The sequence below is a fragment of the Geotrypetes seraphini genome, chromosome 1, assembly GCF_902459505.1.
Source record: "Geotrypetes seraphini chromosome 1, aGeoSer1.1, whole genome shotgun sequence".
NCBI lineage: Eukaryota > Metazoa > Chordata > Amphibia > Gymnophiona > Dermophiidae > Geotrypetes > Geotrypetes seraphini.
Genome location: NC_047084.1, coordinates 105,108,543 through 105,252,721, shown reverse-complemented (window position 1 = coordinate 105,252,721; position 144,179 = coordinate 105,108,543). Strand labels below are relative to the sequence as shown.

General features: G+C 45.2%; 1 protein-coding gene across 2 annotated transcripts; it reads left to right on the top strand.

Annotated features, from left to right (window-relative positions):
* The first annotated feature begins 53,548 nt into the window (after positions 1-53,548).
* LOC117356187 (aquaporin-3-like) lies at positions 53,549-130,307 on the top strand. 2 transcript variants are annotated; one of them, XM_033935333.1, is made up of 6 exons: positions 53,549-53,737; positions 106,129-106,255; positions 110,011-110,148; positions 113,205-113,323; positions 114,189-114,406; positions 128,919-130,307. In XM_033935333.1, exons 1-6 carry the CDS (start codon positions 53,630-53,632, stop codon positions 129,085-129,087), a joined length of 879 nt encoding a protein of 292 aa, XP_033791224.1. In that variant the 5' UTR covers positions 53,549-53,629; the 3' UTR covers positions 129,088-130,307. The 2 variants fall into 2 exon arrangements, with proteins under 2 accessions (XP_033791224.1, XP_033791225.1); XM_033935334.1 differs by lacking the exon at positions 110,011-110,148.
* The last annotated feature ends 13,872 nt before the right edge of the window (positions 130,308-144,179 follow it).

The window sequence follows — 144,179 nt, the reverse complement described above, 5'->3', positions numbered from 1 at the left end:
AGTGGAGAAAAACCACAAGTCCAAAATCGAACTATAGACCAATCCTCAGAAATGGGTCGCCTCAGTCCACAACAGCTCCCTGCGGCGGATCTTCAGGCATCATCTCCGTCACAAAACGTTGCGCGGCCTCCAAGGTGTCAAAGTGATGAGCTCTACCCAGATGTGTCAACCTCAGGCGAGCCGGGTATTGCAGAGAAAAAGCAATGTGGCGCTGGATAAGACGGGTGCATAGAGGTGAAAACCGGCGCCGTGCCTGAGAGACCTCCGCCGAGTAGTCCTGGAAGCAAAGAATGGGCCGGTTGTCATACAAGAGCTTCTTGCCTTGCCGCAACGCACGCAGGACCTCCATCTTATGATGATAATTCAGAATACGGCAAATGACCACTCGGGGTCGGTCAGCATTCTCTCTCCGTTGCCCCAGGCGATGCGCCCGCTCCACCCGCAAGGGGCCCGAGGAAGATGGTAAAGACAAAGACTCAGGCAACCAGCGTTCTAACAGCGCCCCCAGCTCCACGTCCCGCACCGATTCGGGCAGTCCAACAAACCGCAGGTTATTACGGCGGGACCTGTTCTCCAGGTCATCCACCTTGGCACGCAACGCAGCTAAAGCTGTAGTGTGGGCGGACTGCTCCTGGGCAAGCTGCTGGACGTGATCCTCAGCAGAACTCACCCGCTGTTGGGTCTCCTTGACCTCCGATGTGAGGGAGGCAAATCGCTGATCTAACGTGTCCAGTTTATCCAGTATGCGCTGCAGTTTGTCCCCCAGTGAGCTCTCAAGAGCAGCCTGAACCTCTGCCGAAACTGCAGCCACCCAGGAAGAGTGAGGAGCCTCCGGCGACGGGGGTGCCACGTGGTCCGCCATCTTGGGCTCTGGCAGCTTGCTCCGCTCCCGATCTTTGCGGACCGCCTTAGTTGCCATGGCGGTCCTATCCGAGTCTCCCAAGTCGCGCCGCGCCACCAAGAAACTCCCCAGCACAGTTATTAGAAAAGGGATGGTTAACAAAACTAAGAATGTTATAATGCTCCTGTATCGCTCCATGGTGCGACCTCACCTGGAGTATTGCGTTCAATTCTGGTCTCCTTATCTCAAGAAAGATATAGTGGCGCTAGAAAAGGTTCAAAGAAGAGCGACCAAGATGGTAAAGGGGATGGAACTCCTCTCGTATGAGGAAAGACTAAAACGGTTAGGGCTCTTCAGCTTGGAAAAGAGAGGGCTGAAGGGAGATATGATTGAAGTCTACAAAATCCTGAGTGGAGTAGAACGGGTACAAGTGGGTCAAATTTCACTCTGTCAAAAATTACAAAAACTAGGGGGCACTCGATGAAGTTACAGGGAAATACTTTTAAAACCAATAGGAGGAAAAAATTTTTCACTCAGAGAATAGTTAAGCTCTGGAACGTGTTGCCAGAGGATGTGGTAAGAGCGGAGAGCGTAGCTGGTTATAAGAAAGGCTGGACAAATTCTTGGAGGAAAAGTCCATAGTCTGTTATTGAGAAAGCCAAGGGGGGAGCCACTGCTTGCCCTGAATAGGTAGCATGGAATATTGCTACTCCTTGGGTTTTGGCCAGGTACTAGTGACAGGATTGGTCATCGTGAGAACGGGCTCTGACTCAGTAAAGCTATTCTTATGTTCTTATGTTATGTTATGTTCTTATGGCTTCTTACTCAAATTGCACGTGCAAATTGGACAAGTGCCCACATTTGCATACACAGTTTTTGAGCACCGTTTATAGATTTTGGGAGTTGGCGCCTCTGAAGGAGCTACTTTGGGAAAGATAGAAAGCATGAAAATCCTGTCGCAGTCCTTTGTAATGTTACTGTACGTGCTGAGGAACACGGACAACCTTTTAAGACTGGAATGGTCGGTTTTCCACAGGCAGTTGTATGTAACACCTGGTGAAGAGCAATATTTGTTTTTTGAATGGGCCCAGATGAATTGCTCGAAATCACACCAAAGCAGTGACTAAGCAAGGACCAGAGCTCACACCCCAGGCGTCATCCTCTCATACCTCTGTAATTCCGTCTCTAGGCCACACCTTAAGTCCTATTTCCTAAGTTTTGAACGTGCCTCTCTTAGCTCTTGTGCAGAATTATGAGCCTCACATAGGGCTGGATTCACTAAGCAAACCGATCGTGTACCGATCCATTTGCGAGCCCTTTGCGACCCGATTTCCCTCCTGCACTATTCACCAACCTGTGTAGCGATCCGATTCCGATCCGCGCATGTAAATGAGGGGAACGGCATGCAAAGTAGGCAGGGAAGCGATTCACTAAAAAAAGTTTCCGATCCAACTGGGCTGGCCGATCAACCCAAAAAACGACAGCTGGAGACCAGTCGCAAACGGCTTTCCGACTCTCCTGGCTCCATTGCCGCCCTGCATTCTGCCCCGATCTTCAGGTTTTTTTTTCCTGCAAGCAACAATCCTGATCTTCCAGCCCTGCTTTCTCCCCCATGTCCTCTCTGCCGCCTTCCCTGCAGTGCGAGCCCACGGGCTTAAAGAAGGGCTGCACGCCGCATTGCATCCCCACTTTAAATCCGCGGGCTCGCACTACAGGGAAGGCGGCAGAGAGCAGGGCATGACCAGCTGACAGTCGACGAAAGGGAAGAGGCTGCTGCCGCAGGGTTGGGGAGAGCAGGAGAGTCGGGGTCCGTTCAAGCAGCAAGCCTGCTGAGTCTGTGGGGAAGGGTGGCATTTTTCCCCACAGTGCAGCCCGTGGTTTTAAAGCGGGGCTGCACTGCGGGGAAGGACGGCATAGAGCAGGAGAATCTGGGCAGCAAGAGCAGCTGGAAGGGGAGAGCAGAAGAGTTGGCACGCGTACAAAAAACAAACAAACCAGGAATTTTTTTTTAAAAACCTCAGACACAAAACGCATGCGCAGACCATCTGCAGGGAAAGCAGATGGTCTGCGCATGCGTCAGGATCGCAAACTTGCGATCCGTGCGGTCGGAGGGGGGGCATTCCTCCAATCGCCCTAATTTGAATTTGTTCGTGTTGGCCTGGTGGAATTGGCCATGGATTGCCCCCTCCGTAAAAAAGGTTAGTGAATCTAGCCCATAGTGTTTCTGACACTCTGAGGAACACCCCCCTCCCCCCCCCCGCCCTTGACCGATGGATTACAAAGAAATGTGTATTGGTACCAGAACCCAGTATGTGTCACATAAGGAAAACTTGTATTGTAAAATCTTGTACTGTAACTAATGGCAAATGCAGCCTGTAAACTTTCGATGTGTGTCGATTAGGATAAAAATTTATGTGTGGTGCGGTGGTTGAAGCTACAACCTTAGCACCCTGGGGTTGTGGGTTCAAATCCCACGCTGCTCATTGTGACCCTGGGCAAGTCACTTAATCCTCCATAGCTCCAGGTACGTTAGATAGATTGTGAGCCCACCGGGACAGATAGGGAAAATGCTTGAGTACCTGATTGTAAAACCGCTTAGATAACCTCGATAGGCGGTATATAAAATCCTAATAAACTTGAAACTTGAAGAGTGTACTGAAATTATAGCAAATCCAGTGTAAACTGTAACCTGTTAACTTATGTATGTTTAACCTGTAGCCTGTTCTGAGCTCAAGCTGTGGAATAGCTAATCGGCTTACATTAAATAAGTACAAATATTTTTAAAAAATTTTAAAAAAATTAAATTAAAAAAAATAATAATAATGAAAAAAAAAAAAACAACCTAAAAACGTTAGGGCAACAAATACAGTGTTCTCCTTCTCATTCATGGTCTGCTCTGACCGCCTCGTCCTGTAGTAAAGTCGGGCTACACCCATCAGGAGCCGCGTGTCAAAGCAGCTCCTGATGGGTGTAGCCCGTGTTTACTACAGGAGGAGGCGGTCGGAGTAGACCGTGAGTGATTTTCTTTACCCACCAGCGCTGGCATTCGAAGTGTTTCCAAAATTCGCGGGGGTTCCTGGAACGGAACCCCCGTGAATTTCGGGGGAGTGCTGTACTTATATTAATTCTATATATCTAAATATATATAATCATTTGAACCATGCGCCTACTGTTTGCCCCCCCCCCCCATTCCTCTTGAGAAGTTTGCCTGCACGAACAGCATCGTTCACCTGCTGCTCGCAGCCGGCCTTAACTCCCTTCTGATGTCATGTCCTGGTTCTGCAACCAGGAAATGATGTCAGAAGGAATCCAAGGCCGGTGGGAACAGCACGTGAAAGATGCTGCTGTACCAGTGAACATTTCAAGAGGTATGCAGGGTGGGGAGCAGAGAAGAGGAGAGGCCCTTGTGCCCCTGCAAAGGCAGCGCCCAGAGCGGTCCTCCCCCCCCCTCACCACTTATTAATCCCCCACCTGAACAAAGTCTGGAACCTTACATTTAAATGAACCCTCTCTACACCTGTCTTAATATTAAACCACACCCTGCGGTGATCACTGGACGCCTGATGAATGTGGTAAGTGTGGGAGGAATGATATTATGTTTGCTGCGAAATAAATTTGTTGTTTTGTAACCCATGCATTAGCCAACATGTGACACAGTATTGGGTGTTATTAATGTTATTAGAATTGTGAAATAGAGAAAGATTTATAAACCTATTCTTGTATTTTAATCGCAGAAGTTCTGAAACTAAACCCCAGATAATTTCGAGGAAAGCCCATGCTCCTCCCATGTTCCACTACGGCACTATCCGGAATATTCTGACTAGCAGTACGTATCTGGACAAGTGGTGCCGCTTCTGGATAAGTGCTAGTGAATTTCAGGGCCGGTCATTTTTCAGTTTTTACTTTTGTCTTATCTATTGCTCAGTAAAGATTCTTTACTTTTATTTGCCCGAGCAACGCCAGAACATATGGCACACTGGACGTGGTCTCCCCTTCTCCATTCCGACACAGCCCCTGAAGTAAAAGGGGGAGCGCGGAGACTCAATGCGCTTACCATGTCCCAGATCCTTAAGAGAACAAGTACCCAAAGGATACCCATGGGTTCCTCTTTCTAATTGTCACTAACAGGTATCACAGCCTGCCAAGAATCCAGTCTGCTTCTGGCTCTAATATTTCAACCATTCCCATTGAGCAGTGACACTCAGACTGTGTGCCCCGAAGAGATTCCGGGTGTGCCACGAGAGATTCCAGAATCTTACTTTAATTTTAAAAATTCCCTCCATAAGTATACACTAGAATAGATGACATGTACATTGCGTACGCAAGAGTCTGTCCATGTTATAAGCGTCTGTGTGCATAAGGATACAACGGCCTAGACAAGCACCATTCTTTGACATGATTGGTCCTTGAAAACTAATGACAAGTAATTGTAGTTACCCTAACTTGAGCAACAAAGCAATCAAGGCTTTGTTACTGTTTGGATCTTCTTATCTTTATGAAACTTGGATTTTGAGCTCTGACAGAAATTAAATTTGAAAAAAAGAGAACGACTGCAGATGGTGGATGATGAAATGCGTGTTTGCTTGTCGACTATTAGAAACATAGAAACATAGAACATGACGGCAGAAAAGGGCCACGGCCCATCCAGTCTGCCCACACTAATGGCCCACCCCCTAACTACCTCCATGAAGAGATCCCACATGCCAAATAGAAACATAGAACATGACGGCAGAAAAGGGCCGCGGCCCATCTAGTCTGCCCACCCTAATGGCCCACCCCCTAACTACCTCCATGAAGAGATCCCACATGCCAAATAGAAATATAGAACATGACGGCAGAAAAGGGCCGCGGCCCATCTAGTCTGCCCACCCTAATGGCCCACCCCCTAACTACCTCCATGAAGAGATCCCACATGCCAATCCCATCTTTTCTTAAAATCTGGCACGCTGCTGGCCTCAATTACCTGTTGTGGAAGATTATTCCAGCGGTCAACCACCCTTTCGGTGAAGAAATATTTTCTGGTGTCGCCATGAAATTTCCCACCCCTGATTTTCAACGGATGCCCTCTTGTCGCCGTGGGTCCTTTAAGGAAAAAGAGATCCTCTTCCACCTCGATACGGCCTGTGACATATTTGAACGTCTCGATCATGTCTCCCCTCTCTCTGCGTTCCTCAAGTGAGTACAGCTGCAATTTACCCAGTCGTTCCTCATACGGGAGATTCTTGAGTCCTGAGACCATCCTGGTGGCCATTCGCTGAACCAACTCAACTCTCCGCACATCTTTTTGATAATGCGGCCTCCATTACACAGTATTCCAGATGGGGTCTCACCATGGATCTGTACAACGGCATTATGACCTCAGGCGTACGGCTGACGAAACTCAAAAACAAGCACATCCATCGCATTGATTAGCAAGTTTATTCTATCTACTTTAGTTTCGCCGTTGTTGCAATTACCCATACATAGCTTAAAGAACTTTAAAGAAATAACTCTCAAATTAAATTTTTTGTTGATTCTGCAATTTCAATTTTATTTATTTATGGTTTAAGGACCCCTGAGGAAGGCTATATAAAGCCAAAACACGGCCCGTGTAGGGTCTGGCCATTGCTTATGCAGTACCATTTTTATTTTGTTGTGATTGATTTTAATTGTTTTACACACCAATACATTTTGAGATTTTAAACTCTTGGAAGTCCAGGAACTGGTTCCACAATTCTTTTCTTCTATTTATTTATTTAAAACATTTATAATCCGCTTGAAACCAAAGCGGTTTACAATCAACATACATAGCTTTAAGCACAAACAGGTTTAAAAATCCACATAAAAAATCAGGAAGGTAGAGGTCAGAATATGGACACCATATCTTGTTCATCTTAGCAAGGGATCATCATTACAAAACATCGTGCCGGAGCTAAAAAAAAAACCGTCTGAGAGACACTGCCACTGAGCACAAGATCAAAACAAAACTGCAGGTCTCAGAATGCTGTAGATCAGGGCTGCCCAAGTCCAGTCCTCGAGATCTACTGGCAGGCCAGGTTTTCTGGATATCCACAATGAATATGCATGACAGGTAATTGAGGCCAGCAGCGTGCCAGATTTTAAGAAAAGATGGGATTGGCATGTGATTGGCATGGAGGTAATTAGGGGGTGGGCCATTAGTGTGGGCAGACTAGATGGGCCGTGGCCCTTTTCTGCCGTCATGTTCTATGTTTCTATGAGATTTGCCTGCACTGCCTTCTTGGAATGCAAATATCTCTCATGCATGTTCATTGTGGATATCCAGAAAACCTGGCCTGGCAGTAGATCTCGAGGACCGGACTTGGGCAGCCCTGCTGTAGGTTGTGCACTAGAAGTTAAAAAAGAACACGAGCTCAAGTAATGAAAAGAAACAAAAGACCAATTCCTAAAAATAAATATCATTCATAGTTTGCATAAGATGATTGAGGTTATGATAACTTGGAAGCTAGGAACTCTACAACATTTCATACACCCATGTTTATATTTTCACATAGCTTACGTGTCTGAAGTGTTACATTTGAATGACACATCTTTACGGCACACCTTCAAATGATTATTTTTGTACAGTGTCCAATTAACATCATAATTGTGCAATTTCGCCAAATGTATGAGGACAGGGTCAATTAGAGGTGCTGAAAACAAAATGGATTACTGTACAGACAAGACAAAAGTCTTGGAAGGATTCTAAAGCCTTGTTTAGCAAATTTTGATCTTCATAGGCATTTTATTGGAAAGAAAGTTTAAGAAGGGTGCCACCAGCTCATGGGCCTAGGAGGATCCAAGGAGGGGCAAAAGCAGGCACTGACAGATGGCAAAATAATAATAATAATAACAGTTTGTATACCGTAGGACCGTGAAGTTCTATGCGTTTTACAATGATTAAAGGTGTTACAGATCGAGTAGAATAAAGATAGTTAAGAGTTAGAGAATAACGTTTCTAAAGATCATTTGTTGAGCACTAAGATTGTATAGGTCAGTTACCTAAGTACTTCAGGAACAGATGTGTTTTAGGCGTTTCCTGAATTCCCTATAAGTAGTGGGCACGAGCAGTTGTTCCAGATCTTTATCCCATAATGCTGCTTGGTGTGGAACAACCGCTCGTGCCCACTACTTATAGGGAATTCAGGAAACGCCTAAAAACACATCTGTTCCTGAAGTACTTAGGTAACTGACCTATACAATCTGGTTCATAGACAGTGGAGCGCAAGATGTCAGTGCACTGACAATCCGGCACGACAATTCGGCACAAGACAGAAGCGCGCGGGGGTAAAATAAATTTTTAAAGAGCTCCGACGGGGGGTTTGGGGTGGCAACCCCCCCACTTTATTGGTTAGTGTTCACGTTGCTGTCAAAGCTCAAGGTTAACAAGGCAATGGGGCCTGACAACCTACACCCCAGGGTGCTCAGGGAGTTGTGTGATGTCTTGGCGGAACCGCTATCCGCACTCTTCAATCTCTCCCTTAGTACAGGTAACGTCCCGTTGGACTGGAAAATGGCTAACGTCATTCCACTTCATAAGAAAGGCTCCAAGATGGAGACAGCAAACTACAGACCGGTGAATGTTACATCAATAGTGAGCAAACTAATGGAAACTCTAATCAAATGCCAATTGGATACGATCATGAACGAGGAGAATCTACGGGATCCCCGTCAACATGGATTTACTAAGGGGAGATCCTGCCAATCCAACCTGATCAGCTTCTTTGACTGGGTGACGAGAAAGCTGGATGTTGGGGAGTCCCTGGACATCATATACCTGGACTTCAGCAAAGCATTCGATAGCATACCACACCGCAGGTTGCTGAGCAAGATGAGTTCTATAGGATTGGGCGACACGTTGACGAAATGGATTGGGAACTGGCTTGAGGGTAGGCTTCAGAGGGTAGTGGTGAATGGAACCCCCTCCGAAACGACGGAGGTGATCAGTGGAGTGCCACAGGGCTCCGTCCTGGGCCCAACCCTGTTCAATATCTACATAAGAGACTTGGCAGAAGGGCTCTGAGGTAAAATAACATTATTCGCCGATGACGCCAAACTAAGCAATGTAGTGGCCAAGAGTACAACAGACAAAAATTCAATGCCCGACAACATGATGCACGACCTACTACTACTGGAGCGCTGGTCTAGGTCCTGGCAACTCAGCTTCAATGTCAAAAAATGCAAAGTCATGCACCTGGGCAGCCAAAATCCATGCAAGACTTACACCCTAAATGGCGAGATCCTAACAAGAACTGAAGCAGAACGTGACCTAGGGGTGATCGTCAGTGAGGACATGAAGGCTGCCAATCAAGTGGAGCAAGCTTCCTCCAAAGCAAGGCAAATCATAGGTTGCATACGCAGGAGTTTTGTCAGCCGTAAGCCTGAAGTCATTATGCCATTGTATAGATCCATGGTGAGACCACACCTGGAGTACTGTGTGCAATTCTGGAGGCCGCATTACCGAAAGGATGTGCTAAGACTAGAGTCGGTCCAGAGAATGGCCACCCGGATGATCGCGGGTCTCAAGGATCTCCCGTACGAGGAAAGGCTGGATAAATTACAGCTCTACTCACTCGAGGAACGCAGAGAGAGGGGAGACATGATCGAGACGTTCAAGTATCTCACGGGCCGCATTGAAGTGGAAGAAGATATCTTCCTTCTCAAGGGTCCCACGGCAACCAGGGGGCACCCGTGGAAAATCAGGGGAGGGAAACTGCACAGTGACACCAGGAAATTCTTTTTCACTGAAAAAGTGGTTGACCGCTGGAATAGTCTTCCACTTCAGGTTACTGAGGCTAGCAGCGTGCCTGATTTTAAGGCCAAATGGGATAGACACGTGGGATCTATTCACTGAGTTAGGTGGGGGAGGGTCATTGTGGTGGGCAGACTAGATGGGCCGTGGCCCTTATCTGCCGTCTATTTCTATGTTTCTATGTTTCTATGTAACTTGACTACTGTAACATTGCCTACTTAGCCATTTCCCAAAAAAATATGCGACGTTTACAACTAATGCAAAATGCAGCGGTCAGATTAATCTTCGGACTAAAGAAATACGCTCATGTATCACCCTACTACCGGCAGTTACATTGGCTACCGATGGAAGCACGCATAAAGTTTAAATTCGCCTGCTTCTGCTTTAAAGCGCTAAACGGACTTGCCCCTAAATACATAACTGACCTTTTCTCCTTCTCTGCCAACAGACACAAGAGAAGCTCTCATTCCTACTTCGTTTCCCCCCCAGTTAGAAGTTGTAAACTGAAAAAACACCATGAACACCTTCTTTCACATCAAGCAGCATTGTGGGGTAAAGACCTAGATCAACTGCTTTCACCCACTACTTATTAGGAATTCAGAAAACGTCTAAAAACTCAACTGTTCCTAAAGAATCTAGACAACTGACCCACTCATCTTCTTTCTCCTCCATAGTGTTTCCTCTTTCCTGTTAATCTCTTTCTCTTCAACAACGCATTTCCGGTCCTATTAACTCTCCTCTTCTCCCCTCTTAAATTCAATCAATTTGTACCTCGCTTAATCTATTGTAAACCGCATAGAACTTAACGGTATTGCGGTATATAAACTGTTTTTATTATTATTATTACATTGCTGAGATCCAAGGGTTATTTAGAAAGAAATGATTGAGTAGAGTGCTTGAATGATGTTTTCGATTGTGTTGCACTATAATGAGCATAAGAAAGATACTGCTGTTTGGAATTAGATACCAACTTAAAACTTAGACATCTGTAATGTAGGCCTGGGTTTTAAAGGCCTCATTATAGGTGCCTAAGTTCTTTAGGGAATCATACCTAGCTACACCTAATTCTTTCTCCACCCCTAAACACGCCTACTTTGGAGCTAGGAGCCCTTAGGCACCTATCTTTTGTAGAATCGCACCAAAGATAGACATAAGATTTGCCGCTGCTGGGTCAGACCAGTGGTCCATCAGGCCCTTAGGTCATAGACTAGTGCCCTACTAGAGTCTAGCCTTACCTGCATATGTTTTGGTCCAGCAGGAACTTATCTAACCTTTTCTTGAATCCCTGTAGGGTGCTTTCCCCTATAACAGCCTCTGGAAGAGCGTTCCAGATTTATACCACTCTCTGGGTGAAGATAGGTGCTTATCTCCCAATTAAAATGTTTTTTTTTTAAATTATGAGCTTGTTAAAGCTCATTATGGAAGTCAATTTACTAATTAAGTTAACTTTACGCACCAATTTCTTTAGGTGCCTCATTGAATTTCACCTTTTCTGTCTACAAAATAGGTGTTCCTATGATAATTCTTTTTAATGGCTGCATGCTAATGGCAACATTACTGCATGGACATAGAGGAAATATATTTCTGTCTCAAGTTTCTAAGTAGAGCGTCATAGGATCATAGGATATATATATAAAAGGATATATAATGTCGAGACGCCATGTTTTCATGTTTGCATATCAGCAGTGGCAAAAAAAGTTGGTACAGTTCAACACAGTGAGAATGATAATCCTATCTGAAAAGTGGATGCTTGGAATTCTTTTATATACACTTCATTCTGATGTTGTATAATAGATGATGTAATAAAATCGGCAGCAATAAAGGATTTGATGTCGTGTCGATAAAGCTGGCTGATGTTATGACGGGGTGTCTGTTCTTGATGAAGCAGACGTGAAATGGGGAAGCTCCATAGATTGCTTAAGATCTTCGGACACTATCACCCCAAGGTCCCTCTCCCCGTCCGTGCATATCAGCTTCTCTCCTCCCAGCATATACGGTTCCTTCCTATTATTAATCCCCAAATGCATTACTCTGCATTTCTTTGCATTGAATTTTAGTTGCCAGGCATTAGACCATTCCTCTAACTTTTGCAGATCCTTTTTCATATTTTCCACTCCCTCTTCGGTGTCTACTCTGTTACAAATCTTGGTATCATCTGCAAAAAGGCACACTTTTCCTTCTAACCCTTCAGCAATGTCACTCACAAACATATTGAACAGGATTGGCCCCAGCACCGAACCCTGAGGGACTCCACTAGTCACCTTTCCTTCCTTTGAGCGACTTCCATTAACCACCACCCTCTGGCTTCTGTCCGACAGCCAGTTTCTGACCCAGTTCACCACTTTGGGTCCTAACTTCAGCCCTTCAAGTTTGTTCAACAGCCTCCTATGAGGAACTGTATCAAAGGCTTTGCTGAAATCCAAGTAAATTACATCTAGCATATGTCCTCGATCCAGCTCTCTGGTCACCCAATCAAAAAATTCAATCAGGTTCGTTTGGCACGATTTACCTTTGTAAAGCCATGTTGCCTCGGATCCTGTAACCCATTAGATTCAAGGAAGTACACTATCCTTTCTTTCAGCAACACTTCCATTATTTTTCCAACAACTGAAGTGAGGCTCACCGGCCTGTAGTTTCCTGCTTCATCCCTGTGACCACTTTTATGAATAGGGACCACATCCACTCTCCTCCAATCCCCAGGAATCACTCCCATCTCCAGAGATTTGTTGAACAAGTCTTTAATAGGACTCACCAGAACCTCTCTGAGCTCCCTTAGTATCCTGGGATGGATTCCGTCCGGTCCCATCACTTTTCCACCTTCAGTTTTTCAAGTTGCTCATAAACACTCTCCTCCATGAACGGCGTAGAATCTACTCCATTTTCTCGTGTAACTTTGCCAGATAATCTTGGTCCTTCTCCAGGATTTTCTTCTGTGAACACAGAACAGAAGTATTTGTTTAGCACATTTGCTTTTTCCTCATCTGTCTCCACATATCGGTTCCCAGCATCTTTTAGTTTAGCAATTCCATTTTTCATCTTCCTCCTTTCACTAATATATCTGAAAAAATTTTTGTCTCCCTTTTTTAAATTTTTAGCCATTTGTTCTTCTGCCTGTGCTTTCGCCAGACGTATTTCTCTCTTGGCTTCTTTCAGTTTCACCCTGTAGTCCTTTCTGCACTCCTCTTCTTGGTTTTTTTTAAATATTTCACGAACGCCAACTCTTTTGCCTTTATTTTCTCAGCCACTAGTTTGGAGAATCATATCGGCTTCCTTTTTCTCTTGTTTTTATTGATTTTCTTCACATAAAGGTCCGTAGCCATTTTTATCGCTCCTTTCAGCTTAGACCACTGTCTTTCCACTTCTCTTATGTCCTCTTATCCTAACAGCTCATTCTTCAGGTACTCTCCCATTGCATTAAAGTCCGTACGTTTGAAATCTAGGACTTTAAGTATCGTGCGGCCGCTCTTCACTTTAGCCATTATATCGAACCAAACCGTTTGATGATCGCTACTTCCCAGGTGAGCACCCACTCGAACATTAGAGATACTTTCTCCATTTGTGAGGACCAGATCCAATATCGCTTTTTCCCTTGTGGGTTCCGTCACCATTTGTCTGAGCAGAGCCTCTTGAAAGGCATCCACAATCTCCCTACTTCTTTCCGATTCCGCAGACGGAACATTCCAGTCCGCATCCGGCAGGTTGAAATCTCCCAACAGCAGAACCTCCTCTTTCCTTCCAAACTTTTGGATATCCACAATCAGATCCTTATCAATTTGCTGCGATTGAGTCGGAGGTCTGTAGACTACACCCACGTAGATAGAAGTTCCATCTTCTCTTTTCAGAGCAATCCATATCGCTTCTTCCTCTCCCCAGGTCCCTTGCATTTCGGTCGCTTGGATATTGATCTTTACATAGAGAGCTACTCCTCCACCTTTATGACCATCTCTGTCCTTCCTAAAAAGATTATATCCCATTATGTTTGCATCCCATCCATGTGATTCACTGAACCATGTCTCTGTGATAGCAACAATATCTAGATATGCCTCTAATATCAGGGCTTGCAGATCATGAACTTTGTTGCTTAGACTGCGAGCATTTGTGGTCATCGCTTTCCAGCTATTTTTCAGCGATAATCTCCTTTTTCGTATGGATTTTTGTGTCGTTTCACTTTCCGTTGCAATACTAAGAAATGAGTTGCTGATATTGCTTATGTTGCAGTCTTTACTACTATCACATCTTTTCTTTTGCCGGGGGTGGTCTCTATAATTGTCCTTCGTACATACACCACTCCCACCTTCTAGTTTAAATGCCTAGAAAAATATTGTCTAAATTTCTCTGCAAGGCTTCTTTTTCCTGCTGTAGTAATATGTAGCCCATCAGTGCAATATAGCTTCTTGTCCTTCCATGTATTTCCCCATCCTCCTATTTTCCCCATCCTCCAAGTTTGGTTGTTTCTGCTTCAAGGTACTTTACGGCCTAGCCCCTAAATACATTACAGACCTTTTCTCTTTCACAACCAACAGACACAAACGAAGCTCACATCTGAACTTTGTCTCTCCACCGGTCAGAGGTTGTAAATTTAAAAGTCATTACCAGCATCTTCTCGCACATCAAGCAGCACTATGGGGTAAAGACCTCGAACAATTGCTTGTGCCCACTACCTATGTGGAATTCAGGAAACGCCTAAAAACACATCTGTTCCTGAAATACTTAGGAAACCAACCTATACAATCTCAATCCTCAACAAACGATCGCTAGAACTATCAATAATTAAGTTTGCACTTTGTCTATTCCATTTAATTTGTAACATTTCTAATTTGTAACATTTCTAATAATTGTAAACCGCATAGAACTTCGCGGTACTGCGGTATATAAACTGTTATTATTATTATTATTTATGTACCTGAAGCCTTCTTGATGACACCAGGCTTTGAGCCATCTATTAAAGTCCTCTGTGTTTTTCACTCTTTGCTCTCCTTTTCCATATGCAGGCAGTATTTCAGAAAAAGCTAAAGTCTTTACAAAAGGTTTCACGCCCTCACCAAACTCCTGAAAAGCTTTCTGTGCTGCAAGTGTGGAGTTGTTGGCCAGGTCATTTGTTCCCAGATGGATAACAACATCAGTGTTAAAATCCTTAATTTCTTCCTTAATTATAGTCTGTATTTGCCTGGAACTCCTGGTAGCTGAGGATCCTGGAAGACATTTCACTATTTTGGTCTCCTCGCCTTGTGTTCCAAGGTTAATGCCTCTGATGATGGAATCCCCCAACAGTAATAGTTTTCTGTTTTTGGCTTTTTTATTTGTGCTTAGGGTGCGCTTGTTCTCTTGTGACGCAGTTTTCAATCTTCACCCTTCCTCTACAGCAGGGGTGTCAAAGTCCCTCCTCGAGGGCCGCAATCCAGTCGGGTTTTCAGGATTTCCCCAATGAAGATGCATGAGATCTATTAGCATACAACGAAAGCAGCGCATGCAAATGGATCTCATGCATATTCATTGAGGAAATTCTGAAAACCCGACTGGATTGCGGCTCTTGAGGAGGGACTGTGACACCTCTGCTCTACAGTGTATTGACCCTTGAAGCAGGCGCTTTTCCATGCCGAAACGTTGGTCTGTGTTGGGTTTGTGGCATCCTTTGCTCCTGCTTGGAAGTCCTTTGTTCCTTCCTTTCTGTTGCTTTTGTTTCATTGACGCTGAAACCGTGGATTGAAGACAAAGTTTTATTTTATTTTTCTTTCCAGCTTATGATTTATCTTTAATCTTATCTATTGTTTTGCCTTTTGTCTTTGTTTTGTTCTATTTCTATCATTTAAATTTCTCCAGAATTCTACTGTTCAACGGCTCCCCCTTCTGCTTCTATTCCTTTCTCTCCTCTCTTCTACCTTCCAAAGTATTTAGATCAATGCTGTCTTGTTAAAATGTTTATTTTATTTTTATTTTTCCTCTAACTCTACTTTTCACTTCTCTATTACCCTCCAGGTACTTTAGTTAGATTGTGAGCCTTCGGGACAGTAAGGGAATTTTTCAAGTACCTTTCTTATTTCTAATCTTAATGTATATTTTCTGTAAACCGCTTAGAACCTAACGGATGGAGCGGTATATAAGAAATAAATTACATTACATTACATTGGACTTATATTCAGACTGTGCTACGGAGTGTCTTAAGTGTTAATTTAAATACAAACTTTAAAGACCTCTTTAATTAACACTCACGTAATTGTTAGTTTCAAGTTGACCTATTTCTAATATTTTATGTGAACTATACTGAATGGAGTGCCTTTTTTCCAAAAAATATTTTATTTTATTGTTTTCATACAAATACACAAGAATACTCTTGTTCCAGAAATGCGGAAAGAAAAAAGAAATTAAAGAGATTAGTACATTTACAAAATCAGGAATATAACTTTCCCCCTTCTTAGACCACAAACTTAAAGAAGATTTCCCAAAAGAAGAAAGAGGAGAACTTCAATTATACAACGTATTAAGTAAAGCGGTATTGGCTTAACGGAAGGTCCCAATATCTCAAATGCTGATCTAGCTAAACAGTTCCAGTCACCAATTAGGCCCTTAATTGCTCCGGTAAATAGAACGTATATTTCAAACCAAGATATTTAATCAAACACGTGCAGGGATAGGCCAACAAAAATGGAGCTCCTAATGCCAAAGTTTCAGATCTCGTTTCAAGAAATAATTTTCTTTGATCCTGCGTTTTGTCAGGTGGCATCAGGATACATCCAAATCCTTTTTCCCATAGAATAATAGTTGAGATTGACGGAAATAAGTCTAACTATAGCATTAACGTCTTGCTCAAAAACTAGTGATTCCAATAATGTGGCTTTCTTTGTTGATTCTGACAAGCTGGTTTCAAGAAGGTCAGATGAAGATTTTTGCTTCCATCCAAATTCATTGCCCCCCACCTCTGGATTTGGACCTATTTCCTTCTTCATTGGTAAATAGTAAATTTTATTACCCTGTTTCCCCGATGGTAAGACACTGTCTTATTTTTTTTGGAAGGCCAAAATATGCTCTAGGGCTTATTTTCGGGGGGATGCCTTATTTACATTTTTTTCTAAAAAGGGGGGGCTGTCTTATTTGACGGCTGAAGAATCGGTCGGCCGAAAAATCGTACCGTGTATGGCCAGCTTTATCCATCATACCATATATTGTACCATTTAATGTCCCCAATGTTCTCCATCAGGGAAACACAGTAAAGAGATTATTCTGTAGTGCAGCATCAGAGGGGACTTGACAATGTGAAACCATTGTTTATATACTGTATGCATTTTAAACAGGCTTTATATACAGTAAGTGGTATTGCTCACAGCAAAAGAAACCTGTCTGCGTGTCTCACTTTTGGATGTTCTGGCCGTGAACAAACTCCTGCAGTCTCCGTTAGGGAGGGATGAGGGAAGCTGCCTGTGTTTCCTTGCGCGGAGTCACGTGCGCGCGCTGCAGTCCTGTCACTTCCTCCTCTTCACTTCATGACGAGGCGCGGCACGCAGCCATGGAGGCAAATACGGTAGACGGAGGGACCACACGGAGTCACCCACCGTACCACCCGATTCGGGTAAGCGCAGGTATCGGTGGGTGGCTTATTTGCGGGGGGGTGCCTTATTTTACATTTTTTTCTAAAAAGGGGGGGCTGTCTTATTTGATGGCCCTGCCTTATCATCGGGGAAACAGGGTAATTGGCAGTAAATTTTCTGAAGGAAACTTCAAAACTTCAATCAAATATTTTTTTTAAAGAGATCTCGAGGGTTCATAAGCAAAGATTTTGGAAAGTTCAACAAACGCATATTTAATCTGTGGTTCTAATTTTCAAGATGTTCTATTTTTCTGGACGGAGTGTCTTAAGAACATAACAATACCTATACAAGGTCAGATCAATGGTCCATCTAAGAACATAAGAATTGCCATACTGGGACAGACCGACGCTCCATGAAGCCCAGTATCCGGTTTCCAGCAATGGACAGCCCAGGTCACAAGTACCTGACAAACCCCCAAGTAGCGAGGACCCCATCTGTATTCTTATTCAGTTCCATTTGTAATGTTCATCCAGTTACAAATTGTTTTATTTAATCCTTGCGGTTTTTGTACAATTTGGTATTCTGGTTAGGGCTGTTCAATTCTAGAGTCAATTAAAATAAATAAAATAATACACATAAATATGACCCCCCCCTCTTTCATAACCTAATTACATGCTAACACAACAAAACTCATTTCCTACCAAACCTAACATTGCTTATTAAATATTGAATAGAATCAGATAATTAAGGCTGTGCTTGAATGTGAATAATTTGGGGATATGGTATGGTTGATTGGTATTGAGGAAACGGGGTGTGTTACAACAGGATACGAGGATCATAACCTGCAATTAAAAGTATTACAACTTGCAAAGAGCCCATGTCACCTCTGATAACTCTGCACTGGAGCTCGTGAGACTGCTGTAGGAATCAAACCATTACTTTTCCTCATAATCTTTATTCCAAGAATTGAATCTGGGAGATTGGCAAATGTATTCATTTATTTAATAGGGCCATCTCAGAGGCTGAGTCAGAGGGGTGGGGCTCAGGCCAGGATGGCATTAAATGCCCTGATCAAGAGCAACAACCAAAAAAGGGGGATTAGGTTCAACTCTATCTGCAGTGGGAAAACCGAGCAGGAGCAAACAAACAGAACTGCAGATGTGTACAACCATGTAGGCAAAATTTATTGTGACAATCAAAAAAATATATAATTTAAAACCTTTTTACCAAACATGGGACCCAACACGGTCCGTATTTCAGACAACCTTCATCAGGGGTCCATAGTAGAAAAGGAAAAAAAACAAATGTCACAAAAAATTGCCCTAAGTCAGTAGAGCGTGAGAGGCCCAGAAGCAAGAGGTCTCTTAGGGAGGTCCTGAGGGCAAGGATTCGCACCAGGCGATCTGGGTTCGGCCGTAGTACCAGGTGGAGTCACAGGGAAGGGTGGCCCTAGCCGACCTTGTTTGCTGAGTGAGAAAAAGTCTGAAGCTTACGCTTGAAGGAATTCCAGAACTGATGGCTCGTGAGGGAGACTTCCGAGGCAGACTCAGAATCCCTCACTTGCTGAACTATGAAAGAGAGCGCTAAAGACGACGGGACAAAGAAGGGCTAGGTTTTGTCCTATCCCAGGAGAGAAACCATGTTCTGTCCCAGGGAAACCAAAAGACTGCAGGGGATTTTGTGTCTAAAGCCAGGAATGGGTGTAAAGGAAAAACAGGACTATTTTAACTAGAGAGACTTTTCCCTGGTAGAGCCCGTGTTTGTGCAGCGCAGGTTGAAAAGTAAACAGCAGGTAGATGCCCAGGGGACATTGAATTGCCTTCCTAACAGCTAGGGTTGACAAGCGAGCTCCTGTTGCTTGTCCCTGTAGTGAATATACGGTAATTAATTGTTTCAAAAAAGAAACCCCACCAAAAAGAGGAGTCCTGTAATTTGAAAGTCTTTTTTGTAACATCGCTGTCTGTGTACAGTCTCTTCCTTTGTAAACTGCTCTGAACTGCTTGTGGTATTGCGGTATATAAAAATAAAGTTGTTATTATTATTATTATTATTATATATCACACAGTAATATTTAGAGCAAACAAATGAGATAATCTGAAACTGATGCTCTGGTTAGAACGAAAGTGGAGGAAAACCACTCCAATATGACTTCGCCCTCCCATTACCCAAATAATATAAAGGCAGGGACAAAAATACCATCGTAAGTCGAAAAGAAACTCCACGAAACACAGCGCGACCAGCCACAGAGAGAAACCCTGCTCTCAAGCAGGAATTAACCCAAAACAAGGGGAAAAAAAGAAACTTATCTTGACCGTTGTAGCAGACGCTCCTCATTCCCCTTCAAGCGTCCACTTTGTCAAAATACCCCTGTTTTGCCTTTGCTGCGTCAGAAGGTTGTCCCGACAAAAATGCGACTACATTCCTTGGGTATGGCAGTGGCAAATAAAGAGATTTCATTTGATACCATTCGGCAAGAGCTTCAGATTGGGGCCGATGACGTGGAAGCATTTGCTATTGATGCTGTAAGAACAAAAATGGTTTCTTGCAAAATTGATCAAACGCAGAGAAAAGTGGTCATCAGTCACAGCACACATCAAACAGCGAGAGATTAGAGAAACTAGGCCTCTTCTCCCTCGAACAGAGGAGATTGAGAGGGGACATGATCGAAACATTCAAGGTACTGAAGGGAATAGACTTAGTAGATAAAGACAGGTTGTTCACCCTCTCCAAGGTAGAGAGAATGAGATGGCACTTTCTAAAGTTAAAAGGGGACAGAATCCGTACAAACATAAGGAAGTTTTTCTTCACCCAGAGAGAGGTAGAAAACTGGAACGCTCTTCTGGAGTCTGTTATAGGGGAAAATACCCTCCAGGAGCAGATAAAGACAGATTGTTCACCCTCTCCAAGGTAGAGAGAACGAGAGGGCACTCTCTAAAGTTGAAAGGGGATAGATTCTGTACAAACGTAAGGAAGTTTTTCTTCACCCAGAGAGAGGTAGAAAACTGGAACGCTCTTCCGGAGTCTGTTATAAGGGAAAACACCCTCCAGGGACTCAAGACAAAGTAGATAAAGACAGGTTGTTCACCCTCTCTAAGGTAGAGAGAATGAGAGGGCACTCTCTAAAGCTGAAAGGAGATAGATTCTGTACAAACGAGAGGAAGTTCTTCTTCACCCAGAGAGTGGTGGAATACTGGAACGCTCTTCCGGAGGCTGTTATAGGGGAAAATACCCTCCAGGAGCAGATAAAGACAGATTGTTCACCCTCTCCATGGTAGAGAGAACGAGAGGGCACTCTCTAAAGTTGAAAGGGGATAGATTCCGTACAAACGTAAGGAAGTTTTTCTTCACCCAGAGAGAGGTAGAAAACTGGAACGCTCTTCCGGAGTCTGTTATAAGGGAAAACACCCTCCAGGGACTCAAGACAAAGTAGATAAAGACAGGTTGTTCACCCTCTCCAAGGTAGAGAGAACGAGAGGGCAATCTCTAAAGTTAAAAGGGGATAGATTCCGTACAAACGTAAGGAAATTCTTCTTCACCCAGAGAGTGGTGGAAAACTGGAACACTCTTCCGGAGTCTGTTATAGGGGAAAACACCCTCCAGGGTTTCAAGACAAAGTTAGACAAGTTCCTGCTGAACTGGAACGTACACAGGCAGGGCTAGTCCCAGCAGCGGCAATTCATATGTTCTTAAACATTTGTAAAACAGCAGCGGCAACAACTTTACGATATAGTTAAGTGTTGGAAACAGAATTTAAACAAAGGGAAACAGTCTATGTAGCATTTCTGATGCTTAAGTTTTAAGTGTATAAAGAAATGAAACATACTGAACTTTCTTTTGAGGGAAAAAGTAACTTTTGTACCCTAACTTAAAGCTAAACTGAATTTAAAGCCACACCAAATGTTACTTTAATTTCTAGCTCAACATTTAGATTACCTGTTCAGACAAGGACTGAACTAGTACAAGGTTGAAACCTGTGGGCATGGCTGAAGCTTTGATTGCTGGTACAGCTGACCAATTTGACACTTGTGATCATTTTAGCTCCCTTTTTTGTGTCAGCTGGTGCTGATGTATTTTTCTGCTTATTCACCAATCTTACAAAACTTTTTAATCTCTTTTAAAATAAAATTTGAACGATAATGGCTATGCCAAAATAAATAAATAGATAAGAAGGGCGTCCGGCTCTGCTCTGGAAGAAATGCTTCAGAGCGGGGTTTCTCTCTGTGGCTGGTCGCGCTGTGTTTCGTGGAGTTTCTTTTCGACGCACGATGGTATTTTTGCCCCTGCCTTTATATTATTTGGGTAATGGGAGGGCGTAGTCATATCGAAGTGGTTTTCGTCCACTTTCGTTCTAACCAGAGCATCAGTTTCAGATTATCCCATTTGTTCGATCTAAATATTACTGTGTGATATATAATAATAATAATAACAACTTTATTTTTATATACCGCAATACCACAAGCAGTTCAGAGCGATTTACAAAGGAAGAGACTGTATACAGACAGCGATGTTACAAAAAAAGACTTTCAAATTACAGGACTCCTCTTTTTCGGTGGGGTTTCTTTTTTGAAACAATTAATTACCGTATATTCACTACGGGGACAAGCAACAGGAGCTCGCTTGTCAACCCTAGCTGTTAGGAAGGCAATTCAATGTCCCCTGGGCATCTACCTGCTGTTTACTTTTCAACCTGCGCTGCACAAACACGGGCTCTACCAGGGAAAAGTCTCTCTAGTTAAAATAGTACTGTTTTTCCTTTACGCCCATTCCTGGCTTTAGACACAAAATCCCCTGCAGTCTTTTGGTTTCCCTGGGACAGAACATGGTTTCTCTCCTGGGATAGGATATAACTTAGCCCTTCTTTGCCCTGTCCCCAGCTAAAGATTTCTTCTTTAGCGCTCTCTTTCCAGTGAGACAGGTACACACAGTACACAAATTATTGAGTCTCTCCTTTCCTAACGTCTTTCCTGCTGGCACCCCCCTCCCACCCCACTGGCGACTAAAGGCACGTCTGGAGAACCTTCGCACATGCATGGATGTCGCATTGACATCCACGCAATTCTGGATGCCTCGAGCCGTGGCCACCACGGTTAGTGTGCTGCGGCCCGACAAAGTTTGCGACACACTGATCTAACAAGACAGCTGAGGTTGCTTTCGGATATTCAGAAATGTAAGAAATTATTGAAAACAGCTTTGTTTGTGGAGGCATTCTCGTGATGGACGTAGGATTTTTATTGACGATGTTTTCGATACGTTTGTTTACTTGTTTAAGAACATAAGAACATAAGAGGTTGCCTCCGCTGGGCCGGACCAGTGGCCCATCCTGCCCAGCAGTCAGCACCCATGGCGGCCCATCAGGTCCATGATCTGTCCGGTGTTCCTTGACTTGGCCCTATAATCCCCTTGTTTCTATCTGTACCCCTCAATCCTCCTATCCTTCAGGAATTTTTCCAGTCCATCCTTGAATCCCCGTAGTGTACTCTGCCCTATTACAGCCTCTGGGAGCGCGTTCCGTGTGTCCACCACCCTCTGAGTGAAGAAGAACTTCTTAGCATTGGTTCTTTCGCGAGTGCCCCCTTGTACTTGTGGTTCCCTGTATTCTGAAGAATCTGTCCCTGTCTACCTTCTCTATGCCTTTTATGATCTTGAAAGTTTCTATCATGTCTCCTCTAAGTCTCCGCTTTTCCAGGGAGAAGAGCCCCAGCTTTTCTAGCCTGTCAGCGTATGAAACGTTTTCCATACCTTTTATCATTTTCGTCGCTCTTCTCTGGACCCTTTCAAGTATCGCCATGTCCTTTTTGAGGTACGGCAACCAGTACTGGACACAGTACTCCAGATGTGGGCGCACCATTGCACGGTACAGCGGCAAGATGACTTCCTTCATCCTGGTCGTGATACCCTTCTTAATGATACCCAGCATTCTGTTTGCTTTCTTTGAGGCTGCTGCACATTGCGCCGTTGATTTCATTGTTGTATCCATCAGCACACCCAAGTCTTTTTCACGGTTACTTACCCCCAGCAATGATCCCCTCATTATGTAGCTGAACATCGGGTTCTTTTTCCCTATATGCATGACCTTGCATTTCTCTATATTAAAGCACATTTGCCATTTATTTGTACTATGTTACTATATATACTATATACTTGAAGGGTATTAACGTAGAACAAAATCTTTTCCAGAGAAAGGAAAATGGTAAAACCAGAGGACATAATTTGAGGTTGAGGGGTGGTAGATTCAGGGGCAATGTTAGGAAATTCTACTTTACGGAGAGGGTAGTGGATGCCTGGAATGCGCTCCCGAGAGAGGTGGTGGAGAGTAAAACTGTGACTGAGTTCAAAGAAGCATGGGATGAACACAGAGGATCTAGAAACAAAAAATAATATTAAATATTGAACTAGGCCAGTACTGGGCAGACTTGCACGGTCTGTGTCTGTATATGGCCGTTTGGTGGAGGATGGGCAGGGGAGGGCTTCAATGGCTAGGAGGGTGTAGATGGGCTGGAGTAAGTCTTAACAGAGATTTCGGCAGTTGGAACCCAAGCACAGTACCAGGTAAAGCTTTGGATTCTTGCCCAGAAATAGCTAAGAAGAAAAAATAAAAAAATAAAAAAATTTAAATTGAATCAGGTTGGGCAGACTGGATGGACCATTCGGGTCTTTATCTGCCGTCATCTACTATGTTACTATGTATATGTTACTATGTATGTTGGTTATATGATGATTATGCTTGTAGTTTTGAGGGTCTAGGCAGGCTATAAATTTTTTAAATTAATACATATATACGTTGATTACCCTGTCTCCATTTTTCACTCTTCCACACCTCACAAACTCTGCATATCATTCAGTGTTTAGAAACCGCCCTTCACTCCTCTCTAGGATAGAGTTTTGGCAGAGCTGAAAGCTTCAACCCCCTCTGATGTAATTGTACCTATTATAAGATTAAAAATTCGGAGTGTCTCTCGTGCAACCAAATAATGATATTAGGCCAATCTTCGGAATGCAATGATCAGTTTTAAGCAGTCTGTTTCTGGATTAGCCTCTCTTAGCTTGGATTTACAATCCTGAATGTAGGCTCAGGTGTCAGTAACACAGCTCAGTTTGATATGAGATAAGAATTTGGTACATCAGGTGTTGGAGAACAGAAAAAACTGCCAGGACCTAAGGCTTGAAGGGCTCTCCCCTAGGGCTTAATTTTAGTGGTTGGGAAGACAGAGAACCATACAGTCAAGCCAGATATGAAATAGATATTTATACTTAGAGGCGTTTCTGTCTGAACATAATTCCTTCCCTGCGATAATACTGCTCTCCTAGCTTCTTCCTGTTTCTGGAAGAGGACCCGAATACCGTATATACTTTAATGTAAGACGATCTGAATATAAGTCGAGGTACCCTTTTACCCCATAGAAGGAGGAAAAAAGGTTGACTTGAGCATAAGCTTGGGGGGAGAGGGGCTGTTAATATTCATGTGCCCTGCCCTGCCAGGATCTGCACCCAGCCCCCCTTACTCCCTGCCCTGCCAGGCTCTCCACCTTATCCCCTCTCCCTCCCTGCCAGGCTCTCCACCCTGTCCCCCTCCCTCCCTGTCAGGTTCTGCATCCTGTCCCATCTCCCTGCCCTGTCCCCCCTCTCTCCCGATGTCCTGTAGGTTTCCACCGAGCCTGTCATATGACCTGGTGATCCAGTGGTTGACCAGGACAGGAGGGATCCCTCCTGTCTCCTGTCCAACTCTGACAATTTTTTTAACCTCCCTCCCACCTCCCCCGTGTACCTTTTTGAATCTCTAGTGATCCGGCAGTGTACCGGGTAGGAGCGAGCTTTCTGTGCTCCAGCCCTGTGCTGAGCCCCTCCCTGAATGGCTTCCTTGCGTCCTTGCGGCCCAGTGGTGTACCAGGCATAATCGTGCTTTTTGCACACCTGCCTGGCCCTGAGTCACTACCTGAATAGCGGTCACCAGTTCTCATGAATCCCCCGAGAACAGGGAGCAGCTCAGGGTCAAGCAGGAGCCTTGTGCTCCTAAAAGCTAAGTGGGAAACTCTCCCCTTTGTTTGCCATTGATGATATATTTCACCTTTTGAATAGCACTTTCATTTACTCTTTTTCACGATTCCATACACAATGATTTGGTGGTGGGTTCGACTAAAGGAGCTTCGGCTCTTGGCCGAATTACACAATTCTGAGTGTATGTGAATTAGACTAAATCATAATTTTTAATATTTCTGTACTATGATCTATTAGAAAATATTAACTTCAGGAGTCCTATATTGTATTGTCATGGTACACTGCTGGGCAATGAGAACTCGAGGAATCCATTCAGGGAGGGGCTCAGCATGGGGCAGGAGTGCAGAAAGCCCGGTGCACTGCTGGACCGCTAGGGATTCAAAAAGGTACGGGGGGAGAGGTGGGAGGGAGGTAACAGAATTATCAGAGTCGGCTGGGACAGGAGATGGGAGGGATCCCTCCGGTACCAGCCCGCCAAGTCATACGGCAGGCCGGCGGAGGCCTGCAACAAGTCCGGGAGGGGGGACTCAAATATAAGATGAGACCCCCCATTTTTGGGTCCACAAATCTCATCTTTTATTCGAGTATATACGGTACTCATGTGTTAAGATGTGCTCTGCTTGCCTACCACTGAGGTCAGACGGAGATAAAATCCTAAGTGTTATCATAGTGGCACTGATAATGTAAATAGGCACCATACTGCCCGACTACCAGCTGCTCTATTTATTGAATTCGTTTTCTATCCCGTCCTGCCCAAAGAGCCCAGGATGGGTTACAGGTCAACATTCATAATATACAGTTTACAGGTTAAATTAGTCACAGTTACAGAGGAAGATTTTTCAGTACAAGTTTTTATCCTAATGCGACACATATCGAGGATCTTGTGTCAATATCAATATTTCTTTGTAATCTATCGGTCGTGGGCAGGGGAGTTAGGTGAACACATACCGTATTTTTCAGACCATAAGATGCACTGGACCATAAGATGCACCCACCTGTAGATGAGGAAAAACCAAGAAAAAAAAATTTGGTTCAGAATTTTTTTTCTTCTTGGTTTTTCTTCCTCTACACATAGGTACGTCTGGTGGTCTGATGCTGGGAAGCCCGCAGCCCGAAGCGGCCTGTAGTTCAAAGCCCAAAACAGCCGACAGCCTGAAGAAGCAGCCTGCAGCATAAAGCTGGATGGCTGCCTTTCTCTTCAGAGCAGCGCACAACGCAGGAGCGCAACCTTTACGCTTCCTGACTGGTCCCGCGCCTGGTACCATGTTCCTGCATTGTGTGTCACTCTGCAAAGAGGCAGCCGTCCAGCAGGAGACTGTGCTGAACCACCCCCACTTAAAAAAGGTACCGGGAGGGAGGGGCATGCAGTGTATTCAGTCCATAACCCTTTTCCATCCTTTTTTGGGGGTGGAAAAAGTTTGTCTTATGGTCCAAAAAACACGGTATGTTTTTATTGTTTCCTAAAGTTGAGAAGTCCTTCAAGGGATCTAATCTAGTGAGGGCAGTCGATATATTTGTTCGTAATGAATATGGGTAAAACTTCTGTTTTCCATAATGGAATTTTTAAAAAGTGCAAATTAAAACCCAAAACAAAACACCAAAGAAGCGAAAAAAGAGAATTGTGGTTATGACGATGTAAGCAGCCTTTAAGGCAGTGGTCTCAAACTCGCGGCCCGGGTGCCACATGCGGCCCGCCAGGTACTATTTCGAGGCCCTCAGTATGTTTATCATAATCACAAAAGTAAAATAAAACAGTTTCTTGATCATAGGTCTCTTTACCTATAAATGACAATATTATTATTAAGACTTAGGCAAAAGGAAAAGATTTATAAACTATGAAGAGTTTTACCTCATGCAAAATTATTATTCACCTGCATCATGAAACGTCCCTTTTCTGCTCTGGTTATGCTGAATGGCACAAATTCATGGATTAAGGCACATTCCCTTAAAGCAGTGGTCTCAAACTCAAACCCTTTGCAGGGCCACATTTTGAATTTATAGGTACGTGGAGAGCCGCAGAAAAAAATAGTTAATGTCTTATTCAAGAAATAATAACATAGTAACATAGTAGATGACGGCAGATAAAGACCCGAATGGTCCATCCAGTCTGCCCAACCTGATTCAATTTAAATTTTTTTTATTTTATTTTATTAAATTTTTCTTCTTAGCTATTTCTGGGCAAGAATCCAAAGCTTTACCCGGTACTGTTGGAACCCAAGCACAGTACCGGGTAAAGCTTTGGATTCTTGCCCAGAAATAGCTAAGAAGAAAAATTTAATAAAATAAAATAAAATTATTTTTTTCTGCGGCTCTCCACGTACCTATAAATTCAAAATGTGGCCCTGCAAAGGGTTTGAGTTTGAGACCACTGCTTTAAGGGAATGTGCCTTAATCCATGAATTTGTGCCATTCAGCATAACCAGAGCAGAAAAGGGACGTTTCATGATGCAGGTGAATTGGCTACATATACAAAGTGTTTTGCCCCAGCTGCCTCTAGAATACCACCTACAGATTATCCCCAAAGCGCTATAAAAGTAGATTAAGCATCATTTAAGCTAACAAACAATGTAATTATGTCAATTAGCTTGGATTTCCTGTACTTCCTACTTTTTCATGTTTTGTAACGAGGGAAACACAAGATTCTTATGTCTTCAAATTTCACCTAATCCTGCTGCTTAAGACTGCTTGTTATCATATTGCTGTCACTGCTGCAAGGTTATAACTTCTCACCTGAGCAAAACAACAGCAGGAGAAGGCCAGAGCCAACAGCCGAGTAGCATGCAGGGTGGGCCAAAAGTAGGTATGCGATACTTATTATTTCTTTTTCATTTTTTACAGGTGTCACGAATAACATTCAAGTGAAGTTCTTCTATCAGTTACGTCATTTCGCTTTAACTTGGCAGCTAAGATTAGATGCTAAGAAATGCAAGGTCATGCATTTGGGCTGCAAAACCCCAAGGGAACGGTACAGTCTAGGGGGGGGGTGAAGAACTTATGTGCACGACAGAAGAGCGGGACTTGGGTGGGATTGTATGTGATGATCTTAAGGTGGCCAAACAGGTTGAAAAGGTGACGGCGAAAGCTAGAAGGATGCTAGGTTGCATAGGGAGAGGTAGGATAAAGGAGGTATTGATGCTCCTGTGAGACCTCGTTTAGAATATTATGTACAATTCTGGAGGCCGCACCTTCAAAAAGATATAAAAAGGAAAGAGTCGGTCCAGAGGACGGCTACTAAAATGGTAGGTGGTCTTCATCATAAGGTATATGGGGACAGACTTAAAGATCTCAATCTGGCGGGAGATTGTATCTAGATTTTCAGAAAGCTTTTGATAAAGTTCCTCACGAGAGGCTCCTGAGAAAATTAAAGAGTCATGGGATAGGTGGCAAAGTTCATTTGTGGATAAGGAAATGGTTATTGGATAGAAAACAGAGGGTGGGGTTAAATGGTCATTTTTCTCTGTGGAGGAGAGTAAACAGTGGAGTGCCGCAGGGGTCTTTACTGGGATTGGTGCAATTTAACTTATTTATAAATGATCTGGAAATTGGAACGACGAGTGAAGTGATTAAATTTGCAGATAACACTAAAATGTTCAAAGTTGTTAAAACGCGTGTGGATTGTGAAAAATTGCAGGCGGACCTTAGGAAATTGGAAAACTGGGGCGTCCAAGTGGCAGATGAAATTTAATGTGGACAAATGCAAAGTGATGCACATTAGGAAGAATGACCTGAATCACAGTTACCGGATGCTAGGGTCCACCTTGGGGGTTAGCGCCCATGAAAAGGATCTGGGTGTCATCGTAGACAATAGGATGAAATCTTCCGCCCAATGAGTGGCGGCGGCCAAAAAAGCAAATAGGATGCTAGAAATGATTAAAAAAAGGGATGGCTAAGAAGACTAAGAATGTCATAATGTCCCTGTATTGCTCAATGGTGCGACCTCATCTGGAGTATTGCGTTCAATTCTGGTCTCCTTATCTGAAGAAAGCAACATTCCAGAGCTGAGACTGTGATGTCATAATGCCTCATTCCACCAATGCCTAAGAGCCAGCCTCATCAGTGATGTCACAATACTCAGCTCACATAAGAACATAAGAATTGCCAGACTAGGACAGACTGAAGGTGTGGCTCACTGGTAGAGGCAGAGGTTGTGAGATAGATTAAATCCTGGTGCTGCTCCTTGTGACCCCGGGCAAGTCACTTAATCCTCCAGTACCCGCTGCTTTGAATGTCAGCTTTGAATGCCAAAGCCACCAAAAGGCGGTATACAAGTCCCCTTTCCCTTTCTAAAGTTAAATTCTTACTGAGTTGTCAAGGGACAATAAGATAGGCAGATTATTCTAGTTTTATTTTACGTCTGTGGCCCAAGCTGAATTTTATTCCTCACAAGAGGAAAGTTACCCAGAAAGAGAAATAGGTTACTTGTAAATCTTAAACAAAGAAGTTTCAAAGGTGCTTGACATTTGAATGCAGACATCAATTCTGCTCTCGGCCTCGTCACACTTACAGTTAACCCACATCCTGTTTTTCTGTGCAGCACAGCAGACTATGTGCAAAGTTGTGAGTTTTATAAAAACAGTGCCCGTCGCTTAAACCCTACTGGCACTAAACTGTACCATTTTCCCTTTCCTCAGGGCCACCGTATGTTGATATCAGAAGATTCTTGAGAAACATAAATCAATGGCAAGTTGATTTTTTGTTGAATATTAAGAAAATGAGTAATTTGAATCAATCTGGGGAAGAATGTAAACAGTGAAAAAAATTTATTAGACTTGTCCTTCTCACCTGGGGAAGGAATACCTTTCCCTAGCAACAGTAGAGAGCAGGAGAGTGCCCTGGGACGTTCTCCCTGTGACTGAGAAGATGCCTGGAAAATAGCCTGGTCTGCTTATTTTGGAACATCTGGTTCTTTTTACTCTTATTCACCATTCTCCTACCTAAAATTTCACTTTCATAGGGGATCGCAGTATTCCCTTCAGCCGCTCCCTGTGGGTTACAAGGCGGACATTTTGAACCTTATTTTACATCCAACTACACCATCTTTTTTTCTGACAGGAAAACAAATAAAAGTCTTTTTAAAGACTAAAAGAGAAGTGTCACACGTTTGTGAATCCCTAAAATATCTTGTTTTCCTCAGTTTACAAAATCAGATTCCTGCGGCAGGCCTTTTCAGGCCGAAACACGATCGTGTCGAGTCTGTCTCATATTATCTAATAAAGGAGATCGAGCACCAACCAATCACCTTCTTTGCCTTCCATGATTCAGGAAGGAGGGGTCTCCTGTTTACTCTGAGTGGTCTGACCTTCTACAGTTTGTGCCAACCCTCCACTTGCAATAACAGTAACCATTTCTTATGGCTCTAGCCCTTTGCCCCTACTTCAAGGAAAGCCTCATGTGAGTGTATATTGTGACCTTGAGAAGGGGTGGCATCTCTGCTATGCCTCACCTTGCAGGAGAGGTTCAGGTCTCAAAGAAAAGCCATGGGAGACACTCGAAGGCAGAATGGAGCCTGGACCGTCAACCCCCCACCCTGTCTGGTGCAAGAGCCTGATATGTGATCTTTTAATAAGATTCCAACTTAAGCTTATCTGTTCATTGCTGTATTAACCAATTATTGCATTTATTATAGAAACCTGGATTTTGGATCCTGATCTGCTTACCCCATGGCGCGGTGGCCATGTTTGTCCACTTTCCAAGGTAATATATAGAAATAAAACATAAAAACAAGGGTGTTCTGAGAGTATGAAAGGACAATGCTATCTGCCTATGTGAGATTTGATTAAAATCTAGATACCTGATGAAGTCGTAAATAGTTCTGCATTGAATCTTCAATCAAGTTAAAATTAAAAAGTTCCAGTTATCAATTGAACCTACGACTTCTTTATAATGGAAGTGACAGGCATGCAGATCCGCTCCATGCATATTCATTAGGGCTAGCCTGAAAACCCGATTGGCCTGGTGGTCCTCCAGGATAGGGTTGGAAACCCCTGCACTAGGGCTTTAACGCGCGGTACATTGCGCTAGACCTTAACGCCAGAATTGAGCTGGCGTTAGTTCTAGAAGTGTAGCGCACGGTGTAGTGCACGGTAATTTCCTGTGTACGCTAAAAACTCTAGTGCACCTTAGTAAAAGGAGCCCCTAAAACCAATAGGAGGAAATATTTTTTAAATTCAGAGCAGGGGTAGCTAATTCCAGTCCTCAAGAGCCACAGGTAGGTCAGGTTTTCAGGGTATCCACAATGAATCTGTATGAGATGGATTTGCACGCACTGCCTCCTTGAGATGCAAATCTATCTCATGCATATTCATTGTGGATATCCTGTAAACCTGACCTGCCTATGGCTCTCGAGGACCAGAATTGCCTATCCCTGACTCGGAGCATAGTTAAGGTCTGGAATGCATTGCCAGAGGATGTGCTAAGAACAGTTAACATAGCTGGTTTATAAAAAGGTTTGGACAAGTTCCTGGAGGAAAAGTCCACAGTCTGCTATTTGGGTTTTGGCCAGGTACTTGTGACCTGGATTGGCCATTATGAAGACTGGATGTACCATTGGTCTGACTCAGTAAGGCTATTCTTATGCTCTTATTTTATTTGTAATAGTTTCCACTATTTTGCCTGGAGCTGAAGTCAGGCTTACCGCTCTGTAATTTCCCAGATCACCTCTGGAACCCTTTTAAAAAATTGGCGTAATATTGTCCACCTTCCAATCTTCAGGTAGTACAGATGATTTTAATGACAGCAGATCAGCAATTTCATACTTCAGATCTTTCACTGCCCTGGGGTGTATACCATCTGGTCCAGGTGATTTATCACTCTTTAACTTGTCAGTTTGGCTCAGAATGTCTTCCAGGTTCACTGAGATTTCTTTCATTTATAGAATTTGGGGCATCTGTGCCTAATTTAGGCATGGTGATTTACATTAGGGTTCAGTGGGCTTAAATTTTCATGCACAAAATTGGGCGTGGTTCTATAAATGGAGCCCAACTTTGAACCAGATATGGTATTTATAGAACTGACACCTTCATGTTCAGTTTTCTTAAACCAAGCTTTTATCTATGGGAGCGGTAATACTCCTGCTGATCATCAATGCTTTATATTCCATATTTCTGTCAGGGTTGTTATCCATTTCTTTCTGGAATAATATTTTTAAAAAATTTAGCTCATATCTTTTCAGTAATAGTTCCAAGACAATGCTTATTTATTTATAGACTGTCTTCCTGTTACTCAGCCATCCCCAGTGGTTTACAACACCATAAAATACAATTCTGTTTACATAACTTTCAGCGAGTGAGACCTTTCAATATTGGATTATTGTAATGTTATTTATCTGGGATCGTATAAAATAACCACTAGCTGACTAAAAATTTGTTTGATTTTTAATCTGAAAAAACACGATCACATCAGTGTATATTATCAAAAGCTTCACTGGCTACCGTTTGAGGCTTGGGTGTTATTTAAATTTGGATGCATTTGTTTTAAAGTTTTATTTGGCTTAGCGCCGGCTTCCCTTGTTTCTCATTTTAGTTTTTTTTATTTCTAAGAAAAATATTCGTAGACCTGGTTGGTTTTAGTTTCCTTCAGCAAATGCATGTCGTTACAAAAAATGTTTGGATCGGACCTTAGCATTCCAAGCAGGATTAATGAATTCATGTTTGAATCTTCCCGTTTCTCCGTTTCTTACTTACTATCAGTTTCGAAAAGATCTTAAAACCCACTTATTTAAACAATATAATATACATTTGATTTTCATATTATCATGTAGTTATAATGTACTTTTAATCTATATTTATTTTAGTTTATATTGTTGTTTTTTAAATTCATTAGTTTTAATGCTTGTATTAGTTACTTAGGGCTCCTTTTATAACGGTGCACTAGCGTTTTTAGTGCACGCACCGGATTAGCCCGTGCTATAGCGCACGCTAGTCAAAAAACTACCGTCTCTTCAAGAAGAGGTGGTAGCGGCTAGTGCACACGGCATTTTAGCTGCTGCCAGAAGGATGCTGGGCTGTATAAAGAGAGGCGTAGCCAGTAGAAGGAGGAAGGTGTGGATGCCCCTGTACAGGTCATTGGTAAGGCCCCACTTGGAGTATTGTGTTCAGTTTTGGAGACCGTATCTGGCGAAGGACGTAAGAAGACTTGAGGCGGACCAGAGGAGGGCGACGAAAATGATAGGAGGCTTGCGCCAGAAGACGTATGAGGAGAGACTGGAAGCCCTGAATATGTATACCCTAGAGCAGGGGTCTCAAAGTCCTTCCTTGAGGGCCGCAATCCAGTCGGGTTTTCAGGATTTCCCCAATGAATATGGATGAGATCTATGTACTGCTTTCAATGCATATTCATTGGGGAAATCCTGAAAACCTGACTGGATTGTGGCCCTCGAGGAGGGAATTTGAGATCCCTGCCCTAGAGGAAAGAAGGGACAGGGGAGATATGATTCAGACATTCAAATACTTGAAGGGTATTAACGTAGAACAAAATCTTTTCCAGAGAAAGGAAAATGGTAAAACCAGAGGACATAATTTGAGGTTGAGGGGTGGTAGATTCAGGGGCAATGTTAGGAAATTCTACTTTACGGAGAGGGTAGTGGATGCCTGGAATGCGCTCCCGAGAGAGGTGGTGGAGAGTAAAACTGTGACTGAGTTCAAAGAAGCGTGGGATGAACACAGAAGATTTAGAATCAGAAAATAATATTAAATATTGAACTAAGGCCGATACTGGGCAGACTTGCACGGTCTGTGTCTGTGTATGACCGTTTGGTGGGGGATGGGCTGGGGAGGGCTTCAATGGCTGGGAGGGTGTAGATGGGCTGGAGTAGGTTTTAACGGAGATTTTGGCAGTTGGAACCCAAGCACAGTACCGGGTAAAGCTTTGGATTCTTGCCCAGAAATAGCTAAGAAGAAAAAATTAAAAAAAATTAAATTGAATCAGGTTGGGCAGACTGGATGGACCATTCGGGTCTTTATCTGCCGTCATCTACTATGTTACTATTCCGTGCGTTAAGGCCCTAACGCACCTTCGTAAAAGGAGCCCTTAGAATTTTATTCTGTATGATGTTATTATTATATTGTATGCTGAGTACCTATTGTGTAAACTGCTATGAACTGCCGGTTAGACGATATATAAAAATAAATTATTATTATTATTACCTGCTTTCTTGTGTATTTCTTTATATAGTTTTTCTGACATCACTATGTCACACCCAGCAATAAGACGTGTGTACATTTCCAGTACACTGCTGCAATATAGGGCCTAGGTTGTGAAACACATTTCTGACGAAACTGCATTTATTTAAGGTCCTCCAGACTTTTAGGAGCCCTTTTGCGAAAGCTTAGTGCGTGCTAATACAGAATTAGTGCATGGCAAATGCTAGGAAGCCCATTTTATACCTATGGGCTTCTTAGCATTTAGCATGCACTAATTCAGTTAACGCACTAGGGGTCCTTTTACTAAAGCGTGCGTGGATGCGTTTACGTTTAGCACGCGCTAATATTTAGCGCGTGCTAAAACGGGCTAACGCACCTTAGTAAACGGACCGTTAAACTTTAGTAAAAGGGTCCCGTAGCAAATACCAAGAGGCCTCTTTATGTAAGTATTTTAGTTTGATTGGAAAAAACCCCACAGCCGCATGAGTCTTGGTTTTGGATTAGGACTTGCTCAATATTTACCTTCTTTTAAGAGGTTTTGTATCCTGCAATTGTGTGTGATCATTAAGATGACAGGTGGTATCCTGCTACCACTGTTTGTCACCTCCCTCCAGGAAACTTACAGGCAGTTTGGAGTGCTATACTGGGAGGTGGGGTTGGCTTCACTTTATATTTGAATTGTTTTATATGCATTTTATTTGATAGCTGTTGTCCTGCTGGGACTGTACTTTGCTTTCGAGCTTATATACATCCAAGGCTCACCACACTTCTCCTTCCGTATTCGCGGTTTCAGCAATCGTGGCTTCGATTATTTGCGGTTTTTAACTTGCTGGCTCCTCCCCCCCAAATTCCATCAGCTTGCATAGAGAAATCGCTGATTCCAAGCGTTTACGGAGAAAATTGCCGATTCTTGGCACTTTCTTCACTGTGTTTTGCCTCTCCTTCAGGAACAGGCCAGGTCTCCCGCCGTGTTATTCGTGGTTTCACCATATTCACGATGGTTTGTAATAGAAAACAGCGAATAACATATGAAAAAGTTATTTGCGGTTTTTCTGTATTCGCGGGCCTGTTAATCCCCTATCACAGCGCATATGGAGGGAGAAGTGTACTACCAACTGAATATTGATCCCTTTGTGTCTTATTCTTAATTAGTTTTCAAATATTTCTATAATTATAAATATTTCTATTAATTCAATTGTGAACCCACTGGGACAGAGAGGGAAAATTTTCTAATGATTGAAAATGCAGCCCTTATTTGTAATATATTACATTACATTACATTACATTGGTGTCTTCTATCCCGCCAATACCTTCCAGTTCTAAGCGGTTTACAAAAGAATTGGCCTAGGCATTCCCAGGGAGATTACAAGGTTGATAGTTGTAAAATGCAATAGAATCTGGGGAGTCGGAAAGGTTTAATTAGATCAATTGACAAATTTCTTGAATAGCAAGGTTTTCAATTCTTTCCTGAAGGTTTTGTAGTTGGGCGTTGTGGTCATCAGATTGGAGAGGTGGCAGTCTATATAGTCCGTCATATAGTTTTTTGCTTTGTATGCCTTTGACTGGGGTGGGGGGGGGGTGAAAGTGTCTTCCAACCTTCAACCACCTCAGATACAAAATAAGTACCTGTCCTGTATATAATATTTAAACCACTTTGATTGTAACCACAGAGAAGAGGTATATCAAGTTCCATCCCATTTCTCAAATTGTTTCAAATGTTGAGCAGCTAAAGCCTATGTCTATCACATCCCACCCACCCCACACCCAAGACAGGCAGAAATGAGGCCCCAGACCTCACGATGGGCGAATCTAATATAATAAAACGCTAGGCCGCGCATGCGCACTTCCTATGCGTGCGCCGGTTTTCCGTGAGCTGTAGCGACCCATAGGAAGTGCGCATGCGCGGCTTACGGTCTGGCCTGCTCTCTGTTCAAAGACGCAGCGGTGGCTACTCTCACGATCCCTGCCTGTGTTCCCTCCCTTCCTGTAAGTTGGCCGTCCCTGCCGCCATCGTTCCCTTGCGCACCGTACTCTCTCTTCCTCCCCCCCGAGGCGGATGTCAACCGCGGCGGCTCGAGGCGGATGTCGGCCGCGGCGGCTCGAGGCGGATGTCGGCCGCGGCGGCCCGAGTCAGATGTCGGCCGCCGCGGCTGCTGGCCGCCGCGGCTGTCGGTGGCTGCAGGCCGCGGCAGCCAAACCTGGAAAGCATTTTAACATGGAGTTCAGGAGGAAGGAATGGGGGGAGGAAAAAACTGCACAGGGAAGTGGGGTGGGAGGGAAATGCTGCAACACACGGAAATGGAGGGGCAGAAAAGGGGTTGATGGACAGGGGAAGAGGTGCTGATGAACAGAGAGGGGGGTCAGAAAAATGAAGACAGGCCTACTGCTGGACAAGGGGAGCAGGAAGGAGGTGATGATGGACAGGGGGAGGTAAAACAAAGGGAGAAGGGCTTCTGCTGGATAAGGTGAGCAGTGATGGGGTGGTGGAGGACACAGGGGAGGTAAAAGGAAGGGAGAATGGACAGGGGGAGCAGGCAAGGGGTGGTAGTGGACAGCCAAGGGAAAAAAAAATAAAAAAAACAGACAGAAATACAGAAAGCGACTAAGGAGAGAGAGAAAAAAATAAAGACAGACACACACACATATATTCTAGCACCTGTTAATGTAACGGGCTATAAGACTAGTCTCTCAATAAAGCAGTTAATGATAGTAAGTTTCTCGTAATTTTGTGAGATGATCCCATCAGGCTCCGAACTGTCTCTCCCTCTGATATTTAAACAGGTCATTAGGGTTGATGAGACCCTCCTGAGCTGTGAAAAGACAGGTGGGGCAGGAGGAGATGGAAAGATGAGCACTTCCCCTAATGACCTTCAACAGGGTTTAATTGATTTGAAACAAAAAGGTCTCCCAGCCCTCGGCCCTGGGCAGCGTCTGAGAGCAAAGCTGATGTCATGGGGGTGAAATCGGGCTGCCTCTTAGAGAAGGGGCAAATATCTCAAATCTTACCCAAACCCTGTTCTTCTCCCTCTTCTCACCTAAAGTGGGGGGAGGGAGGGGCTAAACCTCAGAGCATTTTAAAAAGATTTTTCGGTCGTTCAAATTCCAAGGCCCAGATTCTCGAAACTTTAACGCCGTCGCTAAACTGTTTACCGGCGGTTTAGCCTGTACGCATTTTAGCGGCGGATTATCAAAACGGATTATCTAGCGAGCTGTCTAGCAGTCTCCGACAATGACGCACAACATTGAAATGAGCCCTGCAGTGGATTCTTCAAAAAATGCTGAGCCATTTTCTAAAAGCGGTGTTGGCTTTTGGCGACAAAAATAAGCGACTGGTCCAGGGGTTGCCGGTCGGTGTCTGGTAGAAAGCCTGTGTTGTGATGCAGCGGGAAATATGCCCGTTCTCTCTCGCGCTGCATCACAACACCCCTACCCTGCAGCAGCAGTGAACACCCCCTCCCCCGGAATGGCGGTAGTATAGCAAACCGCTTAATATTCATGTTTATTTTATTTTTATTTTTCCTCTAACTCTACTTTTCACTTCTCTATTACCCTCCAGGTACTTTAGTTAGATTGTGAGCCTTCGGGACAGTAAGGGAATTTTTCAAGTACCTTTCTTATTTCTAATCTTAATGTATATTTTCTGTAAACCGCTTAGAACCTAACGGATGTAGCGGTATATAAGAAATAAATTACATTACATTACATTACATTACATATATCTAGGGTTAGCAGACGTCCGGATTTCATCAGACATGTCCTCCTTCTGAGGACATATTCAGGGGTCTGGACGGCACTTAGTACGGGTTTTGAAAAGCTGTGTCGGGCAGGGAGGAAGTCTGTGCATGCAGCGGGGGCTGGGCTAGGGCGGGCTTGGGGGTGGGATTAGGGTGGGGATGGGCGGGATTAGGGCGGGTCTGGGGGGCAGGGCTAGGGGGATTCGGATTTTCTGAAAGGAAAATATGGCAACCCTAGGTATATCAAATATAATAAATTCAAACCAATCCAGACCAATGCATGTGAAAATAGGGCTGCTAGATTTTACAATCGTAAAATCTGTCCCCGTGCGGTTTTTAGGAAAAGCCTTCCATTTTTATTATTGGAACCGCGAATAACTTTTCTACAGCAATTTCAGGGCAGGCATGCTGGGAAGAAACCTTTCTCTCTATGGATGCTGGGAGGCAGCGTTTTTCTCAGTGCACACTGGGAAGCAGGGAAGCAACGATTTTCAGAGTGAATGGTAAGTGGTACACTTTTATCGGTGTCAGGTCAAAAGCGCGCCGGGACAAAGGCGCGCCCAGACAATTGAGCGCAGCACGGAGGCGCGCGCCGCTCTAAATTACTGTTTTTAGGGCTCCGACGGGGGTGTGTGTGGGGGGAACCCCCCCACTTTACTTAATAGACATCGCGCCGCATTGTGGGGGCGTTGTGGGGGGTGTGGAGGGTTGTAACCCCCCACATTTTACTGAAAACTCCATGTGGAGGGTTACAACCCCCAAACCCCCCATAACGCCTGCGCGATGTCTATTAAGTAAAGTGGGGGGGGGTTCCCCAACAAAACCCCCCGTCGGAGCCCCTAAAAACAGTAATTTTGAGCGGCGTGCACCTCCGCACTGCGCTCAATTGTCCGGGTGCGCCTTTGTCTTTCGCGCCGTTGTCTATGAACCCTTTTATCGGTACAGTAAAAGGAAAAAGAACTTTAATGATGATGTAATGGGGGGGCGGAGTCAGCTTCCGAAAAATCGCAAATAAGCGAATCCGCAGATACGGAGGGAGAAGTGTAGAGTTGTTGACTGGTGCTTTCCTCAGTTGGGGGTGCCTTCTTTTCCCTCCTGGCAGTCAGCTTTGGTTTCTTCCAGGATTTATACCGTTCTTTCTGTGCCTGCCAACTTAGGGTCGATGCAGTAAGCCTGTGTTACAGCCATGTACTAACACTCCTGAGATAATTCAATACGGACACACCTAAAGCTAGGCGGGAAGATGCACGTAGAAGCTGGGCATTCTACTCATTTGCATATATATGTGAACATATACAGTATATGTGTAAATGACAATAATCTGTGCTCTGGTCTCATAAATCGTCTGCACGCATCCCATCCAGAGAGTGAAGCAAGCAGCCCAATATCCACATGAAAGGCTCTGCTTATCTTTCATTTCAACCGTTTATTGCAGGAATAAGCAAACCCTAACTTACTGGAACCCAGACAGTTCTTCTGCCAGGGCAGGAGAGTCTTTCATCTGGATATTCACAATTGCCGACAGGCTGACGATACTGCCGAGAGGAGGATATGGAGTTTCTGAAGCATGGGTCGGAGAACTGCAGAGGTGAGGTGACACAGAACATACGGTTCCTAGTATTAATTATTTCTATGGCGCTACCAAACGCATGCAGCGCTGCACAGAGTCACAAAGAAGAAGAAAACAGTCCCTGCTCCAAAGAGCTTACAATCTAAACAGGCAAGACAGACAAACAGGATGTCATGGATAGAGTTAAGGGGAAGGGTTAATCTGCTGGCTGGGTTGGAGGGCAGAGGGGAGTACAGGACAATCAAGCCATTGTGACATCACTGTTGAGGTTGGCTCTTATTGGTGGAATGAGGCATTATGACATCACAAGCTCAGCTCTGCTTCCTAAAGACTGAAACTCTTCACACTACTACTACTACTATGAATTATTTCTATAGCGCTACCAGACGTATGCAGTGCTATACAGAATCACAAAGAAGACAGTCCCTGCTCCAAAGAGCTTACAATCTAAACAGACAAGACAGACAAACAGGATGTCATGGATACAGTCAAGGGGAATGGTTAATCCAGGCCTTAGTGCTTATCACCCCCTTAGTAGAAGGGCCCCTTACTCTCAAGACCTTTTCTCTGCTTGAAACATGTTAATTATCCTGAATTAAATGTTATCTGCTTTCCCAAATATAGGTTACGCAACTCAAGCCAGGCACCAGACATTTCTGGTTAAATCCCCACAGGTGACAGCAAGGGAGGGTGGGGGGTACCTGATTAAAATAAAAATATGTAATACATATCTAAGATCAAAAATCAAAGAAATAGAAAATAGAAAGAATGAAAGAAGATAAATAAAATAAAACAACTTTAAGAAATAGAAAAGTCTCTGAGGCGGCTTGATAGTATGTTCAGTCTGGAGAACCAGGTCAACCGGCTGCCACCAAAGAAGTCACCAAGGAACCACACCAATGAAGACCACCATGACACCAATCACCGGACAGGCAAGGCCAGGCACCGCCGACAGCAGACCTCCGAACTGAAGTCCAGTTTCCCTTCGATGGGTCCAACAACGCAGCTGCAGGAGTGCAAGCCCGTCGAGGAGAAGGGGGAGAGAGGGCAGGCCGCAGGAGATCCTCCGACGCCGGCATCAATCCACCGCTGGTGACCGCGTCGGGGCCATGCTGCCATCGCGCCAATGGCTTCCCCCCTTCTGCTGCTGGGCAGAGCCCGGACAGAGAGAGCTGTGTTGAACCAGCTGATAGAATCCCCAGGAAGAGCAGCAGTTAGGACACTCCACAAAAGAACCCCAATCCTGCCCACTGGCGTTAAGGCCGCAAGTAGGAAAGGCCGGCTCGGCTAACGATTAACAGTTCAAGGCATTTAGGCTCTAAAAGTTCATGGGTGTCCTTATCGCTTTAGGGATGTATGAGAACGGTTCTGATCAGTGGCATAGTAAAAGAGGGGATGTCGGTCTGCCCTGGGCGCCATCTTGGTGAGGGCACAGGCACCCTAACTCTTCTCTGCCCCTCTGCTCCTTCCCTGCCCCTTTCTCCATTGCTGTGCGTGTGCACCACTTCCCTTCCCTGTACCTCCGTAACGTTCCTGGCACGAGCAGCGACCCCCCCCCAACCCGCTGTCGCGCCTGCGTCGGCTCCCTCCTCCAAAGTCTATTCCTGAACCCGCGCTTAAGAAGTGACACCGGAGGAAGAGCCGACGCTGGCGCGACAGCGGGTGGGGGGGGGGGTCGCTGCTCGCGCCAGGAACGTTACGGAGCTGCGGTGGAAGGGAAGCGGCGGGCGCACGGCAAGAGGGGGCGGGGAAGGAGTATGTGGAGGTGTGGGGGGGGTGCGGGGGAGGGGCACCACCTCCCCAGGCACCTCTCACCCTCGCTATGCCACTGGATCTGATAAATTATATTTTTCTGAGCCGATGGTTCTTCTCTCTAGAAACATAGAAACATAGAAAATGACAGCAGAAAAGGGCCACAGCCCATCAAGTCTGCCCACTCAATTGACCCTCCCCCTTACTGTCCTCTTGGAGATCCCACTCTGATGACCCCTCCCCTTAACTCTACCCTCTTAGAGATCCAACATGTGCATCCCATTTATTCTTAAAATCTGGCACGCTGCTGGCCTCGATCACCTGTACTGGAAGCTCATTCCAATGATCAACCACTCTTTTGGTGAAGAAATACTTCCTGGTGTCGCCATGAAATTTCCCGCCCCTGATTTTCAGTGGATGCCCTCTTGTGGCCGAGGGTCCTTTAAGAAAGAAAAAGTCATCTTCCACCTCTCTCTACGCTGCAGGAGTGTAGTGACTGTTCTAAACGAGCGAGGTGTTGCAATACAAGTACGTGTGGAGGGGGCATAATTTTTAAAAAAGTCTAAGTCCTCTTTTGTCCTAAGGCCCTAAATGCTCACAGTAGCAGCAGGGAAAATGTCCATTCTCAAAAAAAAAACGTCCAAAATGAGGGGTTTCAGCAATTTAATCGCCCAGGCCACCACGATGTCTAAACTTACAACACATTATCAACCAAAAAATAGCCCAAGTCCCGAACGCCCAAAACAAGACCTTTTAGGTGAAGGAAGGGACCAGTCCGTCGCCTAAAAGCTGGATTCTGTCAAAAACAACACCGGTTAAAGAAATTTCCCCCCCCTCCCACCGCAACAATCGCGGCAGGAGTAATGGCTCATCTCCCCTGCCGCGATCGCGATCCACCCCCCACTCCCGAACACCAAAACAATACCAGCAGGAGGGAGCCCATCCCCTCCTACCGAGATGCACCTGCGATCCCCCCCATCCTCCTAAAATATGGGCAGGAGGGATCCCAGACCCTCCTGCCCACAGCCCACACCCCATCCCCCTAAAATAAGGGCAGGAGGGATCCCAGGCCCTCCTGCCCACAGCCCACACCCCATCCCCCTAAAATAAGGGCAGGAGGGATCCCAGGCCCTCCTGCCCACAGCCCATACCCCATCCCCCTAAAATAAGGGCAGGAGGGATCACAGGCCCTCCTGCCCATGACCCCCCCATGAACACCCCCCACGAACACCTGAATAGCCCCCCAACCCCCTCGGTTGGCCCAGGCGCCTAAGGCCCCTCCTGTGGGCGGGGCCTTAGGCGCCTGGCCCAATCATGGGGGGGTCACGGGTGCATCTCAGCAGGAGGGGTTGAGCTCCTTCCTGCCAGTATTGTTTCAGGGGGGTCGCGGGTGCGTCTCAGCAGGAGTGGTTGGGCTCCTCTTGACTGTATGGTTTCGGGGGGGGGGGTTGCGGGTGCATCTCAGTAGGAGGGGTTGGGCTCCCTCATTCCGGTATTATTTCAGGGCTCGGGGGGGGGGGAGTGGATCACAATCGCGGCAGGAGAGATTGGGCATCTCTCCTGCCACGGGTCGCAGCAGTTCAGGGGTGGGGATCGCAATTGCAGCAGGGAAGATGAGCCATCTCTCCTGCTGCGATCGTAGTGGTGGTGGGCGGGCAGGTTGCCGGGGACGCTGAGCTGATCGCGGCAGCCGCGCTCAGCTCAGCGGCCCCTGTTCGGAACTTATACCTGTTTTGACTTGGTTTAGATCAAAATGTATAAGTTCCGACTGGGCAACCTGCTCAAGTTTTTGGTTATACTTGCTGTACGATTAAGTCTAGGTCGGCCCACCTCCCGCCCTTTCCCCTCCTCTAAAACGCCTCTTTTCGCTCTAAGCATTTCGAGGCAGGGGAAAGCTGGATTTTGATATGTCTAAAACCAGCTTTGATTATCGGTACTTGGAAAATCTAGCTTTTTGATCGTCCAAGTACCGATTTAGGAAACTTTTTGGACTTTTTCTTTTTTTTTATGAGCCCCATAGTGTTTTGTATTAAAGTTTTGGGGTTGTGGAACGAATCGCCTGAGTTTCCATTATTTCCTATGGGAAATTCGCTTTGGATTACAAGCATGCTTCCGGAACGAATTATGCTCACAAACCAAGGTTTTACTGTATATAACTTGATGAGACACGCAAGGTTTTTTGTTTTTTTAAATTTAACATTTAAATGCATTATGAAATTAAAAAAAGAGAGAATAATATTCAATTTCAGCTGCGTGATTTTAGCTAAATATAAAGCCACAAGGTCATACTCCCTCCTCCCCCCTCTTCTGTAGAATTCCATTGCTTACCTCGTAAACAACGGATTTATATTAAAACTAGTCTTTAAGCCTGTTACATTAACGGGTGCTAGAATAGATGTGTCTGTCTGTCTGTGTTTCTTTATCTCTCTCTCCTTGGCCGCTGTCTGTATCCTTCTGTCTCCCCCTCCCCCCGAGCAAAGCTGTCTGCCCCCAGCACCCACCTCCCCCCCAAATGTCTCTCCATTGCCCTCTTCTATCTTCCCCCCCCAGAGCAAAGCTGTCTGTCCCCAGCACACTTCCCCCCAAAGCAGCCCCCTTTCCCTATCTCTTCATGGCCCCTTCTGTCTCCCCCCAGCACACCCCTCCCCCCAAAGCAGCCCCCTATCCCTCTCCCTGTCTCTCCATGGCCCCTTCTGTCTTCCCCCCAGAGCAAAGCTGTTTGCCCCAAGCACACCCCTCCCCCCAAAGCAGCCCCCTTTCCTTCTCCCGCTGACTCTCTCTCTGGCCCCCTTTCTCTGTCTGTCTTTCTGTCCCTCTCCCTGCCCCTGTGTCTTTCTTTCTTTCTGTCTCCCTCCCTCCCGCTGTCTGGCAGAAGCATTTCCATCCCACTTCCCTATGCAGCAGCAACAGCATTTCCCTCCTATCCCCCCCTTTCCTGTGTAGAAGCAGTAGCAGCATTTTCCCCCACTCCCCCTTTCCCTTCTCTTCCCTGCTCCGTTCGGCCCCTCCCCCTTCTTTTACTGCCGTTGTCGATCCGGCCTGCTCCTGACCCTCCCACCGCCGACAAACCTCGGGGCTCCAGCCGCGTAGGCAGCACTTTAAACACGTTGTTTCGCGGCCTTCTACTGGCGATTTCCTCTGCCGCGTCTGTCTCCGATGATGTCATCAGAGACGGGGCAGAGGAAATCGGCAGAGAAGGGCGCGAAGCAGCGTGTTTATAGTGCTGCCTACGCCACTGGAGCCGGGAGGCGACGGAGAGGGCAGGGGGTGCTAGCGGCCGGCAGCCACCGCTCCGCAGGTGGAGAGCAAGGAAGGGCGCGCAAGTGAACTCGTCTTGCCTTGTGAGGCCAGACCGTAAGCCGCGCATGCGCACTTCCTATGGGTCGCTACAGCTCACGGAAAACGGATGCACGCATAGGAAGTGCGCATGCGAGGCTTACCGTTTTATTATATTGGATGCTTTATTTGTTTTTCTGGTACTCTGGAGGGTTGTCTGTATTTGAAAGATCTCTGGATAGTGTATGAACCAACGTTTCTCCCAAAGCCTACTTAGGGCTCCAAGTGATATACAATTGCAAGCCACCTGTTCCTGGACATTCACAGTGATGGGTCCAAAGCTGTGAAATACAGTGGTGCCTCACACAACGAACTTAATTCGTTCCAGGAGCAAGTTTGTTATGCGAAAAGTTCGTTATGTGAAACGCGTTTTCCCATAACAAGACATGTTAAAAAAAATTATTCGTTCTGCAGCATAAAATATGCTAAGATGACATAAAAAAAGATAAATTTGTCAAAATGGTGAAAATGGTGGTCTTGCTGAGGCCAAACTCTTTGACGAGGTCACACTGTTTGACCCCACATTCACTCCTTCTAATTATTTCCCGTTTCATTTCAACAGAAATCACCTTCCTGCTTTTTTTAGAAGCCATGATATATAAAAAATATTGAGTTTATCTTAAAAGGACGACTGCCGTGATACGTTCGCTGTGCGTGCGTGATTTAATTCGTAATGAAGAACGATTGCCGCGATACGTGCTTAAGTTAAGCGCAGTGACTAACGACTGCCTGCAGTGCCTGCGCGGAAGGATGCAATACATCGGCAGCGATCGTGGAAGCTCGGGCGACTTCGTTGGGTGAAACGAAGTTCGTTGTAGGAATCATGACATGAAGTTCGTTGTGTGCAGCGTTCGCTGTGCGAGGCGTTCTTTATGCGAGGCACCACTGTACTGTCCCTTTTGAAGTATGGCTTACAAAATGCTATTTTACATTAAAGAAGAAACTGAAAGCATGGCTCTATGGAGAGCTTAGTCAGGCCTGATTGCGGTTATGCTGTTCATTGGCTCGGGGTGTTGCATAATATAGATTGCAGCAAAAATGACGTAACCCTTTTTGAATATGAGTAATGACATAGTTTATAAATTTCTAGGGACAATGGCATTGAGGAATGAATGAATTAATGTTGCAAGTTTCTGCATGAATTTGTCTGCCTGTAGCTTGCCTTAGGTTCGTTGGTGAGGCGTGTCAGGTTCGGTGAAGTGCGGTATCTGAAACTACACAGGATTCCTTCCACGCCCCAAACCCCTTGCGGCCTCTTTTCATTTCACTATATTTTCAGTACAGTAAAACCTTGGTTTGCGAGCATAATTTGTTCCAGAAGCATGCTTGTAATCTAAAGCACTCATATATCAAAGCGAATTTCCCCAGAGGAAATAATGGAAACTCAAGATGATTGATTCCACAACCCAAAAACTTTAATACAAAATGCTATATGTACTCGTATTGCAAGACCTCGCTCGTTTAGAACAGTCATTATACTCCCGCAGCGTCAGAGAGAGAAGAACCATCGGCCCAGTTGTGATGATGTGACGCGTGTATACTGTATGTACTCGTATTGCAAGACTTTGCTTGTTTAGAACAGTCATTATACTCCCGCAGCGTCAGAGAGAGAAGAACCATCGGCCCAGTTGTGATGATGTGACGCGTGTATACTGTATGTACTCGTATTGCAAGACTTTGCTTGTTTAGAACAGTCATTATACTCCCGCAGCGTCAGAGAGAGAAGAACCATCGGCCCAGTTGTGATGATGTGACGCGTGTATACTGTATGTACTCGTATTGCAAGACTTTGCTTGTTTAGAACAGTGACTACACTCTTGAAGCGTCAGAAAGAAGAACCATCGGCTCAGTTGTGATGATGTGACGCGTGTATACTGTATGTACTCGTATTGCAAGACTTTGCTTGTTTAGAACAGTGACTACACTCTTGAAGCGTCAGAAAGAAGAACCATCGGCTCAGTTGTGATGATGTGACGCGTGTATACTGTATGTACTCGTATTGCAAGACTTTGCTTGTTTAGAACAGTCATTATACTCCCGCAGCGTCAGAGAGAGAAGAACCATCGGCCCAGTTGTGATGATGTGACGCGTGTATACTGTATGTACTCGTATTGCAAGACTTTGCTTGTTTAGAACAGTGACTACACTCTTGAAGCGTCAGAAAGAAGAACCATCGGCTCAGTTGTGATGATGTGACGCATGTATACTGTATGTACTCGTATTGCAAGACTTTGCTTGTTTAGAACAGTCATTATACTCCCGCAGCGTCAGAGAGAGAAGAACCATCGGCCCAGTTGTGATGATGTGACGCGTGTATACTGTATGTACTCGTATTGCAAGACTTTGCTTGTTTAGAACAGTGACTACACTCTTGAAGCGTCAGAAAGAAGAACCATCGGCTCAGTTGTGATGATGTGACGCGTGTATACTGTATGTACTCGTATTGCAAGACTTTGCTTGTTTAGAACAGTGACTACACTCTTGAAGCGTCAGAAAGAAGAACCATCGGCTCAGTTGTGATGATGTGACGCGTGTATACTGTATGTACTCGTATTGCAAGACTTTGCTTGTTTAGAACAGTGACTACACTCTTGAAGCGTCAGAAAGAAGAACCATCGGCTCAGTTGTGATGATGTGACGCGTGTATACTGTATGTACTCGTATTGCAAGACTTTGCTTGTTTAGAACAGTGACTACACTCTTGAAGCGTCAGAAAGAAGAACCATCGGCTCAGTTGTGATGATGTGACGCGTGTATACTGTATGTACTCGTATTGCAAGACTTTGCTTGTTTAGAACAGTGACTACACTCTTGAAGCGTCAGAAAGAAGAACCATCGGTTCAGTTGTGATGATGTGACGCGTGTATACTGTATGTAGTCGTATTGCAAGATTTTGCTTGTTTAGAACAGTGACTACACTCTTGAAGCGTCAGAGAGAGAAGAACCATCGGCCCAGTTGTGATGCGTGTATGCTGTATGTACTTGTATTGCAAGACCTTGCTTGTATATCAAGTTAAAATTTAATAAAATGTTTTGCTTGTCTTGCAAAACACTTGCAATCCAAGGTTTTACTGTATTTATAGACTGCATCTTCAGATTAGGTTTTCCAAAGACTTGCTTTGGAATCCAGCAGGGAGCTGTAAGCCACACAAAAGGTCCTCGCAGGCCGCCATTGGCTCGCGGGCCTTGCAATGAAAAACAGTGCACTAAAGTTTTTTTCCCAGTTTGTGTCTATGGGATAGCTGTGCAGCACAGTGACTATGAAATCTCTCCTGGGGGGGGGGGGGGATGTACTAGTCCCCAGTCAGGTTTTTCAGGATATTCATAAAGAATATACATGAGACATATTTCCATACACTGCCCTCACTGCATGATTTATCTCATGTACAGTATATTCATTGCAGACATTCTGGAAACCAGACCTGCTGTTGGGTGTCAGGTCAAAAGCACGCCGGGACAAAGGCGCACCCAGACAATTGAGCACAGCGCGGAGGCGCGCACCGCTCAAAATTACTGTTTTTAGGGCTCCGACAGGGGGCGTGGGGGAGGAACCCCCCCACTTTGCTTAATAGACATCGCGCCGCGTTGTGGGGGCGTTGTGAGGGATTTTAACCCCCCACATTTTACTGAAAACTTCACTTTTTTCCTGTTTTTAGGGAAAAAGTTGTTTACAGTAAAATGTGGAGCGTTACAACCCCCCAAACTCCCCATAACGTCGGCACGATGTCTATTAAGTAAAGTGGGGGGGTTCCCCAACAAAACCCCCCATCGGAGCCCCTAAAAACAGTAATTTTGAGCGGTGCGTGCCTCCGCGCTGCGCTCAATTGTCTGGGCGCGCCTTTGTCTTTCGCGCCGTTGTCTATGAACCCTGCTCTTGCTTCCCCAAGACAGATGGCGATGCCTATGAGAACTATTGGTTTAAAACAGTGTTTCTCAACTCGGTCTTGGAGTACGTCTTTTGCCAGTCAGGTTTTCAGGATATCCGCAATGAATATGCATGAAAGAAATTTGCATATAATGCAGGCAGTGCATGCAAATCAAGTTTATGCATATTCATTGCGGATATCCTGAAAACCTGACTGGCAGGGGGGTACTCCGGGACCGAGTTGAGAAACGCTGGTTTAGAATATAGGCCCCGGAGAAGCTGTGGTATTTAATTGGGATTTCAAGTTCTGTAGGCCTCAAAGCAGGCTTTCTGGAAAACCTGCCAGGAATCTGCTGTTCTGGGTTCTTTCCTGGATGTCAGGCAAGGAGAATCTAGCTCGCTTTCAGGCTGCTTCTATGCATCAGGTGTAGGTATGGGATTCAGGGTGGATATGCTGAATGTACAGTTATATAGAAGAATATACTGAACTAGTCTTTAAGCCCGTTACATTAATGGGTGCTAGCATAGATGTGTCTTTCTCTCTCTCTCTCCTTGGCTGCTTTCTGTCTATCTTTCCTCCCCTGTCCACCACCACCCCTTGCCAGCTCCCCCTGTCCAGCAATAGCTCTTCTCCCTTCCTTTTATGTATCCCGTGTCCAGCAGCACCTCTTCTGGGCTCCCCCTGTCCCTCTTCCCTGCTCCCCAGTCCATCAGCACCTCTTTTGTGCTCCCCCTGTCCCTCTTCCCTTCTCCCCGGTCCATCAGCACCTCTTCCGTGCTCCCCCTGTCCCTCTTCCCTGCTCCCCGGTCCATCAGCGCCCCTTACCTGCTCCCCCTGTCCAGCATGTTTGTTTGCAGCCTGGTGAGGATAGCAGCCAGCTATAGCGAACCTCGCAGGCCGCTATGCACCGCAGTAGCAAGTTCCTTCTGACGCAATCGCGTACGTCAGAGGAAACGTGCTACTGAAGTGCTGAGCGGCCTGCGAAGTTTATTACAGGCGGCCGCTATTTTCACCAGACTCCTTTGAAGAGCGGCGTCGGCAGTGGTACTGAGCGGCGATGATGCGGCTCTGGCGCCGCTGGGAGAGAGATTGCCTGCAGCTTCCTCCAGCAGCAGCGGTTGGTGAGTGAGGGCGGGAGGAGGGGAGTGGCCAGAGTGTTCCCTGCCGCCGGGTTCTAAAATGGAACACGGCCACGGATCACACACCACGGCGGCAGGGAACACGAAACCCTTAGGGTTTTATTATATAGGATAATCACTCAATTATAAATAAATACAATGCTTATAACCATACAACTTTTCATAGAGTTTTCTGCTCAGAGAAATGGAGGTGATAACAGGGAATTTGGAATGGGCAGACTTGGTGGGCTATAGCCCTTTTCTGCCGTCATTTTCTATGTTTCTACCACCTCACTGCCCAATCATTGCTTGAACTCTAGAAGACTGTTGTAAAATCTATCAGTGTTTGAAAAGTGCTCAAAGCTACTACCGTTTCCAAAAAATGAATATAATAGTTTATACACCTGAAATCTAACTTGCTGTATCTTGCTGCATATGTACAGTCTCTTCTCCTGTAAACCGCTCTGAACTGTTTGGTGGTATTGCGGTATACAAAAATAAAGTTATTATTATTATTATTAAGTCTGGAACAGCAAACTTAACTTAGGCTTGCGGGTTCCGATGGACATGGCCCGTTTCGTTCCTGCTTTAGGGAACCGAAAGAGAGTTGAAAGAATGCTGAAAGCAGGGGCGCGATGAAACTCTGAGAATACAAAAATGTAAAAAACTGAAAGACTTACGGTACAGTTATAGCATCCTGGAGATGCACCTTGACTTTTGGATTTTCTGGACTTCCATAATGTATAACACGTGTATAACATGTGTGATCCCTCCCAGAAGAATGCCTCTGCTACAGAGCAGGGGTTGGAAGATTCTTTTGGAAGTCACTAAGGCCCTGATTCACTAAAGTCAGCGATCGCTGCTAACCGACCCCATTCGCAAAACGGCCCACCGTGCGTTTTTCCCCTCGATCACCCATTTTCTGATCCAGCCATGCAAATTTGTAAAACCCCATACAAAATGGACAAGCGATTGATTCACTTACATTTGTGTGGCTATTTTGCATAGGGTTTTATGATCCTAAAATCCGACTGCTGTAGACGTGTGTTACCGATAGGTCTGCCTGATTTTAAAAAAAAATTTTTTTTAATGGCACAGATATTATGCGTGTATTACACGCGTAAAATATTTGCTCCAGAAATTTTTTTTAAAAAAATCCCCCACCGCCGCGGCACGTCCTCCCCAACGACCCTCTCGACAATTGGTGCGACACCACAAGCTCTTCCCTATGTTCCCCCCTGCGCAAATATGGCAGGAGGGATACCCTCTCCCTCCTGCCTTCGCCTCCTTGCTGAACTTCCCTAAGGAAGTCCCTGATTGGCTCAGGCACTTCAGGCCCCTCCCAAGGGAGGAGCCCGAAGTGCCTGAGCCAATCATGGCCTTAGGCCCCTCCCTGAGCCAATAATGGCCTTAGGCCCCACATGAAGCACCAGGGTGGGGGCCTAAGGCCCGCATTGCTGACGGCGGCCGGCGGAGGAGCATTAGGGACTGAGCACCCCTCGTACTCCTGACTTAAAGATACGGGGAGGGGGAAGGAGATGGCAGGGGAGTGGAAGGACCCCACCCAATGATGGGGCCGACGGAAAGAGAGAATGGTCATCCCTCCTACCATATCAGTTCATGTGGGAGGGGGGAGATGGCAGGAGGGAGTGCCTCCTGCCATTTTTTGGTTTGGGGTGGGAGGGGGCGCTTTGTTGGGGGAGGGGGCTTTTTTCATTTTTTTTATTGGGCAGATATTTTGCGTGTGTAATACATGCAAAATATCTGTGCCATAAAAAAATTACCCCACCCTCCCGGAAGAAACTCTGACAGCAGTGACAGGAGGAGGCTGCTTCTCCTGCCACTACTGTCAGGGCTCTGCACCGACTCAATGGCTCACTGAGTGATTGAGTTGGTGGGTGTGCAAATCATTTGCATGCAAACTTGATCGTGAATCAATCGCTGTTTGAAAATCGGCCAGAGAATCGGCCAACAGCGATTGAGTCGCTATCTTTAGTGAATCTGGGCCTAAGAGTTCTGTGTATACAGAATGTTTAAATTGGTGGTAGGGTGACCAACTCCCTCTCATTTCCCGGGAACTCCCTTATTAGACAGTTAATGAGCTAATTTTTTTTTTTGATCCTCCTGGCTTAGTTCTGCAGCATTAACAGGCAAATACATATAGCATAGGACCAAGAAACAAGCACATTTGTAAATTTCTATTCTATACTGTGACCTGTATATTATATACAATGTAAATGAATCATTTTGTTTAATATTATCCATTCCAAGAACATTTGCAGGAGTTGTGATTAAATCTCCCTTAAACTCATTGCCGAGAGTTGGTGGAGTTGGAGGAGCCTGACCTGAGAGGGAGCAGGAGTGAATGAAAAGGAAATGTTGAGGAGAAGCCTCTGGAGCTTTTGGTTATCCTGATCTTCCACCAGAGCCCAAGGACTAAAGGAGACTCCAGGAGTGATCAGAAGTTATCTGTGAGGGTAAAGACCTGTGTGGCATTGCTAAGGCACAGTACAGTGGAGTGCTTCAGCTTGGCAGGAAAGAAAAACTGGTCCTGGGGTGAGGGATGAGCTACAGCCTCAGCACCCTGAAGTTGTAGGCTCAAATCCCACGCTGCTCCTTGTCACCCTGGGCAAGTCACTTAATCCTTCATTGCCCTGGGTACGTTAGATAGATTGTGAGCCCGCCAGGACAGATAGGGAAAATTGATGGGCATCAGTGTGTGAGTGAGAGGGATAGGAGGAAAGAGGAAAATTGGGCAAAGAAAGAGAGAGGTAGAGAAGGATGAGAAGTGAAATGTTGGATATGGTGGTGGAGAGGGAACAGAGGGACAGATTGAAGGGGATGGAATGTTGGACATAGTGATGGAGGGAGAGGTGTGGCATTGTGCTGGAGAGGGGTGATAGAAGGAGAAATGGGCATAGGGCTGCCGGGGAGTGGGAAAAAAGCTGCACATGATCTGGGGGCTGAGAGGGAGAAATGTTGGATGTGGCAGGAGAGGAGGTGGGAGAGATTCTTGGACCTCTCAAGACAGATGGATAGTGAGAGAGGGAGACGTTGCCAATAGGGGTGGAGGAGAGATGAAGAAAAGTTGGACTCCTGGAGGGACAGAAAGAGATGTTGGTTGGGGAAGGGACTGAGGTCCAGAGGAGTGGAAGCATGCAGGAGCCAGAAAAATATTGGATGCACAGTCAGAAGGAAGTGCAACTAGAGCCTCATGAAATCACAAACAACAAAAGGTAGGAAAAATGACTTTTTTTTCAATTTAGTGATGGAAATATGTCAGTTTTGAGAATTTATATCTGCTGTCTATATTTTGCACTATATTTGTCTATTTTTCTATAGTTACTGAGGCCACATTGCATATTTTTAAGTCATCTGCCTTGACCTCTTTGAACTCCCCCTGAATATAAATGATAATTAATATTTCTTTGCATACAGTGTGCTTTGTGTGTTTTATAAAAAAATTTGTGGTTACCATTAGGTATAAATAAAATTATATTGTATGTATACGAAAAATGGATAGAAGAAATTGCAGTACAATTAGTACTGTTATTATGGGGGCGGGGTCAGGGGCGGAGCTTGGGCGAGTCTGGGGCGGAGCTTGGGCAGGGGTACTCGGTTGGCCTTGGTTAGACTTAGGGGGGTACTTGGCTTGAAGAAGTTGAGAAACCCCAGCTGTGGGGTGTGTAATACCAACGTGAGGTCACAGTGATTGTAGGGAAGGGCTGCAAACAGCAGTTGATTGGGGGAGGCAGAGTTTGGAGGCTTTTGGGGAAATCTCTTCATTTGACAGAGCAAAGAAACGCTGAAAGTGCCTCTGGATGGAAGTGGAGTTGGAAGCTCCCCGGGTGGGGAGGGGTGTGGTTACACAGGGAGGGGGGGAGGGGAGGTGTCACAGGATATATGAACTTATTTATAAGCAAAGGCAGGTCTGCCTGGATAACAGTCAGCCAAGGGAGATTAGACTGAGCAGCCAGCAAGCTCCAGCCCTTCCAGTCCACCGCCATGGGTCGTCAAAAGGAATTAGTGAACCGGTGTGGGGAGATGCTCCGAATCCACAACAAACTGATAAGACAATTCCTCTCGGAGTGCCTCGGGACGCTGATCCTGGTGGTAAGTCGGCTGAATGTTTCCGGAGTTAAAGTCTACATCTGTGAAACCAGATCCTGGGATGCCACCGAGCAAAGGCTAAGGAGGGTGGGTCGCCCTGTCAGTGCACTCGAGTATATGGGCAAATTGTGGGGGGCAAAGAGTGGGGGAGGGGGGTTAAAATTTCCAAAACAAACCAGAGAGGACCTTCAGTCTCTTACTGGTGACATTAGACGTGCAAATGTTCACGGTTGCTTTCGAATAAGGGGTGGTTGGTCCTATTTGCCCGTGTGAGAGAGTATATGTGGTTGCAAGAGGAGGTTTTCAGCGCATGGCGAGGTGTACCCAGGTGGATCGCTTTGGCACGCCTCAGGATGGCTTAGGGCGCTGGGACAGAGGAAGCACAGTTGCCAGTGACAGTGGGGGCAGGTAACAGCTCTTCTTCCCCTCCCCCCCCTAAGAGTTGTGCCAAAAATAGGGAGCTTGAATTTGGTTTTGGCTTTCTTAATCCTGCGTCTTAAAGCTGTGGGCACCCGATACTCTCCACCTCACTTGCGCAAGATGTTACAAAGGGCGCGTTGTCTGGAGGGCTCTCTACGCGCCTCCTTCTAGCATATGCGCGAGAAGAGCTTCGTGGGGCGCGGGCGGGCAGCGAGAGGCTCTGTGCATTGATCGGAACCCATAGGGGGCCGCTTCGCGCGAGCAGCTGCCTTTCTGGAGCGCATTTCGCACACGGTTCTCGCCGGTGTTCGCTTTCCCTCGCCTGGAGGGACCGATAGCTGTGGCAGGGGTCCAATAAACCGGTATCGAAGTATGTTCTAATGATATTTGTGTATGTGATGCCTTTTTATTGGAATTCAGCCTTCAACAGAAAGAGTGGGAAAAGAAAGACATTAGAAGAAAATATATGTGAATTAAAAAAAGAAAAAAAGTATTACAATAGTAGTTTGAAGGCATAAAACAGAGAGAGGGGAGGGGGAGAGGGAGCTGAGAGGCAGCAGAATCCTATCCCTCATGAGTTAAGGAGCTCTGGGCTCTCTCGAGCCCTGTCTTGCCCTCCCCTGAAACGCCTCTTCTGCCAGCCATCTGCTACTAGGAACATCCTGTCCGGATCCTGGTGTATTTCTGTCTCTGGCTCCAGGAAATTATTCAGGTTTGGCAGGAGCCCTTTAACTTCCCAGGTGTTTTCTTGCAATGCCAGAGGACTCCACTTGCCTCTCTGGAACTTAACTGAGCTGCTCCCGGGACAGAAGAGGGAAGCCCAGAGCAAACGTCTTGGATGCAGTTGTGCTTGTTTGTTTGTGCTGCCTACAGCCTGCCTCAGCAACCAGGTTCTGTGAAATAATTTCTGTAGCTTGTGCTAATTCAGACTGCCGTAGCTCTGGAAAAACTTTCTGCTGCCTGCACCAGTGGTACTGCAATGATCCTTTGCACTGAAAATTCATAGAATTCACCAGCCTTTGGATCGGGCAAAGCATGCATACAGAAACACAATTGGGCTGACTGCAGGAAGGGCTGTTCGCAGCAGCCAGGCGTGTGACAGATAAATGATGTATTTGTCTGGCTTGAGGTGGACTATTGCAACTAATCACTTCATTTCGTCGACTAGACATATTTGGGGGGAGCCATGTGTCAGCTGGTTCTCTCTCTAGTCCAGGGGTGTCAAAGTCCCTCCTCGAGGGCCGGAATCCAGTCGGGTTTTCAGGATTTCCCCAATGAATCTGCATGAGATCTATTTGCATGCACTGCTTTCAATGCATATTCATTGGGGAAATCCTGAAAACCCGACTGGATTCCGGCCCTCGAGGACCGACTTCGACACCTGTGCTCTAGTCCCATGGAGGAGCAATGCTCTCAAATACTTGAGGTGGCCAGAAGACTCTTACAAGGACGTGGTTTGTCTCGTTTCTGCCGTGGCCTCTTTCCTAAGAAATGACTTATAACTCCTGCACTGGTTACCAGTAAAATCTAGGATCAAAATCCAATTTGCTTGCATTATTTTTCAGGCACTGCTTGGCCAAAGTTCACGATCATATAAACGCAAGCTGCCTTCTACTCTATAATGTGGGCACCATGAGACTTCAGAAGAGCAAAGTCTTCCTTTCATCGCCCTTTGCAAATTTTTGGTAAACTGCTTTGAATCCAGTAGGAAAAAAACAAAAGGAATTGACCCCAAAATATTCACAAAGAAGAAAATCCAGAGAAAACCCCAAAAAACTGTGGAGTGACGATGTTCCTAAATGGACTTTATTTGAATCCAGTAGGAGACAGAGCGGGTACAGTGCCATCTGGCACTCCGTACTAGGCTGGCACCTTTTCTCTCTTAAAGACCACTCTCCTTCCTGGGTTTCTGGTATTTTCCATTTCAAGAGTATTGCTTTTTCTTTAAAAACTCATCTCTTTTTGAAAATTCGGGACCCATATATTCAAAATCTTTCCTCTAGAGCACAAAGTATGATTCTTAATGTTTGCTATTGAAGTTTTAGAAACATTCATTGCATTTCAACACCTTGTAATTTGTGTCATCTTCCATTCTGGGGGAGGGGAGGGAATATGGTGGATGATAGTAATTTGTTTGGAAATTCTTGAATTGTATATTTGTTGAATTCATTCATTACAATGTTATAATTGGAAATAAAACTATGGGGGGAAGAGAAGGGGGGCAAGGGGGGGGCAGGGGGAAGGGTTCAGGGAGAGTGTATAGAAGTATGACTAGGTAACATGGAAATATATTTTGGAGGAATGATAAAAATATGTGTGGAATTTTAGAATTTTGAATTTAATTGTATTGAATATATTATTATATTGTATTATTGTATATTTATTTGATTCCTTCAATAAAATGTTTTAAAGAAAAAAAAAAAAATTATTACCACCCCCAAACTGCTCAGGATAATACTTGATATCGGGTCTGAATAGTCATACACAGGGTAGGGTTTTTTTTTTTGGGGGGGGGGGAGCAGAGCTGGTGTGATGGTAGAGGTGCCCTAGGCAAACTTTCAGCCTTACAACCTCTTCTATTAACCGCCCCCCTAAGATTTTGAACATTAAATTAAACAATCACAATCATCGCACATTGGAAGGTTAAAGTTTGTGCTGATGCCTTTTTGTGGCTCTCTGGACCGATTATTTTGCATCCACTGTATGCGCTCTTTGCTGCTCTCAAGAAACTGCCACCCTAGGCAACTGCCTAACCCAGGGGTAGGCAATTCCGGTCCTCAAGAGCCGGAGCCAGGTCAGGCTTTCAGGATCTCCACCATGAATATGTATGAGATGGATTTGCATGCACTGCCTCCTTGAGCTGCAAATCTATCTCATGCCTATTTATTGTGGATATCCTGAAAACCTGACCTGGCTCTGGCTCTCGAGCACCGGAATTGCCTACCCCTGGCCTAGCCTTACCAAATGGTTGGTCCAGTGCTGGGAAAGGAGAAGGGGTGAAAGTTCTTGCCCATATGGCCCCAGAAAAAGGAAGGATGGATTGAGACATCCGGGTTTTACTTCAATTCCGTTCAATGGAAGTAAAACCTGGATGTCGCAATCTGTCCTCCTTTTTCTGCAGCCATATGGTAACACCTGTGCCCAGACCCGATGTGAAGGTTAGGTAGGACAAGGAGCAACTGTGGTGTCAAAATACGACTTAAAAAATACAGAACCAATTTTTTCTCCCTCCGTATTCGCAGTTTCAGCAATCGCGGTTTCGATGATTCACGGTTTTTGGCTTGCTGGCTCCTGCCCCCCAATTACGTCAGCTTGCATGGAGAAATCGCCGATTCCAAGTGTTTACAAAGAAAATTGCTGATTTCCAGCACTTTCTTCACTGTGTTTTGCCTCTCCTTCAGGAACAGGCCAGGTCTCCCACCATGTTATTCGCGGTTTCACCATATTCACGATGGTTTTTAATAGAAAACAGCAAATAACATATGAGAAAGTTATTTGTGGTTCTGTTAATCCCCTATCACAGCGAATACGGAGGGAGAAGTGTTTACATCTAATATACAAGGGCTTCTCCCCAAATCAGATAAGTTCTGAAATCCACATCCTTCATCCGATGAAGGCTTTTCCCTGCTCATAATCTGCATTTTCAGCCCCGACTTGTAAGAAATAAGAGGCTTAAAACCTCGGCCCTCAGATCTGCAGGCTGCCAGGAAGGAGAAAGGACTGGGTAAAATGAGGATCCTGCGGACCCCACGGACTTGCGGATCTCTACCACATGTCCTTCAAAATCTGCATACTTTGGGGAGGGGGGGCTGTGCGGGATTTGTGAGGTCCATGGGAGATAAAACATTTAGGGGCCCTTTTACTAAGTCGCGCTCGCTGTTTTAGCGTGTGCTAAATGTTAACGCATCCATTATAGTCTATGGACGCGGTAACGTTTAGCGTACGCTAAAATGGCTAACACGCCATGGTAAAAGGACCCCTTAGTCCACTTAGACCAGTGGTGTCCAACTCAAACCCTTTGCAGGGCCACATTTGGGATTTGTAGGTTCTCGGAGGGCCTCAGAAAAAAATAGTTAATGTCTTATTAAAGAAATGACCATTTTGCATGAGGTAAAACTCTTTATAGTTTATAAATGTTTCTTTAAGGCTAAGTCTTAATAATAATATTGTCATTTATAGCTAAAGAGACACATGATCAAGAAACTGTTTTATTTTACTTTTGTGATTATGATAAACATACCGAAGGCCTCAAAATAGTACCTGGCGGGCTGTGAGTTTGAGACCACTGAGTTAAGGGGAACAGTTAATCTGCTGGCTGGGTTGGAGGGCAGAGGGGTGAACAGGACAATCAAGCCATTGTGACATCACTGATGAGGCTGGCTCTTATTGGTGGAATGAGGCATTATGACATCACAATCCCAGCTCTGCTTCCCAATGACAAACAGGATGTCATGGTTACAGTTAAGCCAGTGGTCTCCAACTCAAACCCTTTGCAGGGCCACATTTTGGATTTGTAGGTACTCGGAGGGCCGCAGAAAAACTAGTTAATGTCTTATTAAGGAAATAACAATTTTGCATGAGGTAAAACTCTTTGTAGATTATAAATCTTTCCTTTTGGCTAAATCTTAATAATAATATTGTCATTTATAGCTAAAGAAACATATGATCAAGAAACTGTTTTATTTTACTTTTGTGATTATGATAAACATACCGAGGGCCTCGAAATAGTATATGGCGGGCCGCGAGTTTGAGACCACTGCCTTAGATCATACTTTGAAATTTCTGCATTTAAACTTTTGGGTCTAGTCATTATTATTGAGCCTTCTGGATTACTGTAATAGCGTTTATGTAACTAGTACCAAGAGAAATATGGCCAAACTGAAACTGATTCAGAATACCACGATGAGATGAATCTATGGTCTGAAGAAGTTCGATCACGGAAACCCCTCTTTACCATGAACTGCACTGGCTCCCTGTGGGACGCTCATCTAATCTTCAAACTGGGTTGTTTATGTTACAAAGCTGCCTTTGGCCTGGCCCCAGTTCTACAGATTTTTAGTAGCTTCTCAAAAGAACGGCAGAAGGTCACATGCTCTTTTTGAATTTCTCTCTGCTAAGGGTTGAAAAAGCAAGAAAGATCATGATCGTGCTCTCTCATCTCAAGCAGCTTTCCACGATAAGGATTTCCGAACCCTGTTATTTACATCTCGTTCCTATGAACATTTCAGAAAACAATCGAAGGCTTATCTTTTGTCCAAATATCTGGTGGATTAGATTTTATTATTTCCTTCCTTTGTTATTATGTAACTTTTGTGGAGGTGTTTGATTCCAAATAGCACATACGATAGCATTATATAAAAATGGCGTGATGAGTTGGGGACTCAAATACCACTTCAAGATTTTAGTCAAGCCATTCATCGATTGCCTAAAATTATTAAGGGTTTTGTTTGGAGGGAATGCACGTGTAGAATTTTACATAGGGCATATTTCTCACAAGTGCAAACATTTCATGCAGGATTAGTTAATTCTCCCATTTGTAATAAATGTGAGAAAGCTCCAAATACATTATCTCATGCATTGTGGAAATGTCCTCTTATTACGTCTTTATGGTCTGCCATCCTACTATTTTTAGGTTCATTATGGGATAGTCCGTTAGTGGAGTCTCCAAGGGGGGTGTTATTTGGTAAAGCTGCTGCTTGTGGGGTATATGGACAAGGCAGATGCATTTGATTTCAAAAGGCATGCATGATTGGTCACAAATGTATTTTGCAATATTGGTTACAGAAAGATCCTCCTAGTTTTTGGCATTGGAGGAACCAACTCCATCGTTTAATTTTATTTGAGGTTAGGGATGTTTGTAAGTTTCCAAGACGTACATGTTTCTTTTTGAAAATTTGGGACCCATATATTCAAAATCTTTCCTCTAGTCTAAAGCATGAAGTATGATTATTAATATTTTACATTGAAGCTTTGGAAACATTTATAACTTTGTAATACCTGGTAATATGTGTGTCATCTTCGATTCAAAAAGGGGGGAGGAGAATTGGGGGGTGTAGGGGTAGGATGAAATAGGTTATATTGAAATGTATATTGATGGAATGATAACTTTCATATTATTTTCTTGCTTTATTAATTACTTTAATATAATGTGAATTGGAGGGGGAAGGGGAGGAGGGAAGTGGGGGAAAGGGGGGAAGGGAGGTGGGGTGTTGTAGGGGGGAAGGGAGGTGGAAAAATTTTTGGAGGAATGATATGGAGAAATATTATATTTGTGAATCTTTTTGAAATGAAATCTATTTGTACTAAATTATATTTAATTATTTCCTTCAATAAAATGTTATAAAATAAGGTTATGCGGTCTAGAAATCCAATGTTTTATGTTATGTCCACTTTTTTTGGGTTGGTGCTGGGAGGGGGAAGAATATATAGGTCCTTTTACTAAGGTGCGCTAACCGATTTAGCGCTCGCAAAGTGATTTAGCGCGCGCTAATCGAATGAGCGCACGCTAACGCATCCATAGACTAAGGGCTCCTTTTACAAAGGGGCGCTAGCGTTTTTAGCGCACGCACCAGATTAGCGTGCGCCATAGTGCGCGCTAGCCAAAATACCGCCTGCTCAAGAGGAGGCGGTAGCGGCTAGCGCGCGGGGCATTCCGCGCATTAAGGCCCTAACGCACCTTCGTAAAAGGAGCCCTAACAGGCACACGTTAGTGTTTAGCATGTGCTCATTTGATAAGCGCGCGCTAAATCGATTATCGCACCTTAGGAAAAGAGGGGGGACAGTTTTCCTGAATCCCAATCCAGTCTGGCTCACTTTTTGAACCCAAAATGTCTTTTTACAAGCATTTTCCCTACCCTGTGCTGTTCATTTTTTTTTTTTTGCAGCGTTATTTTATCCCAAGACATTCTCGACCCCCTGACTATAATATCTTTGCAATATTTTGTTTGGACGGGATTTGCCCCATTTCTCTATGCACCTCTCCTTTCGGCTCAGTTCTTCGGGCTTCCTTACTTTCGGGACTGGGTAAAACAAGGATACCGCGGACCCCGCGGATCTCTACGGCGCATTCTCCCTTTTCTTGTGTCCATGTTTTCGGCACCCCAGTGCTCTTAATGCCTTCTATCTGGGGGGCCCCCCACAGATCCCGCTGGCCTTAAAAAGAATGCGGCTGTAGCGCAGGATCCGCAGGGATCCTTGTTTTAACTCCCGCGGACCTCACAGATCCCGCTTGCCTCTGAGATAAGCAGATTTTTAAGGACGTGCAGGGCAGGATTAATTCATCGAGGGCCCCTAGGCACACAAGTACACTGGGTCCCCTGCCCCGCCCTACCCCACCATGCACCCAGACGGAAACAGGAACTGCGTCAGAGGGAAGCTTTGGGCAAGCAGCACCGCTTGCACAATTACAGTTCCCGTTGCCTTTCTTACCCGCGTTGCTTGCTTGTCTTACTTTCCAGCCATGGGGGAGGGGGGAGGCGCGTTGCTGATCAGGGGGCCCGCATTGCCGATTGGGGGGCCCACGTTGCCGATTGGGGGGGGGGCCCGCGTTGCCGATCGCTGCTGGAGGGGCCCATCGCCGTTTGGAAAAAACAATGTTGATGCCCTCCTTCATCGGGCCCCCCTGACCATTTCGGGCCCTAGGCCTATTGGTTAATCCTGCCCTGAGGACGTGCGGTAGAGATCTGCGGGATCCTGACTTTACCCAGTCCCTCCTTACAGGTTTCCAGCACTAACTTCGCTTCGTAACTCTCAGAAAGTGAGTCTGCTTTTGATATCTTAGAAGGGATGCACATTTGAGAGTCCCGACTTTACAAATGATTGAAATATTAAAGCCAGGATGTGCCCTGAATCTGACGCTTCACTGCTGTTAGAAGATAAAAGGAGCGGATATGATTTAACCAAGCAGGTGTTTTTGGTGGGGCTCGGGAAGGAAACGGAAGGTTGCAACCATCATAATAGAGCAACTGGTTATTGTAAGCTGTTAATCTAGTTATATCGGGATACCCTTTATGCTCTAACATTTTTATTGAAGGAAGAAAGTAAATATACAGTTATATAATACAAATAGATATTCATTACAAGTAATTTCACAATTCTGAGACTTCCATGCCATATATTCTATGAAATACTATCATTTCTTCAAAAATGTTCATATAACCGACCCTATTCCCCCCTTTCACCCCCCTCCCCCCCAGATGGAAGGTGACAAAGATTACCAAGTCTTGGGTTACCGTGAAGGCCTCAAAAGCTTCAATGTAATTCATTTAGAACCAAACTTCGTGCTGTAGGTGAAAGTTTTTGAATATAGGGGTCCCAAATTTGCATAAAAAGACGAGTATTTCTCTTAGGAAGGAAGCAAAAATGCAAAAAAGACCTGCAGAATAAAAAGATGTGCCGAATAACTTTGCACAATAATTCTGGCCGAGAAAATGAACGTGGGTACACAGTGCGCTAAAAGAAAAACATGAATTTGAAAGTAAATCAGTTTAAAAGAACATATTTCACTGTTGCCGCAGAAAAAGAGAAGGGGGGAGGGAGGGGGGGGTTAATTTATTTATCACGGTTCTGCAAGCGTCACCCATGATGCACAAAGCTGGTGGAATAACTTGGCTACCGGACTCAGGCTACAAAAACAAAATCTGCTCGGCTCAGGGACTCAGCACACCCAAAAGGAATCAGAGGAGCTTCGGAAAGGGATACCAGAGAAGCAGGGCTCACAGTCATTCGCGCGTGGGACAAAGCTGCGCCGACATTTGAGCCCAGATAATTGGGCGTAAGACTCCAGTGTGCCACCGGAAAAGTTAATTTTAAAGAGCTCCGACGGGGGGTATGAGGGGGGAACCCCCCTAGTTTACTTAATTGTGTTCACGCTGCCATTGAGGGAAGGGGTTTGGGGGGTTGGAACCCCCCATTATAGAGGAAACTTAACTTTTTCCTGATTTTATAGGAAAAAGTTAAGTTTTCTGTATAATATGGTGGATTGCACCCCCCCATAGCAGTGCGAACAGTATTAAGTAAAGTGGGCCCCCCCACCCGCTATCAGAGCTCTTTAAAATTAACTTTACAGCGGCGCGCTGGAGTCATGCGCGCAATTGTCTTTACCGAAATGTCGGCGTGGCTTTGTCCGGCGTGCATTTGTCCCGTCACCGAGAAGCACGGAGCCCACATCCTTCCTGTGGCCAAATTTCCTGCAATCATTTTTACCTTTTACTCTGCAAAGATCACCGCATGAGCCTCAGAGCATGGAAGCATCGTTCGAGTCCAGGCGTCTCCTAGTGGCTAAAAGCAGAAACAGTCATCTACATCCGGAGGTCTGCAGGGAAATTTATTTCGTCCTATTCTTCCTCCTAAATTGGACAGTTATTTGTTTCTTGTGGCACTTTGTGAACTTTCAGTTTGCCCAGCAAAAGTTCAGCCTTCACTTTTAAGGGGGATGAAAACTTGATGCACTGGACAAGTTCCTGGAGGAAAAGTCTGTTATTGAGAAAGACATGGGGGAAGCCACTGCTTGCCCTGGATGGGTAGCATGGAATGTTGCTATTCCTTGGGTTTTGGCCAGGTACTAGTGACCTCTAGATTGGCCACCACGAGAATGGGCTACTGGGTTCTGGCCAGATACTAGTGACCTGGATTGGCCACCGTGAGAATGGACTCCTGGGCTTGATGGACCATTAGTCTGACCCAGTAAGGCTATTCTTATGTTCTCGCGTGAGCCGGTGAGCCAAGTATAGGACAATCAAGCCATTGTAGCATCACTGATGAGGTTGACTCTGAGGTACTGTGGAATGAGGCATTATGACATCACAATCTCAGCCCTGGAATGTTGCTCTCATTGGGGTTCCAGAATCTTGCTATTCTTTAGGATTCTGAATGGAATGTTGCTACTCCTTGGGTTTTGGCCAGGTACTAGGAACCTAGATTGGCCACCGTGAGAACGGGCTACTGGGCTTAATGGAGCGTTGGTCTGACCCAGTAAGAATATTCTTATGTTCTTACATGAGCCAAGTATAGGACAATCAAACCATTGTAACATCACTGCTTAGGTTGGCTCTGAGGCACTGTGGAAAGAGGCATTATGACATCACAATCTCAGCTCTGGAATGTTGCTCTCATTGGGGTTCCGGAATCTTGCGATTCTTTGAGAGCTGGAATGTTGCTACTCTTTGGGGTTTTGGCCAGGTACTAGGGACCTGGATTGGCCACCATGAGGATGGGCTCCTGGGCTTGACCTAGTAAGGCTATTTTTATGTTCTTGACTTGCCCGGAGTCACAGGGAGCTGCAGTGCGAATTAAGCTCACAACCTTAGGGTGCTGAGACAGCTGCTTTAATCACTAGGACCACTCCTCCACCTCTTTGTAGGGCTCAAATATTTTGAAGCTGTCCTTTAGGCATTCAGAAGAACAAAACCAAAAACTACAGTGATGATGTACAGGACGCCAAGTCTTTAATATTCAGAGCAGATTAAAAGTTCATGTGTGAAGTAAACTGATAATTCCCTATGGGGGTGATTCTCTATGCTGGCATTACAGTAGTGTGCCAGCTTTGTGGGGGGTGAGGAAGGGGTAGGGTACCGAGTTTATTGGTCTGCTGGGGAGGGACGTGAACTTTTCCACTTCCCCCATCTCTTTCTTTTAATTATTTGGACTTATTTCCGCCTTTTTCAAGAAATTCATCCCCACATGCTCATTTTCAGACCGACAGACACCCCTTGTTTTCTTTAAATGTCTTTATACAGTGGATCACCGATTATCTGGACTAACCTCGGCAGAGGATAGTCTGGATAATCCGAAATCCGGATGATTGAATGTTAATTTTTTTGTTTTTAATAAAAAAAAAAAAAAAAATACCTTCAGGGCACATGCCCCCCTGACAAGAAAAGGCAACATTCCCTCTCCCTCCCTGAACAGATGGCACCAACCCCCTCTCGGACCCTCAGGAAAGACCCCAGACCTACTTTGTTTCCCTTGTGTTCCAGCGGCAACGCCGGGGCAGGAGCGAACCTACTCGCTCCTGCCCAGGCTCTGTCAGCGACGAAAATACCTGCTGAGACTTCTAGAGGTGCGCTGAAGGTATTTTTTTTAAAATTAAAAACAAAATATTTGTACTTTGGAATAGTACTTTGGGGGAGGGGGAACTCAAATATAAACTGAGACTCCCCCCGAAGCAATCTGGATAATCGGACATCCGGATAATTGGAGTTCAGATAATCGGCGTTTCCACTGTATTTATTTTCATTTCTCTAGCTTTTCTTCACTAATTACGGGTAGGGATTCTCCCCTGGCAAATGCGCCAAAGCCCATAGGAACTGAATGGGCTTCAGTTCAATTGTCACAAGGGAATCGCTACTTATGCATCTAAATGATTTCTTGTAAAATAATTAGCATATAGGTATGCATGTTGTTCCCATAGCAACTACTTTAACAGTGGGTTGTCCATGAGCGGAGTATGGATGGATCATACCTGTCTTTGCATCAATAATAATAAAATGCTAGAAGCGCATGCGCTCTTGAAAATTCGTGAGCGCTGGCGCCCTGAGGTGTGCTTCTGTGGCGACATTCTAAACCTCAGGGCGCATGCGAGGGCTGGAGGCGCGCAACTGTGCTCTCTCTCTCTCTCTCCTAACCTCCCGGCTCCAGCGGCGTAGGCAGCACTATAAACACGCTGCTTCGCGCCCTTCTACTGCCGATTTACTCTGCCGCGTCTCTGATGACATCATCGTTGACAGACGCGGCAGAGGAAATCGGCAGTAGAAGGCCGCGAAGCAGCGTGTTTAAAGTGCTGCCTACGCGGCTGGAGCCCCGAGGTTTGTCGGCGGTGGGAGGGTCATGAGCAGGCCGGATGGAGCAGGACAACGGCAGTAAAAGAAGGGGTAGGGGCCGAACGGAGCAGGGAAGAGAAGGTAAGAGAAGGGAAAGGGGTATTGGGGGAAAATGCTGCTACTGTTTCTGCACAGGAAAGGGGGGGATAGGAGGGAAATGCTGTTGCTGCTGCATAGGGAAGTGGGATGGAAATGCTGCTGCACAGGGAAATGGGGAAAAATGACAGACAGACACGGGAGGGAGGGAGACAGAAAGAAAGAAAGACACAGGGGCAGGGAGAGGAACAGAAAGACAGACAGAGAAAGGGGGCCAGAGAGAGAGTCAGCGGGAGAGGGAAAGGGGGCTGCTTTAGGGGGAGGGGTGTGCTTGGGGCAAACAGCTTTGCTCTGGGGGGGAAGACAGAAGGGGCCATGGAGAGACAGGGAGATGGAAAGGGGGCTGCTTTGGGGGGAGGGGGTGTGCTGGGGGGGAGACAGAAGGGGCCATGGAGAGATAGGGAAAGGGGGCTGCTTTCGGGGGAGGGGTGCTGGGGACCGACAGCTTTGCTCTGGGGTGGGAAGACAGAAGAGGGCCATGGAGAGACATTTGGGGGGGAGGTGGGTGTTGTGGGCAGACAGCTTTGCTCGGGGGGAGGGGGAGACAGAAGGATACAGACAGCGGCCAAGGAGAGAGAGATAAAGAAACACGGCTTAAAGACTAGTATATTATAAAATTCTATAAAGGAGCGGAAGAGGGCTAGGACGACAGAAAGGAAAGGATCAGATCTTTGAAGAAAGTGAGAGGCAGTGGCATAGGAAGAGGGTGCAGGGGGTGTGGACCGCCCAGGTCGTCAAGTCGGTGGGGGCGCTAGTATCTCTCCAGCCTGCCCCACCACACCACGCTCGCACCATCCCTTCCCCTTGACTACGTACCTCTGTTTTATCTTTCACTTCTGCCTGTTGCTCGCGTCAGCCTAGTTCCCCTATGAGTCACTTCTGGGTCACGGGGCTGGGAAGTGATGTCAGAGGGAAATCCAACACCGGCACGAGGAGCATGCTGCAGAATAAAAGTGAGCCAGTCAAGCTTTGTGGACATCTCTGATGAGGTTGGCTCTTATTGGTGGAATGAGGCATTATGACATCATAATCTCAGCTCTGATTAACAGAGACTGAAACTCTTCATACTACAAGGGGGAGCTGAAAAGATCTCAGCCCAGACAGGAAGAGAATGGCGTGGATGTGGTTCAATCAATGATCCGAAACAACGTCATAACAGAGAATTTCATTTCTGCAAATTGGCACTTAACGAAACAAGATAACACTCTTTTCAGCTACAGTGGCAAAATAACGCTCAGAATTTAGGAAGTTGGTAGATTGGGATGAGAACTTTTCAGCACCCCCTCGTATGTAACAAAAGTGAGCCACGTATAGCACAATCAAGTCACTGTGACATCACTGATCAGGTTGGCTCTTAATGGTGGAATGAGGCATTACGACATCACAATCTCAGCTCTGGTTACCAGACACTGAAACTCTTCACACTACCAGGGGGTGCTGAAAAGTTCTCAGCTCAGCCAAGAAGAGAATGACGTGGATGTGGTTCAATCAATGATCTGAAACAATGTCAAAATGTAGAATTTTGTTTCTGCAAATTGACACTTAATGAAATGAGATAACACCCTCTTTTCAGCTACAGTGGCAAAATAGCGCTCAGAATTTAGGAAGTTAGTTGATCGGGCTGAGAACCTTTCAACACCCTCTCCTATGTATCGGGCTAAGGACTAAACTCCATACGCCTTTGTATGGGAAGCCAACGTAACATTTGAAGATGTGTTCTTGCTGACATCTAGGGTTGGCAAAAGTGATTTTGACTTGAATGAAAGTGCATTGTCAGCTAGGGGGCGCTGCTATTTTGAAAAGAAAAATACAACTTTTCTTCATAAAATAGGCTTAAGATAGACATCTTAAATAGTGCTTATAGAAGACACCCTATTATAAAATTACCTTCTAAAGACCAAATTCTATATATGGCACCAACAAACTGACATTGAAAAAAAAAAAAAAAAGCTCTATTCTGTAAATGGTGCTATGAGCTAGAACAGCGCCTAGCACCAATTGAAACCTGGTGTAAATCCATGCGCCTAAATTAGGCATGGATCAGGCGGATTCTGTAATGATTAGGCGTGCAAATGATTAGAACTCCCAGACCCACCCATGGCCACACCCCTTTTCAGATCTGCACACAAGAATTTACACCTACATCGTCATATAAGGGTCATTTCATAAATAATGCACACTTTTTTTAAAAAAATTTACATGGTTTTGTTTTGTTTTGTTTCAAGTATTTCTTTACAATCCTTCAATATAGTCTCCCTGTTTTGCAATGACCGATTCCCAACGTCCGGGAAGCTTCATTATTCTATCCAAGACCGTTTTGTTCAGTTGCCGAATGGCTCAGGTACCGGCGGAAGAAACCTTTTCCAGAGATGCAAAAAGATGTCCACGCATAGGTTGTTTCAACTTTGGAAAAAGGTCGAAGTCTGGTGGACTTGTGTCTGGATTGTAGGGAGCGTGAGGTAACACCTCCCAGCCGTATTCGCGTAGTTTTTCAATGACGAGTGGAGAGCTCCAACTTCCCCACGACCAAAAAAATTTCAACGAGTTCAATCAAAAGTCAAACAAATGATGATTTTTGCTTATGATCATGAAGGCATCATCTTCACAGGCAAAGTCCCATGTGGAAAAAGTGCCACAGCAGTGTATTATCGTGACTTTTTGCAAAAAAATGCACAGAAAAATGCAGAAAACCCGACCTCAGTTGCTCTTGGCTGGTCCACTCATTCTTCACGACAACGCTTGCCCGCACATAGGGAATGTCATTGAAAAACTACGCGAATACGGCTGGGAGGAGTTGCCTCATGCTCCCTACAGTCCAGACATGAGTCCACCAGACTTCGATCTTTTTCCAAAGTTGAAACAATCTATGCGTGGACATCTTTTTGCATTTCTGGAAGAGCTTTCTTCCGCCGGTACCCGAGCCATTCGGCAACTGGACTAAAACGGTGTCTTGGATGGAATAATGAAGCTTCCCAGATGTTGGGACTCGGTCATTGCAAAGCAGGGAGACTATATTGAAGGATTGTAAAGAAATACTTGAAAAAAAATAAAACATGTACATTAAAAAAAAAAAAAGTGTGCATTATTTATGAAATGACCCCCATAGAATAGCACCTTGCAAGATGTACCTTGCAAGGTTAGTGCTGATAATTTATGTGAAAATCATTTTTGTTAAAGAAATGCACAAAATACAGTCAGAACTCTTGTTATTAACAGCTACAATCATATCCCCCTCCCATCCCATCCCCCCTTCGTCCCACCCCACCACCCGCCCCGGAGTACATCAAACAGAGACAGGTAGGTAAGAATCGCGGCAGAGAACCAGGTCAGATAGTGCTAATAATTTATTTTTAGCACCCAATTATCAGCCCTTTCACTAAAGGTGCGCTGAAATCTGGGTTTAGCGTGTTGTGATATAGGACTTTTCCGTGCACTAAGCCCAGATTTACCGCAGCCCATTTTTAAAGCTTGTTTTCTTTCTGTAGGTTGTGTGCTAATGTTCTCCAGCATGCACTACCTGCAAAGAAGGTGCTAAGTAGTCCTGTGTAAATTCTGCGTTACTGTATCCACTTGGTGCAAACGAATGTGAGCGCGCTAGCTGGATTAATGCTTCCTTGTCACCAGCAGCATATGAATTCAGAAACTGATGGGTTAGGTCTGCCTACCAGCAGGTGGAGATAGAGAGCATACAGATGATATCTCATTGGCAATCCTCTCACTTATTAAATATTACCTTGTGATGATGATATGTAATTTTGAATGTAAAGCAAATTCTCTTATGAATAAGGGTCTTAAATCCATAAAAATGTGGTCCCCCTTACTAAACTTCTGTAATCTTGAATGTATTGTAATTCTTTACAGTTACCTGTAATTTACTCTTCTTCTGTAATGCAATTCTACTGGAAATGCCCAGATATCTTCTATATTGTAATCCGCCTAGAACCGCAAGGCACAGGCAGAATAGAAATCTCTAATGTAATGTAATGTAAACTTATCTTTTCCTCCATAAGATATGTAATGTATTCCAGTGGTCTCAAACCCGCAGCCCGGGGGGGCCACATGGGGCCCACCAGGTACTATTTTGAGGCGCTCGGTGTATTTATCATAATCGCAAAAGTAAAATAAAACTGTTTCTTGATGATATGTCTCTTTAGCTATAACTGACAATATTATTATTAAGACGTAGCCAAAAGGAAAGATTTATAAACTATAAAGAGTTTTACCTCCTGCAAAATTGTCATTTCTTTAATAAGCCATTAACTATTTTTTTTCTGTGGCCCTCCAAGTACCTACAAATCCCAAATGTGGCCCTGCAAAGGGTTTGAGTTGGAGCCCACTGATGTATACCCAGTTTTTGTGCAATTTTCAATTTTTACTGTTAATTTCTTTTTTTTTTAATAATCTCATGTTGACTGAAATATGTACAACTTTCATGGGTCTTCTTCTGAACCTCCTAACTTATTCATATGATTTCATAGAAGTGATTTTGTTCACCCATCATACCTGGGTGCTTGTTGCTTTCTGGTTGCACCTTTCTTTCTGATTGTGACATTTTTCTAGTACAATGTACTCGTCTTTGTACTTGTTAAAAATCTTCATAAAAAATTAAAAATGGAGAGAATAATTGAACTCTGTCTTTTAAGATAGTGAAGCTTGTGTTCCGTTAGTATGTCTCTATCTCCAGCAGGTGGTCGATGGTCTCCCTGAGGCTTCTGGTTTCTACTGCTGTGGATAGCTCTTGTTTTTATGTCAGTTCAGTTAGAAAATACTGTCATCATATTTACTAAAAATATTTGCAGTTGAAATAATTTGAGAATATAGCTCAGTGAGAATATGTGGCCTCACTGATTACTCCAGTTTTCCTATTACTTAAGATGTCACTGGGAAGACAAGCAGCTCAGGCCTGCATGGGGAGGGAAACGTATAAAACCAGGAATGGATGTCACTGGGAAGACAAATAGCTCAGCCCTGCATGGGGAGGGAAATGTACAAAACCAGGAATGGATGTCACTGGGAAGACAAGCAGCTCAGGCCTGCATGGGGAGGGAAATGTACAAAACCAGGTATGGATCTCTATGTTGGGATGATAAGGGCTCAGGCTGCAAGCCTAGGGCAGGGGTAGGCAATTCCGGTCCTCGAGAGCCGGAACCAGGTCAGGTTTTCAGGATATCCACAATAAATATGCATGAGATAGATTTGCATCTCAAGGAAGCAGGGCATGCAAATCCATCTCATAAATATTCATTGTGGATATCCTGAAAACCTGACCTGGCTCCGGCTCTCGAGGACCGGGAAATTGTCTACCCCTGGCCTAGGGTTACCGGATTTTCTGGAACTAAAATCCGGACCCATGGCCCTGGCCCCCAGGTCCACCCAGTTCTGCCCGAGTCACACCCCGCCCCCCCCTCAACTTGTTCACTTGTCGGGAAGGCATCTGTGCATGCGCTGGTGTGATGCGATGACATCACATACATGCGTGCATGCGCTGGACGTCACAGCGTTGCATGCGCAGATGCCGTCCCGACGTTGCTTCTAGATGGAAGCTTTTCAAAACCCGGAGAAAGTGCCGGGCTTTGAAAAGCTGTCCGGGGAAATCTGGATGCCTGCAAGCCTTTGCTCACGAAAAAGGCGAGGCAAGTCACATATATCAAATTTGTAAATGAAGCCAGCTGCCAGATGGCTTCGGGCAATCACAGCCAGATGGAGTCTGGGACTCGGATTTCTTTAGCTCAGAACTGTCACTCCTTGCGCACAGAGGGAGTGTAAATGAGGTTGTGGCATTATCTCCTGGAACTAATGCCAATAAATCAGTATATAGGAGCCCGACTTTGTCATCACTTCTGTCTGTTAAGTCTAATGCGAAGGAAAATGCCTCCTCTAACAGCAGAGATGCCAAATTACTAGTTCCAGACTGGAGACTTTTTGGACAATCCTGGTTTTGAACCTAACGCCTCAAAGCAGTGTGGGATTTGTAGTACCTGGAGCCTGCTCATTGAATTCAATGCTGCAAGTCCCATAATGCATCAGGATGGGGGTGGTCAGATAATCAAGGACTATCCCCACATCTCCAGTCTGGAACTGGGTGACCTGGCATCTCTGTAGCAGTCACAGAGGAGGAGCTGGATGCGAGCAGCTCGTGCGCCTCAGCCAATCCAGGCCCATGAGGCTTCTATCCAGAACCACCTGGGCTAAAACTGCAGCATCTTACAGAAGTCCTTCATTGAAGCAGTTGGAAGGACATAAGAACATAAGAATAGCTTTACTGGGTCAAAACAATGGTCCATTCTCACAGTGGCTAATCCAGGCCACTAGTTCTTGGCAAAACCCAAATGGTAGCAACATTCCACGCTACTGATCCAGAGCCACCAGTGACTTCCCCCATGTCTGTCTCAATAAAAGGCTATGGACTTTTCCTCCAGGAAATTGTCCAAGCCACGTTTACCGCTCTTACCACAACCTCTGGCAACAAGTTCCAGAGCTTTACTATTGTCTTGAGTGAAAAATATTTCCTTCTTATTGGTTTTAAAAGTATTTCTCTGCAGTTTCAACGAGTGTCCCCTAGTCTTTGTAATTTTTGACAGAGTAAAAAAATCGATCCACTTGTACCCGTTCTACTCCACTCATGATTTTGTAGACTTCAATCATATCTCCCCTCAGCCGTTTTCTATCCGATAACCAATTCTTAATTCACAACTGAATTTTGCCTCCTATCCCATGACTCTAATTTTCTCCAACACTGGTCTCCATACCTTAAGAAGGATAAAATTCTGTTGGAGAGGGTGCAGAGGCGAGCCACGAAACTAGTCAAAGGCATGGAGAATTTAAGCTACAAGGAACGCCTCGGAAAACTGGGACTGTTCACCCTCGAAAAGAGAAGACTGCGTGGGGATCTGATAGAGACTTTTAAAATATTAAAAGGATTTGACCAAATTGATCGGGAAGCAGCATTACTGACATTTTCAGATGTGACACGAACAAGAGGTCATAGCCTGAAACTGAACGGCAGCAGGTTCAGGACAAATGTCAGGAAGTTCTGTTTCACACAACGAGTGGTGGGCGCTTGGAATGCTCTCCCGGAGGAGGTGGTGGCAGAAAATACTGTGCTGGGTTTCAAACGCAAGTTGGATGCACACCTTCTTGCAAATCATATTGAGGGATACGGGAAATCCGGGTCTCCAACAAGGAGCACCTAAATGGGCCTCCGCGTGTGCGGATCGCCGGACTAGATGGACCTTGGTCTGATCCGGTGAAGGCGTTTCTTATGTTCTCAGGAACTTTGTCAAAAGCTTTCTGAAAATCTAGATACAGTACATCAACCGTCTCACCTTTATCCACGTTTATTCATACCTTCGAAGAAGTCAAGCCTGTTTCATGTCTCCCCTCGATTCATATCATCAGATGGTGGCTCCTGAGCCCTTATTAGGGCCCAAATGATCATTTCTCTGTCACTCGTAGTACACTATATACCCATAATGCAACTCATAATATGGGATTGCTCAGATCAAATTTAAGAATTGGACTCTGCTTTTTCTTTTGTTATTACATGTTGAAACTGTAGACCAGATATAACACCAAGGCTGCCAACAGGACACGTTGATCTTCCTGGCTCCCCATCTCGCATCAGATCACCTACAAAATAGTACTTCTCGTTTTCAAGATCCACGCCATCGAAACACCACTTTATTTGAGCAAACACTTTACTGTCTCCCCAGAGCCCTCAGATCTGTTAGTCAGAACCACTTAATAGTCCCCATTTTCTGTGAAATGATTTCAGACACCACCCACAGGACAATATTTTCCTTTCAGGGCCTCGAACTCTGGAATCTTCTTCCACCTTACCTCAGGTTACAGATCTTAAATCATTCCTCTTCTCTAATGCATACACGTAATTCCTCCCTCACTGCCTGAATTCTGTCCCTTCTCGTTGTTGCAGCCCCGAGCAGGACAGGCAGGACTTTGAGACCATCCCCTTCTTTTTATCCCACCCCACTTTCCTATCAAACATTATAGTTCTCCCCCCCTCCTCTCACATTCATGTTGTGTATGACGAACGTGACCTTATGTCCCGTTTTGAATGGGACCTTCCCGTTTTTAGGTAGCCTGTCCCGTTGTCCCCAAGCACGGCTTTGGGACGCCGAAATGTCCCATTTTCAGAAAGAGAGCAACCCACCTGATGTGTTTCCCCCAAAATAAGCCCTACCCCGAAAATAAGCCCTAGCATGATTTTCAGGCTATAACCCTACCACCGAAAATAAGCCCTAGTCGCCGGCAGCAGCACTTATCCCCCACCCCCCCTGCTGCGTCCCTCCCCCGCTGACCCTTCCATATCTCCCCCGCCAACCGCAAGACTGAAATACCTTGTAACATACGGCAACATCGGCAGCAATCTAGACAGGCATGCTGCCTTCTCTCGCCGGGGCATTCTGTGTGCTGCGTTGCTGATGACATCATCAGCAATGCAGCAGAGGAACGCCCGGACAGGAGAAGCAAAGCAGCCTGCCTAGATTACTGCTGACGTTGCCGTTTGTTACAAGGTATTTCGGTCTCGCAGTTGGCGGGGGAGAGATGGAAGGGTCAGCGGGATGTGTGTGTGTGTAGCCGGGGGGGGGGGGGGGTTGGTACATAGGGGGGATGGGCGGTGTGTATGTAGGGCAGTGTGGGGAGGGGCGGGGGATGTCCCATTTTGAAGAAAAAAAAAAATGGTCATGTTATGTATGACACATCCCTTCTGCCCCCCCCCCCCCAGTTTAAATTGTAATAAGCTTAGATGTTTTATGGTAGGTGAGATAACAAATTCTTAGTAAACTTGGACCTGTAGTTTTGCTTTTCTTAGGGAATACAATGGAGGAATCAGAATTACCGTATTTTCACGCATATAACGCGCGCGTTATACACGATTTTACAAACCGTGCATAACCATGCGCGTTATATGTGTGAGCGCGTTGTACAAATTTTTTTTTCATTCTGATCCAGCATTTCCCCTGCGAACCGGCATCCTCCCCCCCGCTCGCATCACCCCCCCTCCCCCGCGATCCTACATCCCCCCCAGCACCGCAAAGACAACTCTTACCCGATTGGGCACCGGCACCGGCACCAGCACCAATGCACAGGATGTGCCAGTGCCCGAAGATCCTCCTTCATTGGGTGGGCTGGGCTGGGTGGTGCGAGAGAGATCCTCCTTCTTCCTGTGCTGTGCTGGACTAGGCTTTGAGCATTTGCGCATGCTCAAAGCCTTCTGGTCTCGCTCTCTCCGAGTAGAGTTGATGTCCAAGATGAAGGCTTTATTAAAGCAAATAAATAATCCACATAAAAATGTCTAGGGCAGGGGTAGGGAAATCCGGTCCTCGAGAGCCGTATTCCAGTCAGGTTTTCAGGATTTCCCCAATGAATATGCATGAGATCTATTTGCATGCACTGCTTTCAATGCATATTCATTGGGGAAATCCTGAAAACCCGACTGGAATACGGCTCTCGAGGACCGGAGTTCCCTACCCCAGAGTTACAGCAATTTCTAAGTTTACGGGAACAGCATAAGTAATACATTCCTGTTGATTATTATTATAAGTCAAGATTGTAATCACCCAAATCTTGGTCATTTGACCATTGATTTCTTGAGATATTCTTGTAAAGCGTTTGGACAAATCTCATAATGTGGGCTAGAACGGATTTCTTTTATTTGTGGGGGTGAGTTTATTATGAATAATATTCTTTGTATTCCTTTTCTTTATTTCTTTTATCATTTTTATGTTGAAGCATTTTATTAAAGAAATCAATCAAATATACAATAATACAATATATGCCCATTACAATTAAATTCACAGCTCAAATATTACATAAATAATTTTATCATTTCTCCAAAATATATTTTCCATATTACCTATTCATAATACCATATATACCCCCTATACCTTTCCCAACCCCCCTTCCCTCCCCTTCACATCCCCCCCAATTTTTAAAATATAACAATGTAATAAATTAATTATATAAATATACAATTCAAGAAATTCCCACTATTATTATCATCAAACAAATTCCCTCCCTACCCCCATAATGAAAGATGACAAACATTAAGAATCATACTACGAGCTCTATGGGAAAGATTTTGAATATATGGATTCCAAATTTTCAAGAAATACCTAGTTCTTCTAGGGAATTTACGAACCTCCCAGACCTCAAATAAAATTAACCGATGGGATTGGTTCCTCCAGTGCCAAAAACTAGGAGGATCTTTCTGTAACCCAGTGGTTCCCAAACCTGTCCTGGGGACCCCCAGCCAGTCAGGTTTTCAAGACATCCCTAATAAATATGCATGAGACAGATTTGCATACCTGTCACTTCCATTATATGCAAATCTCTCTTATGCATATTCATTAGGGATATCTCGAAAACCTGACTGGCTGGGGGTCCCCCAGGACAGGTTTGGGAACCACTGATGTAACCAACATTGTAGAATACACTTATGACCAATCATGCTTGCCTTCTGAAATAAAATATTTCTTTCCAATCCAAAAACCCCCCCAAGCAGCAGCTTTACCAAATATTACCCCCCTTACAGATTCCACTAATTGAATATTCCATAAAGCACCTAAAAATAATAAGATGGCAGACCAAAATGATTTAATAAGAGGACATTGCCACAATGCATGAGACAAAGGGGTCCTTTTACGAAGGCGCGGTTTAACGCATGGAATACCGCGCGTTAAACCGCCTGCCGCGCTAGTACCTAACGCCTCCATTGACGAGGCGCTAGGATTATAGGCTGCCGCGGGGGATAGCGCGTGTTGAAATGTCCGACGCGCTAACTCCCGTGGCGCGCCTTGAAGAAAGGAGCCCAAAGTATTTGGGTCTTTCTCACATTTGATACATTTCTTTATTTCTTTTGTGAAATTCTAATTGTGAAAATTGATACATCATTTTTTAAAAAAAAATAACACAGATCCACATATAACGCAGTCAAATATCTTGCACCCCGATATCTACAGTTATTTAGATTCTGTGCCTTCAGACTCTAGAGCAGGGGTGTCAAAGTCCCTCCTCGAGGGCCGGAATCCAGTCGGGTTTTCAGGATTTCCCCAATGAATGATGCATTGAAAGCAGTGCATGAACATAGATCTCATGCATATTCATTGGGGAAATCCTGAAAACCTGACTGGATTCCAGCCCTCGAGGACCGGAGTTGCCCATGTCTGACCTAAACCCTTAACTATTGCTGTAGGTCAGGGATCTCAAAGTCCCTCCTCGAGGGCTGTAATCCAGTCGGGTTTTCAGGATATCCCCAATGAATATGCATTGAAAGCAGTGCATGCACATAGATCTCATGCATATTCATTGGGGAAATCCTGAAAACCCGACTGGATTCCAGCCCTCGAGGACCGGAGTTGCCCATGTCTGACCTAAACCCTTAACTATTGCTGTAGGTCAGGGATCTCAAAGTCCCTCCTCGAGGGCTGTAATCCAGTCGGGTTTTCAGGATATCCCCAATGAATATGCATTGAAAGCAGTGCATGCACATAGATCTCATGCATATTCATTGGGGAAATCCTGAAAACCCGACTGGATTCCGGCCCTCGAGGACCGACTTTGACACCTGTGCTCTAGAGCTCTGGCGTGATATTAAAGAGCCGAGTGAACTCGTTCCTTATAAACCAGACGTGGGTGAACCTCTTTAATATATATCTGCCACAGAAAGTTACTGGGCCACCCTGGTTGATATTTGATTAATATCATTTCACTGTGTTTTTTTGCTCTGCTGTTAAGGTGTAGCTCTTTTCTGACTCTTGGCACAACCCAAGATGCGTTATAATTATGAAAATGCGCTTATAAATTATCTAAATGACCCACCCAGAAAAAAATAAAATGGACTTTTAAATACTGTAAACCAAGCAGCCAAATTGCTATGCAAATGAGAACACCCTAAGCAGGACTCTCACACACATGGTGTGCCCTTCTGGCTTCTGTATAATAACCTGCTGCAGTTCCTTCGGGATAACTGGGCTAATTTTGTAAGAGCAGGGAGGGAATCTGCAATTACCGAGCACGAAATGGCATACGATTAGGAGGCTGGAGTTCTTCCAGGTTTCGTTGACACACAGCCACTGAGCAGATCTAGATTCAGACTCATCCATGCCAGCCTGAACAGAACGATCCAAGCCTAGATTAGATTACTTTTAGCCCACTGCATGCATGGAAATGTAGTTCTTTTTTTATCTCTGGGGGCAAAGTGCATTTCCATGCATGCAACATGCCAAATCAGGCCTGAATCAGTCTCTTTGCATTACCCCGATGAGCCGACAAGCCTGGCTGAAATTCTGAAATAGTTTTCTTGTATCCCAGCATAAGACTTAGAAGGACGAGGGGTCTGCACCAATCTGGATCTGGAGCCTAACAGGTCTGGCACACAGCACATCCAGGGTGAGCATATCTGAGTCACATTTTCATGTAGCTGGCCTCCAGTATATTCAAAGCAATCTTGTGGAGGGCTGGCCTAAGGGTATTTGACATCCCCCAAACTAGGCCCTCTCCCACCTTCTTCACACATCCTGCAACTTCCATTCTGATCTGTCTTTCAGCATCTCTCCTTCCCTACCTCCCCCTCTTGGTGTCCAGCATCCCTCTCCTGCCCTCCCCATCACATGATGTTCAAGATCTTTCTCCTTCCCTCCTTCCCCTCACTGTAGTGTCCTTCCCTATTCATAGCAACACAGAATGGCCCATCCAGTCTGCCCAATGTACACTCTCTATAAATTAATGATTTAATTTAGATTGTCCTTTTTCTTAGATATTTCTGGGTCAGAAACCCAGAGCTCTGCCTGGTACTATGCATAGGTTCCATCTACTGGAGTCAAAGCTCACTCCGGCCCATCTAAACCATCCCAGCCGTCGAAGCCCTCCCCAGCCCATCCTCAACTGAATGGCCATATACAGGACAGAGACCATGCAAGTCTGCCCAGTACTGGGATGGTCCTGATTTTGTGTATTTGTTGATAACGGAATCAATTAGATGAGGCGTCAACCCCTGGCTGGAAAACACTGAACTGGTGTGATTTGATCAGCCTGAACTTCATGAAAATAATTATGAAGGCTGTTTTCTGCTGGTATTATGAAACCTTCACAAAATTCTCAGCATCTATGCAGAGATTAACTTGAAGCCAAAGGCATAGTCGGTAGAGAATGACACGGTGACATAATTCATCACCATTCCCATCCCCACGGATAACTGCGGGAAAACATCCCCCCATTGTTCTTTAAGGAGAGAAGGAAGAATCAGAGTATGAATGGGCCCAGCCACTGACCCTCAAGCCTTGCCTTGAAGAATGCTGGTGTAGAAGGACTGAGGTTGAGATAGACACTAAAGAACGATACTGTGATGTCATAATGCTTTATTCCACCACAATGGCTTATTTGAATAACACGGGATGGTTTCCCATGGTAATCTGTGGGGACAGGAATGGTGATGAATTCTGTCACCGTGTCATTATAGCCTGCCTAGTTGAGGGAGGGGTTGAAGAGGTGTAGGCAGGTCATAGTGGCGAGAGGGAGCGCCGACTCTACACTATGAGGCATCTGAAGGCAATAATATTCCCAGTGGCCCATCTGGTCTGGTTCATTTCCTATTTTTTAGCATATGGGAATCTGTGCTCTCCTGGCAATTACATTTCCTTTCTGTGACTATATTTTTTAAACTAGGAGCAGTATTAAAGTGTACCCAACGTATCTGGATTGATTAGGCCCTGATTATGACAGAGAGTGAGATTACAAAATAATTGTACGCATCTGCCTACCTCTCTAGCTCTGGAATGGTGCAAAGAGACAGAACGAGCAAAGTGCAGTATGCTATGAAAGGCTGATTTGCAACCGCGCACCTGGCCGATTGCCTGGGATCCTGCTCCTGCCTCGGCATCGAGCAGGATGTGTCAGTTGCTTCTGTAGCACGGTGCCACTTATTGCAAAAGCAGCAAGCGTTGGAAAGCAGCATACACCTGAGGGGCATTTTGGGAAAGGCTTAATGAAGAACAGAAAGGTGCATTTTATCTGAACTTAGAGCAGTGTCTCTCAAACTTTTTTAGCTCTGGCACACAGAGTGAATGTTTTTCGTGGCACACTAAACAGAGCAAAAGTTTTTTGCGGCGCAATATCATTGAAATGATAAAATTGCAAAACCAACAGAATTGGAGAGTTATTTATTTAAAGTTCTGTAAGCTATGTATGGGTAATTGGAACAACTGTGAAACTACAGTAGACAGAATAGAATTGCTAATCAGTGCGATGGATGTGCTTGTTTTTGAGCAAATTGACTCAAAACATGGCTCGATAGTCAACAAGCATTTCTTCATCCAACATCTGCAGTCATTCTTTTTTTTCAATTTCAATCGTTCAAAAATTCCCGAAATAAATAAGTCTTTTATAGTTTCCTAAATTTTTGATATTATGTAGATATAAAAAATAATTGACGAAAATCAATATCTCAAGTAGCTGGTTTTTCGGGCTTTTTTTTTTCTTTTTTTACTTTCTTTGGCCAGAGTCAGACACAGAACTTCAGGCTGTGCCGAGTCAAGCCGGGGAATCCACAAGCCGGTGAGAGCCTGTTAATCAGGAGGGGGGCATGGTGCCGATGGACCTGAGATACAAGAGGGAGGGGTGCTGATAAGAGGCGAGGAGAGGAGGGAGTGGTGCTGCTAGTCCTGGGAGGTGAGTGGGTAAGGTACTGCTTCTAGTCAGAGGGCAGGGAAAGGGAAGGGAAAGGAGCCCTGCTAGTCGGAGAGGAGAGGTGCTGCTTGCTCTGGGGGTGGATAGGAGAGGTGCTGCAGCTAGTTGGTGGGGGAAACGGAAGTAGAGAGGAGGGGAGAGAGGTACTCTTGGAGCTGAGTGGTGGAGGGAGGTGAGAGGGAGAGGTACTGCTGGATTGGGAACAGATGAGAGTTCTGCTGGACTTAAAATAGAAGAGAGAAAGCTGCAGCAGGACTGAGGGGAGAGCAGTGGAGGAGGAGAGTGGATGGGAAAGGGGGAAGAACAGAGGGGAAGGGGGGAAGAGAAATGCTGCTGCACCACCCAATTGGGGAGAGAGAGAGAAGGAGGGATAAGGAAGCCCAGGAAGGGAGAGAGGAAAAAGAGATGCCAAGACAATGGGAGGGAGGGAGGGAGGGAGGGAAAGGAAAGGCGATACTAGACCATAGAGGGAGAGATGTCAGGGTATGGGGGAGGGGGGAAAGGAGACAGATGCCAGACCAGGGAAAAGGAATGGAAATGGAAGGGGAGGACACAGATAGAAGATGGATGGTTAGCACGGAGAAAGAAGAAAGAAGCGAGTTATCAGAAGACAACCAGAGCCTGGGACCAACATGATTTGAATAATGACCTGACAGCAAAAGGTACAAAACTAATTTTATTTTCTGTTTTGTGATTACAATATGTCAGATTTGAAACGTGTATCCTGCCAGAGCTGGTGTTAGATAGCAAACGTGAGCTAGGATTTAAGAGAGAGAGGAAAAGTATTTTTTGTTTGTTTATTTTGTTTATACCACAGGACCAGTGTGGGTAGGAGAGGGCAAAGGGGGTGAAGAGGCTATAAAATAAACCCACCAGGATGTTTGGAAAAAAACCACCCAATTGGGCAGGAAAATCGAATCGAATCGAAAAATCGATTCAATAGGCTGAGTCTAATCAAATTGAAATTTTTTTTTCCTGAATCGGGCAGCACTAGAGACCACTGCTCTATGCCTATCTAGGTTCAAGAAGACTTACAAATCAAGAAGTTTACATTACATTTAGGAGTTTCAACAATGAAATATAAAGCAAGCAGAATACTATGAGGTAGTTACCAGAGATAGGAGATGCAGGAATCGTTCAATAGAAGGGAGCATTGAGCTGCCATTAGAATTACAGTACAGCAGTTTGAAGTACAGTGGTGCCTCGCATAACGGACGCCTCGCACAGCGAACGCTGCGCATAACGAACTTTTTGTCTTGCTCCCTATAACGAACTTCGTTTCACACAACGAAGTCGCCCGAGGGGCCCGGGGGGGGGGGCGGAACTACTCTCGCCGCTTCCTAATGTGAGCCGGGAACAGCAGCACCCTCCTGTCTGAATGCAGTGTTCCATCATCTCCCTCCACCTTACCTTAGATGCCGAGTTTTCCGGCCAACCACACACTTTCAAAGAGCAGCACATGCGCGCATGCTCTGTTGTTCAATCTTCTCCTCTGACGCAACCGGAAACCGGAAGTTGCAGGAGAGGAGAACATTGATCAACTCCAGCAGCTGCGCGTGCACAGCTATTTGAAAGCGTGCGGCTGGGTGAAAAAGAAAGCTGGCAAACTCTGCATATAAGGTGAGGTGGAGGGAGGGAAATGTAGGGCTGCAGAACGAATTATTTTGTTTTACATGTATTCTTATGGGAAAACGCGTTTCACACAACGAACTTTTCGCATAACAAACTTGCTCCTGGAACGAATTAAGTTCGTTGTGTGAGGCACCACTGTACAATACAGTTAAGTTAGATTGGTGGGATTGTGTAATGTAGAGTTTGGGGAGGGAAGGGTGAAATACTGTGTAGATTACTGTGGAAGAGCATACTTGTTAAGTGTCAATGGAGTATATGTTCTCAAAAAGGAAAGTCTTCAGTATCTTTTGAAATCTAGGGTAGTTACTATGATTCCCCGAAAATAAGACCTAGTGCGTTTTTTGGGCCCAAAATGAATATAAGACAGTGTCGTATTTTGGGGGAAACAATGCCCATTCACAAACCCACAGCATCTTTCTATCCCCCGCCGCGAACTCTCCCCCACGCACCCTTCCAGCTCTCCCTCCCCACGCCAACTGCGATACCGACATACCATTACCTTATTTTAAACAGCAGCATTGCGGCAGCAATCTAAACGGGCTGCTTTGGGTCTTCGCCCGCCAGGGCGTTCCGTGTGCCGCGTTGCTGATGACATCATCAGTGATGCGGCAGAGGAAGGCCCAGGCGGGAGAAGGCCCAAAGCAGCCCATTTAGATTGCCATCACATGTGCTAAATCGGCCATAGTAAAAGGACCCCTTAATGACATATTTCCAGTTTGACATCTACCTTGAATATATTCAGACCAATGCGTAGATTGAGATCTGCAATTAGGGATAACTGGACATGTCTTCCTTTAGGCAAGTCAAATTGGATAGGTACAAGGAAAAAATGTTTATGGTTGCTGGACCAGTGCTTTGGAACTTTTTACCTAGTAGCGTCAGAGAAATAAATTTATTTTTTAACTTTAGAAAACAGGTTAAAAGCCTTTCTGTCAACGCAGGCTTATAATTATTTTTGGATAATGTCAAAGAGCTAGAATGTTTGAGTATATCAGTGTTGGGTCGTGATTTTGATGACTTATATTTTATTTTTGTGTTTTTATTAGGTATGGGAATTGTAAGCCGCCCAGAATAGTAGATGGTACGGGATATAAATTTTTTGAAATAAATAACCACTAAAAGGTGGTATACAAGTTCCATCCCCTTTCCCTTTCCTCTATATGTAGTTGGCATGGTGGAGACGCCAACCAGTGTTTTGGCTTTGGTGGCTGTGGCCTTGGGCACACTGGATGAACTGGGTAGGCCTTTATCCGCCATCATTTACCGTGTGTTAACTGCCTCCAAAACTGGAGGTACTGAGTGCTTCGATACTAACTGCAAGCTAAGTACTACATGTTAAAAGGCATTGTAACAGCTGGGCACGCCCCCTAGGTAGCATGCTAGTTTTGCACTTGGTTCCTGCTAATTTCCTGCATTAAAGCACATTAAGTACACAATCTAATGCATTTTAGTTAAAGGGAACGTAGAAGGATGACCCTCAGAATTTAGGAATGTTTCATCTATCGCCTAAGGCAGGGGTGTCCAATGTCGGTCCTCGAGGGCCGCAGTCCAGTCGGGTTTTCAGGATTTCCCCAATGAATATGCATTGAAAGCAGTGCATGCAAATAGATCTCATGCATATTCATTGGGGAAATCCTGAAAACCCGACTGGACTGCGGCCCTCGAGGACCGACATTGGACACCCCTGGCCTAAGGGAACAAGACATCTGAAGAGATGGAGTCAAAACCAGACTGTTGGAAAAATTGGAATGATGGATCGCTCAATTACATGGTAACATAGTAGATGACGGCAGATAAAGACCCGAATGGTCCATCCAGTCTGCCCAACCTGATTCAATTTAAATTTTTTTTAAATTTTTTCTTCTTAGCCATTTCTGGGCAAGAATCCAAAGCTCTACCCGGTACTGTGCTTGGGTTCCTACCGCCGAAATCTACGCTAAAACCTACTCCAGCCCATCTACACCCTCCCAGCCATTGAAGCCTTCCGCAGCCCATCCTCCACCAAATGGCCATTGATGTCTGGTCTAAGCAAGTATAGTATGAAACAGGAGAGTATATGATTTGAGTATATGTTCTTTTGTGGACCTGTTTATTTATATCAACCTCGAGATTTTTAAGACTCTTGAGTCAGGCCACCATGGTCGAAACATGTACATGTCGAGTCATTGAGATACTTTTGGAGTTCACCAGTCTGTATAGGGCATTTCCACTTCTAGTCTTGTGGTCTAAGCAAGTGACCTTGAACTTCTCCCATAGGTTATGTCTTTAGAAAATTCCCCCCCCCCCCAACTCCCAGTGAGTATGAAGAAGACAGTCATTAAGCCAATATTTAAAAAGAAGGGTTTAGACACTTCAATTCCGGCACATTGTCGACTGGTTTCTGACTTAGCTTTATTGAGTAACAATTTGGAAGATGTTAGGGAGGAAAAGGGAACTCCAAGTTGGTGAAGTACCTGGAAGAAGAGAACATTTTGTACTCCTTGGCAGTCGGTCATATCCTTGAAGGATAATGTACAAAGGCAAACAGATACAAGAAGTAACATTTCTCCTCTGGTTATTTGAAGAATATACCAATATTTTGTTTGATTACTTTTGGTCATAAAGCTAATCGCTTGATGTTTAACTGCATCTTGCCTAGTACTGCAAGAGATAGGCAGGTCGGAAATTAATAAATACAATATGGTATAAAATTTTAAACATAAAAAGAACACGTATATAATGTGACCTGCTACGACTGTTTGCATGTTCCAACTGTGCAAATGCACTTTTCACGTTTACATACGAGTTTGCCAGGTTTTCAGTATTTGCGTGCAGTATCTAAGCCTCGCTGATTTGCTTTTTTTGACCGCTCTTTGGCTCAGAAGGTGATATTGGTCAATGCTATATATTTGAATCTGGATTTTTGACAGGATTATGAAGTGAATCTTCCAGACTGCAGGTGTATGAGTTCTCTAACGACGGCCTCTTCGATGGCACTCTTTGAGATAAGGTGGAGCTGATTGATGGGTCGGCTTGGAGATTTGCTTTGAACAGGCGTTGTCTGAATCTTTCCCTTCTATCAATTTACAGGATCTCCAGCCAATCCTTTAAGCTTTTTGGAATGTAAATATTTGAACTAAAGCGAAATGGAGAAACTGCAGGTTAGAGAATGGACCAAGCCCCCGATTTCAACGGCCCAGGTGCGAAAAGTCAACAAAGAGAAACTGGACTTTGGAATCTTTGGTCCCTTCATCGTCGTGAGAAGAGGAGGCCAGAGAGTGGCGTTCCTCAGCCAGAAGTGTAATTAGTAAGTTTAGGAGGGACAGGAGGGAAGGAAAAGAAAGGAAATCAAATACACTCAGAATTGGCTTTCTAGTTGATAAGATTGTATTGGGTCCCAATTATCTAGGTGATATATTATAAAATACTATACCTACTACTATTTATTATTTCTATAGCGCTGAAAAGGTGTACGCGGCGCTGTACATTTTAACATACAATAGACAGTTCCTGCTCAGAAGAGCTTACAATCTAATGTAGACAGGACATTACAGGGTTGGGGAGATTATGGTAGAGGAAGTGGGTCTAGGTATCTGACAGCAGTGAGTAGGAGTTAAGAGTTGAGAGCAGTTTCAAAAAACATGGGCCCTTAGCTTGGATTTGATCGCTGCTACGGACGGAGCATGACATATTGATTCAGGCAGCCTGTTCCAGGCATATGGTTTTTCAAAAAAGAAGGGACGGAGTCTAGGGTTGGCAGTGGAAGAGAAGGGTACAGATATGAGGGGTTTACCCGATGAGCAGAGATTGGGGGGGGGAGATAAGTGAGGAGAGATATTGGGGGGCTTCAGAGTGAATGCACTTGTAAGTCAGTAAGAGGAGTTTAAACTGTATTCGGAAATGGACGGGAAGCCAATGAAGCGACTTGAGGAGAGGGGTAATGTGAGAATAGCGCATCTTATGGAATACTAGCTGATGACCCGGCGTTGCACGGGTATTTAATTATAGCAATAACACAGTAAATGGATTCAAATAAAGATACTTTATAGTGGTGAATGAAATTATATTTTTACAGCTTTATAAAAAGTACAATAATCAAATTATAATGCGAAATATTTGACAAAATGAATACAATACAACAAACACAAAACTTGATTATAAACAACATTTTTAGTTTCACCTCCAGGAGCAAGAACATATAAATTCTTGGGTGAAGAGACCCCCAGAACATATCACCCCAGGTAGTGAGGGATCTGCATACCAAGTTTCGATCAAATCGGTCAAGCCGTTTATTATTTACTGTGAGAATGGCAGCTGAGTACATTTTTTCCATTGACATGAATGGGTGAAATCTGATTTTCTGTTTGTAGCTCCGCCCACGTGTGCAGGTGGGCCACGAGACCCCCAGAACATATCACCCCAGGTAGTGAGGGATCTGCATACCAAGTTTCGTTCAAATCGGTCAAGCCGTTTTTGAAGCACTGTGAGAATGGCAGCTTTTTACTTTTTTTCCATTGACATGAATGGGTGAAATCTGATGTTCTGTTTGTAGCTCCGCCCACGTGTGCAGGTGGGCCGAGAGACTGCCAGAACATATCACCCCAGGTATTTGGAATTACTGTGAGAATGGCAGCTTTTTACATTTTTTCCATTGACATGAATGGGTGAAATCTGATTTTCTGTTTGTAGCTCCGCCCATGTGTGCAGGTGGGCCGCGAGACCCCCAGAACATATCACCCCAGGTAGTGAGGGATCAGCATACCAAGTTTCGTTCAAATCGGTCAAGCCGTTTTTGAATTACTGTGAGAATGGCAGCTTTTTACTGTTTTTCCATTGACATGAATGGGTGAAATCTGATGTTCTGTTTGTAGCTCCGCCCACGTGTGCAGGTGGGCCGCGAGACCCCCAGAACATATCACCCCAGGTAGTGAGGGATCTGCATAGCAAGTTTCGTTCAAATCGGTCAAGCCGTTTTTGAAGTACTGTGAGAATGGCAGCTTTTTACTGTTTTTCCATTGACATGAATGGGTGAAATCTGATGTTCTGTTTGTAGCTCCGCCCACGTGTGCAGGTGGGCCGCGAGACTCCCAGAACATATCATCCCGGGTAGTGAGGGATCTGCATACCAAGTTTCGTTCAAATCGGTCAAGCCGTTTTTGCGTGATCGCGGCACATACATACATACATCCGATTTTATATATATAGATGAGTCGGGCAGCAGAATTTTGAACGGATTGAAGAGGCAAGAGACGGGTGTGTGGGAGGCCCGAGAGAAGTACATTGCAGTAGTCTAAGCACGAGGTGATGAGAGCGTGGACAAGGGTTTTGGCCGTGTGTTCAGAGAAAAAAGGACGGATTTTGGCAATATTATAAAGGAGGAAGTGACAGGATTTGGCGGTTTGTTGTACCTATTTGGAAAACTTGAATTTCCATTAAGGAGTTAACTCCCCCCCTCCACAATGTGAGAAGCTCTTCCTGGTATGGACAGATGAGGATTAATGTAAAAGAAGGCCTGATAAGCATTTCCAAAGGTCATGCTCCAATACATCACCCGTAGTATCCATAACAGTATCTATCAACCTTGGCTCACTGGGCTGGAATGATTGGCTCTTGGAAAAATAGATATTTTACATAGATGGAAGAAGGTTAAGGCTTTTGGTTTCTAGTAGGCTTTTGATGGCAATTAACTTTTGCCATTTGCTATCTGAAGATGATCTGACAACTTGTTAAGTATTTGGGTGAAATTGTGAGCTGTTTAATTTTATGGAGTTGTTACGTGTGTGGCTTTAAGATGATTTTTGCTTGATTAGTGTATGTTATCCCAGGACAAGCAGGCAGCATATTCTTAACACATGGGTGACGTCACCGACGGAGCCCTCGGTACGGACCTTTTTAACTAGAAGTTTCTAGTTGGCCGCACCGCGCGTGCGCGAGTGCCTTCCCGCCCGACGGAGGAGTGCGTGGTCCCCTAAATTCCTTCCCAAGGTGGTCTCGGCTTTTCACCTTAACCAGTCCATTGTGCTGCCCGTCTTCTTCCCTAAGCCTCACTCGCATCCTGGGGAACAGGCGTTGCACACGCTGGATTGTAAGCGTGCCCTTGCTTACTATCTTGATCGTACCAGAGCTCACCGCACATCCCCTCAGCTATTTTTGTCTTTCGATCCCAACCGTTTGGGTCATCCTGTCTCCAAACGGACACTTTCCAATTGGCTTGCTGCCTGTATTGCTTTCTGCTACGCTCGGGCCGGTCTCTCACTGGAAGGAACTGTCACGGCCCACAGGGTCCGAGCTATGGCCGCTTCTGTAGCTTTCCTCCGCTCCACGCCCATCGAGGAAATCTGCAAGGCGGCCACTTGGTCCTCAGTTCACACATTCACTACTCACTACTGTCTGGATGCGTTCTCCAGACGGGATGGACACTTCGGCCAATCTGTGTTACAAAATTTATTTTCCTAATGGCCAACCATCCCACCTCCCTCTTGTTAGCTTGGAGGTCACCCATGTGTTAAGAATATGCTGCCTGCTTGTCCTGGGATAAAGCACAGTTACTTACCGTAACAGGTGTTATCCAGGGACAGCAGGCAGATATTCTTAAGTCCCACCCACCTCCCCGGGTTGGCTTCTTAGCTGGCTTATACTAACTGGGGACCACGCACTCCTCCGTCGGGCGGGAAGGCACTCGCGCACGCGCGGTGCGGCCAACTAGAAACTTCTAGTTAAAAAGGTCCGTACCGAGGGCTCCGTCGGTGACGTCACCCATGTGTTAAGAATATCTGCCTGCTGTCCCTGGATAACACCTGTTACGGTAAGTAACTGTGCTTTGTGTTCATTTCCTGTTTGGATTCTGTTTCTCTAGCTATTTACCTCGGGGAGGAGACTGTATTAGACAGATTTAAAGGTTCCCTCAAAAGTTTTCTCTTTAAGGACGCTTTTGAAATTTATGATTAGGATACAGTAAACCCTCGATTTAATGGACTGCTCGGGAAAGAGCGATTGTCCGGTAAATCCGGCGAAGAGTGGGAAGCAGAACAAAAACAGGAGATCCCTTCCTCCTCCAAAAATACACACAGTAGCCATCTACCCGCCGTCCATGCTGAGTAGTCAGCCAGCTGAAGTCTACCGATAGCTGGGGCAGCCAATCTGTGATGAGGAGCTACTCCTGGAAGCCCGACTCGCTCCTGGTTGCATGCAGGGCCGAATTTTCCTATAGGCTAACTAGGCTTCAGCCTAGGGCCTCAAGAGGGGGCCTACATTCAAATTGTTAGCAAAATTAAAATCACACTATTCTAAAAACAGTGAACACTAAAACACTGAACTGAAAATAAGGAGAAATTCTACGCTTCGGGATCGGAACCGGCTCCGGCCGCAACGGGGCGCCAACTCAGCTTCTCCCTTTCTTTTTCTCGCCCTGGGAAGAGGATCGGGGAGGGAAAGAGGTCAGTCCGGAAACAGCTGTGCAAAACCCAGCCCCGCGGGGAGAGAGGAAAAACGTGGATCAGTCAGGACAGGGTGGCCCAGACTGGCATCGGGAGGGGGGGGGGTCAGTGGAAGGGGGATGGGAGGCAGGCAGGCTGGCATCGGAGGGGGGGTTTAATGGAAGGCAGGCAGGCAGGATGGCATGGGGGGGGTGTTCAATGGAAGGGGGATGGGAGGCAGGCTGGCATCGGAGGGGGGAGGTGAGGTGAGGAAGGACGCACTGGGGGCACTATGGACATAGGAAGGGGCAATGTTGTGTGTTATGTTTGATTAGTTATTGTTACAAGTACTATATATGGTGCTGAGAATAAATGTCCAAATAAGTGTTCTCGACTTTTTTTTATTTATTATCCGTGTCACATTTTTTATAAAGGTTAGTACCAATAACAACATGTTTCATTTAACATATTGATATATATCACAGTAATGATGCATTTTATTATCTCTCATGTAATTTACTAACTTAAAAATGGGAGGTGAAAGGGCCTCATAAGTGGAATAGCCTAAGGCCTCTTTTCATCTAAATCCGGCCCTACTTGCATGTCGTAAGTTTTCCTTATATTTAAAAAAAAATTCTTCAAACCTTAGCTGGAAATAACTGACTTCCACAACAAATTGGACGTCTTGATCGAAAGCGATTGGCTTAAATGTCCAGCTCAGTTCTTGCCTTCGTAGGGCTGGAGACGATGGTGAGGGCAGCAGCGCCAGAATTAAGGTGGCGAAGGCAGTAGTGGTGGCAGGAAAACTGAGGGGGGGGGGGGAGGGGGAGAAACAGAGTCCAGAAATGGTGACCATGATGGCTTTTAGGATTGAGAAGAAGGGTGATTATGCCAGTGAGTGAGGTGAAGACAGCGGTGGAGGTTGCTAGTGGCTGGTTATGACAATGATAGGAGCATGGAGACCAGAGAGTAGTGGTAGAATTAGAAGTGGTAAACAGTTGAAATTTGATGACAATGATTTAGGAACATGAGAACATAAGGAGATCCTTACAGGATCAGACCAAAGGTCCATCTAGCCAAGTATCCCGTCTTCACGGAGGCCAATTCAAATCAAAGGTGTCTGGCAAAAACCCAAAGAGTAGCAGCATTCCATGCCACTGATCCAGGGCAAGCAATGGCTTCTCCCACGTCTGTCTCAACAGCGGTTTATGGACTTTTCATCTAGGAACTTGTCCAAACCTTTTTTTAAAACCAGCTACATTACCACATCTTCTGGCAATGCGTTCCAGAGCTTAACTATTCTCTGAGTGAAAAAAAATGTCCTCCTATTGGTTTTAGAACTATTTCCCGGTAACTTCATCGAATGTCCCCTAGTCTTTGTCATTTTTGACAGAGCGGAAAAAATCGATCCACTTGCACCCGTTCTACTCCACTCAGGATTTTGTAGACTTCAATCCTATCTCCCCTCAGCCGTCTCTTTTCCAAGCTGAAGAGCCCTAACCGTTTTAGTCTTTCCTCATACGAGAGGAGTTCCATCCCCTTTACCATCTTGGTCGCTCTTCATTGAACCTTTTCTAGTGCCGCTATATTTTGTTTTGAGACAAGAAGACCAGAATTTAACGCAATACTCAAGGTGAGGTCATTGAGCGATACAGAGGCATTCATTTTTTTGTCTTGTTTACCATTCCTTTTCTAATAATTCCTAGCATCTTGTTTGTATACTTGGCAGCCGCCTCACATTGGGCAGAAGGTTTCAGTGTATTGGACAATACACTGAAACCTTCCACTCAATGTGCAGCGGCGGCCAACATAGAAACATAGAAACATGATGGCAGATGAAGACCAAATGGTCCATCCAATCAACCCATCTGCAACATCCTCTATCTCCTCCTCTCCCTAACGGATCCCATGTGCCTATCTCAGGACCTCTTGAATTCACAAACAGTCCCTGTTTCCACCACCTCTTCCTGGAGACTGTTCCACGAATCTACCACCCTTTCTGTAAAAAAGTATTTCCTTAGATTACTCCGGAGCCTATCACCTCTTTTTTTTTTTTTTTTTTTATAAACCTTTATTGATTTTGAAACTTTGACAGTGCAATACAATTAATTGAACATAAACACTACATAAAACACACTATTAAAAGCACAATTAATACATAAAACAATCATTTTCTCCCCCCTCCTCCCAATTATTAATACAAGAAGACGTACTACAGTGGTGCCTCGCATAAAGAACGCCTCGCACAGCGAACGCTGCACACAACGAACTTCATTTCATGATTCATACAACGAACTTTGTTTCACACAACGAAGTCGCCCGAGCTTCCACGATCGCTGCCGATGTATTGCATCCTTCCGCGCAGGCACTGCAGGCAGTCGTTAGTCACTGCGGGAAAACGCGTTTCACATAACAAACTTTTCGCATAACAAACTTGCTCCTGGAACGAATTAAGTTCGTTGTGTGAGGCACCACTGTATGTTATTACAATATTATAATTAATTAAATGATTTTAATAATCAAAATACATTTCCTTCCCCCCACGCCCACCCCACCCAAGCCTATCTTCTCTTAACTTCATCCTGTGCCCTCTCATTCCGGAGCTTCCTTTCAAATGAAAGAGACTCGCCTTATGCGCATTTATGCTGCATAGATATTTAAACGTCTCTATCATATCTCCAGCGATTGTATTGCTGGAAACGGTGGCAGTATTTGTGTTGCTGTTGATAAAAGAAATGCATTATATTAAGATAAAATATATTTAAAAAATGCATGTGCTTGTGTATGTGTATACTGGAAAAATTCTATTTTCCCCCTTACTCTTCCATTCTATATATAAGCTCATGTAAACCTTTTCCTTTCTCTTCTTATATTTTAAGTTCTTGTAAAACGTGCCGAGCTCCACTTCCGTGGAGAGGATGCAGTATATAAACTTAAGGTTTAGTTTAGTTTAGTTATGGGGCTCATTTTCAAAAGAGAAAAACAACCAAAACATTGGTGTCAGGTCAAAAGCGCGCCGGGACAAAGGCGTGAGCAGACAACTGAGCACAGCGTGGAGGCGTGCTCCAAAGAAAAAGACTGTTTGTAGGGGCTACGACGGGGGGTATGGGGGGAACCCCCCCACTTTACTTAATACAGATTGCGCCGTGTTGTGGGGATGTTGTGGGGGGTTTGGGGGATTGTAACCCCCACATTTTACTAAAAACTTAACTTTTTCCCTGTTTTTAGGGAAAAAGTTACGTTTTCACTAAAACGTGGGTGGTTACAATCCCCCCACAACGCTGCCGCAATATGTATTAAGTAAAGTGGGGGGGGGGCTCCCCAACAAAACCCCCCGTCGCAGCCCCTAAAAACAGTCTTTTTCTTCGGCGCGCGCCTCCGTCTTGCGCTCAGTTGTCGGCGCGCGCCTTTGTCTTCCGCGTTACTGTCTATGAACCAAAACATCGCATCACATGGCATTTAGAGATTCCCCTCCCCCTTTCACTAAGCCGCGGTAGAGGTTTTTCTATCATGACCTGGAACGCTAAATGCTCGGACACTCATAGAATTCCTCTGTCGGAGCAGCGTTGGAGCATTTAGCGCTGCGTAGAAACCTCTACCGCCGCTTAGTAAAAGAGGGCCTTTATTTGGTAAAGCATCCAAATTACCATTTTTGAAACTCATTTTTAGACAGTTTTCTGTCCTGTTTGCCTCAAGTTCATCTAAATCTCAAGGGGGCGTGTTGGGGGCTTGTTTTGGGTGAGATTTGGATGTTTTTCTGCAATAATGAAACATTGAAGTAAACGTCCCGGGCATAAAACTTGTATGTTTGAGGCTAGTCCTGTTTCAGTAATGAATACCGTATTTTCACGCATATAACGCGTGCGTTATAAACGATTTTTACAAACCGAGTATAACCATGCGCGTTATATTCGTGAGCGCGTTATCCCCTTTTTTTTTTACATAGTTCCCCCCCCCCCGATGTCCGATTCACCCCGCAGGACCGCTCGCACCCCCATCCCGAAGGACCACTCGCGCTCACGTCAGAGAAAGGGCGGGACCGCCGGAAGAGGAAGCAGCGTAGACACAGGGCTAAGAGAAGGGGCAGGACCGCCGGCAGGGGAAGCAGCAGGACGACGGTAGGCAGCTTCTACATGATGGGGGGGTGGGGAGGCTGTGGGGGTGCAAGCGGTCCTTCGGGGTGGGGGTGCGGGTGCATGTGCGAGCGCATGCGGTCCTTCGGGGTGGGGGTGCGAGGGGTCCTGTGGGGGGGTGAATCGGACGTCGGGGGGGCATCAGGCTTTCAGAGTGGGGACAGGACTTCAAGGGGGGACAGGACTTCAAGGGGGAGAGGAGAGTCGGGGCGGGCTAAAGGAGAGTTGGGCTGGCCAGAGGAGAGTTGAGGCGGGCGAAAGGAGAGTCGGGCAGTGACGGGAGAGTCGGGGCGGCATGCACGGTATAGGGGTGTGCGCGGTATATAAAAATTTATTTACATAAATTACAGTTTCCCGCGCGCTATACCCGTGTGCGCGTTTTACACGGGTGCGCGGTATATGAGTGAAAATACGGTAAGTGGCAAAAAAGATGACCAAACTGACCATATGGCCACTGGAGGCATAAAGGCATGGCCCCCTTACCTTTCCACTGGTAACTGACCCCCCCCTCCCACCCCAAAGATGTAAATGAAGCAGCTTCAGATGTCATGCTGGAGAAGCAATCAGGTGTCTGGAACAGCCTGGCGTAGGGTTACCAGATTTGACGTCAGTGAAATCAGGACCCCTAGACCCGCCCAGTTCCACCCATCCCTGCCCCATTATGCCCCAGCTCCGCCCTCAGCCCCACCCTCAGCCCTGCTGCCTGTTTGTCGGGCAGGAAAGCATCCGCGCATGCCCCCCTCCCGACGCGATTTCTTGTCCAAAACCCAGACAAAGTGGCGGGTTTCGAAAAGCCGTCCGAGCCCCCGGACATGTCCTCAAATGAACGCATGGTAACCCTAGCCTGGTACTCAGTGCAGTGGATACCAGAAAAGTGGACCCAGGCCCACATTCCACTCTTATCTACCACACTTGTGATGGAAAGTGTGAGCCCTCCAAAACCTACCTTACTGACATATAGGCATAAGGCTTGTGGTGTACAGTTGGGTACAGTAGGTTTTGGGTGAGTTTTTGAGGACTCACCATGCAATATAAGGGGTTATGGTGACTTTGTATATGAGGGTGCTCCACTGCTTTGCTGGGATGTCTGGTTCCTCCCTACTTCCCAATGGCTGATTTTTGTGCATTTTGGATTTTAATTTTTTTTTTTTTTTTTCAAAAATGTTCCAAAATGATAGATACATTAAGGACAAACGCATCTAAGAAATGGCCATTTGTAAAACTAAAAGAGAGACGTTGAAAATGGTTGTTTTTTCCTACTGGATTTTGGAATGTTTTCTGTAAAACATCTAAAGAACATAAGAAGTTGCCTCCGCTGAGGCAGACCAGAGGTCCATCTCGCCCAGCGGGCCGCTCCCGCGGCGGCCCATCAGGCCCTTTTGCCTGAGCAGTGGTCCCTGACTAGCTCTATAACCTGTCTCTACTCCTATTCCTATAACTTACCTCTACTCCTATCCCTATAACCCATCTCTACCCTTATCTATACTCCTCAATCCCTTTGTCCTCTAGGAACCTATCCAAACCTTCCTTGAAGCCCTGTACAGTGCTCCTGTCTACCACAGTCTCTGGAAGCACATTCCATGTATCCACCACCCTCTGGGTGAAAAAGAACTTCCTAGCGTTTGTTCTAAACCTGTTCCCTTTCAATTTCTCCGAGTGCCCCCTTGTACTTGTGGTTCCCCTTAGTTTGAAAAATCTGTCCCTGTCTACTTTCTCTATGCCTTTCAGGATCTTGAAGGTTTCTATCATGTCTCCCCTTAGTCTCCGCTTCTCCAGGGAGAACAGTCCTAACTGTTTCAATCTGTCAGTATATGAGAGATTCTCCATACCCTTTATCAGCTTAGTTGCTCTTCTCTGGACTCCCTCAAGTACTGCCATGTCCTTCTTGAGGTACGGCGACCAGTACTGGACACAGTATTCCAGATGCGGCCGCACCATTGCACGATACAGTGGCATGATGACTTCCTTCGACCTGGTCGTGATACCCTTTTTAATGATACCCAACATTTTGTTTGCTTTCCTCGAGGCTGTGGCGCACTGCGCCGACGCCTTCAGTGTTGTGTCTACCATCACTCCCAGGTCTCTTTCAAGGTCACTTATCCCTAGTAGTGATCCCCCCATTTTGTAGCTGAACATCGGGTTCTTTTTCCCCCACATGCATGACCTTGCATTTCCCTATGTTGAAGCTCATTTGCCACTTTTTGGCCCAGGGACAGCAGGCAGCTTTTCTCATGTCCCACCCACCTCCCCTGGGTTGGCTTCTCTGCTAGCTATCTGAACTGGTGCATCGGGCAGGAAGGCACTCGCGCATGCGCGGTGTGGGTGACTCGAAACTTCTAAAGTTTCTACCAGCAAGCATGCTTGTGAGACGTCCGCATCGGGGCTCCATCGGATGACGTCACCCATTAGTGAGAATACCTGCCTGCTTGTCCTGGGATAATGCACCTCCACAGGCAGAGAATTAAAAAAAAAAAAAAAAATCTTCTGATTTTATGAAATGTCATCAATCTGTTAGAAATTGCAATTTCATTTGATTGCCAGGTCATAACTGTGATCTTTTCCTTAAAAATAATTGGTGTTACTGGAAGAGACTTAATTACAGTTTCTGGTGGAACTCTTTATGTCACATTTATAAAATGGAAAGAATAATAGCCACATAGCAGGGGAATTTTAGAAAATTTCAGGAGATTTGGGAGCCATTAACAAAATATTGTAATAATTAAATATTATTTTTCCCCTTAAAAATGCACATCCAGGATGGGGGGGGAAGGTTTTTTTTATTTGAATATTAAATAAGGTATATAGGAATGGGATTTATGGTAGGTTTTCTTGAATTTAAAGAATGTTATTGATTAGGGGGGAGGGGGAGATAAATTCTGATATGGATTTAATTTATAACATTTTTATTGAAGAAATCAATAAATATACAATATTATAATACAATAAAATAGTAATTAAATTAAAATTCATCATATTAATTTCCATCAAATATTTTTCATTTCTTCAAAATATATTTCCAACATACCCATTACATCTCTCAATACCCTCCTCCTAATTCCTACCCCCCCCCTCCCTTTTCCCTATTGACCTCTCCCCCCCTATCCTCCCCTCAAATTTAGTTTATAACATTTTATTGAAAGAATTATACTAAACCCCCCAAACCCAATGAAAGTTGACAAAAATAAAGAATAATAAAAGTAAAGAACTGGAATTTTAGATAAATAATCATAGCTTCAATGTAAATCATTAAGAATTAAACTTCTTGCCTTAGTTGAAAGATTCTGAATATACGGATCACAAATTTCCATAAACATACGGATTTTCCTCGCCGAACGCCTAACTTCCCAAGTCTCAAATAACAGTAGACGATGAAATTGATTCCTCCAATGCCAAAAACTAGGAACTTATATGGATTTTAACAAGTTTCAAGTTTCAAGTTTTATTTATATTTGATTAATCGCTTAATTAAATTATTTCTAAGCGAGTTACAGTTTGTAAATAAACATGATATTAAAACAGTAAATAACATAAAATATTAAAAATTTAACAATTTATACATTAAGTTTATAAAAAAAAATAATAAAAAAAAGAGGATAAAACATGTTAGTAAAATATAAAATTACGAGTTATATATTATGAGGTACAAAGATCATAGAATTACAGAAATTTTAACTTAACAATTATATACTAAAATAATAATTCAATAATATAACGGATCTTGACATTTAAAAAGAGCACATGATTAATTTTAAATGTTAAAAGCGTCTTTAAATAAAAAGCATTTTAAATTCTTTTTGAAATCGTTTAAGTTATTTATTTCTCTTAAGTGTAAAGGTAAAGAGTTCCAGAGTTGAGGTGCTACTACAGAAAACATATCCTGACGGCGGGTTCCAATGATTTTTAAAGAAGGAATAGTTAGAAGCTTGTGGTTGTTTGAACGCAAAGAACGTGAGGAATTATAGGGGATAAGTAATTTGTTTATGAATTGGGGTTCATTGGTGTCTAAGGTTTTGAAAGTTAACAATAGAATTTTATAGGTAATCCGATGATTGACAGGAAGCCAGTGTGATTTAATCAAGAATATTAAGTGTTGTATTTGAGTTTAAAATGTTATAAATGCTGTTTACACTTATGGTAAATTTTTAAAAAATGAATAAAGAATTGGAAAAAAAAAAAAAATTCGTGTTTTTCAAAATTTTATTTCTTTCTTTATTGGTTTGGATTAGCCTAATAGTTAGAGCAGTGGGCTGACAACCAGGGGAGCCTGTGGGCATGTCACTTAACTCACCATGGTCTCAGGTACAAATGTAGGGGTCATTTTATAAAGCGGCAGTAAAAAGTGGCCTTAGCGTGCCCTTAGGGTTACCAGACATCCGGGAAAACCTCTTTTTAGAAGACTGCCTGGGGTCATGGACGGACTTTCCAAAACCCAGTAGTTTGTCCAGGTTTTTGAAAGCCCCGACGAGCTCTGGCCGCATCTGGAGGGCATCTGAGCATGTGCGAACGACGTCACAGACATCCGCGCATGCTCCAGGCCCTCCAGACGCGGCCGGAGCTTGTCGGGGAAGAAGAGGTTTGTGGGGGGCGGGGCTGAAGGCTGAACTGGGAGGGGCTAGGGCAGAATGGGATGGAGCAAAAGGCGGAAGTGGACGGGATTGGAGTGGAACAGGGTGGGGCCTTGTGTCCGGATTTTTTTGGCCTGAAAAATGGTAACCCTACTTTCCAATGTGCTAAGACCATTATTTCCATCGCACACATAATGAGAAGAAGATGCAACCAACCTTTAAACAATTACAAGACACTTTCAGAGTCTATTTACAATGTTCAAGTGTTACTACTCAACTTTAGGAAAGCAATAAAAACATACCTCTTCACCCAACACCCCTGCCCTTGATTACAAAGAAATGTATGTTGATACCAGAACGTGGAATGTGTCACGTAAGGAAAGCTTGGATTGAAAAATCTTGCCCTGTAACTATGGCAAATCCAACCTGTAAACCAGTGGTTCCCAAACCTGTCCTGGGGGACCCCCAGCCAGTCAGGTTTTCAAGATATCCCTAATGCAGGGGTCTGCAACCTTTAAGACATAAAGAGCCACTTGGACCCGTTTTCGAAAAGAAAAAAAAAACTTGGAGCCGCAAAACCATTATAAAACAAATCTAACACTGCATATATTGTTTCTTATCTTAATGCTATATACAGGATCACTAAATTGAAAATAAAATCATTTTTCCTACCTTTGCTATTTGGTGATTTCATGAGTCTCTGGTTGCACTTTCTTCTTCTGACTGTGCATCCAATCTTTCTTCCTTTCTTTCAGCCTCCTGTATGTTTCCTCTCCTCCAGACCTCATTCTCTCCCCCAACTTTTTCTTTGTCTCCCTGTTCCCCCTTCTTTCTGTCTCCGTGCCGTCCCCCAAGCCACTCGGTTTGCTGCCACCGCAATCGGGGAACAGCCCCCAAGCCACCACCGTCCCAAGCTTTCCCTGCAGAAGTGTTGCGCTGACCAGCATTCCGCTCCCTGACTTCAATTCTGACGTAGGAGAGGAAGTTCCGGGCCAACAAGGCATTTCTCCTCATTCCATCCAGCCTGAGCCCCATCTCTCCTTGATCCAGCATTTCCCTTCTGTGTCTGTCAGAATTACCATTCCACCTATTTTCCAGCATCCCCCTTCTTTGTGTCCATCTCACCTATATCCCTATCTCACCACTTTTTCAGAATCTTCATTTGTCTCTGTCCTTGTCTTTACCCCATGTTCACCATTTGCCCTTTCAATGTCTTTATCTCCCCCCCACACACACACTTTTTCAGTATTACTTCTATGTCTCTATTTCACCTCCTCTTCATGTTCCCTCTGTATCTCTATCCTTATTCAGTAGGTCCTGCTTACCCTTTCTCTTCTTTGTGTCACTATCTCCATTTTCAGCTTTCCCCCCCTTTTCCTTTGTTACTGCACCCTGTAGCTAGAATCTTTCCACCCTCCCTCCCAGCCCAGTATGAAATTTTTCCTTTTGTTTCCCTCCCCTCTCTCTTTCTCTCTCTCTTCTGCTCCCTCACCCACGAGTCCTGCATCTGGCCCTTTCCCTTCTACCTGCACCTGGCAACACCCCCCTGCTCCGCGGCTCTCTTCAGCAACTCGTCAGCAGCAGTGATCAAGACAAGCTGCCGACATCGAGGCCTTCCCTCTACGAGTCCCGCCTTTGTGGAAAAAGGAAGTTGAAACAAGCGGGACTCGCAGAGGGTAGGCCCCGACGTCAGAAGCTGCTGCTGAGTTGCCGAAGAGAGCCGCGGAGCAGGGGATGTGGCCGGAAGCAGGTAGAAGGGAGAGGGAGATAGGAAGGCTGTAGATCTCCGGAGCATGACACCGACCCCGGCCAGGATGATTTCTTTTTCAGGCACCTTACAAGTCCAGCGTCGCGGCGGGAAATAGCCACGCTGAGCAGTGAGCTCAGCACTACACAGATGAAAGCCTTGCTTGCTGATTGGTCCGGCGGCACGGCGGGGCGGGGCCGCCGGACCAATCAGCAAGCAAGGCTTTCATCTGTGTGTGCTGAGCTCACTGCTCAGCATGGCTATTTCCCGCCGCGACGCCGGACTTGTAACTGCATGCCTGCGTGACACACCGGAGCCGCAGCAAAGGTGGAAAAGAGCCGCATGCGGCTCTGGAGCCGCAGGTTGCCGACCCCCGCCCTAATGAATATGCTTGAGAGAGATTTGCATATACTGGAAGTAACAGCTATGCAAATCTCTCTCTTGCATATTCTTTAGGGATATCTTGAAAACCTGACTGGCTGGGGATCCCCCAGGACAGGTTTGGGAACCACTGCTGTAAACTGTCTGTGTGTGTCAATTAGGATAAAACTTGTACATTTGACTCCTCTTAAGTGCACGCCCTTCAGACCGGGTCTCCACGTGCGCTTAAAAGGACTGTGCGCTTAATAGAAGTGGGGGGGGGGAGGCTGTAGTTAAATATGGTGCATGGGCTTGTGGAGCCTAAAGTACAGGAAAGCTAGGCCCTACCTCAGGGGTAGGGAACTCCGGTCCTCGAGAGCCATATTCCAGTCGGGTTTTCAGGATTTCCCCCAATGAATATGCATGAGATCTATTTGCATGCACTGCTTTCAATGCATATTCATTGGGGAAATCCTGAAAACCCGACTGGAATATGCTCTAAGTCAGTGGTTCCCAACCCTGTCCTGGAGGACCACCAGGCCAATCGGGTATTCAGGCTAGCCCTAATGAATATGCATGGAGGAGATTTGCATGCCAGGCAACTCAATTATATGCAAATCTCTCTCCTGCATATTCATTGGGGCTATCCCAAAAACCCGACTGGCCTGGTGGTCCTCCAGGACAGGGTTGGGAACCACTGCTCTAAGTGATAGGTCCCTGCACCTAGATCAGGGGTAGGGAACTCCGGTCCTCGAGAGCCATATTCCAGTCGGGTTTTCAGGATTTCCCCAATGAATATGCATGAGATTCATTTGCATGCACTGCTTTCAATGCATATTCATTAGGGAAATCCTGAAAACCCGACTGGAATACGGCTCTTGAGGACCGGAGTTCCCTATCCCTGTTCTAGAGCTCAGATTGTGATGTCATAATGCCTCATTCCACCAATGCCTAAGCTCCATCCTCATCTGCACAAGCCTCAAACACTCTAAAATCCTAAGTAGCAACATTCTAGAGCTCAGATTGTGATGTCATAATGCCTCATTTCACCAATGGCTAAGCTCCATCCTCATCTGCACAAGCCTCAAACACTTGAAAATCATAAGTGTTTGAGGCTTATGCGGTTAAGGCAGAGCTTATAGTAGGGGTAGGGTACTCCGGTCCTCGAGAGCGTATTCCAGTCAGGTTTTCAGGATTGCCCCAATGAATGTGCATGAGATCTATTTGCATGCACTGCTTTCAATGCGTATTCATTGTGGAAATCCTGAAAACCCGACTGGAAGACGGCTCTCGAGGACCGGAGTTCCCTACCCCTGCTCTAAGTGATAGGTCCCTGCACCTAGATCAGGGGTAGGGAACTCCGGTCCTCGAGAGCCATATTCCAGTCGGGTTTTCAGGATTTCCCCAATGAATATGCATGAGATCCATTTGCATGCACTGCTTTCAATGCATATTCATTGGGGAAATCCTGAAAACCCGACTGGAATACGGCTCTTGAGGACCGGTGTTCCCTATCCCTGTTCTAGAGCTCAGATTGTGATGTCATAATGCCTCATTCCACCAATGCCTAAGCTCCATCCTCATCTGCACAAGCCTCAAACACTCTAAAATCCTAAGTAGCAACATTCTAGAGCTCAGATTGTGATGTCATAATGCCTCATTTCACCAATGGCTAAGCTCCATCCTCATCTGCACAAGCCTCAAACACTTGAAAATCATAAGTGTTTGAGGCTTATGCGGTTAAGGCAGAGCTTATAGTAGGGGTAGGGAACTCCGGTCCTCGAGAGCTGTATTCCAGTCGGGTTTTCAGGATTTCCCCAATGAATGTGCATGAGATCTATTTGCATGCACTGCTTTCAATGCGTATTCATTGTGGAAATCCTGAAAACCCGACTGGAAGACGGCTCTCGAGGACCGGAGTTCCCTACCCCTGCCCTACAGCTTGAGTGGAAGCGGAGCACTCGCTTTCCCAGCTGTCCCAGCACTCGCTTTCCCAGCTGTCCCAGCGCTTAAGCTGCTACGTGAAGCCTAGCCATTTCCAGTCAGAACGTGATTGCATTTAACCGGCGTAAATGTAACGTGAAAGAATAGAGGCTGGATCTATGACATCAGTGCGCATAAGCGGATTGTGCGCTTATCCGAATTACAAATATCCAGAGTTTACGTCCATTGACTTTAATGTAAAAAAAAAACCCCGGGACGGTGGTGGTAGGCTGCGGGTAGCCGAAGCGTGCGCTTAACCGACGTGCACTTAGGTGGAGTCGACTGTACGGGGAAAACTTGCACTGGAAGGATAACCAGGGTAAATTGTAATAAGGAGCCCGAGAGCTTGTCTCGAAGGGCGTATGGTAACACGGGGCTGGGAGGCCTCGTGTTGCTAGAAAGGCAAGGTGGGGGGGGGGGGAATTGGACCGTTAGTTAGGGAAACTTATTAAAAGGATCTGGGGAGGGGTTACCGCCAAAAGACAGGGCTAGGATAGGGTGAAGTGAGTTGGAGGGGTGGGGCAGAGGGAACGAGTAGACCGGGACCCTGGAGGACTCGGTTCTTTCAGGTCCTCCAGGGCGGTTTTTCTCCCTCCCACCCTCCCGCTGTGGTGGCCTTGGTAGCTCGGGTAGGCGGGTCTCCCGAGCTACTGGGTGCTGGGGCTCATCAGGCGATGAGCGGGGGGCCGGCTGGGAGCCGCGCCTTGGGGTCAGGTGACCCGGGTTAAAGGGGCATGAGGTCATGCCACCCCTCGGACGCTTGCTGTTTGTGGCGGGGTCGGGGGCAAAGGTTAATGGTTACATAGGGGTAGCTCGGGAGGAGCTTGCTGATGTGGTTTGTTAATAGAGGGTCAATATGTTTATGAGGTTATGTTATTTATGTTATTCATGTTAATTTATTGTTATGGTGGATTTAATAAAGAGCTGCGGCTATATATTCCATAATGAAGTGTGCTGGTCTCATTTGGGGGTGGGTTATGGGAAAAAGGGAGTTGATGGGTAGCAATAGAGACTATCCAGATCCCGCTGTTACTGGTAACAACTGTATATTATTATGTGAGAGGAGTTAGGATTCAAAAGCACTCTCAAAGAGGTGGGCCTTTAACTGGCCCTTGAACACGGCCAGAGACGGAGCCCGTGGTAGTGATTCGGGCAGCTTGTGTTCACGTTAACACGTGACCTTTTCGTACAGTGGTGAAACCAATGAAACAAATGCAAAAAGGTGTAACAATGATCAGTCTAAGCCAAAAATCGCCTCTAAACTAGCACCTTTCAAAGCGTGAAGGCAAGCGTCAGAGACCTTAAGTTCAGGCAGCGTGCCTGATTTTAAGGCCAAATGGGATCGGCACATGGGATCTATTCACAGGGCAAAGGTAGGGGAGGGACATTAAGGTGGGCAGACTAGATGAGCCGTGGGCCCTTATCTGCCGTCTATGTCTATGTTTCTATGTTTCTCTGTTTCTATGTATGCTGCTAGATGTAATAATAGCAGGTCAAAATCTCAATCATTGGCTCGGACTTCTTACATAATTGTAATTTTTTTAAATTTTAAGTTTTTAAATATTTTAGGAATAAATAGAAAGTTCAAAAGGATAGTGCATTAATTTTCAACAGCACTGATCTTATTGACTGTGGTCAACAGCACTGCAGTTGAAACCCGACGGGGCCACCGTTTCACCTTATCGGCTTCGTCAGGGGAAATGTTAAAACAGTGCGGAACAGAACTTTCCCCGTGGCTTAAAATGGCCATTTTGAGAAAAAGATTTTGAGCCACGGGGAAAGTTCTGTTCCGCACTGTTTTAACATTTCCCCTGACGAAGCCAATAAGGTGAAAAGGTGAAACGGTGGCCCCGTCGGGTTTCAACTGCAGTGCTGTTGACCACAGTCAATAAGATAAATGCTGTTGAAAATTAATGCACTATAGAAACATAGAAACTGACGGCAGAAAAGGGCCACGGCCCATCTAGTCTGCCCATACCAATGTCCCACCCTCTAACTCCCTCCGTGAAGAGATCCCACGTGCCAATCCCATTTTTTCTTAAAATCTGACACGCTGCTGGCCTCAATTACCTCTAGTGGAAGACTATTCCAGCTATCAACCACTCTTTTGGTGAAGAAATATTTTCTGGTGTCACCATGAAATTTCCCACCCCTGATTTTCAACGGATGCCCTCTTGTTGCCGTTGGACTTTTAAGAAAAAAGATATCTTCTTCCACCTCGATAACGGCCCGTGACATATTTGAACGTCTCGATCATGTCCCCCTCTCTCTGTGTTCCTCGAGTGAATATAGCTGCAACTTATCCAATCGTTCCCCATACGGGAGATCCTTGAGTCCTGAGACCATCCTGGTGGCCATTCGCTGAACCAACTCAACTCTCAGCACATCTTTTTGATAATGCGGCCTCCAGAATTGTACACAGTATTCCAGATAGGGTCTCACCATGGATCTGTACAACGGCATTATGACCTCGGGCTTACGGCTGACGAAGCTCCTACGGATACAACCCATGATTTGTCTAGCTTTGGATGAAGCTTTCTCCACTTGATTGGCAGACTTCATGTCTTCACTAATGATCACCCCCAAGTCTCGTTCTGCTACAGTCCTTGCTAGGGTCTCACCATTCAGGGTGTAAGACGTGCATGGATTTTTGTTGCCAAGGTGCATGACCTTGCATTTTTTGGCATTGAAACTTAGTTGCCAGGTCCTTGACCAATGCTCCAGTAGGAGCAGGTCATGTGTCATACTGTCGGATATTGAGCCTTTGTCAGGCACTGTGCTTTTGTCTGTTGTGCTTTTGCCCACTATGTTGCATAGTTTGGCATCATCGGCGAATAACGTAATTTTACCTCGAAGATCCTTAGCCAAGTCACTTATGAAGATGTTGAATAGGATCGGGCCCAAGACCGAGCCCTGCGGCACTCCGCTGATCACCTCCGTCGTTTCGGAGTGGGTGCCATTTACCACCCTTTAAAGTCTACCACTAAGCCAGCCCTTAACCCTTGCAGTTAATGTGTCGCCTAATCCCATCGAACTCATCTTGTTCAGTAACCTGCGGTGTGGGACGCTATCAAATGCTTTGCTGAAGTCCAAGTACACGATGTCTAGAGATTCCTCCCGTATCCAGTCAAAGAAGCTGATCAGATTGGATTGGATTTATTCTTAAAATATTTAAAAACTTAAAATTAAAAAAATTACAATTATGTAAGAAGTCCGAGCCAATGATTGAGACGTGATTTTTGGCCTAGACCCTTTCGTACAGCCCAGGATCTGCTTTGGGCATGGCTCTAATGTTCTTTGAATGTTTCCTCCATTGCTCTCAGGTCATATGCTATGGTTAATCTCACTACAGCCACATAGGAAAGCCAGTAGCCAAAATATACCTCTAGGTTCAGAATCCCTCTCTCCCTTGCTTCAACTCCTTGTATAATGGAAAATCAATAATATCTTCCACATTTGCTTTTCATGCTTACAATGCACTAATTTCTTACTAGCTTCATATAATTCACACCGCATTGACTGTATTCTTTTTCTTACAGATGTTTGGCTGCGGATCTGTGGCTCAGGTGGTTCTCAGCAAGGGATCCCATGGACAGTTCTTGACTGTCAACCTGGCCTTTGGTTTTGCCGTGATGCTTGGTATTCTGATATCAGGGCAGGTGTCAGGTATGTTAAACTTCATTCTGCTCAATTTAAGAAGAGACAGGAACTCCAGTTGCATGACAGGTTGGAGCAGAGAAAACCAAGAATAGGTGATACACCAATAAGAAAGAGGTCAAACCCATAGAGGGAGAGAAAGAAAAGGGGAGGGGAGCAAAGGGGGAGAAGTCAGCGGACTAATGACATCTGTGGAGGCCTAGGATGCATCAAAGGCTCGCTGAAACAAAAGGTTGCCAGTGCAGCCCTAAATTTCCTATAGGATGGTTTCAGATGAAGAGGAAACAATCATTCCAGATGGTTGGGGCTATATAGAACAAAGCACTGGATTGATTTGAGTCTAAGGGGGCAATTCTGTAACTGGCTGCCTCCATTTGGGGCATCTCGAGTGTAGGTGGTAGGAGCTAGAGAATGACACGGGGAAAAATCTGTTCCCGTCACTGCCTCGTCACCGGACCACTGTCCTCTTCACCGCTCCGTCCCCGTCTCCGCCGTCCCCTTCACCACCCCGACCCCATCCCCACACCACCCTTCCCTCTCGCCACCTCACCTTCAGCGGCCCGAGAATCTACCTGCCCCTTACCTTCACGGCGTAAAGAAACTTAAGGGAGGGAAGGTGCACGGTCACCGATCGCTTGAGCGGCCCCTTCCCTCCCTCCCTCCAGCCAAATCTATCTCCCTCCCTCCCTTCCCCTTACCTTCGCGGCGCATTAGAAAAGAAACTGAAACTGGCGAACCCTACCTGTGCTACCCTGCAGTCACGTATGTGTGGGCAGAAGCTTCTCCTCTGACGCAACTTCCGCAACGCCATTCCCAGTTGTCTAAATAGCGATAAATATTGGGCCCATAGTATTCTGTAAGTTAGCCACGTAAGTGGGAGTCACACCTATACCCTGCCCATGCTTCACCCAAGTATAGGAGTGGCCTAGTGGTAGGGCTGCCGCCTCTGCACCTAGCAATTACTGGATCAAATCCCAGTGCTGCTCCTTGTGACCCTGGGCAAGTCACTTAATCCTCCAGTGCCCTGGTACACAAAAAGTACCTGTATATATGCAAACCACAAAAAGGCAGTATCCTTTTCCTTTGCACACACATGCTATGTAAGTAATGCAGTATTTCCAGAACAGCACCTAGGTACTTTGCTAGCATTTGCACAAGTAAATGGATGCTTATGCGTATAAGTGAAGGAGCGACCTAATGGTTAATACAGTGGCCTGCAAACCTGGAGAACTGGGTTCAATTCCCAATGTAGCACCCTGTGATTCTGGGCAAGTTGCATGACCCTCCATTGTCCCAGGCAGTGGCGTAGCAAGGGTACTACGTGGCACCCCTCCCCGCGCCTTCCTCTCTGCCCCTTCCACTCCATGCTTGTGCCCTCCACTCTTTAAATCTTGGCCAGTGCGAGCAGCTTCTCTGGCTTGCTGCTCACGCCGGTGTTGGCTTTCCCTCTGATGTCACTTCCTTGACCCGTGACCCAGAAGTGATTTTAGAGGGAGCCAGGCCGGCGCAAGCAGCAGGCCAGAGTAGTGGTTCAAGTTGGCAAAGATTTAAAGAGGTACGAGGAGGGGCTGGGAAGGGAGGGCACGAGCAGGGCATGGAGGGGGAGTAGAGAGGTGCCAATGGGGCTCAGGAGAGTCTGCCCCTTGCACCCACTTACTACTCCACTGGTTCCAGGTATAGAATAAATACCTGTGTGTAAACTGTGTTGAACGGTGGTATATCAAATTTCCTAGTCACACAAGAAAAATAATTAATGGCAAAATATAAATCTAAAAATAAAAAATGTTATTAGCCAAGTGGTGGAAGCACCCACTGAAAAAAACATTTGCTTAAAGAGGAGAAAAAGCCTCAGCCTTATTTAGCATTTAGACGTCAACCCACTGCGTTTTTGTAAGCGTTCAACTTCTGTATCATGGGCGAAAAACTCCGCAATGATCAAAAATGTGCTTTTCAACCTGGGATAACACCCCACCACAGGGAAAAAGGGGAAAAGAACAAGAGACAATGTTACACTTATCTGCACATCATGATGTCCTTCTCCCAAAGCGTACTGAAGTGAAGATAAGTGTGACATTGTCGAAATACTAAATAAGGCTGAGGCTTTTTCTCCACTTTAAGTAAATGTTTTTTCAGTGGGTGCTTCCACCACTTGGCTAATAACATTATTTATTTTTAGATTTATATCAAATTTCCTCCCTTTCCCTGTTAGGTATTCTAAGTATTTATGCACAAATGTAACAAGTGAAATTGGGCCTTAGGTTACAGAACATAAGAATAGCCTTACTGGGTCATAGAAACATAGAGTATGATGACAGAAGAGGGCCGGCGGCCCAACAAGTCTGCCCACTCAAGAACCCTCCCTCCCTGGAGTATCCATCTTTTACGCATAACTCTGTAACCCCCCCCCAATAGGTCAGACCAATGGTCCATCAAGCCCAGTAGCCTGTCCTTATGGTGGCCAATCCAGGTCCCTAGTACCTGGCCAAAACCCAAAGAGTAGCAACATTCCATTCAGAATCCTAAAGAATAGCAAGATTCTGGAATCCCAAAGAGTAACAAAAGATTCCGGAACCCCAAAGAGTAGCGACATTCCATTCAGAATCCTAAAGAATAGCAAGATTCCAGAACCCCAAAGAGTAGTAACATTCCATGCTACCGATCCAGGGCAAGCAGTGGCTTCCCCCATGTCTTTCTCAATAACAGACTAAGGACTTTTCCTCCAGGAACTTGTCCAAACCTTTCTTAAAACCAGCTACGCCAGGGGTGTCCAATGTCGGTCCTTGAGGGCCGCAATCCAGTCGGGTTTTCGGGATTTCCCCAATGAATATGCATGAGATCTATGTGCATGCACTGCTTTAATGCATATTCATTAGGGAAATCATGAAAACCCGACTGGATTGCGGCCCTCGAGGACCGACATTGGACACCCCTGAGCTACGCTATCTGCTCATCACCCACGCATGTGAAATTGGGGGAATTGATAGACAGAAGTCATGTGACAAGTGGCATGTATAAGTGGGAAATAGGGAGTAATTAGAGACAGTGGCTTAGCAAGGGTGAGAGGTGGCCGGGGCAGTGGTGCTCCCACCCCTATCCACTCCCTCCCCACCCCTTCCTACTGCACATGCGTGCCCCTTCCCTTCCCCCGCACCTCTTTAACGATCACGACGCGAACAGCAACCCCAACCTGCTGCTCGTGCCAGCGTCAGCTCTTCCTCTGACATCACTTCCTATGTGTGGGTCCAGGAAGTGATGTCAGATGACGAGCCAACGCTGGCGCAATCAGCAAATTGGGGCTGCTGTTTACGTCGTGATCGTTAAAGAGGTGGGGGGGGAAGGGAAGTGGCATACTCCGGGGGTAGTGGGGGGCAGGGAAGGAGCGGGGGGAGATGGAGAGGAGGACGGGAGCTGGTGCCCCTAGCAAGATGGCGTCTGGGGAAGACCACCCCCATGCCCCTCCCCCTTACTGTGCCACTGATTAGAGAGGACAGATAAGATGGTCCGGTCTGTATGCAAAGGCGAGGATCTTGAATTTAATTCTGAGATTCCCAAACTGAGGCAGGACCCAAAATGGGGTCACAACCGTAGGTATATCATTATTCTGCACCTCTGGGGTGGGGGTGGGGGGTGTCACACAATTTTAATCAGCCACGTACATGAGATCACAGCCACAAAAAGATTGGGAAGCCAGTGGGGTTGATAAGAATAGCAAAGCGACATGAACATTGCACTTCTGCATCTACTAATGTGAAACTCTTCCTTAGGTGGTCACCTCAATCCTGCTGTCACTTTTGCATTTTGCTTGTTGGCAAAGGAACCATGGATTAAATTCCCCATTTATACCTTGGCACAAACCCTTGGGGCTTTTCTTGGAGCTGGCATCGTCTACGGCTTGTACTACGGTAAGCAGATACGACGTGAGGGCGTTACCTAAAGAATCTAGGAAGTTCTTTTTCACTCAGAGGGTGGTGGATACATGGAACGCGCTTCCAGAGGCTGTTGTAGACAAGAAAACATTAAATGGTTTCAAAGAAGGTTTGGATAGATTCCTAGAAGAAAAAGGGATTGAGGGGTATAGATAGGTATAGACCATTGTTCAGGCAATGGGCCTGATGGGCCACCGTGGGAGCGGACCGCTGGGCAGGATGGACCTATGGTCTGCCTCAGCGGAGGCAACTTCTTATGTTCTTAATCTGTCACCAGAAAGGCTCCTGGACGTCTGTCCACATAAAGCAGCTGTATACGCATTTGAGCTTTATTACATAAGGCCACTTCCCCTAAAAATATTATATGGTAGGCACTATACCTCTAAGCCAGTGGTCTCCAACTCAAACCCTTTGCAGGGCCACATTTTGGATTTGTAGGTACTCGGAGGGCCTCAGAAAAAAATAGTTAAAGTCTTATTAAAGAAATGACAATTTTGCATGAGGTTAAACTCTTCATAGTTTATAAATCTTTCCTTTTGGCTAAGTCTTAATAATAATATTGTAATTTATAGCAAAAGTTTCAAGTTTATTATAGAATTTGATTAATCGCCTATTCCAAATTCTAAGCGATGTACAGATTGATAAAAATTACAGAGTTAGGGGAAACAAACGTAACTAACAAAAAAACCCAACTAAATCTACTAAACATAATAAAAAACCAACTTATACAGACATAATAAAACACAAGGAAAAGCTAGGAAGGAAATGCAATCTGATTATAAAGAAAGACAGTTAAGGTTAAAAACAATAGGAAACGGAAAGAAAAAACTATCAAAAGATATAAAGATAAAATGAGAGTCATAAGCAATTCATTTAGTCATTAAATGAATCTTTAAAAAGAAAACCCTTGAGTTTGCTCTTAAATTTTTCCAAGTTCTTTTCCTCTCTTTAAATAAATTGGAAGGGCATTCCATGTTTGAGGAGCTGTAACGGAAAAGATAGATTACCGCCGTGTGTTAATAATTTTAAGAGAGGGAATGACCAATAAGTCTTGGTCATTTGACCTCAATAATCTAGATGAAGTATAAGGAATCAAAACTTTATAAATAAAAGCTGGGGTTTTAAATGTCAGAGATTTAAAGGTGAGCAGACTTACGACGAGCAACTGGAAGCCAATGTGCTTTTTTTAAGTAAAGGGGTCACATGATCAAATTTCTTGGCTTTCATAATAAGTTTAATAGAAGCATTCTGGATAATCTGCAGAAGCCTAATTTCCTTTTGAGCCAATCCCTTAAATAGAGCATTACAGTAATTGATTTTTGAAATAACCAAAGAGTGAATTAGTATGTTCAGAGACTTTGGACATAAGAATTTAGACATAGAAACATAGAAATAGACGGCAGATAAGGGCCACGGCCCATCTAGTCTGCCCGCCCTAATGTCCCTCCCCTACCTTCGCCCTGTGAATAGATCCCATGTGACGATCCCATTTGGCCTTAAAATCAGGCACGCTGCTGGCCTCGATCACATGCAGTGGAAGACTATTCCAGCGATCAACCACCCTTTCTGTGAAAAAGAATTTCCTGGTGTCAGCTCGTAGCTTCCCCCCCCTAATTTTCCACGGATGCCCTCTTGTTGTCGTGGGACCCTTGAAAAGGAAGATATCTTCCTCCGCCTCGATGCGGCCCGTGAGATACTTGAACGTCTCGATCATGTCCCCCCTCTCTCTGCGCTCCTCGAGTGAGTATAGCTGCAATTTGTCTAGCCATTCCTCGTATGGGAGATCCTTGAGTCCCGAGACCATCCGGGTGGCCATTCTCTGAACCGACTCCACTGAACGAATTTGACGGAGTCTGTAAAAAGTTGATTTAACAACGTAACTAATATGATCGTGGTAAGTTAATTTATCATCGAAGATAACCCCTAGAATCCTAATTCTATTTATCAACTTCAGAGAGATACCTTTAATAGAGATTGGAAGGATAAGTTTATCACATTTGATCAATAAACTGTTTTATTTTACTTTTGCGATTATGATAAACATACCCAGGGCCTCATAATAGTACCTGGGGGGCCGCATGTGTGAGTTTGAGACCACTGCTCTAATCTCAGTAGGAGTCCTCCACCTATAGTCCTGCCAGTGGAGGGTGCTGTTTCACTATCACATCTTCGATAGTTATCCACTTTCACTTGAAAACCAAAAAGTGGGTTGCAATTCATTTTATGTATTTATTTATGTATGTATTGTCATTTGATATACCGACAAATGGCCCGTTTAGGCTTCCTAGCAGTTTTACAACTAAAAACAGAAACGCACAATGGAGAATAACATGGAAAAGAAAAAAAAAAGGTTACGATTATTGGGTAATTGTTGGACCAAATAGTTTCGTAAACAGGTGTGTCTTGAGTGACTTTTTTGAAACTAGAAAGGGTGAGTTTGGGGCCTATGTAGGGGAAAGGCAGAGAGCCGTGAAGAGGTCAGATGAAGTTCAGAGAGAGAGAGAGAAGACAAAGCAGATTACGATCAGCAGAATGAGGTAAACTATGAGGCGTATATGGAATAATCCACTTACTGAGATAGGCTGGGGCTGATTGTAGACGCAATTTGAAGTCTAAAGTAAGAATCTTATGATTCATACAGAAACAGGGAACCAATGTTCAAGCCTGAGCAAGGGGGTAACAAGGTCAAAACGATGTGCTGAGTGAAATAACTTGACTGAGGTAGATTGAATGAGTTGTAAATGGTTAAGAGAAGTTTGCAGAAGATCAGTGTACAGAGACGTACAGTAGTCAAGATGGGATATGACTGAGAAGTCTAACTAGGCTCTAACTTTGGTTATCTTAGATTACATTCACCTGCTCACAGATAAATATGCTTCTTGTCTTAAATGATGTAGCCACGTTTCAGCTAGAATAATGCTTGGCTTTAAGAACATTTTAAGGACACCATTTAGCTCTTGTCAATATGAAACAAGGATGGCACAGAAGATGCAAATGCAGGACTGATGGAATTGTGGGTTTTTGGATTGCAGATGCCATATGGTATTTTGCGAATGATCAACTGTATGTGATGGGACCCAACGGCACAGCAGGGATCTTTGCGACTTACCCAACTGAACATTTGACATTAATGAATGGATTCTTTGATCAGGTGAGATACCAGGGAGCTACATCCTTACACAATCTGGCAAATGACACACTTTTAAGCCCAACAAACCCATGGTGCTCCATGTAAGATCTAGCTAAATTTAATGCTTTTCAAGAGGTGTAAGAGATGAAGAAAGGACTCAGTGGGGATGTACAGCTCATGCACAACATCTCTGAATACTGACAAGTAATGGGACTGCCTCTGTTTTTCTTTCCAAGAAGTAGACGTGGCAAAGCTGTACTGGTTCTTGTGAAACTCATACATCGACATTTCTGAACCTGCAGTCTTAGTCTTCAGCGAGAGGAATAATGTTGTACATTTCGTCATGGCAGATGAGGAAGATGTGTCTGTGAGAATACGCAGCATGGCTAATTATTTTACCATTGCATGCTTGCCATAATATTTCAAGAGTTTCATTACCGCTCTTTCCAAATTTAACACAAAATTCAATCACACACCTCTGGCATACTCTCACAGACATGACTTCCTCATCTGCCATGATGAAACGTACAAAGTTCTTCCTTCTCTCTGTGACCCAACAATGAAGACTACGGCAATCCAACTATTTATAGCCCTCGATGGAGATTGCCCCAACTTTGTTGGTTGGGCTAAGAACAATTCAGCCCCTCGTATTATAGTTGTTCTACAGTGGCTAGTACCTTTAGATAAGAGAGACTCACTGGTGGCCAAGTGTACAATTCAGAAAGCAATGGTTCATGTCTAAGGAGGGAGGAAGAAACTCACCTGCATAAGCTACACGCTAACGGTGACTACCAAAATAACCTCAGTCATCAGATTTTTCCTAGGATCCTATTCTCATTTGAAATCAGAGCTTTTAATTCTTGTACTCTGCCTCTCTTTCCTCCAGTTCATTGGTACAGCAGCCCTAGTGGTCTGTGTCCTGGCTATTGTGGATCCGTACAATAATCCAGTTCCTAGGGGCCTCGAGGCTTTCACCGTTGGGTTTGTTGTCTTGGTCATTGGACTCTCCATGGGCTTCAACTCCGGCTATGCTGTCAACCCTGCCAGGGACTTTGGACCTCGCCTTTTCACATCCATTGCTGGTTGGGGCACGGAGGTTTTCAGGTATGGCTACAGCACAATGGCATTAATTTGTATGTATATAGTAGGGGTAGGCAATTCCAGTCCTTGAGAGCCGGAGCCAGGTCAGGTTTTCAGGATCTCCACAATAAATACGCATGAGATAGATTTGCATCTCAAGGAAGCAGTGCATGCAAATCCATCTCATACATATTAATGGTGGATATCCTGGCTCTGGCTCTGGCTTTTGAGGACTGCAATTGCCTACCCCTGGTATATAACATTATGTTCTCCACATAGGGTCATATGCACAAAAGGGAAGACAAATCCACCACAGGGTAAGTACAAATAAAAACATAGCGGCGGAGACTGAAGGCACGATGACATCTTAATGGCATTATACGCAGTGATGTTTATTGGAAACAAAATGACTCAGCACGTGTTTCGGCCACTAGGCCTGCATCAGGAGTCTGTAATGTTGTACAATGTATCCATACACTGTACTGATTTTAACATAAAATTGGACCCGACACGGACATAACATAACATAAAAGCAAGCTTCCGTACCGCATTACTGTGAAGTTCCATGTGGTTAACATAAGAACATAACAAAGCTACTTCTGGGTCAGATCAGTGGTCCATCGTGCCCAGCAGTCCGCTCACGCGGCGGCCCCCAGGTCAGTGCCCTAACCGAGACCAGCCCTACTTGCTTTCGTTCTGATTCAGCAGGAACTTGTCCAACCTTGTCTTGAATCCCTGGAGGGTGTTTTCCCTTATAACAGACTCCGGAAGAGCGTTCCAGTTTTCTACCACTCTCTGGGTGAAGAAGAACCTTACATTTGTATGGAATTTATCCCCGGTCAACTTTGGAGAGTGCCCTCTCATTCTCTCTTCTTTGGAGAGGTTGAACAACCTGTCTTTATTTACTTTGTCTTGAGTCCCTGGAGGGTGTTTTCCCTTATGACAGACTCCGGAAGAGCGTTCCAGTTCTCTACCACTCTCTGGTTTACAAAAGAAAGAAGAAACACTCAAGAAGAATGTTTTAATTACCTAGAAATCTAGTGAGCAAATATGTTTTTAGGTGTTTTCTAAACTGTTGATACGTACTAGCAGTCGCAATTAAAGAATTCAGATCCTTATCCCAGGAACCGTTATTTGGCTATAGTCCTCAAACTGCCTGCTCAACAAATAGAATAAAAATGGAGCTTATGTAGCGTCTGAGCAATAAAAGCTGCTGAAGGGGGGAAGAATTATTTGGAGAAGGGGGCATAAAGAAACTTGTCCACAGTTACGTGGCCTCAGTCAGCAGACTTATTCGCCATTTGGCCTTTAGCTGCTATCATGTTTCTATAACCATGAAACTCTTATGATATCACAATGCAGGTGTAAAGAGCCTTAGCCAATAAGGAGAGGAGATGCAAATGTTAAAAGCCTTAGCCAATAGGGAGAGGAGGAGACACTGGATGCTGCGGATGGGCATGCTGGATGGGCCATTTGGCCTTTATCTGCCATCATGTTTCTATGTTAGTATGTACTGAAGCACTGTGCTTGTGAGCAGAACTTTTTTTTAAACTGTGGTTAGGGGATCCAGCTGAACAGGATGGAACTATTTATTTAAGATCCTGAGACCAATTCAGGTCCAACAGGGGGATCGTGTGTTCTTTGCTTTACCTGATTGTCTGCTTTCCAAACTGCTCCCTAAGGCCTTGGCTCCGCATTATAAAAATGAACGTTGTTTAAATTCACCATGCAAACTGCCTGAAATAGCAGCACTGCATTTGCCGTTTATTCTGACATCTCAGTTTCTTCTTCAGTGAATATGCAAGCAGACTAGCATCATAATAAAGGGGTAACTAAAAATCCTCAGGCCTTTAACTAGAGAAACTGGGCCTCTTCTCCCTTGAGCAGAGCAGATTGAGAGGGGACATGATCGAAACATTCAAGGTACCGAAGGGAACAGACTTAGTAGATAAGGACAGGTTGTTCACCCTCTCCAAGGAAGGGGGAACGAGAGGGCACTCTCTAAAGTTAAAAGGGGATAGATTCCGTACAAACGTAAGGAAGTTCTTCTTCACCCAGAGAGTGGTAGAAAACTGGAACGCTCTTCTGGAGGCAGTTATAGGGGAAACACCCTCCAGGGGCAGATAAAGACAGATTGTTCACCCTCTCCAAGGTAGGGAGAATGAGAGGGCACGCTCTAAAATTGAAAGGGGATAGATTCTGTACGAACGTAAGGAAGTTCTTCTTCATCCAGAGAGTGGTGGAAAACTGGAACGCTCTTCCGGAGTCTGTCATAGGGAAAAACACCCTCCAGGGACTCAAGACAAAGTAGATAAAGACAGGTTGTTCACCCTCTCCAAGGCAGAGAGAACGAGAGGGCACTCTCTAAAATTAAAAGGGGATAGATTCCGTACAAACGTAAGGAAGTTCTTCTTCACCCAGAGAGTGGTAGAAAACTGGAACGCTCTTCTAGAGGCTGTTATAGGAGAAAACACCCTCCAGGGACTCAAGACAAAGTAGATAAAGACAGGTTGTTCACCCTCTCCAAGGCAGAGAGAACGAGAGGGCACTCTCTAAAATTAAAAGGGGATAGATTCCGTACAAACGTAAGGAAGTTCTTCTTCACCCAGAGAGTGGTAGAAAACTGGAACGCTCTTCTAGAGGCTGTTATAGGAGAAAACACCCTCCAGGGATTCAAGACAAAGTTAGACAAGTTCCTGCTGAACCAGAACATACGCAGGTAGGGCTAATCTCAGTTAGGGTGCTGGTCTTTGACCAGAGGGCCGCCGCGTGAGCGGACACTGGTCTGACCCAGCAGCGGCAATTCTTATGTTCTTATTTGGCCTTGTTGCTCAGAAGCAACATGTGTTTTCTATGGCTCTTATGGGAGATCTACATCTCCAAATGCCTGTTTACTTGGCACTGTTGCTCTCGTTCAACATCAAGTTACGTAAAGCAGCCATTTCACCAATTAAAGGGTTAAATGAGTTTCAGAACGTCATTTTATAACAAGGTACCTAACGTGTGTGGCTCAGTACGGGCCAGATTCTGCATATGGTGTCACAAAAAAATCCATGCAGGAAAAACCTTCGCTTAGCGCTAGTCTGTAAACCGTGCTTAAAGTTAGGTTCGGTTTATATAATTTGCATAGTGGCTGCCAGCAGCGTAGCGAAGGAAGGAGGCACCCAGAGTGGTGGCGCCCAGCACTGTCGAGCCGTGCGCTCCTGCATTCTTCCCCATTGGCACGTCTTTGAAAATTTCCCCCTTAATCTTCCACTGCCCCAGGCTCATCTTCGCTAAAAGTAAATTTGACCATGTCTCCCCGCTCCTGGCCAAGCTCCACTGGCTTCCGATAATCGCCAGGGTCCACTATAAATGCGCCTGTTTAACTTTCAAAATCCTATATGGTATCCTCCCTCCCTTTATCCCTCTTTCTTGGAATTCCTCAAATCCTAATACCACCAGATCCTCTCACAAATTAAAACTATCCTTCCCCTCGCTAAAAGGCATTTCCCACACAGGAAAGCTAGGGACCTCCCTCCACTTCAAAATCACTGAGCTCTGGAACAACCTTACCTCCCCTCTTCGGAACTTGAGCTCTCTCCAAGTTTTCCGTAAACATCTGAAAACCTGGCTTTTCTCAAAAAATGTAAGTCTCCCTCCAATTTAGGAATCAAGGAAACTCTTATATCTTGGCATCCCAAGTCCTCTAAATTTTCTTCACACTTCTACCTCTAACCCTCTGTTGTAGTTCCTTCCTATTTCTCCTACTGTAAACCGCGTCGAGCTCTACGAACGTGGAGATGATGCGGTATAGAAACCTAAGAATTAGATTAGATTAGATTAGATTGATTGTGAGCCCACTGGGAGAGTTAGGGAAAATGCTTGAAGTACCTTTATATAAATCGCTTTGAGTGTGATTGTAAAACCACAAAAAGGCGGTATACAAGTCCCAACCTCTTTCTTTTTCCCTTTCTTCAAAATTTACGAATGCATCCCAGTATGGCAATTCTTACGTCTTTTGGCCAATATTCATTTTCACTTAATGAAATCCCCTCATCCATCTAAACTAAGCTAAACTTTAAGCTTATATACCGCATCTTCTCTATAAATATAGAGCTCGACACAGTTTACAAAAATTAAAAGGGAAGCATGGTGGGAGCTGGTGGTAGGGGGAAGCGGAAATTTACATTTTTGTGTTTATAGAGTAGAAATGCACATTGTTCATCCTTACATAGGATTTGCTGGAATGAATCAAAAACCTACAGCTGAAGAGAAAGGGTGTAGGCTTGTCGGGGAGGGAAAGCCGGTGAATGGGCCTTAGGCAGAAGTTTTGCAGATCATGGATGCCTGTCTCAGCATGTTAGAAATTAGGGCACCCCCCAAACAGAAGTCCCTGACTTTTTATGGACAGAAAACAACATACTAATTAGAAGCTAATAAGCAAACCCAGCCGACTGGATTGCGTTTCTCAGGGCTCTTTGATCTAGCACGAAAAGTTGTGTTAATGCCAAGAGCAGATTCATGTCTGATTTTAGGTTTGAGGGATGGTGTAATCCCTTTTCAACATTTTGCTGTCAAGTATACTGCACCTAGAACACAGACCTTTCCTTTAGTTCACCAAATACAATTTGTGGTCTCGAAAGTTCTCTAACTTTACCATGTGAAAGAATTCAAGGCAAATATACACCATTCCATGAAAAAGTTGTAGCATTTTCATTTATTAAAAAAAATTTCTTACTCGCTGACATCCTACAATTCTGAGCGCATTGCAGGAAAACACTCATAATTCAAAACATGTGGAGGGACATAATCAAAAGAAACGTCTAAGTACTTTTTGGCCCTAAGCGCAAGTCGCCCAAAGTCGGACATGGGAAAAGGTCCATTTTCGAAAAATACGTCCAACATATTTTTCTTTTCGAAAATCATCTAACTACGTCCAGCCGTCTGATCGTCCAGACTGCTAAGTCGTCCATCTTTATAACCCATTTTCGTTCGAAAATTCATCCAAGTCAAAGACGCCTAGAAAAAGACCTTTTGGATGTGGACGGGGTCAGCAAAGTGATGGACTGGACACCTAAACATTGCACCAGAGTAGCAGGGTACCTTACAGGGCACTACTGTGAACTTCACAAAAAGGGTGCCACATACACATCTCACCACAACAACCTTATAGGTTATGGTGAGCCCCCCAAAACACCCCCCAGAACCGACTAGACCCACCTGTCTACCACCCCAATAGCCCTTATGGCTGCAGGTGTCACTTATATGGCAGTACAAAAGGGTTTGGGGGTGCACATGTTTCACCATGAATGCAGTGATTAGAGTGACTTATGGGCTTGGGTCCTCCTCTCCATGGTTCACTAACCCACTCCCAAGACCTCTGTGCAGCTCTACTAGGCTTTCCTATGCCAGGCTGCCAGGTGCTGATGTTCTGGAGGCAGATATGTAAAGTTGTTATTGCGATTTTTATGGCCGGGGGGGGGGGGGGGGGGGGGCATCAGTGATCACTGGGGCAGTGTGTGGGGGTCTGTACTTTGTGTTTGCAGTGCTTATCTGGCCACTTTGGATACTTTCTTGTGACTTAGACCTGGATTTAGAGGGCCTAAGTCACAACGTCCATGTTCCGTCTAGGCAGTGTTGTAAAACTTTCAGTTATACATGCAGTACGACTAAGTCTAGAACGTCCCATGTCCCGTCCAAATCCCGCCCTCGATACTCCTCTTGAAACGCCTCTTTTAGCTCTGGGCGTACTGCAGCATTGTGAAGGCCTAAGTCGTTTTTAGATACGTCTAAAACCCGGTTCGATTATCGGCACTTGGACAACTTGTGTTACTGATTGTCCAAGTGCCGATTTAGGCCGGTTTTTAGACGTATTTCTGTTTCGATTATGAGCCCCAAAGTCAACAATAAAACATCCTATAAGTTTATTTATTTATATTCTGCATTCTATGCAGATTCTATGCAGATTACAAATTATTCAGGTACTCAAGCATTTTTCCCTATCTGTCCTGGCAGGCACGTGGGGCATGGGAAAATTAAGTGACTTGCCCAGGGTCACAAGGAGCAGTGTGGGATTTGAACCTACAACCCCAGGGTGTTGGGGGCTGTAGCTCTAACCATTCCATCACACACTCCACATAAAACATTAAATTGTCTAAAACAGAGCTTCAGTAAGTCTACTCAACCTTCCCACTTACATGAGAAACCTCTCTCAAATAGCACTGTTTTAATCAACTTCCTGAAATTCGGCAGGGAAGGAGCAGTCTTTACTTCAAACGGTAACGCGTTCCATAGTAGAATGCCTTGGACAGCAGTCATTGAATGACGGACTAGAGATAGTTTCACCTGTTTCAAAGATGGCACTTCCAAACAGAACTTCTCATCAGAGCGCAATGCTCAAATTGGCTAGTATAAATTGAAAAGATTACTTAACATAGTGCCGGGCCAATGGTTTACGCTGCAGCACGAGAGATTTGGGTTTGGCTGGCTGGAAGTCTGGTTTGGAATGTTAAGGGGAGGAGGTAAGGTAGTCATGACGACGGGCCTACCAGTAGTGCTAAGCATGACCTAAAGGGAGGGAACCTTTCCAATGTGTTCAATGTACTACCTAAAGAAGGATATAAAACTGCTGGAGAGGGTGCAGAGACGAGCAACAAAACTGGTGAAGGGTATGGAGAAACTGGAATACGAGGACAGACTTATAACACTAGGATTGTTCTCCCTTGAGAAAAGGAGACTGCGTGGGGATATGATCGAGACCTTCAAAATACTGAAAGGAATCGACAAAATAGAGCAGAGAAGATTATTTACATTGTCCAATTTGACACGGACTAGAGGACATGTAATGAAGCTAAGGGGGGACAGGTTCAGGACTAATGTCAGGAAGTTCTGCTTCACTCAGAGAGTGGTTGACACCTGGAATGCCCTCCCAGATGAGATTATTGCGGAATCGACCGTTCTAGGCTTCAAGAGCAAACTAGATGCATATCTCCTTAAGAGAGGCATGTAAGGATATGGTGGACTATAAATTACGACAGGTGTACACCTGGCAGGGCCTCCGCGTGTGCGGATCGCCGGACTTGATGGACCGAAGGTCTGATCCGGAGATGGCATTTCTTATGTTCTTATGTTCTTAGTAGAGTCCATTTGGGAGCAGGTGGGGCAACAGAGGCGACCCAAGGAGCTCAGATGGGAAAATAAACCAAAACAAAGTCATAAAAAGAGACTTGTGTTTTCAGGATGGAGATTCTTGCCGCAAACGATGATCAAATATTCCACACACATGGAGACATTTTTTTAGATCTATGTTTCTTTCGTAATTTAAGGTGTATGTTGAACATAATTACAACACACAAAAGAAAGAAAGAAAAAAGTGCTTAGTGCTAAAGTTTTCATCTCGTAACAGGTTATTATGCTCTCGGGTAATTTGTCTATTTATTTCTCCCCCATGTAATACTATCTAGTTCCAATAAATATGTCGATGTGAATGAATGGAATAATTTACCAACCACCTGAAGAGGTCTATCAAATGGTTCTTTGTAATAAATATTTAGGATCAGTCTGAAGATGTAATTAGGAAATGATATGTTTGGAAGTCATTGCCCATACATATCAGGATGCTAAAAAAACTATTTGGTATTTGAAAAGATGGTGAAGATTTTGTTCCAGACTGCTCTCATATCAAGCAGCTACTTGGAAGTCTGTTTTCCGTCGACAATTTCTCACTTCTACCTCGTATCTGAACTTTTAGAAAGTAGTTAAAAACTTATTTGTACGATAAATGTTTCTAACTGACCATCTTATACTTTTTGTAATTTCCTACCTGGTGTTAAGCTTTTTTCTTTTTTTAATTGTCAACCGCAAGGATGTTCATGGTTTTGTGGTATACAAATGCTGTGTTATGTCGTGACATTTCTGTTTAGGATATATTTATTGGCCATGTGTTTAATTGACTTTCTCTTCGCTGTAATGCTGCCATTCTCAAGAACTACTTGGCTCTCTTTGGAATCTGCACAGAGCAGGGGTAGGGAACTCCTGTCCTCGAGAGCCGTATTCCAGTTGGGTTTCCAGGATTTCCCCAATGAATATGCATGAGATCTATTTGCATGCACTACTTTCAATGCATATTCATTGGGGAAATCCTGAAAACCCAACTGGAATATGGCTCTCGAGGACCGGAGTTCCCTACCCCTGGATTAGAGAGATTGTGAGCCCACCGGGACAGATAGGGAAAACTGCTTGAGTACCTGAATAAATTAATGTAAACCATTCTGAGTTCCCTTGGGAGAACGGTATAGAAAATTGAATAAATAAATAAATAGAAACATAGAAACATAGAAATAGACGGCAGATAAGGGCCCACGGCCCATCTAGTCTGCCCACCTTAATGTCCCTCCCCTACCTTTGCCCTGTGAATAGATCCCATGTGCCGATCCCATTTGGCCTTAAAATCAGGCACGCTGCTGGCCTCAATCACCTGTAGTGGAAGACTATTCCAGCGATCAACCACTCTTTCAGTGAAAAAGAATTTCCTGGTGTCACCTCGTAGTTTCCCGCCCCTGATTTTCAACGGATGCCCTCTTGTTGTCGTGGGACCCTTGAAAAAGAAGATATCTTCCTCCGCCTCGATGCGGCCCGTAAGATACTTGAACGTCTCGATCATGTCCCCCCTCTCTCTGCGCTCCTCGAGCGAGTATAGCTGTAATTTGTCAAGCCGTTTTTCGTATGGTAGATCCTTGAGTCCCGAGACCATCCGGGTGGCCATTCTTTGCACCGACTCCAGTCTCAGCACATCCTTGCGATAATGCGGCCTCCAGAATTGCACACAGTATTCCAGGTTGGGCCTCACCATGGATCTATACAATGGCATAATGACTTCCGCCTTACGACTGACGAAACCCCTTCGTATGCAGCCCATGATTTGTCTTGCCTTGGACGAAGCCTGCTCCACTTGATTAGCAGACTTCATGTCCTCACTGATGATTACCCCCAAGTCTCGTTCTGCTACCGTTTTTGCTAGGATCTCGCCATTAAGGGTATAAGACTTGCATGGATTCTGGCTGCCCAGGTGCATAACTTTGCATTTTTTGGCATTGAAGTTGAGTTGCCATGTCCTAGACCATCGCTCCAGTAGGAGTAGGTCGTGCATCATGTTGTCGGGCACTGAATCTTCGTCTGTTGTGCATTTGCCCACTACATTACTCAGTTTGGCGTCATCGGCGAATAATGTTATTTTACCTCGAAGCCCTTCTGCCAAGTCTCTTATAAAGATGTTGAATAGGATTGGGCCCAAGACTGAGCCCTGTGGTACTCCACTAATCACCTCCGTCATTTCGGAGGGGGTGCCGTTCACCACCACCCTTTGGAGCCTACCTCCAAGCCAGCTCCCAACCCATTTCGTCAATGTGTTACCTAATCCTATAGAACTCATCTTGCTCAGTAACCTGCGGTGTGGTACGCTATCGAATGCTTTGCTAAAGTCCAGGTACACGATGTCCAGGGACTCCCCAATATCCAGCTTCCCCGTTACCCAGTCAAAGAAGCTGATCAGGTTGGATTGGCAGGATCTCCCCTTAGTAAATCCATGTTGTCGGGGATCCCGTAGATTCTCCTCATCCAGGATCTTATCTAATTGGTGTTTGATTAGAGTTTCCATTAGTTTGCTCACTATCGATGTTAGACTCACTGGTCTGTAGTTTGCTGTCTCCATCTTGGAGCCTTTCTTGTGGAGTGGAATGACGTTAGCCGTCCTCCAGTCCAACGGGACGCTGCCTGTACTAAGGGAGAGGTTGAAGAGCGCGGACAGTGGCTCCGCCAAGACATTACTCAGCTCCCTAAGCACCCTGGGGTGCAGGTTGTCCGGCCCCATTGCTTTGTTAACCTTGAGCTTTGACAGCTCACCGTAGACACTGCTGGGCGTAAACTCAAAGTTACTAAACTTTATGGAATCTGCGGAACATAAGAGCACTTGTAATATAATATGTAGGATCCCAGATAAGACTGATTTTAGGGGTTCTTTCACAAAGGTGCGCTAACCGATTTAGCGCGCCTTAGTACAAGGACCCCTTAGACTGGAATCCATGTTGAACTCAAAGGGGGATATAGCTGAATATAAGACTCAGATGACATAACATAGCCACTTATTATAAACTCTTCAGAAGTAGAGAATGACACAGGGAAAAATTCTGTCCCCATCACTGCTCCGTCCCTGGACCACCATCCTCTTCGCCGTCCCCTTCACCGCCCCGTCCCCGTCTTTGCCATCCCCGTCACCGCTCTCCCTTTCACCGGCCCGGCCCCGTCTTCAGCGTCTTCTCTCCATCCCTCCACCCCCAGCACCCTTCACATGGTCCAGCAGCTTCCTCCCACCGGCCAGCCGTGCATTTCTCTCCCTCCCTCCCTCTTACCTTCTCTTGTGGCGAAACTGGCAATTTGTATAAGGCTATGCGCTGTATTACAGCCGAAGCCTTGAAGTCGCGTCGGGTTGCCTGCTAGAAAAGTCTCCTCCGATGCAACCAGAAACAGGAAGGAGATTTTTCCAGCAGGCAACGCGACGCAACTTCAAGGCTCCGGCTGTAATACAGCTCATAGCCTTATAGAAATCGCCAGTTTCAACAAGAAAAGGTAAGGGAAAAGAAGGGAGAGAGGGAGATGCATGGCCAGCAGGAGAAAGGGAGCTGCCGGATCGAACGCTCGTTCACCGCGCGTGCTAACTATTCACCACTCCATGGGGCGGTGAATGGCCTCGTCCCCGATCTCGCGGTGACCTTTTTTTTTTGTCACCGTTTTGGCGGGTTACCCACGGCTAGCCGCGGGTAACAACCACCATGTCATTCTCTATTCAGAAGCTTGCCTCACTCCCTTTTACAAAACCGCCAAAACGATTTTTGGCACCGGCTGGTGAGTTGAATGCTCTGCACTGCTCCTGACACTCATAGAGTTCCTATGAGCGTCGGAAGCAGCGCAGAGCTTTCAGTGTGCCGGCCTGCACTAAAAAACGCTTTTGTAAAAAGGTAGGGGTGGGGTGATTCTTAATATTAGCATTCACACTCTCCCACTTCCACACAAACATTTTTGGCCGCCGCTTTATTTCCAACATTTCTGTTAAACTTATTAAAACAACTCATTCATTTAACATTATATAAACCCCCCCCCCCATGCGGCTTCCCCATCTCTTCAATCAGCTCATAATTCTACATCCCATTAGCCAATTCAGACAACAACGTGACCTACAATGTCGTCAGGTCACGCTGCAACTCGTTTGCCGCCCACGAGCAATCCATTTTCAATCCCCACTTCCCTTGTAAGGCTGCTCACGACAGCTGCTTCAGGGGCAACTCCCCGTTTGTGGCCTCAGCGCCCAACCCGGCTGCGACCGCCCCACCTCCCAAATCCCACGCCATCCCCTTGCCCAAAACCTCCCCCAGCCCACCCCTCCCAAACAGCCAACACAGCACAAAGCAAACAACGCTACACAAGCAAAAACCAAAAGGGGTGGGAGGGAGGGACCTTTCACATATCTACTGCCCCCATCACCAGTGTCTCTCAAACCTTTTTAGCTCCGGCATACTAAATGGAGCAAATGTTTTTTTTTTTGTGGCACATTATGATTTAAATGATAAAATTGCAAAACCAACAAAAACTTTAAATTTGAGAATTATTTATTTAGAGTTCTTTAAGCTATGTATGGGTACATAATTGTAATAATGGAGAAATTAAGTTTCAAGTTTATTTATTCTTGATGAATCGCCTATTTAAATTACTAGGCGATGTACAATAATAATAACATAAATTAATAAAATTAAACAAATAAAATGTTAATGTTGACTTAAAAACAAATTTGTTGTTAGTTAAAATTTAACAAACTTAACAAACTGAGTGTAGACATAACTTTAAAATAATTTTGTGGGTAAGACTTACAAGACATGTGTGGTTAAGAAGGGGAATAGTTACAATTTTTGATAGAAGAGAAGAAAAAACATAAAAGGGAAGAACAAGTAGAGGGGTAATAATAGCTGTTTAAAAAAAAAAAAAGAAAACTCCAGGTTGCAATTGAAAAATAATCGATTTTTTTAGTGTCCTAAGATCCATACGCATCTTTAAAAAGAAAGGTTTTTAACGTTTTTTTAAATAGTGTTAGATCTTTTAGTTCTCTAATGTATTGTGGTAAAAGATTCCATGAATGTGGGGCCATAACTGAGAACATGTCGTGTCTTCTAGTTCCTATCATTTTAATTGAAGGCACGGAAAGAAGATTAAGGGCTAAGTTAGGCTTTTTTTTATCGCTGGCCGTGGTGGTATTAGCTCTGATGCTCATAGGAATTCTATGAGTGTCGGGGCTTTTGCCATCGCAGCTGGGATAAAAAAGCCTACCGTATTTCCCTACTTATAGGCCGCCCCCGTATAGGCCGCAAATAATGCCTATATGAGTTTAAAAACTGGTAGATAAGCTGCCCCATTTTAGTAGCCGCGGCTTATCTACCAGGAGCTGGGCGGCCTATACAGCATTTTAAAATCATCCCCCTGTCCTCCCTCTCTCCCCTTAACTCCCTCGCTGGCGGTGGCCTCCTCAAATCATGCCGCCAGCGTCGCAGAGCAGGAGCGATCTTTGTGTCTGCAGGCCGGCCCCGCGCTGCTTCCTGTATGGCTTTGCTGTCAGTTCGTCCTGACAGGAAGTAGCACGAGGCCGGCCTGCAGAAGCAAAGATCACTCCTGCTCTGCAATGCTGGCGGCGCAATTCGAGGAGGTAAGGGAGGGCGGGGGGATGATTTTAAAATGCTGTATAGGCCACCCCAGATATGCAAGCTGCACCCACTAGGCCGGCTTGCAAAACCCATATATAGGCCGCGGCCTATATATGGTGAAATACGGTAATTGGCTTCATAAAAAGGGGGTAAAATAGATAGAATAGAATTGTTAATCAATGCGATGGATTTGCATGTTTTTGAGCGCAAATTAACTCAAAACACACCTCAATAGTCGACAGGCAAACACGCATTTCATCATCCACCATCTACAGTCATTCTCTTTTTTTGAGGTGTCAGAGCTGAAAATCCAAGTACGCAAAGATAAGAAGATCCAAACGGTACCAAAGCCTCGATTGCTTTGTTGCTCAAGTTAGGATAACTACTGCATAAAAAATAAAAATAATAAAATGACTTGCCAGTAGTTTTCAAGTTCCAATCACGTCAAAGAGTGATGCTTGTCTGGGCGGTTGTATCCTTACGCACGCAGACGCTCATAACATTGACAGACTCTTGCGTACACGACGCGTAGTACATGTCATCTATTCCACTTAGGAATGGTTTCTTTAAAACTAAAGTAAAATTCTGGAATCGTTCATGGCATACCCAGAATCTCTTCAGGGCACACCATTATGCCTTGGCACACGATTTGAGAGACATTGCCCTGCAACCTCCCAGCTCCACACTCCTAAAATAATTGCCCTAAGACTGTTGCAGCGGTCCGTCCCTAACTCCCGCAAGTGCTCACCAGAAAAACCTCTCGCCAATTATCTCTCCTTGTTTATTTTTATTTTGTATTTATTGATTTATTGATTACTCTTCCCCCTCTCTATTTACGGGGGTTAGGGGCAGAGCCGGCCCGCAAATATTAAAAAAACTGTGAATAATATTTGGGCTGGTTCTGCCCCTAACCCTCGCTTCCCCAGGCTATTTTAAGCCCTGAAAGCCACCCCTTAAGCCTTACCTGGTGGTCTAGCGGGTTTTCGGGGCAGGAGCGATCTTCCCACCCTCCTGCCCCGTGCAGATCACTCACAGGAAATGGCTGGCTTGAGCTCCCGTAATCTCTTGAGCCATTTCCTGTGAGCGATTTGCACAGTGCAGGAGTGTGGGAAGATCGCTCCTGCCCGAAAACCTGCTAGACCAGTGGTTCCCAACCCTGTCCTGGAGGACCACCACTAGGCCAGTCGGGTTTTTGGGATAGCCCTAATAAATATGCATGAGAGAGATTTGCATATAATGGAGGTGACAGGCATGCAAAGCTGCTCCATGCATATTCATTAGGGCTATCCCAAAAACCCGACTGGCCTGGTGGTCCTTCAGGACAGGGTTGGCAACCACTGCGCTAGACCACCAGGTAAGGCTTAAAGGGGGGCTTACAGGGCTTAAAATAGCCCGAAAAAAGAAAAAGGAATTTTAGTTTAAAATCGCGAATAAGTGAATCTGTAGATACGGAAACCGCGAATACGGAGGGGGAAGTGTATACCACTTATATCCTAAGTGGTTTTACATTCAGGTATTTTATTATATTTCCCTTTCTTTCCCGGCGGGCTCAAACTCCATCTAGTGTAGCTGGGCCAATTTGACTTCTGATTCTCAAACAAGGTTTCTGAGGTTGCATGTGTTAACAAGAGAGACTGAACTCAACTTGCAGATGTTTGCGTATAGAATTTTTTCCCCTCAAATATAAAACAAGAGTCGCTGTTCCCAACATGTAGACAGAAACGCAAATCAATCAAGGGTGATAGGTATGAAATAGTTCTTCTTTAACCATAATTTCATTTCTCTGTTTTGTCATCCCTTTTTTACTTTAGTGCTGGAGACCAATGGTGGTGGGTGCCGATCGTTTCACCATTACTCGGCGCAGTGGCTGGCGTTTTGGTGTACGAGTTAATGATTGGGTTTCACGTTGAGCCTCCACCACCGTCCACCGAGCAAGAAAACGTCAAGCTGTCAAACGTGAAGCACAAAGACAGGATCTAAAGAGTGCCTACGAAGAGCCATTCACTGCCATCTAGGGACAAAGACATTCTTCTTAGGCCTGAAATAACCAAAGAAGCAGAAGACGATGGAGGAAGACAAAGTTTAAGAGCTCTGTTGTACTTGGTTGCATAGCCTTGATGCTTTCGCTTTAGAAATGTGCATAAGTCTTGTTACTCTGCTCTATGTGCATTCCCCCATGAACCGAGGCACCGAGTGTGTTTCCCTAACCCTGGAAAAGTATGCAGAAGAGAAGAGGAGGTGAAGTGAGCGGTCTTTGGAAATATCCCATACTAAGAAGAGCAATAAAGAAAGACATCTTGTAACTGTAGCACATTACGATATATAATGCCCTACCTGCGAGTAGTGGCTTGATATGGCATAGCCATCAACATACAGACTCATTACAGGAACTTCTACTCTTAAATTATGCCCCTAAAGCAAGCAATCAAATTACTCAAGTTATGGATCAGGCATATAGTAGGAGAGAAGTATTATCAACATAAAAACTCCCTACTAATTAAACCGAACTCTGTGCTTTATAACAATGTAACACACTACAATATAAATGCAAACGAAAGAAAAAGCTTCAGTATAAATAGGCAAGGGGAAACCACTCTACCAATCACACACCATAGGCATAAAAAACCTGATATATTGCTTAAGAAGAAAACGTGAGGAATAAATCGCAGTCCCATGGTGCAACTTATTTGAAGAAAACCTATGTGCAGCCAGCCAACGATCGTTCCGTAGCTTCTCCAGGGCCGCTTGAGCTCACATAGCAGCTACACTGTTTGACGCGCCGAGATACACAATAGGCTTTCCAGTTGGTCTTAGACCACAATGTTTTACGCATCTTGTTCTGAACAACTGGATTGCTTACAATGTCTTGCTGCGTCTCCATTGTGCTTTGGTTGAAGTAGCAATGATTCGGGAAACTATTAGTAACTCGGGGGTTCCTGGGAGCTGTCAGAATATGTGGGCCGTCATTTAAATTAGAAATCATTTGAGAACGTCAGACTTTGTTGTACATAGACGTAGGTCATATATCTTCTACGCGTTAGTAGATTGTCATTAGGTTTAGGGGCAAATGTGGTCATTTGCATTGCACTATAGCTTTGTAGACAACAGATTTATAAGATATAAATCCAATGGACATATCCTTTGAAATGACTCCAAATATTGGCAGTACCTCTAATAAAGGGAATTGGAGAGTAATTCGATGACATGTCTACGGTTTCTGTAGTGCTATGTGTTACCATATACTTTCTAGAAGGTTGCAGGACTTTGTAGCTTTTCCACAGGGCTTGTAGATTTTAGTCGTTTTTATAGAACTTTATTTGGTATATTGCTATGGACTTTCTATAGATTTTTTTAAAAAATCTTTTGCAGTTTACTTTTCAATCTCTATATAGACAGTCTACATGAATTTATGCTTTCCAGTAGTCCGTCTATATCACAGTATGCAGACAATTTCCATGTCATTTTGTGTATTTGTATATTTCTTCCATAAAGCAGGGTTTGCAATTTTAGAAGACTATGTGTGGGATAATTCTATAAAGAAGGTGCTAACGTGCCAATTATGCATGTAAATAATTAGAATGCACCTTTGAGTTGACACTGACCCATGGCTGCATGCACAGTGAGGAATCCACCCTGTGGTGTTTCAAAGCAGAGTACAGGAGTGGTTTGCCTTCTCCTGTGTAGAGAGTGGCTCCACTATGTTACCGCTGCCCAACAGGGGGCCCTCCAGCCTTCAGTACCTGGTAGCCCCCAGTGATCCCCCATCCGGGTACTAGCCAGGCCTGACCCTACTTAGCTTCTGATAGCAAGCACGGGCTTACCCAAGGCAGCCAAGCCATAGGCACCAATTCATGTAGTTGCCCAAATTTGCCTAAGAGCTATTCTGTAAATATGCACGTGCCTTGCATACTCTGTATTTTACAGGTGGGCGTGTGCATGGGTGGAGTCTGAGTGGAGGATGGGCAGGATACAAACTTACATGCAAAACCGATAGACAGTAGTGAAGCGAGGGAAGAAGGTGCCCAGTGGTGCCTTGCATTGCCATGCTCTGAGCCCCTGCCACACTCTTCCCCACCCCCACATACCTCATCAAATCTTTGCCAGCAGCAAGCAACATACGATGCCTGGTGCTCATTCTAGCCTCGGATAGAAACATAGAAACATGCTGGCAGATAAAGGCCAAATGGCCCATCCACAACATCCGTTATCTCCTCCTCTTCCTATGAGATCCCACATGCCTGTCCCATGCTTTCTTGACTTCAGATACAGTCTTCATCTCCACCACTGCTATCGGGAGACCATTCCACGTATCTACCAACCTTTCTGTAAATAAGTATTTTCTTACATTACTCCTGAGCCTGTCACCTTTTAACTTCTTCCTATGCCTTCTCCTTCCGGAGTTTTCCTTCATTTTGAAAAAGACTCACCTCCTGGTACATTAACTCCACGGAAATATTTAAACATCTCTATCAAATCCTCTCTCTCCCGTCTTTCTTCCAGAGTATACTGTACATATTAAGGTCTCTAAGTCTGTCCCCCATACGATTTATGACAAAGACCACCAACCAATTTTGTAGCAGCCCTCTGGACTCTCTCCATCCTATTTATATATTTTTGAAGGTGTGGGCTCCAAAATTGCACACAATATTCCAAATAGGGCCTCACCAAACACTTATACAACGGTGTTATCACTTCCCTTTTCCTACTGGCCATTCCTCTCCTTAGCACCCAAGCATCCTCCTGGCTTTGACCATCGCCTTTTCTACCTGTTTTGCCACCCTGAGATCAAGAGACACAATCACCCCCCCAAGTCCCGCTCTTCTTCCGCACACAGAAGTACTTCATCTCCAATACTATACCATTCTGGATTTTTGCAGTCCAAATTCATGACCCTGCACTTTTTAACATTAAATCTTAGTTGCCAGTTACTAGAGACCATTCATCAAGCTTCGCCATATCCTGCCTCATCTTATCCACACCCTTCGGAGTGTCTGCCCTATTACAAAAACACAGTTCTTCCACAATCACTCACAAAGAGGTTAAATAGAGCCCAAGGACAGATCCCTGCGGCACTCCACTAGCGACATCCTTTTCCTCCGAGCAAACTCCATTTACGACTACTCTTTGCCTCTGTCCACTTAACCAGCTTTTAATCCAGTTTATCACTTGGGGGCCCATTCCGCATGCATTCGATTTATTTATCAGTCCCTGTGTCAAAAGCCCCTCCCATATCCAACTGTTTGGTCACCCAGTCAAAGAAATCAATCAGATTCGTTTGACAAGACCTGCCTCTCATAAAACTATGCTGCCTCGGGTCCTGCAGTCCAGTTGATTCTAGAAATTTCACTATCCTCCTCGACAAGGAAGTGATGGAAGGAGAGCTGAGACTGGCGCAAGCAGTAGATAGGCGATTCTGCTTGCTGCCGGCAAAGATTTGAAAAGGTTCACTGAGGGAAGGAGGAGAGGAGCTGGCGTCCTTAAGATGGCATCTGGAGTCCTCTGCCCCCCACATGCTAAGCCACTGCCCATAGAATACTACCGGCAGAGTGACTTCATGGGCAGACAAGGCCGAAGCAGCCTGCTTAGAGTGCTGCCGGCCCGACGCTGCTTAGGGAGGTATATAGGGCTCGCTCGTGGTCGGCGGGTTTCGGATGGGAGGGAGGGAAGGATAGGGGTTTGGCTGCACTGTGGGGGCGGGTGCTCGGGGGGGGGGGGTGCTCACTCAAGGGTTCATCAAGGGATGGGAGAGGGGGAGAAGGGAAACTGCTGGAGAATCCCGGGACTAGGGCTTATTTTTGGGGTAGGGCTTATATTACGACCTACCCCGAAAATCCTGCTAGGGCTTAATTTTGGTGTAGGTCTTATTTTTGGGGAAACACGGTAGATGTTTCTCTGTGCAAACATGTTCACTAGCACTATGGCTGGCATATCAACTCACGCTTGAGAACAGATGCGCGTAGATGAGGGTTCTTCATAAGGTTTCCGCCTTTTCAGAGTTATACGGGAAACGGTTGGGGTGGGGGGACGTGGCACAAGGGCGTGTCGTAGAATGTCATGGGAAAAGCACGTATCGCAAAACGGAGCGACGATGTGGAAAAGTGACACCATTTGCTTTTATGATATTTAATTAAAGAGCGTTTAAAAACGTGCGGAAACTTTTGGAAGATCCCTCGTGTGTTCAATTGGGCTCGTTTTCTAGGAGGCACCTGGATCCCTGTATAAAGACTTAAGAGAATGACGCGGGGACAAATTTGTCCCCATCTCCGTGGGTAGTGGCGTCGTAAGAGGGGGGGGTGGTCCGCCTCAGGCGCCGTCTTGGTGGGGGTGCCGGCGCCTGAACTCCTCTCCGCCCCACACCTGTGCGCGCCCCTTCCTTTCCCTTGGACCTCTTAAACGTTCCCGGCGCCAGCAGCAGCGCCAACCTGCTGCTCGTGTCGGGATTGGCTCTTTCTCTGACGTCAACTCTATTTTGGCACCAAGAATGCATGCCTTTTTGCAACCTCTTCTATACGGAAAAGTAGGTGCTGACTCTTCTTTTTAAGAATGCTAGTGGAATACTCTGTGCCTGCATTTTACTTGTGTTTCCAGTTTCCAGTTTATTTAAAATTTCTTATATCGCCCAATCAAGCCTTCTAGGCGCTGTACACCAGCCTAGAGCCAGGGCGCTGGTGCCCTTCCCCCTCTCTCTTCTTTGCCCCCTCCTTCCCTGCCCCCTGCCATGTGCGCATCCCCCTTCCCTTCCCTCCTACCTCTTTAACTTCTGCGTGAGCAGCATCACCAACTTGCTGCCCGTGCCCGCGTTGGCTCTCCCTTTGATGCCACTTCCTAGGCTCGGGATCTGACACAACATCACAGAGAGAGCCGACGCTGGTGCGAGCAGCATGTTGAAGTTGCTGCTTGCGCCGGCGAAGAGCTAGAGGTACTTTGGGGGGGAGGAAAGTACGTGGGGGAAGGCACAGAGGGGGCGGACAGGAGGAGGGGTGCCGGCGTAGGGTTACCAGACATCTGGATTTCCCCAAACATGTCCTCCTTTGGAGGGCATGTCCGGGGGTCTGGACGGCTTTTCAAAACCTGACCAAAGCAGGCAGTGGGGGCAGAGCTAGGGCGGGACTGGAGCAGAGGTGGGCGGGCATAAAATCTGGCACCCCTATGCCGATGCCCCCACCAAGACGGCGCCTGGAGCAGACCACCCCCTCAGACCCCCCTTTCTTTGCCACTGGAGCTGGTATAGATTGTTCAAGACTGTGTGCGCATTATAGTATCTCGTAATGTTCACAAGTGAATGTGCGCCCTACCCACACGCCACCCTCTGCTGATGGGAACTGCCACGTGCAAATAGAGGTCTGCACGGGAACAGGGATCGCGGGAATCCCGCAGGTCCCGTAGGAATCCCCCCTAACCCACGGGACTCCCACGGGGACCCCTCTGGCCCACGGGACTCCCATGGGGACCCCCCTCTAGCCAACGGGACTCCCACGGGGATGGAAGGCTTTGGAAGTAGGATTCATCCATATAATATAATGGACAGGTCAGCCTTAGTAAAAGAGGGGATTTATAAGTTAATTACCTGAAGAGAAAACAAAAAAAGGGTTCCACCAAAGATTCCAAAAGGAAAACAGCAGCGCAAACACAAAAGAAACTGTGGAATTGATGATCCTGTCAGAAGTAATTGTTGCTTTTTTTGGGGACAGGCGGGGATGGAGGTAATTCCTTGGGGGGACGGGTGGGGACGGAGAGGATCCTGGCGGGGACAGGTGGGGACGGAGAGGATCCTGGTGTGGACGGGCGGGGATGGGTGAGATTTCTGTCCTTGTGCAACTCTCTACTTGCAAAGTGCACTCCATCAAATTAGGGGCAGGCAACGATTAAAAATTATGATCATGATTGTGTGGCTAAAGATTTTAATTGCGTGATTCATCGCGCCTAATCATAGCATGAGAAGGCGAAACGGGAAGGTGTGCTGGGAATTGGCAGGACACAGCAGGGGGAAGGGCTTCTGAGTCGGCCACAGACGGCATGTGGGAATTGCTGCCTTTTCCGGCGACCCCGAGAAGAGCCGGGTCTGTTAAGGTAAATGCGGGGAGGTGGGAGAAGAGATGCCACATGATAGGATAGCCAAAGAGAGAGAAAGGCATTTTGGACAACCAGTGGCGTGGTAGGGGTGAGCGGCGCCCGGGGCTCCTTCCCTTTCCCCGTACCTTTTTACCTTCTCCGGCGTGAGCAGCATGCTGTCCATATTGGTGTCTGCGCGCCCTTTGACGTCACTTCCTTGTTGCGGGTCCCGGAAGTGATGTCAGAGAGAGGGCCGATGCCGACGCGGGCAGTAACCTCGCACCGGGGAACAAAAAAAAGTATGGGGAAGGCAAGGGGCACATGCATGCACGTGCGGCAACAGCGAGGGGGGGCAGAGAGGAGGAGGGGGCCGCGCCCGGGGTGAACCACCCCTCCCCCCTGCACTTCTCTTAATAAGCCACTGTGGACAACAGAGGAGAGTTAAAAATTTGGGTCAGAGTTATAATACAGTAAAGCCCTGAGTCTATAAAAGATGCCTCCAGTTAAACGTCTAGATCAGCCCAAGAAACCCCTGGCCTAAATGGAATGCACCAAAGGATTTTATGGGGACATTCTGAACGGGATGCCCTGCAGTTAGGCTGCATTAAGTGCCCTACTGCCGCCAAACTGACCAATCAGGGAGCGTGTTTCTAAAAAAAAAAAAAAAAAAATTGAAGGTGCCGTTCTAAGGTGTCGGTCTCGCACCTACAGAGGCGCATAGGGACACCTAAGCGTGGCAGGGGCGTGATTTGCGCCAAAAGTGGCCTTGAGTGTACGTAGGTGTCCCTATGCGCCTCTGTAGGTATGAGGCTGTCGCCTTAAATGTAGGACTTTAAAATGCTGGCCTACATTTACGGTGCCTGTTTTTTTTAAAAAACGGTGTCAGGTCAAAAGCGCGCCGGGACAAAGGCGCGCGCAGACAATTGAGTGCAGCGCAGAGGCGTGTTCCGCAGAAAATTACAGTTTTTAGGGCTCCGACGGGGGGGCGTGGGGGGGAACCCCCCCACTTTACTTAATAGAGATCGCGCCGCGTTGTGGGGGCGTTGGGGGGTTGTAACCCCCCACATTTTACTGAAAACTTCACTTTTTCCCTGTTTTTAGGGAAAAAGTTGTTTACAGTAAAATGTGGACGGTTACAACCCCCCAAACCCCCCATAACGCCGGCGCGATCTCTATTAAGTAAACTGGGGGGGGCTCCCCAACAAAACCCCCCATCGGAGCCCCTAAAAACTGTAATTTTCTTCAGCGCGCACCTCCATCTTGCGCTCAGTTGTCGGCGCGCGCCTTTGTCTTTCGCGGGGTTGTCTATGAACCAAAACAAACAACAGCTGCGATTCTACAAATGGCGCTGGTGCATGATTGGCACGCGATTGGCGGCCATTTCTTAGGCAATTGCCGATGCCGGCACAGTTTATAGAATCCGGCAGTTAATGCTTACCAGGGCATAATAACGCTTAGGCACCACTGGGCACGATTCTATAAACAGCGCCTAGCATTTGATTGACAACCACGCCGATCGGCGCCTAGAAGTTAGATGTCGTTTATAGAATCCGGACCTAAATGCCCAGCCGTACATAAAATATTCTCATGTACTGACAGAATAGTGTGTAACCATTTAGTGTTCCCTGACGAAGGCGTTATTTTATGACGCCGAAACAAGGATCCTTGTTGGGACTTTTTTTAACATTTGCTCGTTTCAATAAAGACTTCAGACATCCGCCTTGTCTTCCTTCTGTTGGTGTAACTTTATCCTATGACAAGGAGTTCTTTTTTGCTTGCTTGTTCTAACTAAAAAATGGTCATTTACTTGTGTATGTGTGAACATATGCGTATATTGTATGTGACTTAAATACCAGCGTTTACGAGGACGGTTTGAAAAGTTTGGTTAAAAAAAACCAACCAAGTCAAACAAATGTTTTAAAAAATTTGACAAAACCTATTTTTCCGACGAGACGAAAAAACTGGACACTCGCTGGATTAAGTGTATAGCCCTCGATGGAGACATAAGAAGTTGCCTCCGCTGAGTCAGACCAGAGGTCCATCGTGACCAGCGGTCCGCTCCCGCGGCGGCCCATCAGGCCCACTGCCCGAGCAGTGGTCCTTGACTATTTCTATAACCTATCTCTACTCCTATCCCTATATCCTAACCTCAGTCCTTATCTGTACCCCTCAATTCCCTTGTCTTCCAGGAACCTATCCAAACCTTCTTTGAAGCCCTGTAGCATGTTCTGGCCTATCACAGCCTCTGGAAGTGCGTTCCACGTATCCACCACCCTCTGGGTGAAAAAGTGCTTCCTAGCGTTTGTTCTAAGCCTGTCCCCCTTTTAATTTCTCCGAGTGCCCCCTTGTACTTGTGTTTCCCCATGATTTGAAAAATCTGTCCCTGTCCAATTTTTCTATGCCCTTCAGGATCTTGAAGGTTTCTATCATGTCTCCTCTAAGTCTCCGCTTCTCAAGGGAGAATAGCCCCAGACATATTTGTTTAACTTGTTTACCGAACTTTTTAAACCACCCTCGTACATGCATTCTTCCTGCTGAAGTCTAGATAACTTCTTACAGAATTTCCTTATATCTGTACATCACATATATGCCCCTAGGATGCCTCATTTTTTTAAAAATGTGATCAAGTTTGTGCATAATATGAAAACACATGCATGCTTTTGGGAGGCTGAAAATTCGGTGTCAGGTCAAAAGCGTGCCTGGACAAAGGCGCGCGCAGACAACAACGCAGCGCAGAGGTGCGCGCCAAAGAAAATGACTTTTAAAGGGCTCCGACGGGGGGTGTGGGGGGGAAACCCTCCCACTTTCCTTTATACAGATTGCACCGCATTGTATAAAGGGGGTTTGGGGGGTTGTAACCCCCTATTTTACTGAAAACTTCACCTTTTCCCTAAAAAACAGGGAAACAGTTAAGTTTCCAATATAATGAGGGAGGTTACAACCCCCCAAACCTCCCACAACGCCGCCACAATCTGTATTAAGTAAACTGGGGGGGGGGTTTCCCCAACAAAACCCCCCATCGGAGCCCCTAAAAATACTTTTTCTTTGGCGCATGCTTCCGTCTTGCGCTCAGTTGTCGGCGCGCGCCTTTGTCTTCGGCGGTTTTGTCTCTAAACCGAAAATTAATTTACCTGGATAGGGCTAACGTACATGGATTAATTTTTTTTTTCTCAGAAAAGGTGACTACATTTTTGAAATGTTATTCCTAAATATGCAACCTAAATATGCAAATATGTATGAATGTACATAACTCAGATCAACAGTACCATAAATTTCCTTTTGTCTTTCAAAAATATATTTCTTTACTAAAATAAAAAAAATATCTTGCTATGTTGCTTATGTGGATCAGTGTATGTGTGCATCGTACTTTAATTAACTGGACCCCACTGTTTCCGTTTACATTCACTGAGGACCCGTGAAAGATCTTTCAGAGAAATCTCCACAGAACTACTGCAAAGCCTTGTCAAAGATCTTCCAGACTTGGAAGTAGGCAGTGGACATTATTGGGTTTTCTTAAATCTCGAAAGCCTTTTTAAACTTCTGGCTCTTTCATAAAACCTTCTCATGACCTCTAAGTGCTCCTTTTACGAAGATTAGTGCGTGCTAAGCCCCGCGCTACATGGAAAATACTAACGCAAGCTCTATGGAGGCATTACGTGTAGCGCAAACTAAAACCGCTAGCGCACCTTCTTAAAAGGAGCCCTAAGTAGTTTTGATGTCTGAAAACATTATCAAAAGTGAAAAGGCACCGAGTTCCACTGGAAAACAAGAAAGCATCGCAAATAAGAGAAAAGTGGAAATGATGATCTGGATGAAAAAGATCTTTATTTACCCCTCCTTTTGAAAAATCAAACGGCGTTTTTTAGTGCTGGCTGCAGCGGTAACAGCTCCGACGCTTATAGGAATTCTAGGAGTGTCGGCGATGTTATATCCCTTCAGGACATGATCAAAACATTCAAGGTACTGAAGGGAATAGACTTAGTAGATAAGGACAGGTTGATCACCCTCCAAGGTAGGGAGAACGAGAGGGCACTCTCTAAAGTTGAAAGGGGATAGATTCCATACAAATGTAAGGAAGCTCTTCTTCACCCAGAGAGTAGTAGAGAACTGGAATGTTCTTCCGGAGGCTGTTATAAGGGGAAACACCCTCCAGGGACTCAAGACAAAGTAGATAAAGGCAGGTTGTTCACCCTCTCCAAGGTAGGGAGAACGAGAGGGCACTCTCTAAAGTTGAAAGGGGATAGATTCCGTACAAACGTAAGGAAGTTCTTCTTCACCCAGAGAGTGGTAGAAAACTGGAACGCTCTTTTGGAGTCTATCATAGGGGAAAACACCCTCCAGGGATTCAAGACAAAGTTAGACAAGTTCCTGCTGAACCGGAACGTACGCAGGTAGGGCTGGTCTCAGTTAGGGCGCTGGTCTTTGACCAAAGGGCCTCTGCATGAGCAGACTGCTGGGTATGATGGACCACTGGTCTGACCCAGCAGCGGCAGTTCTTATGTTACCACCGCGACCAGCGCTCAAAACGCTAGCGCAGTTTTGTAAACAGGGAGTGTTTAGAGTCTTCACTCAGGATATTGTAATCCACACAAATAAAATGACACAACCCTACATGGTCCGTGTTTTGTCCAGTGGGTCTTCAGGAGTTCACAAATAGATAATATACTGCAAAGTGTAGGAATAAGGGCATGTGACTGTCCTCGTCACACATTCATTTTACTCCTGCCCTTCACAGTGTATTATCTATTTTGGAACCCCTGAGGAAAGCCCACTGGCTGAAACGCGGACCATGTAGGGTCCAGCAACAGTTTATATGTGTGGATTCCCAAACATGACTGTTTCATTAAAGACAATTGCTGAATAGCTATAAGAGAAATCTGATTTTGAACTAATAACTGTCAACTTGTTTTTTGTATTGTGCACATTTAGGGCTAGATTAAGGCATATGCAAAACTAGGCAGATCCCTAGGCCCCAAATGTTTAGAGTTTGTGTGTGGGGGGAGCTAGGGTATGGGATTTAATAAACTCTTATATGACACTCTAAAAATGCATCTTATTTTAAACATTATATTTTAAAATAATCATTTTCAAAATTCAAAATAGTATAAAACGTTAATAAAACCTCTTTTATGCAGCTTAAATTTAACAAAGCTGTTAAATTTTAACATTTTGAACTATTTTTGAATTTTGAAAACAACCGCTTTTTAACGTTACATTACATTAATGACTTCTATTCCGCCCGTACCTTGCAGGTCTGGGCGGATTACAAAAGAAACAGCTGGACATTTCCAGGAGAATTACAATTTGGGGAGCTGTACAAATAGGAGATGGTGCAATTCCAGTAAATATACAATTTGGGAAGCAGTTGACATGCTTGAGGCTTTGAAGAAAAAGAATAACTGGAGATGAGGAGAGGTTTTTTACAAAAGCGTAGCACAGTTTTTAGTGCCAGCCGCGTCAGTAACAGCTCCATACGAGCTGTTACCGCTGTGGACAGCGCTCATAACCGCGCTATGCTTTTGAAAAGGGGGGTTAATTATTTGAAATGATAATATGTAATTATGCATTTTTGTAGGCTCTTTTGGGGAGAAACAAGGTTGTCGTGTTCACGATTATTGAGTTAAACATCAAAATCTCAGGGGAGCCTGTAAGGCTGAACGTTAATTTGGGAGCAAAGGAGGGAAGGGTAAAAAAGCTAAAGCTTCATTAGGGGTACCTGATACCTTTGCATCGGCCCTGTTTATTGGCGATGCCTTTGCTGTTGTCAGCTTCGGTTGGAGGAACAAACAAAACTTAAAACCTAAACATGAGTTCTTCACTTGTTGAAACAAGTTCTACTTGGAAGATGCATTCTTCTAAGAAAGATTATACTTGAAGTCGATGAAAGATTATGCTTGAAGTTGATAGATCATGTGACAGTGGCTAAACAATCACGCTAAGGAATTCTTCCTGCTTTCAGTCACTCGTATAGACCAAAACCTTTGTGGGTGGAAACGGAGAGCAATTATAATCATTCCTAGGAAAACATGACTAAAGTCTAGTCTTGTGGCTTTAGTCGTGTTTTTCCCAGAGAGGGTCACACAATTATGATTATATCTATGAGGGCTGTTCAAAAAACATCAGACCTTAATTTTTTTTTGCGTAAACAAATAAAGCTAGGGAGGTGTGGTTTGGTGCATGTAAGTAGGTGACCCTAATGTGTATGCTTGAATTTTTTCCCGCCTACAGAAGCTGTCAGTCGCTGGCAGACTGCTGATAAGGAAGTGTAAGAGTGCCGTCGGATTTTCTTTTTTGACATAATGACAGAAAAAGTTGAACAACTCTACTGCACTAAATTTTGTATAAAGCTTGGTGATTCCCAAATGGAAACAATCAGCAAGATTCAACAGGCCTTCATGGACATGGGCACCACACAGATAAAGGAGTAGCATAACCGCTTCAGAGATGGCCGCACATCAGTGGAGAGTGAAGCACGTTCTGGTGGGCCCTCAACATCCAGAAATGAGATCGGCATTGACCAAGTGAGGACCCTGGTGATGCAGGGTCGTCGAATCACGATCAGAGAACTTGCAGAAGAGGCGAGCGTCAGCGTTGGATCCGTTCATTCCATTTTGACTGAGGATTTGGGCTTCAGGAGAATTTCAGCGAAGTTTGTGCCAAAGCTGCTAACGAACCTGCCCATTCTTCACATTTGATACGGAGTTTCCTGGCCAAACACAACATGCCTGTGATTCCTCAGGCTCCCTACTCTCCCGACATGGCTTCGTGTGATTTCTGGCTTTTCCTCAAGCTGAAAATGCCCCTGAAAGGGACCAGATTTCAGTCAAGAGAAGACATCATGCAGAATGCAATGGACCAGTTGCGAGCAATCTCATAAGAGGCGTTCCAGCGCTGCTTCCAACAGTGGCAGAACCGTTGGAAGAAATATGTGGCAGCCCAAGGGGACTACTTTGAAGGAGATTAGTATAAGATTGTATCTGAATATGAGTATTTTTTATGAATAAAGGTCTGATACTTTTTGAACAGCCTTCATATATATACAGTGGTACCTTGGTTTACGAGCATAATCCGTTCCAGGATCATGCTCGTAATCCAAAATGCTCGTTTATCAAAGCAAAGTTCCCCATAGGCCTTAATGCAAACTCAGAAGATTCGTTCCACCACCGAAGTTTGCAATGGTGGCTCAGGGGTGAGTACCTGCCTGCGGGTGCTGCACAGCGATTCCAAAGTGGTGCCTTCCTTGCCTCGGGGTCCCCATGCAGTTGCCCTCCTGCTTCGGCGATGCCTCTGCCATCCGTCAGTGCTCTCCCGGCTCCCATCTAAACCGGCCGCCATCCTGAATGAGCATGCGCGCGACTTCACCTATCTCCTCTCCTAAGTCAGCCGCTGCCCCGACAACACACTCACCACGTACAAGCACCCAGGACGTCCTTTTTTATCTTTGAAACCGCCTTGAAGTTTGAGTAGGCGGCATAAAAACTTTTTTATTACACTTGGATGGGCCTGTTCATCGGTTCTGTAATTTCATCTGTCTCGATCCCTGATGTCTCTCAAATACAACCCATGCCTAATGAGATCCCCTGACTGTTGGGAGTTCAGCTACAGGCAGTTCTCCGCCTAGAGGAACGCAGGGAAAGGGGGGACATGATTGAGACATTTAAATACATCACGGGATGTGTTGAGGTGGAAGAAGACATCTTCTTTCTCAAAAGACCCTCGGTCACAAGGGGGCATCCGCTCAAACTCAGAGGAGGGAAATTTGATAGTGACATAAGGAAGTATTTCTTCACAGAAAGGGTTGTAGATTACTGGAACAAGCTTCCAGTGCAGGTGATCAAGGCCACCAGCGTGCTTGACTTTAAGAATAAATGGGACGTCCTAGTGGGATCCCTACGAGGGTCGAGTTAAGGAACTAGGTCATTAGTACTCAGACTTAATGGGGTGGGTCAGTAGAGTGGGCAGATTTGATGGACTATAGCCCTTTTCTGCCGTCATCTTTCTATGTTTCTATGATCCCACCAAACGATGGACGTGAGCCCAAACGCACCGTCTTGTTTCTCTTTCGGACATATTCAATATTAGATTGTCGCTACGAGAATGCTAGGTTGAAAACTTGCGAACGAGAAAATGATACTAATACGTCACACCCCCACCCCCTCCCCCCCGGCTTCTATGAAGCCGTGTCAGCGTTTGTTTTTAATCTCTGGCCACGGCGGTAAAAGTTCCGACGCTCATAGACCTTCTATGAGCGTCGGAACTTTTACTGCCGAGGCCGGCAAGAAAAATCGCTAGCGCAGCTTCATAAAAGGGTGTCTGTGTCAGCGTCAATATGGGGTATATTAGATTTATTGATAACTGAAGCAGAAAAGGCATTAATCGCAAAATAAATGCATAAAATCTATTATCGGAGCACTTAAACGTATTTCAGTAATTTGTATATTTTTGCATCATTTAAGAACATTTTAGGTAAATAACACATTACACACAATTTAAAGCTAGCTGTTGATTTTCCACGTGAATTATACCGTTTTTTCACTAGTGATTTTTAACATTATGACGTTTCCTTTTTGCGTCAGTCCATTTAAAGTGATTGGCTTATGTACAGCACAATCGCTGCAGTATAGAAAGCGTTTTCCTGGCCGATGATCAAAGCGTGGAGAGAGCTTGGATCGTCTGTCAGCTCTCACCCACAGCCCTGGTGTTAACACCCCCCCGTGGCTTCCGAGGCCTTTTCCCTTATCTGGCTTTTGTGGTATTTGGCAGAGTTGAAATTCCTGGCAAGGAAAATACAGCCTAACCGGTGGTGTGTAGAGTTATATATTTCCAAAACTGATGCACCCTGCCGTTATAGCCAGACTTCCTTTTAAGGCATAGCATAGATATCCTTTCTGAGTGATTTCCCTCCCCCCCCCTTCAAAAGTGTTGTGGAATGGTCACATGGAGGTAGCAGAAACTTACTCTCCCTAGTTCAGGTTTCTGGAACTGACCTTCTGACCCTCATTCTATCAACTGAGTTATAA

Coding starts and splice junctions, on each gene's coding strand:
- LOC117356187 (XM_033935333.1), top strand. CDS start 53,630: ATGGGTCGTCAAAAGGAATTAGTGAACCGGTGTGGGGAGATGCTCCGA. Junction 53,738..106,128: donor TCGGGACGCTGATCCTGGTG/GTAAGTCGGCTG, acceptor TTTTTCTTACAG/ATGTTTGGCTGCGGATCTGT. Junction 113,324..114,188: donor TGAATGGATTCTTTGATCAG/GTGAGATACCAG, acceptor TCTTTCCTCCAG/TTCATTGGTACAGCAGCCCT.